We start from the raw sequence: 140,436 nt of genomic DNA on the forward strand, positions 1-140,436 counted from the left end.
TTGGACTCTTCAGCCAATGGTTTTGTTGCGCGGGACTTTTAAAAATCAGCAAGGCCAATTAGAATGTTTCTGAGTATATATAAGGGCAGTCGCCACTCTGCCAAATGGCTGAGTTTTTCTTCCAGTTAATCTGAGATGGCCCGCACCAAGCAGACTGCACGCAAGTCCACCGGTGGCAAAGCACCGCGCAAGCAGCTGGCGACTAAGGCGGCTCGGAAAAGCGCGCCGGCCACCGGCGGCGTGAAGAAGCCTCACCGCTACCGTCCCGGCACCGTGGCTCTGCGCGAGATTCGCCGCTACCAGAAGTCGACTGAGCTGCTGATTCGAAAGTTGCCTTTCCAGCGCCTGGTGCGAGAAATCGCTCAGGACTTCAAGACGGATCTTCGCTTTCAGAGTTCCGCGGTGATGGCCCTTCAGGAGGCCTGCGAAGCCTATTTGGTGGGGCTCTTTGAGGACACCAACCTGTGTGCCATCCATGCTAAGCGAGTGACTATCATGCCCAAGGACATTCAGCTCGCTCGCCGCATTCGTGGGGAGAGAGCGTAGAGGTTTCTGGGTAATAATTCTCTCCAACCCAAAGGCTCTTTTAAGAGCCGCCTACTTTCACCCGAAAATAGCTGTGATTGACTAATCGAATCTTTGAAACTGAACGTTGGTGGTAGTATTTAAGTCCTCATTTGATTGGCTAAAGTTAATGGTAAGCTTGCTATATTCCCGTGCTTTCTCCCGAACATGCCAGATTGTCAACGTCCTTTTTTTTTAAACTTAAATTTAAATTTTTAATTTTTTGCTGGCTATTAGGGGTTTGGTGCTTCGATTTGGTAGTGGAAGGGGCCATCTGGGTTCATGTTATACATGGTTTGTCTCAAGCGTTAGTTGCGTTGTCTACTTATACTCATTATAGAAGGGGTTTTTTTTTCCGTAGTGTATTTGTAGTTAATCCCTTTTAAAACCTTACAGTTAATGAGCATTGGCAGTTGAGAATAGGTACAGATGTCCTTGGTTGCTGCTTTTTCTTGTCTGAAGTAAGCTATTTCTACAATCCCCCGCCCCACTTTTTTTTTTTTTTTTAAACAGTTCTTGGTCTTTTCTGTGAAATGATCCATTTTTGACCGATAGTTGATTCAATATCAGAAATTGGTGGCAGAAACCAAAGCCAGATTGGCTTCTACATTACTGGCAGCGTGGGCATTACCTGGGAACTTGTTAGAAGCTTGTTTCAATCCCCATCTAGGGCTGGAGTCAATCTGTATATACCTCAGATGATTGTCATGAACACTGATTTAGAAAGCCTAGGTTGTTGGTTTTGGTCTAATCAATAAAGGCATCCTGCCTGTGAACTGTTACAAGGAGTGAGCTTTTGCAAAATGTGTTTATTTTACAGAATGAAATATTCTATGAAATGTTCTCTAAAGCAAGTGCACAGAACAATCCCCTAAAATAGTTTGATTTCTTTACAGATCAGTTTTCTCAATGTAACATTACAGTCACATGGGGAGGCTTTAGAAAAATCTTTACCTGGTGTTCAATGAGACTAATAGCAGTCTGTAGAGTGGGCCCAGGGAATAGTAATTATTAATATTCAGGTGCTTCTAACAAACAGCTGGGGCTGAGACTCCTTGCTACATAAATTTTAACACTCATTAGCTCTGGTTTGACTCCAGACTTAGCACAGTTTTCTAATTGAATCTGTTTCCTTGTAGTTTGCCCTCAGAATATACTGGTCTCTAAAGACTTTCTGGCTTGCTTGACTATCTTTCAACACCTGACTTTTATAAGAATTTCTTAGGGCAACACTAACGTAAGGTGTTTTTTTTTTTTTTTTTTTTTTTTTTTTTTTTGAGAGACCAAGGTCCTTTCAGTGAAAGTATCAAGTTTTTAGGGATGTTACAAGGAGGAACACATACCATCCTGGGCTGCTTGGCATACAACCAAGGTATCTGTTTGCATATAGAACCCTTTCTTTACAGATTAGCACAAGGCCCTGTTTGGGTATTCAGCAGATCCTCCTTTATGACCTTTATTAATTTAGCAACTTGTCATTTTTTTTCACATATTGTTTTTATTTTAAAAACTTATTTGACATTCCAGAATATATGGGAAAGGAGATAATAGTTTAATAAAACCTATGTTCCTCTCATCCAGCTTCAATAAAAACATTGGCTTAAGTGTGTTTTATCTATTGATTTTTGTAAAGCAAATAATGAAACCGCCTCATGGGTTCACCTTGCCCGCTGCCTAGACAAAGCTGAGTTATCTAGGCAGGGAATTGCAATAGAGAAAGTAATTCAGAGCCAGCTGTCCGGGAGACCCTAGTTTTATTGTTACTCAAATTGGTCTCCCCAGCATTCTGGGTGGGGGAAGCCGGTGAACCAGGAGTCCTGATTGGTTAGGTCAGAGATGTCATTACCGGGAGTCGAAGCTGTTTCCTTGGGCTGAGTCAGTTTCTGGGTGGAGGCCAGGAGATCGGATGAGTCAGTTTACGAATCTGGGTGGTACCAGCATCAGGTCTGCAAAATATCTCAAGCACTGATCTTAGGAGCAGTTTAGGTAGGGTTAGAATCTTATAGGTTCCAGCTGCAGGACTCCTAAACTATAATGTGTGTTTGTTTTTTTTTTTTTTCCTTTGAGACAGAGTCTCACTGCGTCGCCCACGATGGAGACTGCAACCTCCACCTCCCAGGTTCGAGCGATTCTCTTGTTCAGCCTCCCAAGCAGCTGGGATTACAGGTGTGTGCCACCATGCCTAGCTAATTTTTGTATTTTTAGTAGAGACGGGGTTTCATCATATTGGCCAGGTTGGTCTCGAACTCCTGACCTCAAGTGATCTGCCTGCCTTTGCCTCCCAAAATGCTGGGATTACAGGCGTGAGCCATTACGACAAGCCCCTAAACCGTAATTTCTAATCTTGTGAGTAATTAGTTCTATCTACAAAGGCAGTCTAGTCCCCAGGCAAGGAGGTTTGTTTTGGGAAAGTGCTGTTATCATATTAGTTTTAAACTATAAACTAAGTTCCTCCCAAAGGTAGTTCAGCCTACACCCAGGAATGAACAAGGACAGCTTGAAGGTTAGAAGCAAGATGGAGTTGCTTAGGTCAGATCACTTTGACTGTCTCAGTTACAATTTTGCAATGGCAATTTCAACATCATTTCATCTATTTTATATATGTCATCTGCTATTTAACACCTTATAATGGGCCAGGTGCCTTGGCTCACGCCTGTAATCCCAGCACTCTGGCAGGCCGATGTGGGTGGATCACGTGAGGTTAGGAGTTCTTGACAAACTTGGCCAACTTGGTGAAACCCCATCTCTACTAAAAATATAAAAATTAGCTGGACCAGGCCTGGTGGTGCATGCCTGTAATCCCAGCTACTCGGGAGGTTGAGGTAGGAGAATCTCTTGAACTTGTGAGGTAGAGGTTGTAGTGAGCCGAGATCATGCTACTGCACTCCAGCCTGGTGACAGACCGAGACTCCATCTGAAAAATAACGAAATAAATTACGATGCCATCATTACTTATATAACAAATAGTATTTCTTTTTTAAAAATTTAATATGATCCATTTTGGATGACATATTTCTTTAACATTGATTTTTATTTACTGCAAATAACACTGGTTGAGAATTTACAATGTACCAGATGCTGGTCTGTGCGTTGGAAATACACCCAGAGAACAAAACAATTTTTGCTCTCATGGAATTTACATTTGAGTCTGGAATAGACAGAAAATAAGCTAGATAGGTAAATATATGTAATATGTTAGATGGTGAGAAGGAAAAAAAAATAAAGCAAGACTAAAGAGTGTCATGGGAAGCTGAAATTTAGATAAGGCAACTAATGAAGACCCTACTAAGAAGATAGTATTTCAGCGAAGAGCTGAAAGAGGTGAGGAAGCAACTTGTGCGGATGTGTTCAGGGAGAAGAGGAGGGAGACTGCTGAGGTACCATGGTGACCATGGGGAATGAGCAGGGGACAATAGGAGATGAAGGTGGAGAAAAGGCAGAATAATTTTCCCTTCAACTCCCACCCCCCACATAGGTTCTTAGTTGAAACAAACCGTGTAACAAAAGACAGATTAACAAATGAAAAACAAGCAGAAGTGTATTAACATATATATTACATATACATGAATGACACCCAGGGAATGAGTACACATTGAGGTGGCTTTGAATTCCAGCTTTTGTGTAGTGTCTTCCACAAAGAACAGTAAAATTTTGGAGAATTTAGAAGATGAAGGAAAAGTACTTTGAGTCTCCAGGGGTGGCAATGTTGGGGACAGCAAACAAATAGATAAAGCATACTTAGTAAAGCTTGCTTTAAGATTCTTCTGGTACATCACCAGGCCCTTAAGAGTGAAAGCTCTTCTCCATACTTCTTTTGCGCTCCCTGATAGTGTAAACTAAAAATTCACAGGTTTATTTTTGCCAAGGTTGAAGATGCATCTGGGAAAAACAAACAAGTTACACAATCTATGGCCTGTGAAGCCCAGGTGGGCAGATCACTTGAGGTCAGGAGTTCGAGACCAGTTTGACCAACATGGCGAAACTCCATTTCTACTAAAAAACCCCCCCCAAAATTAGCCATACGTGGTTGCATGTGCCTGTAGTCCCAGCTTCTCTGGAGGCCGAGGCATGAGAATCGTTTGTACCTGGGAGGTGGAGGTTGCAGTGAGCCAAGATCATACCACTGTACTCCAGCCTGGGTGACAGAGTGAGACTCTATGTCTCAAAAAAAAAAGAAAAGAAAAAGAAAAGTTTAGTATATTCTCAGGTAAAGAAGATGTAAAAAAGTTAAAATGATAAAGGGAATGACTGCCAGAGGATGGGAGGGAATGTGGTAGACAGCTGTAATTTTAAAAAGGGTGGATGGGGAAGAACTCACAAGTGAGATAAGACTGAGAAAAGAAGATAACTTTTTTTTTTTTGTAGAGACGAGGCCTCACTACGTTGCCAAGGCTAGTCTCAAACTCTTGTGCTCAAAGGATCCTCTCACCTTGGCCTCCAAAAGTGCTGGGGCTACCAGACGTGAGGTACCACACCAGGCCAAGAAAATAACTTTCATCTGAGCAATGGGAGTCGTTTTAAATGATCAGGCCCACAGCAACACTAAAATGAGACAACAATCACAACCTACTCCCCTCGTTGAGATATATATTCATCTCTAGATACTGCTTGTTTTTATAAGTAGCTATAAGTTTGCCAAATAATGCCACATCCTACACTGTAACCCACACCCCGTAGTTTTACAATGTATAGCCAGTAACTAATTAATGCTATTTCTGTAAACCAATGACAATTCCTGACAAAAAATTTTGTATCAGCCCACCTTCTGTCCCCCCTTTTTTGTCCTTAAAAACTTATTTTTAACAAAGGCCAGTGGAGCTCATATCCAAGATTACTTGGGCCTGAGATTTCTGAGCTGCTGTCCTGACTTTGGTTCGAGTAAATTCTTTTTTTTTTTTTTTTTTGAGACGGAGTCTTGCTCTGTCACCCAGGCTTGCTCTGTCAACCAGGCTGGCGTGATCTTGGCTCACTGGGTTCACGCCATTCTCCTGACTCAGCCTCCCGAGTAACTGGGACTATAGTCACCCGCCACCATCCCCAGCTAATTTTTTTGTATTTTTAGTAGAAACAGGGTTTCACCATGTTAGCTAGGATGAGTTTCCATCTCCTGACCTCGTGATCTGCCCGCCTCCGCCTCCCAAAGTGCTGGGATTACAGGCATGAGCCACTGTGCCTGGCCCCAATTCTTTTTTCTTTTTTGAGACGGAATCTCACTGTCACCCAGGCTGGTGTGCAATGGCACAATCTCGGCTCACTGCCACCTCTGCCTCCTGGGTTCAAGTGATTCTCCTGCCTCAGCCTCCTGAGCAGCTGGGACTTTAGGCGCATGTCCCTATGCCTGGCTAATTTTTGTATTTTTAGTAGAGAGGGGGTTTCACCATGTTGGCCAGGATTGTCTCCATCTCCTGACCTCGTGATCCACCTGCCTCAGCCTCCCAAAGTGTTGGGATTACAGGCGTTAGCCGCCGCACCCGACCATAAATTCTTTAAATTATGAATTGTGCTTCCACATCTTTCTTTTAGGCCAACAAGGCTGAAGGAAATCAACTATTTCATCCGCAAGTATACTTCTTTGACATATTTTGAGATGGTTCTTTGGAGGGTCTGCAAACAGAAGTTGCCCTACAGAACTGCCTTTTGTGGAGATGTGCATCTGTTGAGAAAAACTGCTTTGGTTCTGCCAGGTTTTTTTTCTGAGGCTTTACCTTGTCCAATCTAGGAAAGATTAAGAGTCTGACACTGGGCCAGGCTCAGTGGCTCACGCCTGTAATCCCAGCATTTTGGGAGGCCGAGGCAGGCGGATTTGAGGTCAGGAGTTCAAGGCCAGCCTGGGCCAACATAGTGAAACCCCATCTCTACTAAAAACACAAAAATTAGCTAGGCATGGTGGCGGGCATCTGTCATCCCCACTAGTCAGGAGGCTGAGGCAGAAGAATCGCTTGAACCCAGGAGGTGGAGGTTGCAGAGAGACGAGATAGTGCCATTGTACTCCAGCCTGGGCAGCAGAATGAGACTCCCTCTGAAAAAAAAAAAAAAAAAAAAAAAGTCTGAGTCTGATACCTTTAAAGGTCTGAAAGAAACATTTACTATATATGTATTCTTCTTGAGGGCTGCTACCTATGAATTTTCATCTACATAACAAGACCACCTTTGTTAGCAAAGCCCTCCCATAACCTGTCTTGCATGATTGACTACCCTAACCTGTTTTTGGCCATGTTCTGAGCCCCCATTCTTTAACCTTAAGATGGCATTTAAGCTTCTGTACCCCACTGCTGGGGTTGGGGTAATTACTCTGTGGTCTCCCTCATGCATGTTAATAAACTTGTTTCCCTTTCTCTCCTATTAATCTGTTTTTTGTTAGTTGATATTTGAGAAAAACTTCAGATGGTGAAAGGGAAGATTTTTCTTGGTCCTGACAAGACTGAGCAGAGAAGAGAGTGAGTTCTATATACATCTGTAGGAAGATCATACCAGAGAGACGAAACATTGATTCATGGATCCTGAGTTGGGTGCATATTTGGGCTATGGGCATTATTCTGATAGCCAACTACATAAAACCAGGGTCTTTGTTTTTCTTAAGCTGGAATTTCCAGGTAACTCAGTACTGATTTATACTTTTTTTTTTATTTTGAGACAGAGTTTTGTTCTTGTTGCCCAGGCTGCAGTGCAATGGCACAATCTCAGCTCACTGTAACCTCCGCCTCTCGGGTTCAAGTGATTCTCCTGCCTGAGCCTCCCGAGTAGCTGGGATTACAGGCATGTGCCACAACGTCCAGCTAATTTTTGTATCTTTAGTTGAGATGGGGTTTTGCCATGTTAGTCAGGCTTGTTCCCAACTCCTGACCTCAGGTGATCCACCCACCTCAGCCTCCCAAAGTGCTGGGATTACAGGAGTGAGCCACCGTGCCCAACCTTTTTTTTTTTTTTTTTTTGGGATACAGTCTCATTCTGTTGCCCAGGCTGGAGTGCAATGGCGCCATCTCAGCCCACTGTAACCTCCGCTTCCCAGGTTCAAGCACTGCTGCATGCCTCAGCCTCCCAAGTAGCTGGGAATACAGGCGCCTGCACACCTGGCTAAGTTTTGTATTTTTTAGTAGAGATGGAGTTTCGCCAGGTTGGCCAGGCTGGTCTTGAACTCCTGACCTCAGGTGATCTGCTGGCCTCGGCCTCCCAACGTGCTGGGATTACAGGCATGAGCCACTGCACCCGGCCTGATTCATACATTTTCATTTTTCAAAAGTGTTGTTCCAGATACCCAAGGACATTCAGTTAAGACTGAACCAAGAGGCAGGGGCAGGAAAAGATGAGCAATGAGTGCTAACCCCATGGAGGACTGCTCACCCTATTCAACGACACCAGTAGTTAAGGAAAGAGTATTATTATATGATAATTTATTTAAAATACAAAATAAGAGATCTGCAAAATTGCTATCATTTTACTTTTCACATGAAAGAATCCAATGTAGTCTTTATAAAAAGGCTTTATATGCTGTAACATTTTCTGAGATTTCATTATACTAGATATCTATGGATGAGCTCCCAAGTACAAAGAAAACTGCTTCTACTGGCAACAGAACTCCACATTAAAATTTCTATAATGGTTATAATATGATGGCTGAATCCATAATTAATAAAACAAAATTAAATTATGAAGATGATACATGTTCCCAACTACCGATTTTGAGCCCTAGATAAACCTTGATAAAAAATTGAGAGATCACATTTCTTCTTAATCCTTCATATTGAGTGAGACTAATTGTCCAATATGAGATCCAGGGATTTTATTTATGATTATAACTGATAATAATGGACTATCAATTACTTTCACTTTTTTGGTAAGTGCAGTTACAGGAAAAAAGACATGTCTGGGGTCCTACAAAATTTACCCAGATTATCCTGTGATGCTTTTGGGGAACAATGTCAATATCATAGAGTCTGTATTTTCTCCTTGAACTTTTCTTTTCTCTTTTCTTTCTCTTTCTTTCTTTTTTTTTTTTTGAGACAGTCTGACTCTGTTATCCAGGCTGGACTGCAGTGGTGTGATCCTAGCTCACTGCAGTCTCGAACTCCTTGCCTCAAGCAGTCTTCCCCACCTCTGTCTCCCAAAGTGTTGGATTACAGGCATGAGTCATGACCCCTGGCCTCCTTACTGATTTTGTTTAATTTTTTTTTCTATTATAGAGATGAGGTCTCGCTATATTACGCAGGCTGGTCTTGAACTCCTGGGCTCAAGTGATCCTCATGCCTCAGCATCCCAAAGTGCTGCAATTACTGGTGTGAGTCACAGCATCCAGCCCTCCTTATGCTTTTCTAATTGAGGATCCAAGAGGCAACATATCCAATGAAACTACCTCATCCTCATGGTCACATCCACATTGAAAGATCACTAGGCTGTGGACGGAAGTTCTGCTGCTGATAGAGGTGAATATAGCTTCCTCTCCTCTGGTTAACTCTTAAGAAGTCTACATTTTGCTTTGTTTCACTCAATGAAATCTTATGTTTCTTTTACAGATGAAGTGTTTTGACCTGAAGATTCATCCAGCAACAAGTGAATGAATTTCCTTTTAGAAATTAAGAATCTGGACCCTTCTTTGGTGCAGAGCATACTAGTTAAGATAAATACAAGTTTATCTTCTGTGGATATGAGGTTCAAAAAGGGTATTCTAGATCAACAGTTCCCTCTTTCTTCCAGCAGTAATTCTGGAACCCAAATGCCCTCTGTCTTTGTGGCTTAGCAGTCTTAAATGTGGCTTCCACATTTGCCCTGCAAAGGGAAAGAAGATGGAAAAATCCTTCGTGGAAAGTTGTTATGTCCCAGGCCTGGAAATGTCAATCTTTACTTGTATTTATGTTCCATTGGCAGGAACTTAGCTAAAAGGCCACACCTAATTGGAAGAGAAGTTGAAAAAAGAGGTTTCAACATGGGCCCAAAAGAAGAAAAAGGTTAAATTAATGCCCAGAATTAATAAGAGAAAAAGCATATGAATTTATTAACGTGTACACTGCAGAGGGGGTTGGATAGAGTGATCACCCAATATTGCAATAGGGCATAGATGTTTATCCTACTTCCTAGGGAAATGGGAGCTTGAGAAGTGTTTTTAGGGGTATAATAAATGACTTGGCCGGGCGCGGTGGCTCAAGCCTGTAATCCCAGCACTTTGGGAGGCCGAGGCGGGTGGATCACGAGGTCAGGAGATCGAGACTATCCTGGCTAACATGGTGAAACCCCGTCTCTACTAAAAATACAAAAAACTAGCCGGGCGTGGTGGCGGCGCCTGTAGTCTCAGCTACTTGGGAGGCTGAGGCGGGAGAATGGCGTGAACCCGGGAGGCGGAGCTTGCAGTGAGCCGAGATCACGCCACTGCACTCCAGCCTGGGAGACACAGCGAGACTCCGTCTCAAAAAAAAAAAAAAAAATAAAATAAACGACTTTTAGGGGAATTCAATGGCCTTGAAGAACATGCAAGAGCCTGGGACAATGTCTGTTAGGGCTGCAGAGTAGGCAGTGGTTTGTGACAGAATCTGTCTAGGCTTGTTGACAGGCTTGTGTTTCTTCCGGTGGTATTAGTTCATTTAATGAAAACTCAGGATAGAGACTAAAGATAATTGTATTCTTTGGCAGGTTTGGACTTTAGGCAGATAAGGAACTTCTGAAAACAACTTCATCCTGTGCTTTGGGAGACACAGAGAACTGAGAGACAGGAGGGGTGGGGAGAAGGTCAGAGACCTTGTAGCTTCTTCAGTTCAGGATGTCATAGTGCCTTATTTTGGGATATCAGTTTCTGAGCCCCAACAGTGTCATATATCTTTGATTTTAGATATCATATCTTGCTCTCTTCCATTTCCAGAAAACCTGCTTATCTTCTGAAGTTGCTGTGCAGAAGCCCCCATTTTGTTCTTCATAGTGGTAGAAACAAAAGTGAAATAAAAGTCAGAATTCTTTGTTAGACCCAACTCTAAGCTTGAGCAATTGCCTCATCATTACAAAAATTTATTGTTTCTGGTTTATAAATGAGGAAACAAGCTGAATGGTTCTGCATAATGCCTAAAGTCATCCAGTTAATAAATGATGTAACAAATTTCAACCCAGGTAGTAGGTCTCAAAACTCTCCTAATGTTAAGCATATTCCATTGCTGTGCTATAGTTTGTGAAAATAAATAAAATTTGATGTGATGGTGCATTCCTGTAGCCTGTCCTACTCTGGAGGCTGAGGTGGGAGAGTCATTAGAGACATGAGTTGGAGGCTGCAGTGAGCTATGATTGAGCCACTGCACTCCAGGCTGGGTGACAAAATGAGACCTCATCTCCTTAAGAAGAAAAAACACACAAAAAAACCAGCTGTTGGAATTCCCAAAACACATTAAGATTGAGAGAGATGAGATAACTTGAGTTCTTTTCTTTCTTGCTCTATACAGTGTCTAGAATTAAGCAACATTAGGCATTAGGGAGAAAAGTCTCCTGCCTTTTTTTTTTTTTTTGAGACGGAGTCTCACTCTATTGGCCAAGCTAGAGTGCAGTGGCATGATCTCAGCTCACTGCAACCTCTGCTGCTTGGGTTCAAGCAATTCTCCTGCCTCAACCTCGTGAGTAGCAGGGATTACAGGTGCCTGCCACTATGCCTGGCTAATTTTTGTATTTTTTAGTAGAGGTGGGGTTTCACCATCTTGGCCAGGCTGGTCTTGAACTCCTGATCTCGTGATACACACACCTCGGCCTCCCAAAATGCTGGGATTACAGGTGTGAGCCACCTTGGCCGGTCCTGGCTTCTCAATTAATGATCCTTGTTAAACATTTAACCTCCCCTTTGTTGTCGTGCTTTTCGGGGTCTGTCTCGCACAGCCTGGCTGACTGATGTATGAAAGGAATACTCACACACAGGTATGCAGTGTGTAAGAGCAGCCTTCTGACCTTTCAGAAGGTCCGCTCCTTTCCTTATAGTTTCTCCTACCATTCTGACTGATCTCCTATATCTCCCCCTTTTGTTTTTTGCATCAGGTTTTGTTGATTGAAGAATACAGATGTGTACAGTGACAGGCTTGACAGGTGCAGCGGTTCCAGCTTGTGTTGCAGCTTTGTATCCTAGAAGCAGTAGATAACATAAGACAAGCATGAGTATAATCAGTAATATTCTTTTCCAATCAAAGAGTTACCCCCAGGAGTGGGGGTCTATCCAGGAGAGGTGTTTTTGCACATTGTTCTATAGGGCTGTTACTGAGGAACCCCACCAGGGGTATGTTAATCCCTCCTACCAAAGCAGTTACGTTGTTAGAAACTGGGAAGGGGGTGTCTGCCCAAGTAACAGGGCAGAAGAAAGGTGGATCTAGAAGATGGGCCTAATAGAGTGTAGCAGGTATGAGTTGCAGGCAGAGTGAGAGAAAAACCAATACCCTATGAGTATTGCAATGTACAACAAAGAGCATAGCAAGGAACAGATTATCTGGAGGGAGTGGTGTTTGTGTCTGGAGAGGGATTCGCTCAGCTTCCTGAGTTGTCTTCTTCAGCATAATGTCCAGGGCCTCTGTTGTCCATGGAAGCCGCATCGTTCTGGGGCTGCGGGTCCTGCAGGGTCATTTCCTTTATTTTTGGTACCGGGCTGGGTTCCAGCCACGCCATGGTATGGTTTGATGTGTCGCACAGAAATCCAAAGAGGACCTGAGGGAGTGTGAACACAAGCCTATCCTTTTCCCCACGTTAACAAATCATTTGGACCGCACCATAGATTACTATTTACATCTTTCTATAAAAACTAAAGGTTTCATATTCTGAAAGGTTTTTGCAAAGTGCTTTTCTATGGATGATTGAAATTTATTGTTTAAATTTAGGAAGCTAAGGGTAAATAAAGCTAAATTTAAGAATTTAAGGGTAAATAAGGCTTGTGCTAGTAGTGTTGTAGGGTCCTTACTCGTATTCCCCCCTTTTTTGTTTTTTAAGCATATTTTTAAGGGTGGAGTGGGCACGTTCCACTATGGCTTGTTCTTATATAGAAGAGGGTTCTTTTCCTGAGTTACTTTGGTCTTTACTATTGGGGCATTCCTGCTTCATATGACCTGGCTTTTCTCATTGAAAACAATTTGGATTTTTATCCCTTTTTACTTTTTGAGGCTTTAATGCCATAGCCAATATTCTGGCTTTGTGTGTTTCAGTCCCCACCAGCTGACATGCTCATATGAGTTCCCTACTGTAGCTGCTTTCCCTCTGACTGCTTGCATTGCTTGCTGGCAATCCACATTAGCATTTTCATAGACCAATTACAACAATAAGATATCAGCGGCCTTGGCATGACTGATTTGTCTCTTAAGTGCCTGGGTTAACCGATTGATAAATTCAACAAATGGCTCCTGAGGCCCTTGTGGAACATTTATAAAAGATCTCTGTTGAACTCCACCTTCAGGAATTTGGTCCTAGGCCCCGTGAGTGCACAAAGACAGTTGCGCATAGGCTTGAGGGACAAAATTTAATTGTTGTTATATATTAATATAGGGACCCCTCCCCTGGAGCACAGCAGCTATGTTCTGTCCTGCCAATTGATTCTGGTCAGCATGTTGTTCGCACAATTCATTATATTCTGCCCTCTGGAGGAGGTATTGACTGGCCTCTAAAGTTGTTTTAGCTAGCACTGACCAGTCCCATGGAGTCAATATGGTAGTTATCTGCTATAGCCTCAATTATCCTCTTGTGAATGGGCTAGCAGGTCCATTTTCTCTAATGCTTTTCCTTATTTCCTTAAAAGTGTTGAAAGTAATAGGCTTCTGTACCCAATTGGCCTGTTGATCTTACACCACGGGACAAGCCAGGAGCTCCCCTTCTAATGCTGCTTGCCTAAGACGGGGTCCCATAACTGTAGTATATCTCATGTCTTCTTCCCAATTTATTGGGGGAGGAGACTTAGGAAACACCTCCGTCTCCTCTTTGGTATCTTTACCCGGGTAATGGCGGGGCTGAAGGAGGAGGAGGAGGCAGTAAGGTAGATAATGGTTCTTCCTCCCCTTCTTTTTTAGGCTCTTCTGTGTAGAGCAGGACCAAAGCAGCCCTAACCAAGGCCCATAACATTAAAGATGTTACTGGGACCTGTTGCCCTTGTACCTGATGTTGTTTAAGATTTCTTCCCAATTGCTTCCAGAGCCCTAGGTCTAGTGTGCCTTCTTCTGGGAATCATGGGCTATGGAATACAACAGTTTGCATTACATCCCTTAATTGAGCCTCCGAAACCAAGGTTCTGCTAGCTTTAAGCAGCTGTTTCAATACTTTTACATACTGTTGCTGTTGAGCTGATAACTGTTGTCCCATGATGAAACCCTAGCTTGAGAATCCCCTTGAACTTGGAAATCCCCAGCGGGGACCAATTACTTACTGAGCAGTCACTTCACATTAATTTTCGAGGGTTTGGTCCAGATCCGTTGCAGTGTTCCTCACACTGGGCACCACCTGCCAGATCTGTCCCGCAGACCCTGACTGACTGACTGACTGACGGATGGAAAGAGTACTCACACACAGGTATGCAGTGTGTAAGAGCAGCTAGGAGTCACCTGGCTCAAGTGGCCAAAGTGCAGCCCCGAGAAGCTGGAGCTGCTTGCTTTTATTCAGTGCAGTCAGAATGCTGAAAGCCTGGGGCAAACACAGTCTGTGGGTAATTAACATTTATTGTTCCCCTTTCAGGGAATGTCACACACATGGATGTTCAAAGGTGAATTTCAGGATAACTTCAAACAAACAAGCCTGATCAAGATAATTTCCCCTTGCTCCCTTGCACATACTCCTCACTCTCTGCCTCAAGGTTAACAGCTGCCTTCAGCTATTCTCCTGAAGTTGTGCAGAGCCTTGCTATAAGCTCCTTTAACTCTGCCTATATAAATGAAATCTGAACTTCCCTATTTCAGAATTATATCTCTATTACTTTGGATTTGGTGTTTCCAGGTGGTCCATCCTTATGTTTTGTGCTTGAATAAATTCTTTATATTCTTCACGGTGCAAGAAGAAGGGCTTAAACAAAAACAATAAAAATATATTCTGACTCTTTTGGTTATTTTTGTTTGATAAGTTGTATACATTATTTTCTCCATGGGACAATGTTTCCTGTCCTAGATAATAAGGACCATGTGTGGTTCACCTTTGTGGTTTGATTCAAGTAATGTGGGCATTTCAGATGTGAAAGGCTTTGAGGAACAAGGCAGACTACCTTGAAATGAGAAAGCTGAGGTTTTAAAGCAAAAGGTGGCCAGGCATGGTAGCTCACGCCTTTAATCCCAGGACTTTGGGAGGCTGAGACGGGCGGATCACCTGAGATCGGGAGTTTGAGACCATCCTGATCAACATGGAGAAACCTTGTCTCTACTAAAAATGCAAAATTAGCCGGGTGTGGTGGTTCACGCCTATAATCCCAGCTACTCGGGAGGCTGAGGCAGGATAATCACTTGAACCCTGGAGGCAGAGGTTTCAGTGAGCCAACATCATGCCATTGCACTCCAGCCTGGGCAACAAGAGTGAAAGTCCGTCTAAGAATAAATAAATAAATAAATAAATAAATAAATAAATAAATAAAGCAAGCAAGCAAAAGGCAAGGTTGAATCATATTGGTGGGGGTCGGGGGAGTCAATGCATAAAGAACATTGACACCAATAGGTATGTCTCCAATGCTGAGATGAGAAAATCCGGGAAGATAGAGCACAGGACTAAGGCAGGTAGCATTGGAGCTTCTTCTGTACCTGATTGCTGACTAGAATGGATATTTGTAATAGCAAAGCCAGACACAGTAGCTCATGCCTGTAATCCTAGCAGTTTGGAAGGCCAAGGCAGGTGGATCACTTGAGCCTGAGAATTTGAGACCAGTCTGTGCAACATGGCAAAACACCGTCTCTACAAAAAATATTTTAAAATGTGCTGGGCATGTAGGTGTGTGCCTGCGGTCCTAGCTACTTGGGAGGCTGAGGTGGGATCACCTGAGTCCAGAGATGTTGAAGCCGCAGGGAGCTGTGATCACACCACTGTACTCCAGCCTGGGTGACAGAGTGAGACCGCGTCTCAAAAAACAAAACAAAAAAGCAGAGTGCCATTGGACTTCAAACTCAGCCCAATCTCATTCACTTTAGGCATTGAGTCTGACCATGTAGCCCTGACTTCATTTTTCAAGGTGTTTTTCTGATTTACCAAGTCCTATGCTGATTGCAAACAGCTACATTTGAAGTCAGTGCCGTCTGTTCATGTTAAAATGAACATTTGATTCTAGTTAGAGATGCATTGTTTTCTTATCTTCCTAACTGAAGCAATTCTTGCCAACATTTACTTTTTTTTTTTTTTTTTTTTTTTTTTTAGACAGGGTCTCTCACTCTGTCACCCAGGCTGGAGTGCAGTGGTGCAATCTTGGCTCACTGCAACCTGCACCTCCCAGGTTCAAGTGATTCTGCTGCCTCAGCTTCCCGAGTAGCTGGGATAATTGGTGCAGGCCATCATGCCCACCTAATTTTTGTATTTTTAGTAGAGATGGGGTTTCACCATGTTGGCCAAGGCGGGTCTCCAAGTCCTGACAGGTGATCCGCCCGCCTCAGCCTCCCATAGTGCTGGGATTACAGGCGTGAGCCACTGCACAGGCCTTCCCTTCCTTCAGGATTAAATGTAAACATGATAGCTGGAGCTGGAACAGTGATATATTCAGAAAGACAAAATTACAATGTCATGCAGAGAACTACTTTAATGCAATGATAGCCTCCAAATACACTACCAGGCAGGCTGTTCCAGAGGCTGTGAATAGAAAGTCTCATAGCCCAATATAAGTTTCCTGAGCTCCATAGCTTAATTTTATTGAATCAATTTGAAACATGTAGCAAGAAGCAAGCAGAAAGAGCTTTGGCAAGTGAACACATTTCAGATAGGTTGTAAATGGCAGTCTCACTACCTGAATCCTTGGTTATGCATGTCATATGTGTGAGGTTTCTCTCTCCCTCTTGCATATTTTGCCCACTGAGAGGGTGATTTCGAGAAACAGAGTTCATGATAAGCAAAGGAGTCAGCAGATGCAAATTATGTGGAGCCAACACACGCTTGCTCTATTGGTATACAGCCACCTATATTGCTCAATAGTGGTATGCTGACAAGCCATGCCTTTTATATGCATGCTGTCTGTAGAAGGCCAATGAGGCCAGCCAAAACTGGTGTTAATAGTGGGCGGTCAATTTATGACCCCATAAATATTGAGTACTTTATAAATATGTGGTGTCTCACAAATATCCAAAGGTTTTTGGGTCTTTCATCTATTCCTGTTTCTTGAGTAGCACACACACAAGCCCTGCTGACTTTCTCTATGTCTAACATGTCTCACAGGCTACTCATTTATGATTGATTAAGAATATAGGCTTTGATTTTTGTCTACATTTCACAGACTTCTTGTATAGGTAATACTTAACACTTCCTATGAATTTCATCTGTCCCATTTGTTGGGTTGGTACTCCACAGGAGAATTCAATAGCAGAATATATTCGAGAGTATTTCAAATAATAAGAAACACGTTACATTTATATATAGAGGACAAACACATTTTATGTATATATGTATGTATGAGATATATATATATATAGAGAGAGAGAGAGAGAGAGAGAGATTTTTTTTTTTTTTGAGATGGAGTCTCTCTCTGTAGCCCAGGCTGGAGTGCAGTAGTGAGATCTTGGCTCACTGCAAGCTCCATCTCCGGGGTTCATGTCATTCTCCTGCCTTGGCCTCCCGAGTAGCTGGGACTACAGGCGCCAGCCACCACGCCCAGCTAATTGTTTGTATTTTTAGTAGAGACAGGGTTTTACTGTGGTAGCCAGCATGGTCTCCTGACCTCGTGCTCCGCCTGCCTCTGCCTCCCAAAGTGCTGGGATTACAGGCGTGAGCCACTGTGCCCGGCCGCGACAGAGGGAATTTCTAAGGATATCGGAACTCCCATGTCTGAGCTGTATTAGGTTTGTGTGAGGGAAAAGTAGACTTTCATTTTCATTAACTAGTAACTATTTTAAGTTGTTACTTCCAGAGGTATCATATACTAACTCATACAGGTGGACATTAAAAAAACCTTTTATTAAAAAATTATTTGCATAAATATACAATATTTGCTGTCTTATAGTATTCTATATTTCAGTGAGGTCATACATTTTAGTAAAGCAATTCTATGAAATCCTTGTAAACCACTGATGAGACATGGCCAGATGACAATATAAATGGGTAGCCCCTATTTGTAACCATAGTTCCATCAATATAGACTTGAACTCTGTGCTCTCTCCCTTCCTCTGTCATGGCTCTCTTGCTCTCTCCCCACCCCTCCTCCCTGGCCACTAGGGAGGAGGCAAGAATATCTACTTTTGAATTCCATGCTGCTGGCTCTTCTTCTGCCATCTCTTTTGCTCCACCCTCCATCCAGAACTGCCTCCAGGAACTTGTAAGTTTTCAAGATTATGTTAATTCAGCTTTTGCCAATTTAAATTCAGTCCCATCAAAAGCCCGTTAAAAGAAAAACATGAGCTTCAGACTTATGTTTCTTTCTTTAGTTTGTGAGTTTATTGTATAAATATCCACTTTAGATTTCAATCCAGGTAAAGGACAGGGATAGTTTCTATCTTTCTCACTGCTCTTTCCTAAGTATTTTCTGTAATTTAATAGGTTCTCAGTAAATGAATAAACTCAAAGTACTAGTCCATCCACCAGCTATTTTGAAGAAAAATTGAAGGTACATCTCAGACCTAGGTTCTTAAAATACTCTTCCCTTACCTCCTGCTACCCCTACATTTTATGATTCAAGAGAAATGCCCATGAGGGTGGAGGAATGTAGAGGTTTCAGTCTGTATTACCCTACCATTACAGTTGGTAATCTTGGTATTTAAAAAATCCACAGCAGAAGTTGTGTACATGGTTTTGCTGATTCCTGTTAGCGTTTTCAAGTTAAGACTCCCTGAGCCTGGCCTTTTTGCTGACTGCCAACCAACATTACCTAAAAACAAAGACACATTGTTGCCAGGCCTTTTAGTATTTATATTCTCTGCTCTACTTTGTCTTACAAATCTAAATTTTTTCAAAGACACCTAAAACCCCTCATATTACTTGCTGAATAACTAAAGGTTTATTCCATGGCATTTTTTTTCATTTTCATAGTTTGTCATCTAATCCTTATCTATTAAGAAATTTCAATTTTTCTCAGGTACTTGGTAAACTATAATATCCCAGTTGACATTAAATTCTAGGAGGCTCCCACAAAGATCACATTATGCTATCTAGAGTGGGTTCACTATCATAGGCGCTCAATGTATTTTCAAGTCATCTTGAATACTCAAATTTACCAGCTCCAGACTGGACGTGTTGCTCCAAGCTGATTGCATGTAGGTTGCAAACTTAATTTTTGGTTCCTAAACTAGAACGTCCACTTTTCCTGCTGTGTCAAATTATCTGCTCAGCAATACAAGGCAAGGCTGAGGTGGGAAAACTTGCTTGAGTTTAACACCAGTAGCCTGGGCAATGTAGTTACACACCACCTTTATAAAGACAAATAAGCTCTAAAATCTTAGTGTTTAACAGAGGCACAGGATAAACTGGCAATGTAGAATTTTACCTGTATTGGCCACACTTCTCCCGTAGAATACAGCAGCACCCAGCATTAAAACTCTTAATTGAAATTGTTAAGTGGCTCTGAAAAGAGCCTTTGGGTTTGAACAGGCGTCCATTTACTTGGAGCTGGTGTACTTGGTGACGGCCTTAGTGCCCTCGGACACGGCGTGCTTGGCCAGCTCCCCAGGCAGCAGCAGGCGCACCGCCGTCTGAATCTCCCTGGAGGTGATGGTGGAACGCTTGTTGTAATGCGCCAGGCGGGAAGCCTCACTCGCGATGCGCTCGAAGATGTCGTTGACGAAGGAATTCATGATCCCCATGGCTTTGGAGGAGATGCCGGTGTCAGGGTGGACCTGCTTCAGCACCTTGTACACGTACACAGAGTAGCTCTCCTTACGGCTGCGCTTGCGCTTCTTTCCATCCTTCTTCTGCGCCTTGGTTACCGCCTTCTTGGAGCCCTTCTTTGGAGCGGGAGCGGACTTAGCTGGATCAGGCATTGCAACAAAATGAAGGAGTAAGAATACACCCAAGAGTGGACGCTTAACTGCACAGCTGGCCGTTTTTGTAGGTCTTTTATGCAAATAGGTGCTTAATCATTCTCAATCCCTGATTGGACCAAATCAGCCAATAAAAAAGTTAAATTCAAGTCACTTTTCGATTGGATATTTATGCGAAACCTACCTTAAATCCTTTTCTACACCACCCGGGGGAAAAAACGTAGTTTTTCATTCAAAACATTAGAAAAACTGATGCCTTGTCAGTAACATCTAGCTATAAGTTATGTCTCCTTAGGTGCGAATTTAAACAGAAACAAAGACGGATATTATGTTTCTAGTTTCCTACCAAATTGCAGCTTCCGGTTTTAAAATTATCTATGAATAATCTTAAAATGGAAATTACCTAAAGATTTACGTGTTTCCAGAATTATACTATCGTCTTTCTTTTATAATCTGATCAAAGTCGTCAGCATTCTTACAAAAAATTTAAGCTTTTTCGGTAATCAAAGGATGAACACATTTCAAGAGCGATGGGATTTTAATATATCCCCTAGGAACGGAGTGTCTGGAAGTGAAACCAGTGTTTGTTGAAAGGTTCAGAATATAAGGAATAGGGTACTTATATTAAAAATATTTCTTCAAAATAAGAATTTTTTAAAAAATATAAAGGACAAATTGAGCTGCACCAATCACTTTCAAACGCGGAATTTTCGAAATCGCTCCGGAACTGCAGAAAGTTCATTTCCGTCTGTCAAACAATCCCAAAGTGTTTAAAATAAAATCAATGAAGGTACATAATACAGGTAGGCACATAAAACCTAATAAAATGTAAGGAACTAGGGGAAAAAAGTATTTAGATAGGTTAAGGTTTTCTAAAATGAGACCTAGTAGCCGATCACAAGTCAGGGCGCGAAATTGGAAGATTCGGACCAATCAGAAGGACTTTGCCTTTATAAATAGGAGTAAGAACAACTGTTGGTTCCGTTGTGACCGTTGCTTGAAACCCATTCCTATGGCCCGCACGAAGCAAACGGCTCGTAAGTCCACTGGCGGCAAAGCGCCACGCAAGCAGCTGGCCACTAAGGCGGCTCGCAAGAGCGCGCCGGCCACCGGTGGCGTGAAGAAGCCCCACCGCTACCGGCCTGGCACCGTCGCCCTCCGTGAAATACGCCGCTATCAGAAATCGACTGAGCTACTGATTCGCAAGCTGCCATTCCAGCGTCTGGTACGTGAGATCGCGCAGGACTTCAAGACCGACCTGCGCTTCCAGAGCTCGGCGGTGATGGCGCTGCAGGAGGCCTGCGAGGCTTACTTGGTGGGGCTCTTTGAGGACACCAACCTGTGTGCCATCCACGCCAAGCGAGTGACTATCATGCCCAAGGACATCCAGCTAGCTCGCCGCATTCGCGGAGAGAGGGCATAAGTTGTACTAAGGGTGTGTGCCAACTTAAACCAAAGGCTCTTTTCAGAGCCACCAACAGTTTCAGTTGAAAGGGCGGTAGCACTAGGGAGTAACGTCTCCTGAAACAAGGAGCGTGGTGGGTTAGGGGATAGGGGGAGGACCCGTGGCTCTTCTAGCCTTTTTTCTCTTGGCCATTGTCTTCAAAATGGCCCGCAGCGGCGGCTCAGGCCTGTAATCCCAGCACTGGTAGCCCGAGGCGGGCGAATAACTTATACAAAGGTCAGGAATTCGAGATTAGCCTGGCTAACACGGTGAAACCCCCGTCTTCACTAAAAGTGCAAAACCAAAAAACAAAATTACGGGCGTGGTGACGCCCTCCTGCAGTCCCAGCTATACCGGGGGCTGAGGCAGGAGAATCGCTTGAATCCGGGAAGCAGAGGTTGCAGTAAGTCGAGATCGCGCCACTGCACTCCAGCATGGGTTACAGCGAAACTCAAAACAGAAAACGGCTGTGTGCTGAGGCAAAACCAAAACTACAGGGAAAAAGGAAACAACTTGTGGACAAAAGTGTACGAAAGCTTTATTTGTGACAGCATAGGGAGTTAAATCATTATTTTTTTTGGCTTGCCCTGAGAGTTCATTTGAGACATCAACAGGAGAAACGGATACAAGTTAATATAATACAAACTACGTGGCACGGGAGTCTTCCAATTAAAACCCCAGGGTGCAGGTGTACACTATGCCCAGGGAAAACTGGGTTCAGGGAAATATTACTGCAACCTTTTTTTTTTTTTTTTTTTTTTTTGAGACAGATTCGCTCTTGTCACCCAGGATGGAGTGCGGTGGCGCGATGCGGGATCCCGGCTCACTGCAACCTCCACCTCCCAGGTTCAAGCGATTCTCCTGCCTCAGCCTCCCGAGTAGCTGGGATCACATGTGTGTGCCACCACACCCGGCTAATTTTGTAGTTTTAGTGGAAACAAGGGTTTCGCCATGTTGGCTATGGTTGGTCTGGAACTCCTGACCTCAGGTGATCTGACCGCCTTGGCCTCCCAAAGTGCTGGGATTACAGCACCGTAATCCACTGTGCCCAGCTCAATTTCTTGTTATTCTAGTTATTTAATCAGCCTAGCCAACATGGCGAAACCCTGTCTCCACTATAAATACAAAATTAGCCGGACGTAGTAGCAGGCCACTGTAATCCCAGCGACTAGGGAGGCTGAGGCAGGAGAATCACTTGAGCCTGGGAGGTGGAGGTTGCAATGAGCCGAGATCCTGCCACTGCACTCCAGCCTGGGTGACAGAGTGAGACTCCGCCTCAAAAAAAAAAAAAAAAAAAAAAAAAAAAAAAAAAATCTAGTTATTCAAAATAATGCAGAAATAGGCTGTGATAGGATTGCTATTTTTATTGCTTGGAATTCCATGGTTTATCAAGTTTGTTTGTTTGTTTTCCCCACAAATAGTTGTTTGCACTCTTGACTTTTTGTTGTGGTGACGTGCTCATTAGGCCGTAATTCATTTATGCAGGTAAATGATTTCTTAGATATTGCTGACTCTGCTTCAAACACCCATGATCTTTAGGACTGTGTGTTTGGTGCATCCTAACTGCACAATAAAAAATCCACTATTATTTTGAACATTCTATTTTAGACACATCATTTATTTCCACTTAAATGCTCGTATTTAACTAGCTCAGCAAATATTTTGTATGATGAAAAAAGTGGTGCTTAGTCTGTATTTTGGCTTGTGTGCAAATTCCCTTTTTCTCCTATTAACATTTATGGCAGTTTTCCCTGAGTTTCCTGTTGTACCAACCCCAGAAGACAGTCAACCCTTGTACCTTCTGTCCACATGAGAAGAACAGGGCATGGAACCTCTGGCAATTTACATTATTTTTTTCTGGGCAATTCTTCATTGTTTAATTGTATAGTGCTTAATATAAGTGAACATACACTGAATGTATTGGTGTTTCAAAGGCAATGTTTTAAAATCCTTCGGTGTGCTTTACCAGTGTATTATTATTTTGTCTGTAAAAAACAGTGTGTGGCAATAAGAATTCGTTTAGCAACTGGCTGGTGAGGTGGCTCATGGCTGTAATCCCAGCATTTTGGGAGGCTGAGGCGGGCGGATCACCTGAGGGCAGGAGTTGTCAACAACATTTCTGCAATTGCCATAATTATTTTCATAATTTTCTGTATCCCTATAAAGTATGACATAGTGTTTACACAGTAGATTGACCGTTGACAAAAAAACAAAAAAACAAAAAAAAAAACAAATGAGAAGCCACTTCTTCGGTGTGGTGAAAAAATGAAAATGTTAGGAGGCAGGATCACAGGAGATAACATGGTAGGTTGACAAAGCACAAGGAGAAACACTTTAGGTTATAAATTACCAGTACTTGAGATCAATGACCTGAAATCACAGTAAGTGCCCCAGCAAAGAATTCACTGGGTAAGACAAAAACTTAGGCTTTTTTTTTTTTTCTTTTTGAGACAGAGCCTTGCTCTGTGCTCTAAGCCTAGAGTGCAGTGGCGCGAGGTCGGCTCAATGCAACCTCAGTCTCCCAGGTTCAAGCGATCCTCCTGCCTCAGCCTCCAGAGTAGCTGGGACTACAGGCGCGCGCCACCACGTTCCCGTCTGGCTAATTTTTGTATTTGTAGTAGAGATGGAGTTTTGCAGTGCTGGCCCGGCTGGTCTCGAACCCCTTGAGCTCAAGTGATCCACCCGCCTCGGCCTCCCAAAGTGCTGGGATTACAGATGGGATTACAGACATGAGCCACCGAGCCCGGGCAAACTTGTTTTTATTTATTTATTTATTTATTTTTTATTTTTAAAGACATGATCTCTGTTGCCCAGGCTGGAGTGCAGCGACGCCGTCTCAGCTTACTTAAATCTCCGCCTTCCCTGTTCAAACGATTCTCCTGCCTCAGCCCTTGCAGATTAGCTGCGACCGCGGGCGTCCTCCACCACGCCGTGCTAACTTTCCTATTTAAAATTTTTTAGTGGAGTCGGAATTTCACCATTTTGTTTGCCCAGCCTAGTCTCGAACCCCTGAGCTCTAGTAATCCGCCCGCCTTTGTCTCCCAAGGTGCTGTGATTGCAGGCCTGAGGCACCGCGACTGGACACAAGTAATGGATTTTTAAGTTTACCAGTAATTGATCTGTCCACAGCCTCCCTAAAATCATTCAGGTTCTATGGCTAACAAATAATAACACTTAGGCCGGGCACGGTGACTCACGCCTCTAATCCCCTGCACTTTAGGGAGGCCAAGGCGGACGGATCACCTGAGGTCGGGAGTTCCAGACCAGCCTGACCAACACGTAAAAAACCAGTCTGTACTAAAAATACAAAATTAGCCGACCGTGGTGGTGCATGCCTGTAATCCCTGCTACTCTGGAGGTTGGCAGGAAAATCACTTAAACCCGGGGGTGGTTGCGGTGAGCAGATTGCCCCATTGCACTGGAGCCTGGATAAGAGCAACTCCGTTTCAAAAAATGTAATGCTTAGTGTAGTTAAGTCGTAGCCATCTAATATAGGAATAGTTAAATTTTAGAAAACTAGTAATAAAACACCATACGTCACGAAAGATTGGTGGTATTCCTGAATCATTTCCACTATTTTTTTCCGTGGAGGTTTGAGACCGAAATATCTTAAGTTTCTAATGTCCTTTCGCTTTTTGTTCTTAACACATCCGCCATTTTGGGAGTATCGCTGAAAACGGCTTTTAACTCAACTACAACCCAATAAAGTTTACAAAACGAAACACAAATCGCCTCTATCTTCTCTGTAATCAGTTACAGCCCTTCGTGTGACGATGGAGGTGGCCCTGAAAAGGGCCTTTTATGGGTAAGCTGTTAAATAAAGCCGGGGTGAGGCTCAGCCACCAAAGCCGTACAGAGTGCGACCCTGGCGCTTGAGCGCGTAGACCACATCCATGGCGGTGACTGTCTTACGCTTGGCGTGCTCCGTGTAGGTTACAGCATCTCTGATCACATTCTCCAGAAACACCTTAAGCACACCTCGGGTCTCCTCATAAATGAGGCCCGAGATGCGTTTCACGCCGCCGCGTCGGGCCAAACGACGGATGGCAGGTTTCGTGATGCCCTGGATGTTGTCACGCAACACTTTGCGGTGGCGCTTGGCGCCTCCCTTTCCCAAACCTTTACCACCTTTGCCTCTACCAGACATTATAGGAGATGAACACCAACTCTTATCTCGGCAACTTTGCTACTCACTGAAGCCCCTTATATGTCAATTATGCGGACCTTTTTGGAGACTGAATTTGAGGGGCGGGAACGAAACCTCTGTCTCCGCCTTTTCCGTACCTTACTGGGCGTCCCCTACGCTATTGCCTTGGGAAGGAAAGGGGGCGGTGAGGGTAGGGGAAATGCAACTTGATTTGACTCCTTCCCTCTTCCTTGTTTGGGTCTTGAGTGTAGGTTTTTGTGTCCTCTAGCCCAGTTTTTGTGGGCTCTCGAAGAACTGATAATATCTGTCTCTTAAAAGCCTTATCATTTGCAAAAAGGCAGTAACGCTACACTTGTCTACCAAACGGATAGACAAGAGAATAAAATTATTATTTATTTTGAAACAGTATCGCTCTGTTGCCCAGACTGGAGTGCAGTGGCGGGATCTCGGTTCACTGCAACCTCCGCCTCTTGAGTTCAAGCGATTCTCCTGCCTCAGCCTCTGGATTAGCTGCTACTACAGGCGCGCATCACCACGCCTGGCTAATTTCTGTATTTTTAGTAGAGATGGGGTTTTGCCATGGTGACCAGGCTGGTCTCGAACTCCTGATCTCAGGTGATCGGGGGACCTCTCTTGGTCTCCCAAAGTGCTTGGATTACAGGCTTGAGCCACTGCGCCTGGCCTTAATTTATAAATGTGAAGATTCTTTAAAAATGTATTTTTACTAATTTTTTTTTTGAGAGGGGTCTTGCTCTGTTGCCCAGGCTGGAGTGCAGTGGTGCTATCTCAGCTCACTGCAATCTCCGCCTTCTGGGTTCAAGCGATTGTCATGCCTCAGCCTCACAAGTAGCTGGGATTACAGGCATGCATCGCCACACCCAGGTAATTTTTGTATTTTCTCATTAAAGACAGGGTTTCGCCATGTTGTCCAGGGTCGTCTTGAACTCCTGACCTCAGGTGATCCACCCGCCTTGGCCTCACAAAGTGCTGGGATTACCGGCGTGAGCCACCACGGCCGGCCATTTTTATTGATTCTTAAAATGTAGCAATACTTCTTAAATTTGGCCAATCATGGGACTTAGCGTTTGGCAGAGACGTATACACTCGTTTTTGGCATTCCTAATAAAGAAAGACCTCTAGTAAGGGAAACTAATATTAAGTGAAGTTTAATTTTTACTTTTTCAACGTTTAATGCAATGTCTGAGGCCTAACGATAAGGAACCCCAGGCTTGAAGACATTATCCTCTAATAAATGGTATTGTATTGTAGACTTGATTCTGGAGTCTCATTACCTTGCTACCTACCAGTGCTTTTATGCCACTAAAGCATACATGGTAAATCATGGTGAATAAAGATTTGTAAATTAACAAAAATAATACTAATAAATTCTGTGAAATACTGTCCTAATAAAAGATTCCTGAAGAAATGTTCTACAGACATAGGGTATGTGTAGTAGAAAGATTCAACATTAACTCTTACATTCTACTCCTTCACATTCATTGCCTCCTATATACTGCAGAGGCAACTTAAAAATTCCTTCTCTGCTGGTGCCTAAAGGCAGTGAGAAGATTATTCATTTTGTGCAGTTAAGAGTCTACTTAAATTTTGGCTTAGGTTCAGTTACTGTAGGAATAGACACAAGGATCTCAAATGCTCTCCTTTTTGAGGTAGGCACCAAACAAGCATCATTCATTCACTCAACAATTTAATGTTCACTACATGCCAAGAGTGGTGTACAAATACCAGGTTTACAAAGGTAATCACATTTATTCCCTTAAAGAATTCAAAATTTTAGTAAAGGGAAAAGTAAACTCAGGGTTAGGGGGCAGATATCAGACCAGCATACTTCTACTTACTCTTGAGTATTTAAGGGTGGAGCAGCCATATCCCAGCTTTACTGGCATCACTCTGAAGCTTGTTAGACATACAGAATTTCGGGCTCAACCCCAATTCAATGGAATTGATATTGCATTTTTAATGAGATTTCTAAGTGGGTGGTGGGTATGCTCTTCCAAGTTTGAGAATAATTGTTTTAAAGCTCTGCTGTCCTATATTAGCCACTTGCAACATGTGCTCATTTTTATTTAAATTAATTTAAATTAAAAACTAATTTGTACACTTACTCTAGCCACATTAAGGTGCTCAATAGCCACATATGGGTAGTGGCTACCTATTGGACAGTGTCAATACAGAACATTTTTATCATTGCAGAAAGTTCTATTGGGCTGTATCTATGATAAGGGGGTTTCTTCTGAAGAGCTTCTAATCCAGTCTAGAAGGGAACACGGAGTTTGGTGGATGCCTGAGACATGTAAAAAGAAAATTGTAAGTTTGAGTGTAGTAGTGGCCTTTTTAGGAAATAAAATTAATACAATACTGTTGTACCCGAAGAGGAATTTCAAGGACGGTTATAATCGATGTGATTTCTCATGGACCTTCTGAACACATTCAATTCTAACACAAAGTCTTACTTTCTGTAATAGTCTATATATGCTTTCACCCATTTTAATATTTATTCTACATATTTTCTTTTTTTGTTGATAATCTTTAAAATCTGAATTGCGTGATGCTTAAGCACTGTCTCACTGAATTGATCTAGTGAATACTACCTACAACTCTCACAGTCATTTACTGTGGTGGTGGTGGGGATAGGGGAGTTAACACAAAATGAAGAGAACACTGAGCCATAAGTTAGACAGCTATCATTTATCTAACTAGTTTTTCCTAGCTACTTTTTGCATCTATAAAATAAATATTCCAACCATAGTGTAATGGGAAATCTACTGTTTTAGAATATATTCAGATTTAGGATTCCAAAGCAACACAGAACTCTTTTTGAGGACTACCAACGTAATAGGTGAAACTTTGCAGGACTTCAAGTTTACAGTCCATGGGGTGATCCAGCTTTCAGGAACCTTGTCCATGCTGCAATTACAGAGAAGATAAGTACCTAGGTCCCAAATTATGTAGCCCAGTTCCTTTCCTCTTTGAACATCTGGCGAAATTTTTGGTGAAACTGAGTCTCAGTTATTGCCCTCCAGAAAGGGCAGAGATTAGTTAACCCAATGCCTTTTTACTTATTGAGACCCTAAGTAGCCATGGGAACCAGTCAGTGTTGCACAAGAGTGAAATGGTGGCATCTGTTAATTGACTATATCTAACAGGGTGAACAATTCCAACAATTATCCAACAAGTATTAAGACTACAATAATGATCAAAATAATAAACAGTAAACAATCAGAATTTTAGTTGTATCTTTACGTCTAGGCAATATAAAGCTATGGTCCCAAAAAAGAAATACTTATATTATGCTTGTGACTATCACTGTTAATAATGATATCCATGAAGATGCACTGTCCCTGCCTCCAGAAACCTATAAAATACTTCCCTACTGGAACTATGGGGTGCTACTAATCCAATTCTGTAAGTTTAGCTCTTTTATAAACTATATTTGTATTTTTGTGGTATATAACATGGTCTTAAGTCCCAGAGACTTGTTTTCAATACATGCAAGAGAGTAAATAATTACTTAATACAAGCGTAGTAATTTTTGTTTTTTTTTTGAGAAGGAGTTTCACTCTTGTTGCCTAGGCTGGAGTGCAATGGTGCTATCTTGGCTCACTGCAACCTCCGCCTCCTGAGTTCAAGCGATTCTCCTACCTCAGCCTCCCAAGTAGCTGGGATTACAGGTGTGTGCTACCATGCCCAGCTAATTTTTGTATTTTTAGTAGAGACAAGGTTTTACCATGTTGGTTAGGCTGGTCTCGAACTCCTGAACCTCAGGTAGTCTGCCCACCTTGGCCTCACAAAGTGCTGGGATTACAGGTGTGAGACAGCCACTGCATCTGGCCAAGACAAGCTAAGTAATTTTTTATGAAATTTGTTGAATGAGGAAAGATGACTTCTTTAAAGTTGATTATTTTATCTAGGGTTTATATGAAAAAATCTTCTAATCACTATTGAGTGTAGGCCAGAATAACTTGATTTTTTGAAATGAGTATTTTTGTCAGAGGAAACATAAGATCAAACTACTTCTCTCGTTTCTTTAACAAACATAGGAGTTCATTTCAGCATCTGATTATTTGATGGAGAATATTAATGTGCTTAATTATCCAATAATAACCTAATTCCATCAGCTGTATTGCAAACTAACAGATAAGGAATGATAAAGAATAGTGAAGTTACTCATGTTTTCTCTGAAATATTTGTTCAGCTCCTTAGGTGGACATATTCAACCTGTTAATTTAGGGTGTGACAGCTTAGTTAGTATTTTGCGTGTAAAAAGCCAAGGAGAATGATGAAAATTTAGAAAGTGATTTAGATAAGATTGTTTTCTTTCTAAACCTTGATGCCCACACTTGCAATGTTGAAAGTTTGTATTTTATTTTTTTAAAGTGATTCTTACCAGTTATTCAAACAGTTTGTATACAGAGGAAGTGAAATTTGTATTATATGATTTCAAAATATAAAAAATGTACAAAATTCTATGAGGAATATTAGCAAAAAATAGTGTCTTTCATTAAATTATTTATAAAGTGATGGGGCACGAACATGTACACAAGCTCTCAATGCTCATAGTTGGCAAAATGATGTTGGCCTGCCATTCTGTTATTTGTTGGTTCAGTTTTCTTTTTTGGAGATGTGGTAGTTGATCTTTAATGCCCATTCTAGGTCGGAAAAATCCATGATGCTAACTTTTAAGAGAAGGTTGGTGACTCTACTTAGGATTTTTTTTCTATAAGAGGAATGATGTCGCCTCACGCTTATCTTTCTGGAAATGTTTAAACCACTGAAATACAGAGATCAAATCCAACTTACACACTGGTAACTCAAATATTATTTTTTAAAACTATCTTTTCTAAAATAATCACCCCTCTTATACATAGAACTTTCTACCTCAGCGCCAATTCCTAGAGGTTGATGCAAACAACTCGCCAGAGAGCCTGTGCTATTGCTCCTGCGAAAAACACCAATTTCCCTACACATTTGAATAAAAATGAGTTTATCTATATAAATTTGAGACGATAAGAATTCACAGAACAATGCCCTGGAAGAGACATTTGCAAATGAAAGAGGGAGAAATAGTATTTTTAAGGAAAACCTGAAAGTTGTCTCGATTTGACCGAAGTTTGAAAGAGAGTTGGGGGAATAAGAAAAGTTTCAAGATGCCGCTTTTAAAACTATGCATAGGAAAAAAGGCAGGAATGAAGCCCGAAGTCTCTCGGATCAGTTTCCCCCAAATTCCTCATTATTTCATGCCCAGATTTCTTATATTTTTACTCTTTTTTAAGGGGCAAGAAACACAGCAGCGCGGTAGATCGGAGGAGTCCTTTTCCAGCAGCTCCGCGCATGGAGCAAGGAACCAATCATCACTCAGCGTCTCTCTATATAAACCCTCAGCCTCCGGCGTAGAGAACACGCCGTTCTGACAGTTTGAGATTACTTTTGTCTTTTCTGGCAAGACAAAAACATGTCGGAGACTGCTCCAGTTGCTCCTATCACTCCTGCACCCGCAGAAAAAATACCTGTGAAGAAAAAGGCGAAGAAGGCAGGCGCTACTGCTGGGAAACGCAAGGCATCCGGACCCCCAGTGTCTGAGCTCATCACGAAGGCAGTGGCAGCTTCCAAAGAACGCAGCGGCGTTTCTCTGGCCGCGCTTAAGAAAGCGCTTGCGGCTGCTGGCTACGATGTAGAGAAAAACAACAGCCGTATCAAGCTTGGCCTCAAGAGCTTGGTGAGCAAGGGTACTTTGGTGCAGACCAAAGGCACCGGTGCTTCTGGCTCCTTTAAACTGAACAAGAAAGCCGCTTCCGGGGAAGGCAAACCCAAGGCCAAGAAGGCTGGCTCAGCCAAGCCTAGAAGGCCCGCTGCAGCAGCCAAGAAGCCCAAGAAAGCGAGTGGCGCCGCTACCCCGAAGAAAAGCGTCAAAAAGACTTCTAAGAAGGCAAAGAAGCCAGCAACAGCTGCTGGGACCAAGAAAGTGGCCAAGAGTGCGAAAAAGGTGAAAACACCCCAGCCAAAAAAAGCCGCCAAGAGTCCAGCTAAGGCCAAAGCCCCTAAGCCCAAGGCAGCCAACCCTAAGTCGGCGAAGCCGAGGGTTACAAAGGCAAAGAAGGCAGCTCCGAAAAAAAAGTGAAACTGGCGGGACGTTCCGCTTTGAAAATTTAAACGGCTCTTTTCAGAGCCACCCATAGGTCTCAGTCAAAAGAGCTGGCGCCTTTTTTGCGGGGCCAGGGGGGCTGCGGGTGTGGTGTGCGGGCGCGGTCTATCCCAGTCATGCCGGTTGGGGTTCAGTAACTCACAGCTCCCAGCAGCCTGGGCGCAAGAATCCTTCTGCCTCAGCCACAGCCACCGGAGTAGCTAAGGCTACTTGAACCACCAGGTTTTGATTTTTCTTCAAATTCCCGCGGTGGTGTGTGATTGGCCGGCTGATTTCTCTCAAAGTGTGCACTTAAAAAGTGGCTCTGAAAAAATTTTATTCCTGGCACAGGGATATGGTGTAAATGCTTTAGTTTGCTTTAGCATTGAGGTGACTTCTTGAGCACAGCCTGTCCTGGTTGTGAGCAGTACCTGGCATGCCCAAGGTTCCTGCGGCCCACCATCTTGTGCAGCGTCGAAAATGGCCAACTGCAGGTGGCGTCCGGTGTCTGTCTTTTAGCAGGCTTGTGAAACCCCTTAGCTCTGGGATATGGGCTGTCAGGTACTGTACTTGGAAATAGGCAGTGTGGGCCTGCACTGCCTGGCGCGGCGGCTCCCCTATAATCCCAGCATTTTGAGAGGCCGAGGCGGCCGCATCACGAGGTCAGGAGTTCGAGGCCAGCCTGAAAAACATGGTGAAACCCTCTCTCTACTAAACAAAATATAAAAATTAGGCGTAGTGCCGCGCGCCTGTAATTCCAGCTACTTGGGGGGGCTGAGGCCGAAGAATCACTTGAACCTGGGAGGCGGAAGTTGTAGTGAGCCGAGATCGCTCCACTGCACTCCAGCCTGGGCGATAGAGGGAGCCTGTCTCAAAAAGTGTGGCCATTCTTTTTCTGTCAGTGACCAGCGTCTCCAGGACTTATTTTCCCAGAGGCTCTCTTGCTTGTTCATTTATTTTTGCCTACTCTTAACCTTCTAGCACTGCCTCCAGGTAACACTGGCGTGCTGGCCCAACCTGCTCGGAGTAACTGTCTTTGCGGAGGACTTGGTGTATTAGGCCTACTGGCAACTAGGCCCGCGTGGCAAAGCAGGTCTTGCGTTTGGAGCGAGTTTGGTCTTGCTTCCCGCGTCCAGGTAACTTTAGAAAAAAAATGCAATTCTAGTGTTAAGCCAATCGGAGGGAGAAGTCATCATCGTCTCTGACTCAGTTTTGTAAAACTTGCTTTTCTATTGGTTTGCAGAGCCTGCTGAATTAACCAATCAGAACGTATTGTTAGATTTTTATTTGCGGGGTTTTTCCGAGCCAAAAATTTTCACCTATCAGATTGCGATATTAAAAGTTGGGTATGCTGGGACCTAGTCGAAAAGTCTGGTTTTTCCCCCCTCCCACTCAGATGGAATTCTCCAAATGGAATTCTCTTTTTGGAGACTACTCACCTTGTCATTCTGCGTAAATCTCCATAAGTATTGCTCCCACCCTGATGCTAAAAGATAGTATGAAAGGAACCTCTGTCAGTTTATAATCTACTTCCTTTCCCAAATTGCTTTCTCACAGATTGAGATGAACCAGGGAGCTAGAGTTAGCTATCCAATACATATTTGGTGATTAGATAAGAAATAGAGAAGGAAAAATAAATGAAAAACCTTGGAGAATGGAGCAAGAAGCTTGACATTGGGGTTACCAGGACAAAGAAATGGGCTGTAGGAAGTTGGGTTGACTTGGATGTACTACTGTTTCCATTGTATTTGGGAGGTTGAGGTTATTTTTTTTTGGGTTTGCTTTTGACTTTAGAAAAGCCCACTTAATCGTACTGAGAAATCTCGACAAAATCTAATTTCTACAGATGTTTATGGGACTCTAGATGGGAAAAAAATTATATTTTTACAAATCCTAAATGCAATTTGGTTATTTCCTTTGTGAGTACAGACAGCTAATCACTGGATTTCACATCAATGATAATCATAGATTTTTCATATCACTTTGTACTTATTACAGGTGTCTTGAAATAATTTACACTAATTGTGAACCTTTCAAGCCAACATTATACTTGCTGCTAGATCTTATTTTTTGATGTGTAACTAAAGCATATATACAGACTTTAAGAAAAAAAAAATTTAGTGTCACTACCTTTCTTACCCCGTTTAAGTATTTTTTTAAAGCGTGGTTTTGAGAAGGTGTCTATAGATTTCCAGAATCTCCAGAATACATAGCACAAAACAAGTCATGAACTCTTGAACAAGTTTGCAGTGGGACCAAATACCATAAATACCTCATGATTATAATACTTCTTAATCTTACTTTTTTGTTTATATTCTGCTTATTAGTTAATATTTTATTATATTTTACATTATTATTTGCCTCCCTCCCCCCAAAAAAGGATGTAGCCTGTGATGTTTCTAGTTATAAGCAGGAGTTTAATTTTTTGAGAACCACGCCTACATCACACAATTTCTTATTTGTAGAGAAAGCCAAAATACCTCCCTGTATGAGAGTGGCTTGACTGAGAAGGGGATCTGAATAAATAGGAGGATTTGAAATATTTATTCAAAATAATCTTTTTGAAAATGAGTGAAAAATACAGGTATGTAGGCGTGAGCAAAACTTCTTCACCCTCCGAAAGGTCACTGAAAATCAATGGAAAAAAGGCAGATTAATAGAAAAGTCAAAATTCATCATAGGTTTATGTGACATGGGAACCTTCACAAGGAAGGCTCAGAGGTACAGGGGAAACTGTCCATTTTAATGCTTAGGGTTCAACAAAGTACCAACTGCCATGTAGAACTGTGATTGGATAAAAAGGGTGTCATCTAATGCTAATGGACTGGGGAAACATAGCAAGGCCTCTGTGCCTAGATTCTTCTTGGCCTCTGGCAAGATTCTTTCCTTCTGAGTATTCCTTCCTCATTCTAGAGGACCCTCTCTGTAATGAGGGAGGGTCTTATGATCTACAGCCAAACAACATAAGACATATACGTTTTTATGGCTAGGTTTTACACAGAAAGGAGGACGAAAAGTTACTGTAAGGTTTTTAGGTTTTATGGCTGGCTTTGAAGAAAAAGGGATTCTAGTTTCAGTAACCACCTTGGGGAAGAGGGAGTCTAATTTTATCTGTAGCCTCAACAGAGGATGAGAGGCCAAAGAATAGCAGTAGGTCACTCACTTCTGCTTCTAAGGCCTTCCTTTTGGGGTATTATTTTACTATCCCTAATGGGGAGAAGGGATCTGGAATGTCTTTAGTACCCAGAATGACAAGATTTAGGCTTTTGATGAAAAGTGATAAGGAATAAGATAATTAGGTGGGGAATATGGTATTCCACAAGAGCAGTCCAAATGACTATGACATACCTCTGGTTCCTTACTGTTGCAAAGCACTTATTTAACTGCCTCACTTGGGCAGTTACAATGCATTTATATCAGGTATAGCTAAAATGCTTGATTTACTGTTAAGAAACTTGGCGCTTAGAAAGGTTAAATGGCAAGAAATGACCATTTGCTGTCACTAAATGGTGGACCTAGGTCTCAAAACAAGTTTCTTGATTCCTAGAATCGTTCTTACGCTGCTTCAATTCTGTTACATCAACTGGAAAAGGAGTGGTATTTTCCAGTTCCTTTTTAGGCTCATTGAGAAAGAAGCAGAATTTATGTATTTCTATTTCTGGCCCTTTGTGAAGTATCCATTTCACAATATGTTTGGTATGCAACAGAAGCAATGAAATGTAATGATTCAATCAATGATCTTCCAGAGTTTCTCTGATTTATATAAATTCATATTCATATTCATTTGCCACAGAGGACATGCACTTGTTTTCAAGGAAATCTGAACTTGTTTAAATCTTTCTCCATATATTAAAATTTTGTAGCAGTTATAATGAATATCTTGAGATTGGTAAAGAATACTAACAGTGTCTTAGCATGGAAGTTGTGAAGGGCATTTTCATACTATCTTAGCTGTTGGAGAGTTCTTATGCGTATAGCATAGGTCTGACACAAAAGTAATTTTTAGAATCAACCTGAAGTCATTACTTTAACTTGAGGAAGCAGATTTTCATGGTATTGTGGGGAGGCCTCAATCTTCCCTGTTACACAGTCACAAAATCAGGTTGATTTTTACAGAATCCTAAATAATTCTTACATATTCTCCCTTCTACATTCTCTCTTCATTCTCTCATAGCTAGGATGATTCCAATGCTTACTAACTAGTTCCCTAATTTCTCTAGCCTCCAATTTCTCTTAACTATTTATTTACTTATTTATTTTTTGAGACAGAGTCTTGCTCTGTTGCCCAGGCTGGAGTGCAGTGGCTCAATCTCAGCTCACTGCAGCCTCTGCCTCCCTGGTTCCAGTGATTCTCTTGCCTCAGTCTCCCAGGTAGCTGGGATTACAGGCACACGCTACCATACCTGGCTAATTTGTTTTTGTATTTTTCATAGAGATGGGGTTTCACCATGTTGTTCAGGCTGCTCTCAAACTCCTGACCTCAGCTGATTCATCCACCTCAGCCGCTCAAAGTGCTAGGATTACAGGCGTGAGCACCACGCCCGGCCCATTTTAAAAAACAAACACCAAATATGCCTTATGAAAAAGGTCAGTGGCTTCTCATAGGTTCATGGGAAAGCCCTGTAGCCTCTTAGCCCCTTTTCATAATACTGTCTGCTCGCACTCACAGACACTAATAACAATGTAACCTTTCTGTTTCTTCTTATTTTATTATTATTGTTATTATTTTACAACTTTGTTCTGGAACAATTCCCTGTGAGAATCTTTATAATACTTCCAATTCCTTCTCAAATTACATCTCCCTCTAATTCAAAACGTAAACTTATCTCTGAAAATGTGCTTTCATGACATTTAATAATTAAGAACAATTATTATCAATAGAAAAATTTTAATGCGTCTATTGTTTACTCCCATTAACTAAACTGAACTATAGAGCATTTGTCTCATTTTCCACTACTCTAGGGGCATGTGTGTGTGTGTGTATGTGTATGTGTGTGTGTGTCTGAATTTAAAAATTCCATCAAATGGGTTACATTATTGTCAGATAGTCATCAAATTCAGTGATTTCATTTTCTGTTTTCCTGTGTGAGAAAACAGGGGTAACAAATTTCTCTGCCCCTTTCATGACTCTTGTGTCCATGGCCTGATTTACAAGACTATCTTCCTTATCTTCGGAAGTATACCATTTTATATATATATGCAATTTTTAGTGGTGGCAACTACAAAACAAAAATGAAAAAAGTATTTCAAGTTTGCCTTTCAAATTCCCAAATGTTACATATCAATATTTACTGTTGGCAGGTCGAGTAGGGAGGGTATGGAGAAATAATAAAATGGGATTTCTGAATTGTCTTGAGTTTTACCTATTATCTTTATAATATGAAGAAACTACTGGTTATTCAGAGATTACATACTTATTTTATTTTAATTATAAGTACTTGCAGGCAACTATGTAACTGTGAAATGGATACACACTATAGTGTGCCAACAAGTACATAGACAATATGATCTGACACATGAGTAAGATTTGAGATCTTCCCCAAATAAAATCACAATTTATTTTAAAAACATCTAGTATTATTTACTACTTTCTCAGTGTATGCCTTTGAAGAAAGTTTCTTGTGTATATGTGGTTAAATCAAGGCTATTATTTGAATAGTACACAGTAAGGCTAAAATTTGTGAATGTTAACATCATATTTTACTGTATGTATATGAGTTTCATTTCTGTAAAATTTGCAGTACTAATTATAGTGTAACTTCACAATCATATAAGATCCTGTACATTTCATTTTATTATTATTATTATTATTTTTTGAGATGGAGTCTCGCCCTGTTGCCCAGGCTGGAGTGTGGTGGTGTGTAATCTCAGCTCACTGCAACCTCCGCCTCCTAGGTTCAAAGATTCTTCTGCCTCAGCCTCCCGAGTAGCTGGGATTACAGATGTCTGCCACCACACCCAGCTAATTTTTGTATTTTTAGTAGAGATGGTGTTTCACCATGTTGGCCAGGCTGGTGTTATTAATTTTTTTAAGATGGAATGTTGCTTTGTCACCCAGCCTAGAGTGGAGTGGCGTAGTCTCGGTTCACTGCAGCCCCTGCCTCCTAGGTTTAAGTGATTCTCCTTGCCTCAGCCTCCCAAGTAACTGGGATTACAGGCACGTGCCACTACGCCCGGCTAATTTTTGTATTTTTTTAGTAGAGACTGGGTTTAGCCATGCTGGCCAAGCTGGTCTTGAACTCCTGACCTTAGGTCATCTGCCTGCCTTGGCCTCCCAAAGTGCTAGGATTACAGGCGTGAGCCACCCTGCCTGGCCTAAGACCCTGTACATTTTAAAACATCCATTTATGCCGGGCGTGGTGGCTCGCGCCTGTAATTCCAGCACTTTGGGAGGCCAAGGCGGGCAGATCACTAGGTCAGGAGATTGAGACCATCCTGGCTAACATGGTGAAACCCCGTCTCTACTAAAAATACAAAAAAAATTTTAGCCGGGCGTGGCAGCGAGCGCCTGTGGTCCTAGCTACTCGGGATGCTGAGGCAGGAGAATGGTGTGAACCTAGGAGGCGAAGCTTGCAGTGAGCGGAGATCATGACATTGCACTCCAGCCTGGGCGACAGAGCGAGACTCCGTCTCAAGAAAAAAAAGAAAAAAAAAATCCATTTATTTTATTGTATATGAAAAATTTAAACATGTTAGTAGCTATTCCAGGTGATAAAGCCCTCAGGAGTAAGTGATGAGGATTCTGCTGAGGCTTTTTATTTAAAACAGTAATGCCTGGTGGGGAAAGTTTTGGTTCCAGCATTATCTGAAATTTTCTTAGTTTCAGTTTAAATTAGTTTTAGATAATAGATAACTATTGAACTTACATTTTTGGAGACTTCGTAAAATACTGCATGACTTCTGGCCCATTGCGGACACTCAGTAAGTGTGGATTTTTCCTATTTAGAAAAACTATATATTAAAATTATAAAAACTTTATCTAATCTTTTATTTTTGTAAATAAGAATTCACTCAATGGTAAATTCTGTTCAGTAATCTTTTATTTTAAATCTCAACTTGACTAAATTTCCAGAGGCTTTGTTTTAGGCAAATGACCATGCTAGGTGTTCTGGTGGATTTAATGATATAAGAAGATGCATTCTGTGCCCACCAAGTCCAAGTCCTCATGTATTGAAGTCCAACAGCTGTAACAGAAATACAGGTTAAAACTTGCTGAGGTAGAATCTTAAAGAAAGTACAGGATACAGGAAACAACATTTAAATAGAGAATGCTTTTATCCAGCATAATATGATGTTCACTATGGTACAAATATCTGACAGCAGTTACCTTAATTATGGATAGTTATACTGTTTTCCTCATACACTGAATCTGTAATTCACAGGACCTACGTCTTTATGTCTGACGGGCTTCCATGAACAAAAATTTCTTCCATAAATCTCCAGGACTTCTTACTATGGCTACCTTGGCCTGCATAGCTATTTACAGCTTTGTCACTAACACATGACTAACCTCTTTCCTTAGTGCAACTTGAGGGAAAACAGCACATTAAAAAAAGTTAATAGAAATTTCTCAATGACAGTTGAAACTACTCCGCCCCATTTCAAAACTGAGGAATTTCCTGAAATGTTTAAATATAAAAAATTCTTCCAAATAGCACGTAGTATCCCATATAGTACATACACCCTTCTGCATTTCCAAATAACAGCCTGTATGATTTCGGAACAGAATTCCTTATTTTCCTTCCCTCCTTCATCTACCAGTTTCGAAGCTATACCTTTGTATGGAAAGGCAGAATATTTTTCTGTAAGAACTTGGAAGTCGTCAAAGGATTTTCATTTGATGATAAACATGGGGTACTTTCAATGAGATTTCATTAAAACAGGGTATTTACTAAAGTTGAAAAGTTCTTTTAAGATATCAGCTGGAAGGCCGGGCGCGGTGGCTTATGCCTGTAATCCCAGCTACTCCGAAGGCTGAGGTAGGAGCATCGCTTGAATCCGGGAGGAGGAGGTTGCGGTGAGCCGAGATCGCGCCAATGCACTCCAACCTGGGCAACAAGAAACTCCGTCTCAAAAAAAAAAAAAAAAAGAAAAAAGAAAAAGGAAAACAAAAGATACCAGCTAGAAAGTTGAAAAGGCTCATGATTTTTGCATTTTCCTTTCTCAGGTATGTCAGACACACCCATCTGCACCTTCGTTGCTTTGACTCCTGCAGTTTAGAACCTAAGCAAGGCTTTCAAGTCTGCAAGAGCTGTGTTAATGCCACGGATCTAGGTGTTCCAGCTAATAACCTTAGCCTTAGACCAGTATCAGGCGCACAGAGAGGGTAACCTTGACCGCACCCAAGGCGCCGACCGTCGCCGGCAAGTAGCTGGGTCTCAAAACACTAGTGGAGTAAGACAGCCTGATGCAGACCAAAAGCGCTGGCCCCTCGGGCAAGTTCAAACAGACATCCGGGAAAGGCAAATCCAAGGAGTTGAAAGCCTATGCAGTTAAGACCTCAAATACAGGCCACCACTTGGAGGAGCCTTAAGAGCCAGAAAACAAGAGAATGGGTTAAGCGGGGGCCAGTTAAGTGGCTAGGAGTTAGAAAAGGAGAGCAAAGTACAAGAAATAAGCAGAGGGCCTGAACAGCAAAACAAAGCCTGCTAAACCAATGGAAAACCCGGGAGGGAGGCGGAGCCCCAGGCAAAACCTGAGGAAGCGCTTGAATTTGGAATTTTAAATTAAGCATTACATTGAGGGGGCTAAAATGCCATTATTTCGAAGGTCTGTTTCGATCAGTGCAGTTTCGTGGTCTAATGTGTCTTGAAAGATTACAGCTTTTTTCATGGAGAAAATGATTGGCTCTGAAAAGAGCCTTTGGGTTGAAGGTTGGCACTCAAAACGATTTACGCTCTCTCGCCACGAATGCGGCGGGCAAGCTGGATGTCCTTAGGCATGATGGTGACGCGTTTGGCATGGATAGCGCACAGGTTGGTGTCCTCAAAAAGCCCCACCAAGTAAGCCTCGCAGGCCTCCTGCAGTGCCATCACAGCGGAACTCTGAAAGCGCAGGTCGGTCTTGAAGTCCTGAGCGATTTCTCGCACCAGGCGCTGAAACGGCAGCTTCCGGATAAGAAGCTCGGTGGACTTCTGGTAGCGACGAATCTCGCGCAAAGCCACGGTACCAGGGCGGTAGCGATGAGGCTTCTTCACGCCACCCGTGGCTGGGGCGCTCTTGCGAGCTGCTTTAGTCGCCAGCTGCTTGCGCGGTGCTTTACCGCCTGTGGATTTACGAGCGGTCTGCTTAGTACGCGCCATACCTCACCTGCAAAGTAAGTGGGTTAGGAAAATTGGTTTACCCCTCTATTTATATAGGAACAGAATCACTCTGATTGGATTGTGGACAATCCCTGTTAGTGATCGGTTGCTAAATTCCGGATGTGCTCGGAGCGATTCACGATTGGTTTATTTTTTCAGTGCAAGATTCTGATTGGTAAATTTGGATAGAGAACTGGCTCCTTTAAACAAGTTGTTTTTTTTGTTACAGGTATCTTTGATGTTTTGCATACAGCATGACCTGCAAAGACATTTATCATTTAACTTAAATGACTGACCTTTTATCCTGTTTAGCTATAAAAAATCGAATGTGTTTGAATTAGAAAATGCTTTAGAATTTTTTTTCAACAATCTCCGCTGCTTTGTTCTGCTTAATTTTCCTGAAGTTTTCCCCTTCCCTATCCACTCATTTAAAATCCGTCGTCTAAGTATCTCTCAATGAGTCCTCGTTTCATTAGGGAGTATAGCTAATTCATTCAAACAAGGTTTTCTAAGATACACTGTTTACACATAAGGAACTTTGTGTTTCATTTGTGTTAGAGTAAAATTCTAACATCTTGGAATCCCTACCTCTGTAATATCAGGTTTGACTCAAATCATTTAACGGTATTATTTTGTTTTGTTGAAATTAAAATGTCCAGACATAATGGCAAGAGCCGTCAAAAAAAGGTATTTTCAGTATAGAATCTTGAAAAAGATGGCGGCGAAGAGAGTCTTAGAAGGTTGTTTCTTTATAAGACAACAATGGCGCAGTTTCTCTAGATCCCTGCGGGAGAGAACTGAGGTGCCCTGAACAATTTAAGACACGTCCAACAGAACTTTTATAGGACCGGACTCACCCAAATAACAGGACTTCTTAACTTGGTTTTCGCTTCCAAACTCAACAGCTCCCAATTACTTTGAAAATGTTAACAAATGTTTACTGGAAAAGATTCTTAAGGAATGACATTATAGCCTAACACAGTGTTTTAAATCAACCTATCGGGTTCCCTGTAAGGTGTTCTTTTCCTAGCCAATAAAAAGAGCAGTTTGGGAATTCTTAATTTACATACTTTTAATCTATTGGCTACTTTGGTTCAGGCAGAGTTTAGATTTACAAGTTCGCGTTTGTGTAACAGTACATTTCAGAAAGGGATAGTGCGCATGCGCGCCTGTTGCGAGGTCTAGTTTCTTTTTGTTTTTCTTTCCTATTAGGTTTTCTTTCTTATTGGAAAGCTATTTTGTAAAGTGTTGTAGCAGGTCCGCAATGACGCTGGCATGTAGTCCAAGGAGACTGACATCATGAATATGCTGGAGCCCCCGTCCTCCAGGGAGGGGAGACGGCCAAACCAAATTTCTCGCTGCCCGCAAATGCCTGCGGATGCCTGCAAGCTGGAGGGGGGGAGGAGACAAAGAATGTTTTGTGCATTCCTGTTCATTCCTTGAATTCTGTTAAACCTGCCCTATTTTAGGGCATTCATCAAAATTCTGCTAACCACAGGATTGATACAATTGCACCTTTCAAGTTAGTGTCTATTTTGCAAATTTGAATTATCTTAGGACTCATGGGCAAGTCTTGACTGAAGTTACACGTTGTCACGCGTTTCAGTCTCACATCTGAAATATATATGAGTCCCTTGCTTCTCTCCTTTTCAGAAAAAGAAACTTCTGTACACTTTAAATCATGGTAAAACGGTTAGATATGTTGGCAAAATGGTTTTATAAGAAGCAAGTAAAGAACTGAAATCCTTTTGTACAATATGATCACATATCTGTGGGCTGGGCTGTTTGTTAATGAGAGCTATGCCCTCTCTATGCTTTTCCTCTCCACACTCCCTACATGTCATCTTCTGAGGTCCAAGGCCTGTTTATTGATATTATCTTCTGTTTTCTCATTTTCATTTTACTTTTTTCATTTCTATTATGAGAATGTTAATATCTACAACTAAAAAATGTTTCCAAAATCAAAAGATACACTTTAGGTTAAAGGTTCAAAACACAGTCAGTGAGAACCATTAAGGAAATTCCATCTTTATGCCCCACAGTTTGATTTCCTCCCCAGTGTTCTTAAATCTGTCAATCCGGTGTTTTGCCATCTGAAGCTACCTTCAGTTCCTTTCATAATCCTCATCTCTAAATATGTGTAAAGCTTTATTTTAGAACTCAGTGCAAAGTTTACCTGATTACATAAGAACTTACCAGCTCACTTGTATTAATCAGTAATTTCTATCATTATCTCCATACTTGAACACAATTTCCCGTAGGATCTGTGTTTTGTGATAAAACAGTCAGAAACCAGTTGTGGCTACTGAGCATTTGAAATGTGGCTGTTGCTGCTGAGGACTGACTTTCTTTTTTTTGAGGAGTCTTGCTCTGTCACTCAGGATGGAGTGCAATGGCATTATTTCAGCACACTATTACCTCCACCTCCTGAGTTTAAGCGATTCTCCTGCCTCAGCCTCCAGAGTAGCTGGAATTAGAGGTGCTGGTCACCACGCCCGGCTTATGTATTTGGGGGGCGGGCGGGGGGGAGGTATTTTTAGTAGAAATGGGGTTTCACCATTTTGGCTCAGCTGGTCTGGATCTCCTGACCTTAAGTAACCCGTCCGCCTTGGCCTCCCAAAGTGCTGGGATTACAGCCATGAGTCACCGTGCCAGGCCTGAATTTTTATTGTACTTATTTTTCGTTATTTTATTTCAAAAGCTGATACTCCAGTTATTGGAAAATGTTAGATATGTTTTGAACAATCACATATATGAATTTAATTCTACAGCATTGAAGTTTATGAAATCACAATGAAATTCCATTTACTTCCAACAAACATTTAATACCAAATTTAATAGGATGTCCCTCATATTTAGAAGACTTAAGATTTAAAAAAGAATGTGAAATATTGCATTAATAATGTTTTTATATTGACTATATTTTGAAATAATGATTTTGTATTTTGGGTTAAATATAATAATTGTTAAAATTCTTTTACCAGTTTATTAATTTTTAAAGTGTGCTTACTGGAAAAATCAACATTACATATGCAGCTTGTATTATTCTTTTTTATTTTATTCTTATTTTTTGAGGCAGTGCCTCGCTCTGTCACCCAGGCTGTGGGATTACAGGCACCAGCCACCACGCCCAGCTAATTTTGGTATTTTTAGAAGAGACGGGGTTTCACCATTTTGGCCAGGTTGATCTCGAACTTGTGACCTCAGGTGATCTGCCTGCCTCGGCCTCCCAAAGTGCTGGCATTACAAGCGTGAGCCACCGCATCTGGCCGTGGCTTGTGTTATTCTTTATAAACAGCATTGTTCCAGGATTCTCCATTTCTCTTCTCTGTTTCTTGATTCTTTACCAAATCTTGACAGCATACGCCTTGAAACAATGAGGATATTCAATATACTTCTATGAACCCAGTTATAGCATCTGGACTTAATCTACAATAAGTATCTATATCTACATCTACATGTCTATACAGTTGTGTTAGGGAACTAAGGGGGCTTGTTAAACCATTACTCATTGAGGCAAGAAGAGGTGGGTAACTAGCAAAATTATTGATGTTTGAATTTTTCCATGGCAAAATATCAGTAAGTGAACAGTATTAGAAATTCTTTTAGCCAGGCACAGTGGCTCAGGCCTATAACGCCAGTGACCCAGGAGGCTGGGGTAGGAGGATTGCTTGAAGCTAGGAATTTGAGGCTCCAGTGTCATAATTGTGACACTGCACCCCAGTCTGGGCAACAGAGCAAGACCAAAAAATGAAAAAAAAAAATAATAAGAGAAGTATTATATGAATATTTTTCTCTCTATCGTATGTTTTTGAGGGACAGCATCTACAACTGCTAATTCTGGTGTTTAAAAAAAGGGGAAGAGAAATCACTGTGGAAGCACAATGCCATTTCATGAAAAGAAGAAAGTCCAGAAAATAATTTGCCATTCCTGGAAGCTACATAAACTCCAAGAAAGACTCAGATAAGAACATCAGGTCAATTACTTTGAAGTCTAAAAAGAATAAAAAATTAAAGTGTTTATTATTTTATAGGAGCCAAGTCAAGCTCTGAAGCTTTGCTGAAAGATTAGCTTGCAAAAGGCAGATTAACTGTAGAAAAGTTACACAAATTTATTAACGTGTTCAAGGAAGCCTTTAGAATGAAAACACAAAAGATACAAGAAAAAATTGTCCACTTTTATGCTTAGGTTCAACAGCATATGGACAACCTTGTAGAAATTTGATTGGATAAAAAGGGTATGATGTAATGTTAATAAACTGAGTGGAGAAACCCAGCAAGGCTTGTTTATCTAGACTCTTCTTGGCCTCTGTCAACTGAAGAATGAGAAGGTTTATACATTTGCAAAGGAGAGCTTTATTTCTCAAAGTATTGCAGCCTGCAAGGTGGCCATTCTGACAGGCTGGGAAGGGTAGCCTTGGTTTGCTGAGAGACAGGGAGTTGGAGGGAAGGAGGGAGGGATAAAACAGGAATTTTTGAGGAATGGGTGGGCCAAATATACTTATTTAACAGGTTATAGGAGGAGCTATGAATATTCATGAAGGAGACCCAAGCACATGTGTATTAAGTTTACATGTATGTAACATATGTCACATGATCACTTTGGGGTGAAGATTTAACATGTAAATGAGTTATAATTAGGTCCTATATATAAAACTGAAATGTAGAGCAGAAGTCTATGATCCGCATTCTGAGGAGACTGGTCACATTCAGTTGCAGGCCTGCAGTCATTTATCAAGAAACTCTATGGTCCTTAATACCTGTCTTGTCTGGACCACCATGGAGAAGGGTGGAAAGGGCCAGATAAAGTAAGTAAAGGGGCTTTCTGGTGTATTATTCCCTCAAATCGGACTTTGAGAAAATCTAGCAGTGATCAGAAAGGGGAAGAAGGGTATAAACAAACAGGATGTGCAGCCTCCATCCTGTCATGCCTGGGAACTTAAACTTTTGGGATCGTTTAGCTAAAGGAGGGTCCATTATTCTGTCAAAGGGGTTTAGAATGTTCATTTCATCCCTCACCTCTTTGAACATGCATTCTTTCCTTCTGGGTATTGAGTATGGGACAGCTCCATCTCTGGAATGGGGTGTTATGACCTGCAATTAAACAAGGTGGGTCAAATAATTTCTCTGTGGTCAGTTGTTACACAAAAAGGTGGAAGGGAAGTTAGAGTAATATTTTTAGTTTTTATGGCTGGCTTTGGGGAAAAAGGATTCTGGTTGTCATAAGCCACGCTGGGAAAGAGGAATTTTAGTTTCTATGTCTAGCCTCAGAAGAGAATGGGACTGAGAGACAGGAGGGCAGGAGAAAGTCAGAGAAAAATTTTGCTTTTGAGGTTGCTTCTTTGGCCTTCATTTTGGGGTATTGTTTCTGAGCCCGAATTTGATTAATGAGTAAAGGATGTCAAGGAGTTTTACTATGGGGCTTCATAGACAGTTTTTCTTGCAATTGCTATATTTTTATCTTGTTTTAGTTAAAATGTAGTTTAAGAAAAATCATAAGATTTCTAAGGAAAAACGGGAGGGGACATAATGTGTCCCATTACAAAACATTTATAGTTTTTACAGAGTTTGCAGGGAAATGTGCTTTCATCATCTCACAATTTACTATTGATTAAAGGTATCACACTTCTTGAAGTTACTTCTTGGAGGCTTTTGTCTGGTGATGCAAATAATTTCTGTTATTTGTATCACCAGAAATTATTTTTGATGCTAATTATTTTTGATGCAAATTTTTGTGATGCAAATAATTTCTGTTCAGTGGAACAGATATAACTCCAATTATTTAGGACCCTTGGGGCATTAATTTTTTTTGTAATCTCATTCAGCAACCTTGTCCTAATATTTAAGAAAGGGCAGCTTTTCCCTTAAGTAGCTCAGTGACTTCTGGTAGCGACGGAGTTTGCCATGATTCAGGGCCTGTATCTGAGGGACATCTTCAAGCTGTTGGTGGCCAGAGTGCTCTTTCTGGCTGCCTTGGTGGCCAGCTGCTTAGGAGGCTCTTTGCTACCAGTGGACTTTCGTGTGGTTGGCTTGGTGTAGGCCATGACCTTTCATATCAGATTTACAGATCAGTTCTCTTTTTTTTTTTTTTGTTTTGAGACAGAGTCTCGCGCTGTCGCCCGGGCTGGAGTGCAGTGGCCGGATCTCAGCTCACTGCAAGCTCCCCCTCCCGGGTTTGCGCCATTCTCCTGCCTCAGCCTCCTGAGTAGCTGGGACTACAGGCGCCCGCCACCTCGCCTGGCTAGTTTTTTGTATTTTTTAGTAGAGACGGGGTTTCACTGTGTTAGCCAAGATGGTCTCGATCTCCTGACCTCATGATCCGCCCGTCTCGGCCTCCCAAAGTGCAGGGATTACAGGCTTGAGCCACCGCGCCCGGCCCAGATCAGTTCTCTTTACAGAGCCTGGTGTGATGCAATTAGTTTTGAGATTTTTTTTTGTGGAGCAATGTGACTGGATTTCTACTAAAGTTGAATAATTATGCTTTACAGTGTAGTCCATTTATAAATTTCGTTCATAAAGCTAAGTTTTTGCTGCTGGTTTTTTTTTTTTTTTTTTTTCTTTCCTAAACAGGATCTTGCTTTGTCCCCCATAGCTCACTGCAGCTTCGAACTCTTGGGCTCAATCAATCCTTCCCCGCCTACTTCTCCCAAGTACCTAAGATCTCAGACCAAGCCACCATGCCAGGCTAAGTTTTTCCTTTTTTTTTTTGAGACGACGGAGTCTCCCTCTGTTGCCCAGGCTGGAGTACAATGGCACCATCTCGGCTCACTGCAACCCCCGCCTCCCGGGTTCAAGTGATTCTCCTGCCTTAGCCTCCCGAGTAGCTGGGATTTCAGGAGCCCACTGCCAGGCCCAGCTAATTTTTTTGTATTTTTAGTAGAAACCTAATTTTTAGGTTTTGCCATGTTTGCCAGGCAGGTCTCAAACTCCTGACGTCAAGTGATCTGCCCCCCTCGGCCTCCCACAGTGCTGGGATTACAGGCGTGAGCCACCGGGCAGGGCAGGCTTTTTACTTTTTGTGGAGATGAAGGGGGTGTCTGGCTTTATTGCCCAGCCCGGTCTTGATAACCTAGGCTCAAGCGATTCTTCTGCCTTGGTCTTTCAAATTGCTGGAATTACAGGTCTGAGCGAGGGCGTTAGGCCATTACAGCTTAGTTTCGTTTAGTGTTGACTTTAGAATACTATGTTAATTGCGCTTTTTGAAAAGAGAAACCCAACAAACACAAATCTCACTGGAGGAATGTGGCCTTTTTTTTTTTTTTTTTTTTTTTTTGAGACGTAGTCATGCTCTGTTGCCCAGGCTGGAGTGCAATGGCGCGATCGTGGCTCACTGCAGCCTCTGCCTCCCAGAATCAAGCGCTTCTCCTGCCTCAGCCTCCCAAGTTGCTGGGACTACAGATGACCGCCACCACGCCCGGCTACTTTTTGTATTTTTAGTGGAGACGGGCTTTCAATTATGTTGGCCAGGCTGATCTCGAACTCCTGACCTTGTGATCCGCCCGCCTTGGCCTCACAAAGTGCTGGGATTACAGGCATGAGCCACTGAGCCCAGTCGGAATGTAGTCATTTTTAAAACTTAAAAAGCCCGCCCTGAAATGCTAATGGGCAGCTATCCTTCTTTGTTCTCTTATTACTGTATCAATCTTTCAGCCTTTTCTGACAAGTGCACATGAATAAACAGCCTATGTGAAATAATAAAACGTATACACACCATGGACTTATACACAAAATAACGTAGTGACACACCTTGAGGTGTTACAACATCGGTTCCTATTCTTGTGTACCTTTATAAACGCATTTTTACTGCAGACACACCAGTAAGACAAATTAGTGCACGAAATGTGAGCAAGGATTTCAATCATGAACTGACCAGTAACGTTAGAAGCATTCGTAAAACTAGAACAGGGTTTCAGGCATTGTATGTGTATTCCAGCACTTTACAGAAAAAGTAGGTGGCTCTGAAAAGAGCCTTTGGTTTCTGGGACTCGGGGTCACTGATGGACTCGACTAGTAATCATTTCACTTGCCCTTGGCCTTATGGTGGCTCTCCGTCTTCTTAGGCAGCAGCACGGCCTGGATGTTGGGCAGGACACCGCCCTGCGCAATGGTCACGCGACCTAGAAGCTTATTTAGCTCCTCGTCGTTGCGGATGGCTAGCTGCAGGTGGCGCGGGATGATGCGGGTCTTCTTGTTGTCGCGAGCCGCGTTGCCAGCTAGCTCCAAGATCTCAGCGGTCAGATATTCCAGCACCGCCGCCAGGTACACGGGAGCGCCCGCCCCGACTCGTTCGGAATAGTTGCCCTTGCGGAGGAGGCGGTGGACACGGCCGACTGGAAACTGCAGCCCGGCCCTGGAAGAACGCGTTTTAGCCTTTGCCCGAGCTTTGCCGCCTTGCTTTCCACGTCCAGACATAGTGGCTTCCTAGCAGCACGAGAGATAACAACCAACAGGATAAAGAAAAAGAATGTGCTCGATGGAGGAATAAGAAGCTAGTTATAGTCGTCGGTAGAATTGTAAAAGGCGCAGTTTGATTGGTTAAAATTATTCTTTGACGAAACAACCAATTAGAAAGGAAATAAGGTGAAAGCTATTTTACATGTATGCGTCACTAACACATTGCCCAATCAGTGCTGAATAATTTGAGTTCTTTATTTGCATAAAAGACGTATAAAAGGAGAGACTCTAGACACGAGCTGTTATTTAAGTGCTTTCATCCTTACTGTTGTTCTTAATTTCTGACAATATGCCTGAGCCAGCTAAGTCAGCTCCTGCTCCCAAGAAGGGCTCCAAGAAGGCTGTGACCAAGGCGCAAAAGAAGGATGGCAAGAAGCGCAAGCGCAGCCGTAAGGAGAGCTACTCCGTATACGTGTACAAGGTGCTGAAACAGGTTCACCCGGATACCGGCATCTCATCGAAAGCCATGGGCATCATGAATTCCTTTGTAAACGACATCTTCGAGCGCATCGCAGGCGAGGCTTCCCGCCTGGCGCACTACAACAAGCGCTCCACCATCACCTCCAGGGAGATCCAGACGGCCGTGCGACTGCTGCTTCCTGGAGAGCTGGCCAAGCACGCAGTGTCCGAAGGTACTAAGGCTGTCACCAAGTATACAAGCTCCAAGTAAATGTGTGCTTAGGCACTTTAGAACTCAAAGGCTCTTTTCAGAGCCACTCAAGTCTCACATAAAGAGCTTTAATGCTGAATATCACCGCTTTCTAGGGAATAATTTTTCCAATTTTGTAGTTCCAGCACTTTGGGAGGCCGAGGCGTGTGCGGATCTAGACTAGCCTACCTAACATCGTTAAATCCCGTCTCTACTAAAAATGTAAACAATTTGCTGGGCGTGGGGCAGTTGTCTGTAATCCCAGCTACTTGAGAGGCTGAGGCAGGAAAATCTTGAACCCGGAAGGCGGAGGTTGCAGTGAAACGAGATGGCGCCTTTGCATTCCAGCCTGGGCGATAAGGGCGAGGCTTCGTCTCAAAAAAAAAAAAAAAAAAAAAAAAAAGCACGAGATACACGTATTCTGTGTTGGCAAGATCCTGTAATCCTAGCAGTTTGGGAGGCCGATGCATGAGGCTCGATTCAGCTCAGGAGTTAACAGGTTTACCTGGGTAATATACTGAGAACTCATCTCTGCAAAAAATGAAACTAACCCGTTGTGACTCGTTGCGTCTGTACTATCACTTACTCGGTAGGCTGAGGACGTAGGATAGCTTAAACTGGAGCTACAGGCTGCAGGAAGATGTGATCACGCCACTGCAATTCCAGCCTGGGCGACACTGGTAGGGGTAGGAACAGTAGTCTTTGGGTCCCTGAAGATCACCTGACAAGTTTGACTCTTCTGAGCATTCTGTTGTGGAGTTTGTTGTGGAGGGACTACCATGGGCATTGGCAATGTATAGTTGAGCTAAAAATCTCGTTTTGGGCCGGGTGCGGTGGCTCACGCCAGTAATCCCAGCACTTTGGGAGGCCGAGGTGGGCGAATCACGAGGTCAGGAGATCGAGACCATCCTGGCTAATATTGAAACCCCGTCTCTACCAAAAAAATACAAACAAAATTAGTCGGGCGTGGTGGCACTTGCCTGTACTTACAGCTACTCCGGAGGCTGAGGCTGGAGAATCCCTTGAACCCGCGAGGCGGAGGTTGCAGTGAGCCGAGATCGCGCCACTGCACTCCATCCTGGGCGACAGAGTTAGACTCTGTGTATATAAATATATAAATATATACATATATAAAAATATATACATATAAATATATACATATATAAATATATATACTATATATAAAAAAATATATAAATATACATACATATACCTTTGAACCCGGGAGGCGAGCCTGGTGGATCACTTGAGGTCAGGGGTTCAAAAACAGCCTGACCCACATGGTGAAACCCCGTGTCTACTAAAAATACAAAATTAGCCGGGTGTGGTGGCGCATGCTTGTAACCCCAGCTACTACGGAGACTGAGGCAGGAGAATCGCTTGAACCCGGGAAGCGGAGGTTGCAGTGAGAAGATCGCGCCATTTCACTGCAGCCTGGGCAACAGAGGGAGACTCCGTCTCAAACACAGAAACCATTAGTTTATACTCATTAATCAAATTTCTAAAATGGGACCAAAAAAAAAAAAAAAAAGTCGCTACTCCATAGTACTCCATGAGCAACCTCAGGTTTCTGAAAACGACAACATAGCACTCCAAAGTATGGTGCCTTGACACAGTGAACATTCTAAGAAATTAGTAGAACAACATAGACAGGAATGTTCTTATGACCTTCCTCTGAAGCAGGTCTTAAGACCTTCCTGTGAGTCTTGCACAGTATGAGAGGAATCGGAACAAATAGACATTGCTCGATTTCTCCTTGTTTATTATCCTTGGCTCATATTATTTTTGTCTCGTTATATTTCTGCATGACTCTCTACTCTTCTTCAAACCTAGTGCAAAAACACTCAGGTTTAACCCCTTCTTCAGGTCTTTATTTCCTTATGTCATGTAAAACTTTATATTAAATGTATATGTTTTTCTCTTGGCCAGGCGCCGTGGCTCACGCCGGTAATCCCAGCACTTTGGGAGGCCGAGGCGGACGGATCACGAGGTCAGGGGATTGAGATCATCCTGGCTAACACGGTGAAAACCCGTCTCTACTGAAAATACAAAAAAAATTAGCGGGGAATGGTGGCAGGCGCCTGTGGTCCCAGCTACTCCGGAGGCTGATGCTGGAGAATGGCGTGAACCTGGGAGGTGGAGCTTGCTGTGAGCCAAGATCGCGCCACTGCACTCCAGCCTGGGCGACAGAGCAAGACTCCGTCTCAAAAAATAAACAAATAAATAAATTTAAAAAATAAATGTGTATGTTTTTCTCTTGTTAATCTGTATTTTGTTTCAGGGCCCCAGCCAATGAACATAAGATGGGTAAAAGGAAACACTCTTTCCTCCCCTACAACACACACTAGGGGTGGATGTGCATCTGTGTTCTGTGTGTTTGTCTTTGTGGAGTACAAAAGCTGGCATAACATAGAAAAGGTGTGGAGAAAAGTAATCCTAGAATGAAAATATTTGAGAAGTGTGTTTGCTAGGGCTTCCAAAACAAACTACCAAGACTGTGTGGCTTAAAAAAATTAATTTTGTCACAATTCTGAAGGCTGCAAGTTCAAGATCAACCCAGTGAGCACGATTGATTTTTTCTTGGGCCACTCTCCTTGGGGTTTCCCCTCTCTGGTCTTTCCTCTGTGTGTGTGGTTTGTTTTTTAATATAATCTTATAAGGACAGTAGTCAGATTAGATTAGTACCCACCCCTAAAACCTCATTTTACACCTTTAAAGACCTTATCTCCAAATAAAGTCACATTTTCAAGTACTTGGTATTGGACTTCAACGTTTGAATTGTGGGCTGGGGACAGGCAATTCAGTCGATATCAAAAATTATGGTGATTAAGCTTCTAAATAGTACACGAAATAAGTATTTCACAGGCATATCAAACTCAGCGCAACTAAAACAGACCTTATGATACACTACCTAGCTTCACTTACTCATCCAACTTTGAAATCTAGTCCCCATTCCAGAGTATTCCCTTTTCTTTTATGCAAATACTTAAAAATATACGTCTTACTGATTCTAACTTCTAATTTTATGTTAATATTGTCCATATTTTTGTTTACTGTGGCTAAAAACTGGAAATATTAATGTTGAAGAGTTAGACTTTGCCTAAAACTAGGTTTTATCCCTAATGGAATATTATGCAGCTGTTAAAAATAATGCTTTTAAAAAAGATAAACGACATAAAATATGCTCATTGCATTGTATAGGATAAATCCAAGTTGCCAAATAGCGTATTCTTATTTATGTGACATCACACACACACACATTCACATGCACACACACACTATATAGTTTTAGGAAAAAAGAGTGACTATAAGGGTCAATGCCAAAATGTTAAGAGTGCTGTTACATTTTTTTTGGTGCAATAGCTCCTCTGAAGGTAACTTTCTCTATTTGTCTCTATCCAAAACTCTCCATGGTGTGGTTAAGAAATAGGAAACTCTCCCTAGGCCCTTTCCTCTCCAAGTCTCCCTGCCCTATGTTAAGAAAAATTAATTTATTCCACAGGTAATCACTGAGCACCAACTATGTACCAGCTATTATCCTATGCAATACAAAAATGAATAGAGTAAATTTAAGATATACTTACTAAGGAAATTGAAAATCAAGACAATAGAATATCCTCGCATAAAAGGAAAAAAATTTTAAAAGTGTGAAATGACTGTAAGGAACAGGGGAACAAGAAGGATTAAGGCCAGAAAGTGACATAATTTACGGTCAGGTCATGGTTACCTCTGGGGGCAGTAGCAGGAAGATGAGAGATGAGGTCAAAGCAGTTCTTGGTAATATAACAAATATAATAGACATAACCAATATATTTGATTGATAATTGGGTTCAAGCATGGCCATCATATTATTCTTTATAACTTGTATATCGATTTGTTACATTTTTAAATGTATCTAGAAGTACAAACTTAAAAGCAAGTAAAGAAAAAATAATCTACAAACATGTTTGTGGAAAATCACTTCAACTTCTATAAAAAGAACTTCTGTAAACTATGAAATATTGCTTATAGCAAAAATTTAGTTATAAAAAAGGAAAACTCTCCTTACACTCCAAAAGACTGTAGATGCTGAAAAAATAGTGGGTGCTTAACAAAAATCTCTGCTACTATATAAAACTTGATTTTTTTCCCCCTTTTTTCCTTTTTTTTTTCAGATGGAGTCTCTTTCTGTCGCCCAGGCTGGAGTGCAGTGGTGTGATCTTGGCTCACTGCAACCTCCACTTCCCGGGTTTGAGTAATTCTCCTGCCTCAGCCTCCTGACTAGCTGGGACTACAGGCCACATGTGTGCCACCATGCTAATTTTTGTATTTTAGTAGAGATGGGGTTTCACCATGTTGGCCAGGCTGGTCTCGAACTCCTGACCTCAGGTGATCTACCTGCCTTGGCCACCCAAAGTGATGGGATTACAGGTGTGCGCCGCTGTGCCTAGCCTATGATACTTGTTTTTTAAGGGATTCTTCTTGAAATATACTCCTTTTCTGCCAGGGAAAGGAAATACTTCACATGTACGCTGAAGTATTTCATTTCATCATTTGTAAATTTGTTTAGATTTACATTTATTTCATTCATATCCATTCATTCAGGCACTTGTTCAGATAAATTAAACACATAATTTGAATTCAATATACTAAATGCAAGAAGTAGTTTTGTAAAAGATATGAGAATTGTTTTACATAATCAGAACAGTTGCTGGGTTAGGAAAGGGATTTTGTGTGGTTCCCTGTTGTTCAGAAGAAAGTCCACATTCCTGTCATTGGCCTAACATGCCTCCAAACCTGGCACAAACCCACTTGTCCAAGCATCAACCATCACTTCCAATACTGACATGATTTATACTATTGTCTGAACTTCTATTTTCTTTTATTTTTTCTTTAGAGATGGAGTCCTGTTCTCATTGCCCAGACTGGAGTGCAATGGCACGATCTCTGCTCACTTCAGCCTCTGCCTCCTGAGTTCAAGTGATTCTCCTGCCTCAGTCTCCCAAGTAGCTGGGATTACAGGCGTTTGCCACCATGCCTAATGTTGTATTTTTAGTAGAGACAGGGTTTCACCAGGTTGGTCAGGCTGGTCTCGAACTCCTGACCTCATGTGATCTACCTGCCTCAGCCTCACAAATTACTGGGCTTACAGGTGTGAGCCATTGTGCCTGGCCTCTTTTCTGACATTCTACATAGTATTTAATTCTTGCTCTGCTTTCCATAAAGGCATGTTTTGACTGACCAAATAGACTGGATGCTCCTCAAGGGCAGGAAAAAAATATAGAGGGAGGTGGTGGGGAGGGGTTGTAATGCTAAACAATGTTGTTATGGATAGCCTCAAGAAGACTATGATATTTGAATACAAACCCGAAGGAAGTGAGGGAACACCACCTACAGAAATCTAGAAGCTGACTGGACCACTCAAGGGGAACCATCGGTATGTCGTTCCTGTGAGGAGTACCTCTAGCAAGTTCCAGGAACTGGTGGAGTTGGCTAGGAAGGAGTGGAAGAGTAGTGGGATTTGAGGCCAAAGAGTTAATAAGGATCAGACAGTGTGGCCTGTAACCCACTGAAAGGACCTTGAGTTTTTCATTAAGTGACATGAGAACCATTGTGGGGGTTTCAGCAGAGGAGTCATCTGATCTGAATTGCCCTTTATTGGAATTCCTCTGGGAGAACCAGGTGATGACAGTGTTGTAGTAATAAAGGTAGAAGATGGCAGTGGCTTGACCAGAGTAGTAGCATTGGGAATGAGAAATGGTTGGATTCTGTTTGTGTTTTCAAGGAAGAGCTCATAGAACTTACTGATGGATTGTTATGTAGGATGTGAAAGAAAAAGACAAAAATGATTCCAACTAAGAGTATAAATGCCATTCACCAGTTTCAAGATGATGAGATTAGCTGTTTTGTCAGAGAGAATGAAATTCTGTTGAAATTGGAAGTTCATATTAATTGGACTTTCAAGTAGAGATATCAAGTAAGTAACAGGGTCTCTGAGTATGGAGTACAACGCTGTGGGCTGGTCATTTAGTGTTCATGACATAAATATATGTATAGTATCTCCACAGCAACAAGGAAACGTCAGTTCAAAAGAATTAGATGGAGATTTTCATTCTCCAGGTCCATCTTCTCAGAGCGATCAGAAGTGGCAGAGCTAAGGGAAGAGAAAAGGCAGCATCAGATACAGAGCTCTGAAGCCAGTTTCCACAAATAGGCTTCAGGATGCCTGAGAACACATAGAATTCAATCAGGGGATTGAAATGTGCCCAAATATGTGACGATAGTGGGTGTATTTTGTAAAAACTGTGAATATCTATCACTGGATCTCCAAAGTTATTCCCCATGGCTCTAACTTTAATAGATTATTTGAGTGAGGATTCCAATGTTATTTTATACTCTTATGAGTAAGGGCATTTTTCCACATTTGTAAAATAGGAATAATATTTGTTTGTTCTGAAAATTATAGGAGAAAAGGAAAATTACTGGAGAAATTGTAAAACTGTAACTTAGAAATTCACGTCATTAATACTAAACAAACATTCTTTACTTCTTTGACCCAAAGCTTTTTCTGTTTATTATCTACCTTCTTTCTTAAGAGATTTAGTCCCATCTTGTGGCTTTTTTACTCTTATGGCAATTATGCTTTGACTGTGAATTATGTTTCCATGTTTCTTTTCTTTCTTGTTTTTTTTTTTTTTGAGACGGAGTTTCGCTCTTTTTGCCCAGGCTGGAATGCAACGGCACAATCTCGGCTCACCACAACCTCCGCCTCGCAGGTTCAGGCGATTCTCCTGCCTCAGCCTCCCAAGTAGCTGGGATTATAGGCATGTGCCACCACCCTGGCTAATTTCATAGTTCTAGTAGAGATGGGGTTTCTCCATGTTGGTCAGGCTGGTCTTGAACTCCTGACTTCAGGTGATCCACCTGCCTCGGCCTCTCAAAGTGCTGGGATTACAGGTGTGAGCCACTGCACTGGGCCCCATGTTTCTTTTCTAACCTGCAGGTTTTTATAGCCAACTGCCTATTTCATATCTTTCATATCTTTCTCTTAGATATGTAACAGGCATCTTAAATTCTCTCTGGATATACAAAAATAAGAATTTGAATCCTCTCCAAAACTTGTTCCTTTCTTATTTTTCCACATTTTAGCAATCGATACCTCCAATTCCAGTTGCTTTGGCTAAAATCATTGGAATCATCATACATTTTTGTCTGTTTTTCATACTCTACACATTCAGTAGCTCAGAAAAAACTATCAACCTTAATTCAATATATATATAGAATCCAAGCACTTTTCATAGCCTGTACTAACAACACACTGGTCCAAGCCACTGTCATCTCAACTGCATTACTGTAGTACCCTCTGAACTGGTCTCCTTGCTCCTACCCTGGTCCCATCACACTTTATTCTTCATCAGGCATCCAGATAGCTCATTTAAAAATATAAATCAGGTCCAGTGTGGTGGCTCATGCCTGTAGTCCCAGCCCTTTGGGAGGCTGAGGCGGGCGAATCACGAGGTCAGGAGATGAAGACCATCCTGGCTAACATGGTGAAACCTCATCTCTACTAAAAATACAAAATATTAGCCAGGTGTGGTGGCTACACGCTTGTAGTCCCAGCTACTCGGGAGGCTGAGGCAGGAGAATCACTTGAACCTGGGAGGCTGAGGTTGCAGTGAGCTGAGATTGCGCCACTACACTCCAGCCTGGGTGACAGAATGAGACTCTGTCTCCAAAAAAAAAAAAAAAATTTATATATATATATATATATATACACACACACACACACACACATATATGTGTGTGTGTGTCTATAAATCAGAGTATGTCAGTTCTCTGCTCAAAACCTTGCAGTGGCTCCCATCTCACTCAGAATAAAACAGTAGTCATACTGGTCTACAAGGCCATATAGACTCGTCTCCATTTGCCTTGCAGATCTTATTGGTTTTTAATTTGCATCCTCTCCAATAGCAGCAGTGGGTTCTTGACCCTCACAAAATAGAAATCGACAAAGAATATAAGATGGACTTGAGCAAGGCAGTTTATTAGGGCTTTCGGCTTGAGCAGAAAGGGAGACAGCAGCCAGAGGTATACTTGCAGCTGGCTCCTTGAAAGCAAGCTAGTGTGTACTTTGTTATTCTTTTCTGGGCTTTGTCCAGGTGACATCATGGCATGTTTGGGGTGGTCTGTTTTGGAAACACCTTTGCAGTCCCTTGTCATGTTTTTTCCTGTGTCTCAGGCCTCACTGGCATCTTAAATCTTCATGCAGGGGTATAATTTTTATCATTAACATGATGCAAAATTTACGTTAGGATAATCTAAGACCCTACAGTGCATGTTCATTTGGGGAAGGTCTTTTGGAAGTCCCTATGCTGATGGCCAGGATGTTTGTGGTTAGAGTGTTCTATTTCTTTGATGTCTGATTGCTTGATTTTATGAGCGGAAGCTTCAGTGGCTGCAAGGTTATGGAGCTGGGTGCTGCTGTAGTCAGCGTAGCATGTAAAGAAGTGTGGTGGGGTCCCTTGTCCTGCCTTCCAATGTCTGCCTCACTTCTGCCCCTTTTTCCAGCCATAATACTTGCTTTTTACCTCCAGGCTTTCTTGCTTGGTATTCCATTTGGAATATTCTCCTGTAGCAGGACGAGCCGCAGACAAAACTCAGACACCGGATTAAAGAAGGAAGAGGTTTTTTATTCAGCCAGGAGCGTCCTCACTTTCTCAATGTTTTTTTCTTTATCATTTTATGAGTAAAATTTCCCAAGACAGTATCATTTAAAATATCACCTCTTCCCACCACATGCTATGCCTTTTCCTGCTTCAGTGATCTTCATAGCAGTCAGCACCATCTGACACAGTATGTTTTGTTTTGTGTGTGTACCACCACCCAATAAATATAAATTCTATGTACACAGACATATTGTTTTGTTCTTTCTCATTCACTGCTTTAACTCCCAGAGCATAGAACAATGCTTGGCACATGCTATGTGCTCCTTTTTGTCGCTGTTGTTACACTAACATCCTCATAAAACTTTTTCTCCTCAAACCAGTGCCTTAGTACCAATAACATGATGCTTTTCATATATATGCACAAGGTCACACTTTTAAAAAATGACATTCAAAATAACTATTTTCCTGATTTTAAAGTATCAGCCTACGGATTACTTGTTGGCTAGAAGAAAAATCTCATTTTCAGTGGAACTATCACCCTAAACCACCAATTTTTTTTTTTTTTGGCAGTCTTTCTCTGTTGCCTAGACCGGAGTGCAGTGGTACCACCTTGGCTCACTACAACCTCCGCCTCCCAGGCTCCAGCCATTCTCCTAACTCAGCCTTCTGATTAACTGGGATTACAGGCGCCTGCCACCATGCCCGGTTAATTTTTTTTATTTTAGTAGAGTTGGGTTTTCACCATGATGGCCAGGCTAGTTTTGAACTCCTGACCTCAGGTGATCCGCCCACCTTGCCCTTACAACGTGCTGGGATTAGAGGCATGAGCCACTGTGCCCAGCCCAAACCTGCGATTTTTCTATCACTTTGAATTTGCATAAAACCAGACATCAAGTGCTTCTGATGTAGTATACTACTATGTACATTAAATGTGTAAACTGTTCCTGACAGGTATATTCACCTTTCAATTAAGTGTATGGAAGTCACTTGTACTTTACAGGACATGGAGAATACAGAAGCTAAAATGATTAAGAATCAAGCCAATCCAAAAAAAAAAAAAACCATTCTGTAAGTCTGGTCTTCAAAAAATCAACGTCCAAAAATGGGGAAGTAGGGGAGAGGAGCCTGTTTTAGATAAGAAAACTGGAGACACAACCGAAGTTATGGCGGCATCCTTCTTTAAACAAACCAGATCTCCAAGACATCTGGGGCATAACCGGGATGTTTTCAATGTGGAATGAGTACATGTCTTTTTTGAACAATAGACAATGAGATCCAAGTAGGAAGTAACGAAGGCTTTATTTTCAGAGGGAGAAGAATCCCAGGATGTAGTGAGCACTCTGTGTCAGTGAAGGGGAGCTGGAATATATACATGCTTTACAGTCAATCCTACATCACAGATTAAGTAGGTTTGGAAAAATTCTTTGAATATTATTCATGAGGGAAGTCAGGCACTTACACTTTGGCAAAACATGTAACATACATTTCATGTGAACCATGGGGAGGATTTTAGCATTACAATGAGGTGGGATTTAGCTTTATGCTAAAAGATGAACTGTAGGGCACAAAGACAATTTGTTCAATCTCTACAAGCTGGCTGAAACTGGCTTAAGGTCTATGTCCACTTATCAATAACGAATATATGTGACTGGTCCTCTAATTGGAGTTGTGGCAGGACTGCAAAACAGGGGAAAGGGATTTCTGGCTGGTCAGAATCCGTTGGAACATTTTCTAACTAGTTTCTACAATGCTTTCCAGCAGTTAGTTTCTGCTTACAGGAAAGAAATCATACGGCAATTAACACTAAGATGATTAATCCTTCATTTTTTCTGCTAGCCATGCAACTCGATTATGTGGGGTTTACTATATACTCAACAATTTGGGGTATAATGTCCTATTATAGCATGGTATGTATACTATAAAAACTGTCATAAACATTCTACCTACTTTTTAAATGTTTTTGTTACCGAGATTCCAGGGGTTCAGTCCAGGTCCTGCTGCTCGCCAGAGAATTTCAATGACCTAGGAGGGAAGGCTTTAATCCCGTGCTGCTGCTTAGGAGAAAGGGAGATGAAATCACAAATCCGTCTCCCGGACCAAAATTGGGGGGGTTTATGTAGCGAGAAGAGCGAGAAAACAGGAAATCAGGGAGTGCTAAGGAAGCAATCATGATGGTTGAGAAACATGGAGTCTCACGGTGTGGATGCAGTGATCCGGTGAGTTTCAGTTCCTCGCTTGAGGCAGGCATATGAGTTCCTAAACTTTAAGATTTGTCTCATGTGAGTTAAATGTTAAATTTCAAGCTTTAGGGTAGGATTAAAAGGTCAAATTTTTTTATTTAAAAAACAGCAGATATTAGAACTTCCTAAGGGACAACTGGGCTGGCTTCATTAATATTCCGAAATGCATACTTGCAACCTCTCCTCGCGTGAGCTGATCTACCCCAGGGGCCTCTACACACCAGAAACTCGGTGGTTAACACAAAACAAGCCGCCAGGATTTAAAGCCCACATTACCGCCCAGAAGATTCGTTATGCTAATTCGCGTATCCGCCCGTTGCCAGGCACCGGCTTTGTTCCTCGCTGTCCGCCATTTTGAGCGGTTACGCACTCTGGCAGTTTTCCTACTTACTTACGTGAAAAACCATGCAGTTTTAAGTATTTAAAAAAAAGAAAGGCAAGAGAAACAGATGAGACACCACCACTCTAACCTTTTCGGTGCAACCTAAGCCCCTACTATACCTCCCGAAAAGGCTATGCCTAATATAGCAATTCTAAATGCAAAAGGATCCTAGCCTTAAAAATCGTATGCTGAAACCAAATATAATTTGGAACAACAACAAAAAAAAACCGCGAAAGACATACGTACCTGTGGATAGGAACAATGACTTATGAAGTGACTAAGTGGTTAGCAAAAGTCATTAGCTCTTTTAAGGAAAAGTGTGGGCGGCCCTGAAAAGGGCCTTTAATTTGGGATAGTTGAGATGTTGAGTCGTTCAAGCAAGAGCCTTAGCCGCCGAAGCCGTAAAGAGTGCGTCCCTGTCGTTTGAGAGCGTAGACCACATCCATAGCTGTTACGGTCTTGCGCTTGGCGTGCTCCGTGTAAGTAACAGCGTCACGGATTACGTTCTCTAGAAACACCTTCAGCACCCCGCGGGTCTCCTCATAGATGAGTCCAGAAATGCGCTTGACACCGCCGCGCCGAGCAAGACGCCGGATGGCAGGTTTGGTAATACCCTGGATGTTATCTCGCAAGACTTTGCGGTGACGCTTGGCGCCCCCTTTACCCAAGCCTTTTCCGCCTTTGCCGCGACCAGACATGGCGAACCAGCCTGAAAGACAAACTGGAGAAATCTGGAAGACCAGCAACGGTAGTACCCTTATATGCTGGGAATTCGGACCTAATTGAAGACTGAAAACGCACATACGGGAACTTTGATACTGCCTGCTGGCCCCACCCCTCACAGCTCAGACCCGGATGACGTCACCAAGGACACCAGTTCCCGCCGGAAGAGTGCGCTCTCCATGGAGGCATCTCTGCAAGTCTTACGTCCCCAAAGAGGAAATTTAGGCCTATTTTAACAACTAAATGAGATTAAATATATTAACATTTTTAGGTTAATATCATTTATTGCTTGGATTCTCTAGAACGATTGAACAGGAGCTTCGGCTCACAAGACGAACTGTAGCAATCTCCTTCCATGAGGAGTTCAGCTTTGTTCCCACAGGCATGGTGCCTCTGACATTTCTGCTGCTTGCTCTCTTGGGGACCGAATCCCCTTAGGAAGTGTTTGAAAACTGCAAGATCTCACCCTCTCCAGCACCAAGCTAAGGGAAATCTGACCAAAAGGGTTTTCTTCCCGAAGAGAAAAATATGGATAATTAGTGATCCGTCGGGCGCTGTGGCTCACGACTGTAATCCGAGCACTTTGGGAGGCTGAGGAGGGCGGATCACCTGAGGTTGGGAGTTCAATACCAGTCTTTAACATGGAGAAACCCCGTCTCCACTAAGAACACAAAATTAGCCGGGCGTGGTGGCGCATGCCTGTAATCCCAACTACTTAGGAGGCTGAGGTAGGAGAATTGTTTGAATCCAGGAGGCAGAGGTTGTGGTGAGCCGAGATCACAGCATTGCACTCCAGCCTGGGCAACAAGAGTGAAACTCCGTCTCAAAGAAAAGAAAGAAAATTAGTGATCCCATTAATTCTAGTCCTCATTGTGGAGGCCCGTGTTACAATTTTGGCTTTTCTTTCTTCCCTGTTTATTAAAATTTATAATTCTCATTTAAACAACTAGCTAACTCGCACATCTAAACCTAAAAACCCACTGGTGTGTTAATGTTTAGTTCTCTATTGTTAGTTTTCTTTTCTTTTTGATTCTGGTAGCAGCCTTTATCACAAGAGAATTGGCAACGTGTAGTGGGCCAAGGTATTAAATAGGCGACTTCCTACAGACTTTTAAAATAAAAGGTGGTGTTGGGAGTCAGAAAACTACAAAATGACGGCCTCAGCAGTTAAGTTTTTCTCCTTCTACATTCCTCTCTCTCCCTCCCATTCTCCCGGGAAGCTAGCTATAGGAACTAGACTCCTTCCTCCCCAAGATGGAACATATAAACCAAAGCTAGCCCCAAAGCTGGCCATAAAACCTAAAAATAATCAAATTTTCCTCCTTTCCATACAAATGTTAGGATTTCTACTGTGAAAAGAAATCAATTATGTAGAGACTAAACAAAAAGGAACTGTAAATTGCTGCTGTTAAAATCCCACCAATATCAAAATTCTGTGAGCCTGTGATATTTAGGAAGAATTTACATACTTCTATAATAATGGTAATAGTATTTACATATTTGTATTTACATGTATAAAATTGTAATTTAATAGAACATTAGTTAATATGTTAATGAATTGGGTTTGTTTTTTTTTTTTTGAGTTTTTTGGCTGTAAGTTTATTCAATGCAAAATAATCCTCTCCAGTTTTGCTGAGGTGGCTGACCACGTCCATGACCAAATCTGCCTCTAAACTGGAATTCGGTTGCTGATCCAGCCCCAGCCTTGGCTTTCTTGTCAGCACCAGGGGACACAGCACTCCGTCTGTAGGTATCGCTGTTGGGTTCTCCTATTGTGAGTCTTGCAGGTTGCTCACCCTCCATCCAAACCTTTAGGCGGAGGGCTGCCAGGCTCTGGACTCTGGATGACTGCGGCCTTCAGTGGCAGGCACAATCTCTGGGGGCAGATGAAGGTAATTATGGAGATACTGGATGCTCTCATTGGTAAGGTACCAGTAGAAATGTCTCCAGGCAAACTGTTCCTTCAAGTAGCCTTGGGACTCGAGAGACTGCATGGCCTTCATGACACAAAGGTTGGGCACATTCTTGTCTGCCATTTCTAGGTGCTTAAGCATATGGACATCCTTCTTGGTCACCATGACTCCCTGCTTAAAAAGGAGTTCATAAATGGCAATCTGGTTCTTCTAAGGCATCAACATCTTGGCGACTGTGGGGTCTCAGGCCAGGGCTGGTACATTACTCAATTCTTAAACTTGTATAGTTGCACTGGTTTCCTATTGCTGGTTTGAAAAATTATCACATTTTATGATTAAAAAATACAAATTTGTAATTATATAGTTTTTAAAATTGGGGTTCAGTCAGATCTTACTGAGCAAAAGAGTCAAGGTGTTGACTTGATATTAACTAAAGAAATAAAGAGCCTGTGTCTTTTCTCTTGCCTTTTTACCCTGTAGATGCCACTCTCTCCTTGGATCATGGTCCTTTTCTTTCACTTTCAAAGCTGGAAATTTATGGCCAAATCGTTCTCATGCTGCCATATCTCTAGTTCTCTATTCCAATTCCCTCTTCCACTTTTAAGAATCTTTGTAATTGTATTGGGTTAACTCGTAACATGCAGGATAATCTCCTTAAGGTCAGCCAATTTAGTAGCCTTAATTCCATATAAACCTTAGTTGCCCTTTGTCACGTAATGTAACAAAGACTGCAGGAATTTGCAGACTCCAGGGATTAGGATGTGGTCATCATTGGGGTAGCCTTATTCTGCTTAGCACAGTGGATCACAATATTTTTAGAATCTGATAGAAAGCTATATAATTTGTTCTGGGAAGGAGAAACACATATGGCCACATTTTTGCATATAATTTCAGAAAGTTGTTGTATTCTCCTCAAGCTGATGTACACCTTAGTTTAGATATTTACTTATGGAACTACAGAAAGCAAAAATCGACTGCTATACCAATGTAAATTTGCACATGAAGCTATTTAGTATTTTTAGCTTTCATTTTTCTAGGTTTTTCTTGTTGTTTTCATATTTTCAGTTGGGGTTTATTTGAATGTTTATATATGCTTTGTAAGTGCTGTGTTCTGTGTCCATTTATGTGCCAGACAGGGAGTGGGAAGTTGAAAAAAAATTGTGGGACGGGTGCAGTGGCTCACACCTATAATCCCAGCATTTTGGGTGTCTGAGGAGGGTGGATCACCTGAGGTCAGGAGTTGGAAACCAGCTTGGCTAATACGGAGAAAGGCCGTGTGTACTAAAAATATAAAAATTAGCCGGGTGTGGTGGCAGCTGCCTCTTGTCCTAGCTACTTGGGAGGCTGAAACAGGAGAATCACTTGAACCCAGGAGGCGGAGGGTGCAGTGAGCCAAGATCGTGCCATTGAACTCTAGTCTGAGCGATAATAGTGAAACTTCGTAACAAAAAAAAAAAAAAAAAAAAGAAAAGAAAGTAATATAGAATACTATTCCTTTTTTCTTAACTGGGTTGAAATTCTAAGAATATTTTGTATAAAATATTTTAAATATTTTTAAAATACAAGAATATTTTGTAAAAATTCTAAGTATTCTACAATGGATGCCATTCATAACAATTTATGATCTTAAGTAAGGTTTGTAATTACAAGCAATACACTACAACTTCAGTATCTTTATATGTGAGTATATAGAATAGAAAAATTGTGGTATTTGTAAGTAGAATGACATAAATTATTTTTTCATTTAAAAATCACAATTTTTGCCTATTAGAATAAAATGAACATATATGAAGTCAACCTTGAAGGAAAAAAAGTAAAAAACAACTTTGAGGAAGTGACAACAAAATATTTTAGGGTTAAGGGTGTTTCTCTCCTGGACTTCCAGTTATTACTCACAAATGTTATTTTGCCAGTAGCCAAACTTTTCTTTAAACAAAGAACAATTTTGATTATTAGTGCTGCATCCAGGCACCGGTGTTCACATTTTTCAGTTTTCATGCACATGGCTTGTCTTGCTTTCCTTATATTTTGAAGATTTTGATTATATTATTTTAACCAGGCAAACTTGCCAATGCTGTTATGACTAAACCGGAATTAAGGAAGACATTCTTTTTCCCCACACTGTCAGTAGCAAAGGAAATATTACTTAATTTCAAAAGTTCTTTGCTTATGTAACCAGTTTGACAAGGGACACATCACAGCACAACATAAGAAAAATGTGCACATCAGCACAATGGGCTAGCCTTGTAACCAGCACTTTGGGTAAAATAAATACGCTACCACTAACTTAAGATTAAGTACAGCATTTTGCCTTAAAGCAGTCAAAAGAACTGTGCTCTAGACCTACACAGCAGCAAACCCTTCAAATCAAGATAAAACCAAATCTGTTGGTAAACACAGAAAATATGCAGGTAATTACAACTCTATAGCTGAAAAAGTGGGTGGCTCTTAAAAGAGCCTTTGGGATTGGGTATGAAGACGTTAGAATTACTTAGAGCTGGTGTACTTGGTGACAGCCTTGGTGCCCTCGGACACGGCATGCTTGGCCAGTTCCCCGGGCAGCAGCAGGCGCACGGCAGTCTGGATCTCCCTGGAGGTGATGGTGGAGCGCTTGTTGTAATGCGCCAGGCGGGAAGCCTCCCCAGCAATGCGCTCGAAGATATCGTTGACGAAGGAGTTCATGATACCCATGGCTTTCGATGAGATGCCAGTGTCAGGGTGGACCTGCTTTAGCACCTTGTACACGTAAACGGAATAACTCTCCTTGCGACTACGCTTGCGCTTCTTGCCATCCTTCTTCTGCGCCTTGGTCACCGCCTTTTTGGAGCCCTTCTTTGGGGCAGGAGCAGACTTAGCAGGTTCAGGCATCTTAAAGAAACACCTCGCCCACAACCTAAAGAAAAATGACAAGTATCCTCACTCTGCAGCTCGTAATATCTCTAGAGCTGGTGTCCTAAACTGGCGTTTGAAACCTTACATATTGATTGGATAAATTGTCTCTGTGTGCCCTGTCGTATGCAAATTAGGTGATTCTCGCGATTCTTTGTAATTGGTAGGTTGTTCTAGCCAATCAAATAGCGTTATTTACCATTCGGCCTCCAAGTATAATAGTTTCTCACTTGCTAACAAAATTCAGTTTTACATTTTTCACTGCGTTGCTCAACATCTATTTTAAGATATCAAAATGTCCGGACGCGGCAAGCAAGGCGGAAAGGCTCGAGCCAAGGCTAAGACCCGATCTTCTCGGGCCGGGCTCCAGTTCCCTGTGGGCCGAGTGCACCGCTTGCTCCGCAAGGGCAACTACTCCGAGCGAGTTGGGGCCGGCGCGCCGGTGTATCTGGCGGCGGTGCTGGAGTACCTGACTGCCGAGATCTTGGAGCTGGCGGGCAATGCGGCCCGCGACAACAAGAAGACTCGCATTATCCCCCGACACCTGCAGCTGGCTATCCGCAACGACGAGGAGCTAAACAAGCTGCTGGGTAAAGTCACAATTGCTCAGGGCGGTGTCCTGCCCAACATCCAGGCTGTATTGCTCCCCAAGAAGACTGAGAGCCACCACAAGGCCAAGGGCAAGTAAAACGAAAATTTGTATATTGACTTTTTACGGAGGCAATCTTAACCAAAGGCTCTTTTCAGAGCCACCCATGTACTCATTAAAAGGGCTCATATTTTTTTCCATGTCATTTTGCAGTTTTCTTTAGTAATTCTTCTACTTATAAGTTGGTGTCCTTACACTGTGTAACGTGAAACTAACCTTCCATTTTAAAGTCGCCATAAAAATAGTTAAGCAAATCGGCGGGGCGCGGTGGCTCACGCCTGTAATCCCAGGACTTTGTAAGGCCGAGGCTGGCGGATCACAAAATCAGGAGTTCCAGACCAGCCTGACCAACATGGTGAAACCCCATCTCTACTAAAAATACAAAAATTAGCCGGGCGTGGTGGCGCGCGCCTGTAATGTTAGCTACTAAGGAGGTTGAAGCAGGAGAAAAGCTTGAACTGAGGCTGAGGTTGCAGTGAGCCGAGATCGGGTCACTGCACTCCAGTTTGGGCGACAGAGAGATACTCTGTCTTGGCCGGGCGCGGTGGCTCAAGCCTGTAATCCCAGCACTTTGGGAGGCCGAGACGGGCGGATCACGACGTCAGGAGTTCGAGACCATCCTGGCTAACACGGTGAAACCCCGTCTCTACTAAAAAATACAAAAAACTAGCCGGGTGAGGTGGTGGGCGCCTGTAGTCCCAGCTACTCGGGAGGCTGAGGCAGGAGAATGGCGTAAAAACCCGGGAGGCGGAGCTTGCAATGAGCTGAGATCCGGCCACTGCACTCCAGCCTGGGCGACACAGCAAGACTCCGTCTCAAAAAAAAAAAAAAAAAAAAGGCAAAGTAATTAAAATGCAGAGAGAGTATATGTGACAGGTAATTTAAATCGATCAATGCAGCAGCCCCTTACGATTGCAAAGCTGTTAAAAGGCGTGAGAAATACAGAGAAGAGGTTAATGTTCGTCAGTGTTTACATTTACATATGAATGTAGTGACTTAAAGCAACAGAACCAGAAACAACCTTTTATTATCTTTTGTATGCATCTTAATGATACGAAATTACCTGCAATTTGTAAGGATTTTTGAGGTCTGTTTTTGCTTTTTGCAAGCCACTTTCCACTCTACTGAGCTAACTCTCATTAATTATAAATAGGAATATAAACCTACATCCCCTGGAGCCAGATGGCCCTTAGGTGGAGCTTCTTTTCTTTGCACAGTGTTCAGCATGACTACAAGGGCACACTGGTCTTTTTGTGCCATTTATAAATTTGGCTATTTCTTTTCTTTACAGCAGATTACACAAATACCAGTTGAACTTGTAAAAGATGAGAGTGCTTTCATGTGAGGATGTCACATTGTAGTTAAATATGTGTTCATGTTGCTTGGCATCAGGTTTCAAATTAATAGTCATGGTGTACTTGGAACAAATTATTGAAAATATCTCCAAATTTAAATAGACAAATCAAGATATAAAATTAGCCTTTCTAAACTTGAGGGTAAAAAGAAATCACTTGACCAATCACAACTAGCGCGCGTTTTTTCAAAACGTTGATCAAAGCCAGTTTCAGGCGCCAACGTTTTTTTAAAAATTAAGTAAGACACGTTATCCTAGTAGCTAGATAAAATTTTGCAGAGGAAAATCAAAGTACGTTTTTTAAAAAAGCCAGAAAAATGGCACAGAGGGGAAAGGGTTGAAAACACCAGCAGTTAAAGGAGACGGACGGAGGAAAGTTTTAATATTTGGTCTACATGCAGGAGATGTTCTGTCAGGGAGTGGAGGTCTCCACCAATGGAGCTGCAGGGGAAAGGCTGCCTGGTCCAATCAGAACAGGGCTGCCTTTATATATACGGGTAGAAAAGCCTAGGCTTTCGGTTTTTCGTCATTTAGCAGGGTTTAGAAGTTCGCAATGGCTCGTACCAAGCAGACAGCTCGCAAGTCCACGGGTGGGAAGGCGCCACGCAAGCAGTTGGCCACCAAGGCTGCTAGAAAGAGCGCTCCGGCTACCGGCGGCGTGAAGAAGCCCCACCGCTACCGGCCCGGCACCGTGGCTCTGCGTGAGATCCGCCGCTACCAGAAGTCGACCGAGTTACTGATTCGCAAACTGCCATTCCAGCGTCTGGTCCGTGAGATCGCGCAGGATTTCAAGACCGATCTGCGCTTCCAGAGCTCGGCGGTGATGGCGCTGCAGGAGGCCTGCGAGGCCTACCTGGTGGGGCTCTTTGAGGACACCAACCTATGCGCCATTCACGCCAAGCGAGTGACTATCATGCCCAAGGACATCCAGCTTGCTCGCCGCATTCGTGGGGAGAGGGCGTAAATTTTGTTGTGAATGTGTGCTAACCAAAACCCAAAGGCTCTTTTCAGAGCCAACCACCTTTTCTATAAAAGTTGCTGTGTACTGTTGCTGTCCGTAAACTGGAATCTCTGTTCAGTCAAGGTAAGTAAGCATTCTTACCTCTATCCCTCTCCCCTCCCTTCACGGAATTGGTGTAAAAAATTTAATAATTGGGCAGTTATTAAAACAGCCTTTAAGGTACTCTAGTTTTTAATTTCTGTTTTTGGGGGGCCGCTTTCTGGGGCTTGGGTACCTCCGGCTTGGGAACTTTCTTGGCCACCTTTGACCAGCCAACCTTTTTCTCCAGCAGCCTCCATCCGCAAAAGCCGCCTTTGGGGTCTGCTTAGTACTTTTCTTCGGAATAAGGGCGCCCCAAGCTTTCTTGGGCCTTTCGGCTGCCGGGACAGCTGTCTTGGGCATGACGGCAGCGGCTTTCCTGGCCTCGGTCTTGATTTTCCTAAGACCGCCTCGTTTAGCGGGAACGAATCCGAGGCGCTGCTCTTAGCACGAAGATGCCCTCGTTTGTTTTCAAGGCCTAACCTTATTCAAATGATTTTTTAAAATTTGTATTTATTTTTACAACGAGGTCTCACTATGTTACCCAGGCTGATCTCAAAACTCCTCAGCTTGGCCAGGCGAGGTGGCTCAGTCTTGTAATCACAGCACTTTGGGATGCCAAGGCGGGCGGATAACGTGATGTCAAGAGTTCGAGACCAGCGTGCCCAACACATTGAAACTTCATCTCTACTGAGAATACAAAAATTAGCCAGGTGTGGTGGCACACGCCTGCAGTCTCAGCTACATGGAAGGCTGAGGCGGGAGAAGGACCTGAACGCGGGAGGCGGAAGTTGCAGTGAACCGAGATGGCCCCACTGTACTCCAGCTTGGGCAGCAGAGCTAGGCTCCGTCAAAAAAAAAAAAAAAAAAAAAAAAATTCCCCAAACACAAACAAAACCACCAAAAACAACTCCTTAGCTTAAGAGATTCTCCCGCCTTGGCCTCCCAAAATGCTGAGATTACAGTACCGCGACCGGCAAGCTCCGGCTTAATGCGGCCGCTCATACTTAACATAGCCGCCAACACCTTGAGCGCGGCCGCAGACAGGCTGCTAGGTCATTAGTGAACTCAGGTACCGAAGGAGCCTGGATGTCTTGCGCTTCACTGCACCTTCGGACTCGCAAACCTTTTTCTTTACTTAAGTCTTTGACTTGGGAGATACACCAGGAGTCACGGCATGTAAAGTTTCGGACTTGATTGTAGGTTTGGATATCTAATAGTTAAAAAAAAAAAAAAAAATCAGGCTGCGAGTGTATCTATGATTACGTGTTATGTCACACATAGACACGCTGCGCGCTGATTGGTTCCCAGCTCAGTCTTTCAGCTTGGCAGCAACCTAGTCTCAACCCTGTTTCTGAGTTGTTTGTTGAAATTCAGAAAAGCAAAATAGTTTAAATTTCCTGAGGAGGAATCACACCAATTCTATTCTACAATGAACCAGAACGGCTAAGCCTTTATGATCTTTACATTTTCTTTCTCTAGTTTTTATTAAGGCAGCCTCGGCCTTTATCAAACGCTCCAGCTTTCAGAGATTCACAGTTCAGAGGGACAACTTCATTTTCATTTAAAATATAAACTATTCCATTTGTGTCTTCAATTGCTTGCTGTCTCATAATAGCCTACACATTTTTGGCCTATCATACAGTGAACAACTACTTGATTTTCATTGAGATTTAACCAGGAAATCTGTTTTATATGAGAAGAGAAATAACAGGTTCTTTTTGAATTTCTCCAGAAGAACAGCAGTACGGATACTTAGAACAACAGCTCTTTCTGATAAAATTAGTTGGGGCTCAAAATGTTTTATGATAGCTTCTTGTTACTATTTGGATATTTAGTTAATTTGGGAGGGTTCAAATAAATGTTCAACATTTCCTTGGGAAAATGGGAAATACAATGATCAGTGATTCTCCTGATGTTGGGACTGTTTGCATAGCTGAACTCAGGAGAGATCCAGGAAAGGGCATAAAAGACAGAGAGTTTGACTCGTTTATGAGTCAAAAAAAAATTTTTTTTAAAAATTTTTACTGGGGGAAATTAATTACTAAAATGTTCATGAGTCTTTGGATTCAGGGGTCTGTCATGCTTGGGGACATGGGGAAGATAAACTTTTGCAAAATATTCAAGTAACAGGATCAAGTATTATACACACAAGCAGCACACACACACAAAATTCCCTAGAGAGAGAAATTTAAAGAACAACCGTGTTTCATATTCAGTACTACATTTCTTGTTTAAACAACGATATAGGCTTATAGTGAATGAAGTACAGCTGATGTTCAATATGAGAGGAAAATGGAGTGATGGCAGAAAGTGATTTAACTGATTTTCTTCACTCCTCAATGTCTTGAACATATGTTGATCTGGGGAGCATATACATTTATATGTTTTACTAAGACTATGAAGGAAGTAAATGCTGGGGACAGAGCAAAACCCAAAAGGTGAGGGTTTCACACTTTTTGATCGCATCAAAATACAAATGACTTCATGTAGCAAATGCAACTAGGACATGAACAAATTAATGTTAATAAAAATTAAAATCAAATGGTTGAGATGAGAAACGAGCCAAATATGAATCACATTTACTTTGAGTGTGTATTCACTTTTTATGGAGCCCATGTATTTCTAATCTTAAAATGGCTTTAACCCATTATATTTGATTTCCTGGAGCACCAACAAAGGAAGAACTGACTTGTAGCCTTCCAACTGCGGGACTTTTCTAAGGTACTGTCCTATTTGCCTTCATGGGTTTGGGAGTTAGTTTCTTGCAGGTAACTAAAGTCTCTCCCTTCAGGCCTGTCCTCTTGCCTAAGTATCAAATTTGCATTTCTGGATGATTGCTGGATATCCACTTGTTCATCTTCTGTACCAGACTCTCAGTATGACCATCCTCATCTAAGTAGCTTCTGTCTAACTAAGATTGCTGGAAATTGGCTTTATTGTTTACCTATAACACACCCTCAACATATCCAACCACATCTAGGAAGCAACCTTTCAAGTGACATTCCTATATATTCTATTCACAACAACACTATTGCTTTGTTAACCGACACTTCAATTATTCCCTTTCCTTTGTTGCCAAATCCAATCTGTTACTAAGTTTGGTGAATTCTCCCTAAATTCATCTTCCCTTGTTTATTTGCCTTTTCATGGTTGTAATTCTTGCTCTTCTATCTCTTCTTTGGACTGGCTATTGTTACAGCCTTCTGATGGGTGGTTCCTTTCTCTCATCCCTTTCTGCTGTCATTCATCCTCTTCATTGCTCTGGGTGAAATCTTCCTCATATGAGCTTCAAATTTATATGCCCCATCTCCTTGTAGCTTTATGTTTTCTTCACTTAAAAACTGTTTTTCTCTATTCTTACAAACCATGAAGAAAAAGCTGGATTTGGCTGGGCGTGGTGGCTCACGTCTGTAATCCCAGCACTTTGGGAGGCTGAGGTGGGTGGATCACCTGAGGTTGGGAGTTCGAGGCCAGCCTGACCAACACAGAGAAACTTCGTCTCTACTAAAAATACAAAAATTAGCTAGGCATGGTGGTGCGTGCCTGTAATCCCAGCTACTCAGGAGGCTGAGGCCAGAGAATCACTTGTACCCAGGAAATGGAGGTTGCAGTGAGCGGAGAACACGCCATTGCACTCCAGTCTGGGCAACAAGAGTGAAACTCCGTCTCAAAGAAAAAAAAAAAGAGAGAGAAAAAGCTGGATTCATATAGCTTTAGATTTAAGAATAACTTTAGTATGGCAATCAAACTCTTTTATATGGCCTTAAATCAACACTCTGGAACTGTGGTTTAGTAAAAGTATGGAATTTGCAAACATGATGACATGTATTTGAGTCTTGTTTTGCCCCTTAGGAGCTATGTGATCTTGGTCTAATTATATTACCTTTCAGAGTATCTTTTTTTCAGTTTTTTTCTTCTTTTTTCTCTCTTCTGCACTGTTTTAAACTTCAAACTAATGTAATGATATATTTTGAAATGTTTATATTTTTAATTCCCCGTCTCTCAAAATCGATGAGATCTCTCTCTGTTTTGAATTCTTACATTGATTTCTTTCTTTCTTTTCTTTTTTTTTGAGACAGAATCTCACTCTGTTGCCAAGGCTGGAGTGCAGTGGCGTGATCTCGGCTCACTGCAACCTCCATCTCCCAGGTTCAAGCAATTCTTCTGCCTCAGCTTCCAGAGTAGCTGGGACCTGGGACTACAGGTGCATGCCAGCTAAGTTTTGTATTTTTAGTAGAGACTAGAGATGGGGTTTCACTATATTGGCCAGGCTGATCTTGAACTCCTGACCCTGTGATCCGCCAGCCTCCGCCTCCCAAAGTGCTGCGACTGCATGCGTGAGCCACGGCACCAGGCCACCCCCCCATTGATTTCTTAGAAGGCCATTATAATCTGTTTCATATTAACTGCATACTTGTCCCCTTTTAAATCTTCCTAGTAGTTTACAAATAACTAAAAGTACAGATTGGTATTATAGTATGGCATACAAATATTTACATAAAAAAACTTGCAGAAATACATCTAGGGAGTTGTGTCAAACCAGAACATAATTCAACTGTCCTTAACTTTCCATTTCTTTATTATGCCTTTGTGGCTACTCCCCAAATGCTTGTTTTCTGCAGCAGTATGCCCTGTGCAGTATTGTTGACATAGCAGTGCTTGACTCTTGTTTTTCATTTTAAATTGAATAACTGGGTAAGGCATTATACACCATTGAAGATGCAGATCAATTATGAAATAGGTAACTTGTTCAAGTTTTCACCATTTAGCTCTGAGTGGCCCACACTATGCCTCTCCTTCTAAGAAGCATTTTATTTATTTATTTATTTATTTATTTATTTATTGAGATGGAATCTAACTCTTGCCCAGGCTGGAGTGCAGTGCTATAATATTGGCTTACTGCAAACTCTGCTTCCTGGGTTCAAGTGATTCTTGTGCCTCAGCCTCCCATGTAGCTGGGATTACAAGAGCATGCCACCATGCCCAGCTAATGTTTGTATTTTTAGCAGAGTCAGGGTTTCTCCATGTTGTCCAGCCTGCTCTTGAACTGGGCTCAAGTGATCCACCAGCCTTGGCCCCCCAAAGTGCTGGGATTACAGGCATGAGCCACCACGTCCGGCCAGATTAATATTTATTTATTTACTTATTTTTGAGACAGAGTTTCGCTCTTGTCGCCCAGACTGGAGTGCAATGGCGTGATCTTGTCTCACTATAACTTCTGTCTCCCAGGTTCAAACAATTCTCTTGCCTCAGCCTCCCAAGGAGCTGGGATTATAGGTATGTGCCACCATGCCCAGCTAATTTTTGTATTTTTAGTAGAGGTGGGGTTTCACCATGTTGGCCAGGCTGGTCTCGAATGCTTGTCCTTAGGTGATCCACCCACCTTGGCTTCCCAAAGTGCTGGGATTACAGGCATGAGCCACTGTGCCCCGCCTAGAATAATGGTTTTAAATGCATTAGATAATATATAGGAATACAAAATAAAACAATTATATTAATACACCATTATCAAATTATAAAAAATCCAAATTGGTGAAATATTAACATATGTGCTTTTAAATTTTTTATTTTATTTACTTACTGATTTTGAGACAGAGTCTCACTCTGTTGCCCGGGCTGGAGTGCAATGGTACCATCTTGGCTCAGTGCAGTCTCTGCTTCTCAGGTTCAAGGGATTAGCCACCCAAGTAACTGTGTGCCAATATGCCTGATAAATGTTTGCATTTTTAGTAGACACAGGGTATTGCCATGTTGGCTAGACTGGTCTTGAACTGCTGGGCTCAAGTGATCCTCCCATCTGGGCCTTTCAAAGAGCTGGGATTTACAGGCATAAGCCATGCCCTGGCATAGGTGCTTTTTAAATTAATACATTAAATAATAATCTGTCCATGTGACTAAGACTTATTATAGATTGGAAGGATTTAGTTTTTTTTTTTTTTTTGAGACGGAATCTTGCTCTGTCGCCTAGGCTGGAGTACAGTGGCACCATCTTGGCTCACTGCAAGCTCCGTGCCTCCTGGGTTCATGCCATTCTCCTGCCTCAGCCTCCCAAGTAGCTGGGACTATAGGTGCCCACCACCATGACCAGCTAATTTTTTTGTATTTTTAGTAGAGACGAGGTTTCACTGTGTTAGCCAGGATGGTCTCGATCTCCTGACCTTGTGATCCTCCTGCCTCAGCCTCCCAAAGTGCTGGGATTACAGGCGTGAGCCACTGCGCCCGGCTTTAGGATTGAGATTTTTAAATGCAATTTTGAGATATTGGCAATGGCAATGTGATACAAATAAAAGCACTTGTACTGCCAATTATACTGTTTGTTGCCTGAGTTCATACATAGAGAAAATGCTAACTTTCTGTTGGAGAATAGTAATAAGAAAAAAAAAAATTTTGATTTTTTTTTTTTCCTGTACTTATTACCAGATCCCCTGAAGCCTTTCTATGTATCCCAGGCTAAGAACTTTACTCTGCAATCTTTTTCCATGTATCATAAATTCATCAAACAGCAAACAACTGTGATAAACCTGGTTCTCCTCACAAGTCATGGAGGAAAAACCAAATATTCCACCCAAAGGACCTGGAACGTTTTATGGGGATTAACAATGAGTTAAGTTTTTCATTATTTATTATTTTGAGGAGTTCTCAAAATCAGATTTTAGCAAATTAGAAAACTCTGTCTCATCCCTTTTGAAGGGTGAACCTTAAGGATAGGAATTGAGAACACCCACAATATTGTAATATACCATAATTAATGTTTAATGATTGCTTATTTGGAATCTAGACATTATTTTAAGCATTTTGATAGGATTATCTCATTCCAACTTAACAAATAATTACAAGTTAGAATTTTAAAGTACATTTAAAACAAGGAAACTTTGTATAGCTTGCCCAGGGTCACCCCCACAGCATGTATGTGGAGCAGACTGTCTCTATGATAGTTTGACTGGATACTATGATGCCAATTTGTTGGGGTAATAGAATGTGGTGAATGATACAGTGCTGGCTACAATCTGTCCTGTGATTAAAGGCACAACCAAAGCATACAATCAAATCATAAATTTTCATAAATTTCAGCCCAACAAGGTTCTAATTGTTTTGGGGATGTACATATTCATGTCTTCAATGGGCCCTAAGTGATCTTATCCTAATTTGACCTCCAAATGTGTAACTTGCATATGCTTTTAGTTCCCTCAGTAGCACTATCTAGCCTGCAGGCTGAAGAGCCCTGCTTGGTTAACTAGGAATGCATAAATCGATAAAAAATAATATCAGAGACAATAAACATATGATTTGCTTAAAATACTTTGAAAGCACCTTGTGGCCCGGCGCGTGGCTCACACCTGTAATCCCAGCACTTTGGGAGGCCGAGGCAGGCGTATCACAAGTTCAGAAGTTCCAGACCATCCTGACCAATATGGTGAAACCCCGTCTCTTCTAACAAAATACCAAAATTAGCTGGGCATGGTGGCGGGCGCCTGTAACCCCAGCTACTCAGGAGGCTGAGGCAGGAGAATGCTTAAACCTGGGAGGCAGAGGTTGCAGTGAGCCTAGATCGTGCCACTGCACTCCCTCCTGGGCAACAGAGCAAGACCCTGTCGCAAAAACAAACCAACAAACAAACAAAACCCAACAAAACACAGCACCTTGTGAGGGAAAGAGTGTGTACTAATTATTTCATATTCTGGGAAAAGTGGGGGACAGCTGTCAGGCTTCTTTGTCAAAAGTTTATGAACTGATGGCTCAGTTAATGACTGAAAGTATGATGTGTATCTACATACACATACATATCTAGGAGTATTTATGAAATCCCAACTGAGACTCTTTTGTTGCCTCAGGCCCCTCCTGGTCTCCTCCATTCTGAGCAAGGGAGAATTGCACAGAAGGGCGGGAACTGACTGTGGTTCCCGCCACTGCTCATGAGGTTTTCAAACAGGTCCGTCATACTGTTATAAAAGTGCTGCGTGGCTGTGCCAGAGGTATTGTGTTACAAGCTTAACAGCTGCACTTTCGACATGTCTGGTCGCGGCAAGGGTGGGAAGGGCCTAGGTAAGGGTGGCGCCAAGCGTCACCGCAAGGTGTTGCGCGACAATATCCAAGGAATCACCAAGCCAGCCATCCGCCGCCTGGCTCGCCGCGGCGGCGTCAAGCGTATTTCTGGCCTCATCTATGAGGAGACTCGCGGAGTGCTGAAGGTTTTTCTGGAAAATGTAATCCGCGATGCTGTCACCTACACGGAGCACGCCAAACGCAAGACGGTCACAGCCATGGACGTGGTGTACGCGCTCAAGCGCCAGGGACGCACTCTGTATGGCTTCGGCGGCTGAGTTTAGCTCCACAGTTTGCTATCGCAAAACCAACGGCCCTTTTCAGGGCCACCTATCCACTCAGGAGAAAGAGTAGTAGTCACTGCTTAAAATTAATGTAGTTTCACGTGTTTAGTAGCTTCGGTTGTCAAGTTCAATTGTTTTATTACGTCTTGGCTTCATATCTTACTGGCTATTGAGGATAGTGTATCTTTTATTTTTTGATTTATTTTCAGACAGTCTGGCTCTGTCTCCCACGCTGGAGTGCAATGGCGCGATCTCGGCAAACTGCAGTCTCCGCCTCCCGGGTTCAAAGGATTCTTGTGTCTCAACCTTCCGCGTAGCTGAGACAACAGGCTTGCGCGCCCAACACCCGCTAATTTTTGTATTTTTTGTAGCGATGGATTTTCGCCATGTTGCCCAGGCTCGTCTTGAATTCAAGCTCAAAGAGATTGCCCCTCCTCGGCATCCGAAAGTGCTGGGATTACAAGCGTGAGCCACCACGCATGGCCTGTGTTTTCTGTATTACTGTAAGGAGACTGATGGCAAACTGCCGCTAGCATTCTGCATGGCTATCAGAGAAAGAAAGTAGCAAAGACTGTAGCTGTTGGAAAAACAAGGTAACAAAACCTGTATCACAGAAGGCAAGTGGTAAAGGCTGATTCTGCTGTGAAGAATAGGGAAAAAAATGGAGGTAGGTACTAGTTCCTACCAAGGCATTGTTATATGAAAGGAAGACAAAATGGCGTTCACATGGTTATGGGTATAGGGGGATAGGAGGTGTGTGGGAGGCACTTAACTGGCAAATACAATCTTTAAAGAAGAAAGTAGTAATTACCGTGGGAGAAACAACCATGAAAGTATATAAGATTCTCTCAACATTTTTCAGTGGAATGGGAAGAGGCCAACTTGTTTGGCTGTGTTCCTCTGAGCTGCCTTCCATCCGGAGCTACTGATTTTCTATTGTTGAATTTAAAAGGACTTTTTATTAATGTACCCGCAGCCAATTTAAAGGTATGTTGATCGAGTTTTTGTTGTTGTTGTTGTTGGCCTTTTATCTTAAATAGTTTTAGACTTTATTATTAACACAAGTCATTTTACCTTAAATCATAGATCAGGCCACTGTGGTTGCATGAATGGGCATTTAAAACCGAGGTTATCATGATTAAATTCCCACCTTCTTTCCCTCTACACCTCAGGAAATGAGACAAAAATAAGTATGCCATTCTCTAGTGGGTTACTCCAGTCCTTGTTCTTAATCACTGTAAAATTACAATCTCAGGACTATCAGTATGACACTATTATTCACTGTCCTCAAAATGGATTTTAGTTTGTGGAGAATATTGCATAAACCCTCATTTTTCCAATAAAGTTTTTTTCACTTTATCATAATAAAAAGAAAGCTGGACAGGTGGCTGTCTAGCAAGAGGCAACATTTCCTGGTCTTTCTGGGAGCAGATGTAAGCATGTGGCTACATTATTTCTAACACAGGTGAGACACAGAAAAGTTACTACCAGGTCTGGGCTTTGAAACTTTCATGTTACCTTCTTCCCCAGCTATAATGGTATTGATTTTGTTTTGAGCAAGCAGAGACCATTAGGCCCTAGGAGATGATAGAACGTTGACTTGGAAGGAACGAAATTTCCTGATTGATCACAAGGAGCAGAGCTGCTTCACAAAGCTGGACTAATCACAATGGATTTGTTCCATGAAACAAAAATACCTGTCTTTAAGCTTATTTATTGTTAAGTCTCTTTGTAAGCAGCATAATTTTATCACACAAAATTCAGTTTTGTTTCATTGTGGAATGTCCTTCCATTGACCTAAAAGCTCTTTGCAGAAAAGCTGATGCCAAATGAGCCTATCGACTTGGTATCACCTCTGTTGTGTTCCATTATAGACAGAACACTGGGGCTAATTACAAGTTAGAGATCAGGCAGGGCACATGGCTCATGCCTGTAATCCCAGCAATTAGGGAGGCCGAAGTTTGTGGATCACTTGAGGTCAGGAGTTTGAGACCCTCCTGGCCAACACGGAGAAACCTCATCTCTAATAAAAATACAAAAATTAGCCGGGCATGCTGACACAGGCTTGTAGTTCCAGCAACTTCCAGGTCCGGGTCAGAGAGACTCTATCCAAAAAAAAAAAAAAAAAAAGTTAAGAGATCAATGGGTAGACTAGATAGTCTATATGTCTTCAGCAGTGGTAACCTATATATTTAGTGGGCTGACTTCCTTAAAGAGTGGTCCTGCCACGCACGATGGCTCTCACCTGTAATCCCAGCACTTTGGGAAGGTGAGGCAGGGGCATCGCCTGAGGTTGTCGGGAGTTCGATACCAGCCTGACCAACATGGAGAAACCCTGTCTCTACTAAAAATAAAAAAACTAGTTGGGTATGGTGGTGCATGCCTGTAATCCCAGCTACTCAGGAGGGTGAGGCAGGAAAATCGCTTGAACCCAGGAGGTGGAGGTTGTGGTGAGTCAAGATCTTGCCATTGCACTCCAGCCTGGGCAATGAGAGTGAAACTCTGTATCAAACAAAACAAAACAAAACAAAAAACAAAACAAAACAACAACAACAAAAAACCAAGAGTAGTTCTTAGTAATAGATGGATCAAAAACTCCTTTGAGAATCTGTTGAAAATAGACATATGAACATAGACATTTTCTAAGGCTCATGCTCGGAAACTCAAGGAACTCCTAGGGCTCCCTGGATTCCTGTCAACAACCAGAAGTCTGGGATTTCAGGGTCTGAGATCTAGAGATCCCAAATTTAAAGATGGAGAGGAATCACAGACATAATACTAAATAATACATTGAACAGGAGTAAGTTTATTTTGTTACTATTTACTGAGTGAAACCGACTTATGTATTCTTCTCCTTTTTTTTTTCTTTGAGATGTAATTTCCCTCTGTGTCCCAGGCTGGAGTGCAGTGGTGTGATGGCAGCTCACTGCAACCTCCGCCTCCCTGGGTTCAAGCAATTATCCGATTCTTCTGCCTCAGCCTCCCAAGTAGCTGGAACTACAGGCCTGTGCCACTATGCTCAGCTAATTTTTGTATTTTTAATAGAGACAGGGTTTTGCCATGTTGGACAGGCTGGTCTTGAAATCCCGACCTCAGATGATCCGCCCTCCTTGGCCTCCCAAAGTGCTGGGATTACAGGCTTGAGCCACCATGCCCAGTCTATTGTCTCTCTTCTTTTACTAGGAAGATAAATCTCTTGTCTGTCTTGCTCACTGCAGTATTTCAGTGCCTGGCACAGAGGGAATGCAGCCAGTATTTGATGAAATACTAAATGAAATCCCTTCAACTACTTTCTGATTTGTTTATTGTATCCCCTGCTCCATTACTCCTGCCATTTCTTTGGCTTGAAACTTTATCCTCTTTCAACATCATTATTTCCCTCCACTGCATCCAGTCTCCTGCCACAGGAAGCATATTCCTAGAACTAGTTATAATTTTGTTAGTCCCTGCTCACAAGCTTTCTATAACTGTCTGCAAAATAAATCTAAACTTCATTGTTTGACATTCAGACTTCACAATCTTCTCCCACATCTTTATCACAAGAAAACTCCATGTAAGCAGGAGGCTTGGTTAGCATATTTTTTATATCAGCAATCTCCTTTAACAAGCTCTCCATGTGATTCTGATGCACACTCGTCTGAGAACCACTGTTCTCAGTGCAAAAGTCCTCAGTACAAAATTCACTGCTTGGCACTTCAATGTGAATGAATGACTATCCATTTTCAACCTACAGGATGTAGCTTTCATCCTACCTTCGCCTGGAAGGTGCTTGTATCAGGCAGTGCAGATGCCTCCTCCCCAAAAGTCATTTCCCCTCCTTTCTTCCTAATACAACTTTATTTCTTTGTTCCCTGACTTGTTCTCCGGAGAAGGCAGAGTTCCTTTTAGCCTCAAGGATCTGATTAATTTGGCTACACTATCCTAAAGATCACATGCCCCTTATTAATGATTGGATTGGGGATAAGTATATAGTCAGCTTTTGTGATTAGGAGAATCCTTAACAATGGAGACCCAACTTCTCTAAGAATATGATTAAGATGAGATGGGGATTGTCGACCAATGAACAATGTGTGTTGTGTGCAAATGCGAGTGTGGTTGCACAGAGAATTGTCTAGTTGGTGAAACCAGACAGGTCGCAGAGGTGGGGCAGTGGAGGGAAGAGGGTTTTATTTTTTCCTTTAGAACCTAAAAATCCAAATTAAGACCTTTTTGAAGGAATTGAGAAAAGAAAGGAAAAAAGCAAATTCAACATTAAGAACTATTTTGAGAGCAGCAGTCTCCTCCTTCCCCACCCCCGCTCCAGCCCCCTATGTGGGCTTCTTTTGTAAAACCCGTAGACTTTTAAGGACTCAAGAAGAGAAACGTAATTCGTCTTCATAGAGCAAAACCATGAAATTACTGTTGTCTCTTAGGTGCTATCGACTGATACCTCATAAAACACGGAAAACAGTTTCATAAAGCCACCAGCCCAACAAGTACCATTTTAAGTTTTAAAAACATGCCTACTTCAGCTGCAAGAGTTTCCAGTAACTTCACGTGTCAGTATATAGCTCCAATTGTGAAAAGGTGAGTGGCTCTGAAAAGAGCCTTTGGGTTTACTAAGGCAGTTGCAGGGCTAAGTTTACTTGGAGCTCGTGTACTTGGTGACGGCCTTGGTGCCCTCCGACACGGCGTGCTTGGCCAGCTCCCCGGGCAGCAGCAGGCGCACTGCCGTCTGGATCTCCCTGGAGGTGATGGTCGAACGCTTGTTGTAATGCGCCAGGCGGGAAGCCTCGCCGGCGATGCGCTCGAAGATGTCGTTGACAAAGGAATTCATGATCCCCATGGCTTTGGAGGAGATGCCGGTGTCGGGATGGACCTGTTTCAGCACCTTGTACACGTATACGGAGTAGCTCTCTTTTCGGCTGCGCTTGCGCTTCTTGCCGTCCTTCTTCTGCGCCTTGGTCACGGCCTTTTTGGAGCCCTTCTTTGGGGCCGGAGCGGATTTCGCTGGCTCAGGCATGCTACCTTCGCTGTTCTGCAAGTAGGAATCAAAATGAAATCTACATCTCATGATCCTCGGAATTTGTAGACAATGTTATGTAAATGAAGATTTAGTTTCTCTATCTCTGATTCGTTCTTTTGTCGTGAAGTCTGCATGCAAATGAAGGAGCCTAGGTCTACTCTCCTATTGGTCGTATCCTGAGAGCAGTTTTCGTGCACGGGTCACCTAATTAACATTTTATATAACACGTTCCTGGCATTCCAAACAATTCAGATTAGTTTACTTATTCATTTTAAAAACTAAAAGTTGCTCTCCTCTATGCTTTTAAATGCCAGGGAGACAAAGCTTCTGGCGCAGTTACGTCTTCGAAATGTAAGGTCGGTTTAAAAGCTCCTGGAAAAGCTATTCCTTGGCATTCTGATGTAGATTCTAGAGCAGCAGGAGAGACCTGAAGAACGGCGAGCTAGGCGACCGGCGGTCACCCGCACAATCCCGAGAACAGTGTTTCCCACTTTTTACAGAGTGCACAAACACATCATGAAAATAAAGGGCAGGCAATAATGGTCCGGAGAACAACAATAACAACAACAACAAAAGTAAATAGCATCTCTTGAAGAGAGCTAAGACAGGAAAGCATGTCTTAGCCAAAATGGCTTCAGTCCTTAATGGAAAAGCAAGTCACACCTAGTTTAGCCCTACAGCGAGGATCCGAAATAAATATTCAGTCTTACTAGTGAAAATATTATTTAAAAAATTAAAATGAAAGAGTCCGCTATTTAACAAAGAGCTTTACTTTCAAGTTATTATCATCATCTTTGGCTAAAGCCCGCTTCTTAGCTAACTGTTCAGTTTAAGAAACTGTTCTTCCTAAATTTGACTGTCCTTTTTAAGCCCTCCTCCTTCACCCCAGGCTCCCCAGGCCCCTAGACCCTCTTCTCTCCTGCCACCATTCCCATTTCCTGGGTCCTAAGTCTCCAGGCATGAAGGTGCTGTGCAAAATGTATTCCACTCTGTGAGTTAGCATCTAACAAAAGTGTACTCTGAATTTATTGTGTCTTATGTTTGTTTCACAAAGTAATTTGTTTTTCTCACTTCAGTGATGACGAGAAAACTTTAAAATATGTTTAACATCTTTTTTTTTTTTTAATTTCCAATTTAGCTAATGTAGCAGTGTTCAGAATAGCTAATGAGCTTTATTTGTATTTATTTAATCAAAAAATCTTGGGGCGGGCGCGGTGCCACTTTTCCCTTAATACGGTTTAAATGTTCTGTCTCATTTGTCTTTCTCCTTTTGGGATTACACGTCTGTAATCCCAGCACTTTGGGAGGCCGAGGCGGGCGGATCACAAGGTCAGGAGATCCAGACCATCCTGGCTAACAGGGTGAAACCCTGTCTCTACTAAAAATACAAAAAAATTAGCTGGGCGTGGTGGCGGGCGCCTGTAGTCCCAGCTACTTGGGAGACTGAGGCAGGAGAATGGCATACACCTCGGAGGCGGAGCTTGCTGTGAGCGGAGATCCTGGCATTGCACTGCAGCCGGGACAAGAGAAAGAGAGACTCCATCTCAAAGAAAAACAAACAAACAAACAAAACGGCCTGGAGTGATGACTCACGCCTGTAATCCCAAAACTTTTGGAGGCCGAGGGGTGTGGATCAGGAGGTCAGGAGTTTGAGACCAGCCTGGCCAATATAGTGAAACCCCGTCGATACTAAAAATACAAAAATTAGCCGGGCATGGTGGCGTACGCCTGTAGTCTCAGCTACTTGAGAGGCTGAGGGAGAACCCCGGAGGCGGAGGTTGCAGTGAGCCAAGGCTGCACCATTCCACTCCATCCTAGGTGAAACAGTAAGACTCTGTCTCAAAAAAAAAAAAAAAAAAAAAAAAAGCTTATGTGATATTACTTTTTTCTCATTTAACAGAAAGGGAAATTAGAGAACTCAAGGGGCGGCATCCTGCCTAAAACCCCATTGCTTATACTAGGTGTAACCAGAATGATGATTTAGGCAATCTGACTTGTATCTAGTCCGTTAGAAGACATCTTCACCTACCTTGGTGGGCTGTGTTGCAAAAAGAGAAACGGCGTTTTTCTCATGTTAAAAGAATGGAAAATGAAGCATTTCTTTAATGACTAAAAGAGGTTAGAAATGAAAAAAATTTTTGATTCTATGGTATAACTTAGTAGAGAAAAAGGAGAAAGACAAATGAGACAGAAAATTTAAACCCTATTAAGGGAAAAGTGGTAAAGGGAGAGAAAAAATAAACAGACGCAGTGGAAGGAGAGACAGACGTGAAGAGTAGGATAAAAAGAAAAAGAAATTCACCTAAAGAGGATGAACTAATATGTTGGAGAGACACAAAATGTATATACACAAAGAAAACCACAGAGAGTGGAGTTCATGATACAATCTGCAACTGCAAGAAGAAACAGAAAGAAAAGTGCAGATGAAGGCCCTTAACTACATCCAAACTACACATATCAGATATTCAACTGACAAGATTGGATTGAGACCCTTAAGTGATTTAAATGAGGTAGGTAACACTGCCATTCGTGATTTTTGAAATTCCTGCTAAAGACTAAAATTTCTGTACTTATATATCTATATGAATAAAAATGGTGATATGGCACACAATTAAGAAAAAGACAATGGGAAATTTAAAAGTGACAGTAACTGTAGAGTGGCATTGAGATTTCCTGTTTCTGATTGAGATCTCAAGAGAGTTTTAAACTTTTTATAGTGAATAGATTTGTACAAAAGGGTATACGCAACATAAACAAGAATTGTAAAACAAATGGTTGGTACTTAAAAACCCAGTTTAAGAAGTAAAATATCATTAGTAATTAATAGGCCCTGTATAACTCTCCTCAATTCAGTGGGAGAGACAGGAAGAACTTTGAGCTAGGCAAACAGCAATCACTCACATAATCTTATGAACAGTATATTTCACTTTTCACAGAGTACACATGTACATCATCAAAATAAAGGGCAGTTTAAGAACTAGAATGTCAGGCCGGGCACAGCGGCTCATGCCTATAATTCCAGCACTCTGGGAGGTCAACACGGGTGGATCATCTGAGGTCAGGAGTTCAAGACCAGCCTGATCAAAATGGTGAAACCCTGTCTCTACTAAAAATACAAAAATTAGCTGGGCGTGGTGACACACGCCTGCAATCCCAGCCACTTGGGAGGTTGAGGAAGGAGAATTGCTTGAACCCAGGAGCTGGACGTTGCAGTGAGCCAAGATTGTGCCTCTGCACTCCTACCTGGGAGACAGAGCGAGACCCTGTCTCAAAAAAAAAAAGAATTTTTTTTTTTAGAGAAGGGGATCTCACTATATTGCCCAGGCATTCTCCCGTCTTAGCCTCCCCAGTCACTGAAATTACAGGTGTCAGACACCAAGCCTGGCCCTACATTTTGTTTTAATCAATCTTATTTTTGTTTTTGTTTTTTGGTTTTTCTTGGTTTAAATATCTAAGAATGGATTCATAAATTGTAAGTCATTTCATTTTGCCTATTTTTATCTTCACATAAATGGAATCACAAGCTGTATATAATTTTATGATGTTTTTATCCAAACCAATGTTTCTGAGATTCATTCATGTTCATATATGTTACTCCAGTACCATAGTTTCATTATTTTAAATAGCTAAATATACAGTAACACTAGTTTACTCAATTTATTATAACAGACCTTCATATTGTGTCTATCTGGGATTATCGAGGTCATTACTTCGGTGAACTTTCTTGCACATGTTTCCTGGTGTAGATGTGCACACATTTCTCTAGTATATATGTAATAAGGTGAGAGGCTGGTTGAGACATTCACATAGAGCTGCTCAGGGTGAAGATACATCTATAGATCTAGAGCTCAAGGCTGAAGCCTGGCATAGAAAAATGGCAGGCCACCCTGCCATCCCTCAACCCTTAATGTCCTTGCAAGGTTTGAAATGTCTGGATGGAGGGAACCATTTTCCATTTCCTATTTCTCACTAGGTAATATATATTTTTTTCAGCTTCTGAGTTCCCTTCCCTGCCCCCCTTCCCTCCCATCCTTTCCCCTTCCCTTTCCTTTGCGGGCATGGTAGCACACACCTGCAGTAGCTTGATCTCAGCTCACCACAGCCTCTGCCTCCTGGATTCAAGCAATTCTTGTGCCTCCGCCTCCTCAGTAACTGGAATTACCTGCATGTGCTACCATGCCTGGCTAATTTTTATATTTTAGTAGAGATGAGGTTTCACCATGTTGGCCAGGGTGCTCTCGAACTGCTCACCTCAGGTGATCTGCCGGCCTTGGCCTCCCGAAGTGCTGGGATTACAGGTGTGAGCCACCACTCTTGGTTGGGCCTGATTACTCTTTTAAAGATATTTTGATTGTTATTGATGATAGGATCTTTAAAAGCAAAATTCTATGAATTAAATCTGTTCATTTTTTCTTGGAAATTATGTAGAGATGGATTAGTGAATTTAAATTTTATTAGATAAAATTCCTTGATAAGATAAATTGCATGAATTTCTTTTTTAAATAATTCAATCAAAGCACAGATAGAGCATCAGTAATTAAAATGTTCAGTGTTAATTCAAGTAGGGTTTGGTTGTTTAAGTTAAAGAAATGAAACAAAATGAATGACAACCCTATAGAAATGTAAGATCCAAGAGGGCAGGAATTTTTGCTTGTTTTATCCATTGATGTATATCTAGCACTTAGAATAGTGCCTGGCACATAGTACCTTCACATAAACATGTGAAAGCTGGCAGAATGTTCCAGATTACAATATGCCATTTTGGCATAAGGATTATTTTGAGCTAAAGGGACTTAAAAACAGCAGATGCAAGAGGGGTGCTCTGATCTCCCGTTTTTCTTCCTAGAAGTAGAAGATAAAACCTCCCTATAGAAGATGTGCTCCCTGGCTGGGGTTAGTGGCTCACACCTGTAGTCCTAGCACTTTGGGAGACCGAGGCGGGCAAATCACGAGGTCAAGAGATGGAGACAAAAATTAGCTGGGCATGGTGGCACCTGCCTGTAGTCCCAGCTACTTGGGAGGCTGAGGCAGGAGAATCGGTTGAACCACGCCCGGCTAATTTTAGTAATTTTAGTAGAGATGGGGTTTAACCATATTGGCCAGGATGGTCTGGATCTCATGACCTCGTCATCTGCCCGCCTCAGCCTCCCAAAGTGCTAGGATTACCGGCATGAGCCACCAGGCTCGACCAATGAGTCTTCTTTAAATCACATATGATGAAGGGTGGTTTTTGCAGTAAGCCATTTTTGGAACAAAAGAAGGTGGGGAGGATTTCTTTAACCATTGCTGTTTTTTGATCACAGAGCTCAGATAAAGGTAAACAGGCCATTGAAAACTGCCTATAAAATAGGCAAAATTAAAATGAAAAATAATATCAATATTATTAGTTTCAATCAATGATATATCATTTAAATCTCACTGGGTCTGATGTTTAAAAAAATAAAAATGTAAAAGATTAAATACATTTGGTTTTATTTTAATGTAATCAGAAATTAGTGACATATATTATTTAAAGCAATATATGTTGGATATCATGAAAATTGCCTGTCTAGTCATACTTCCTGAATCCCAATTGCTCTCAACTCTTCTGAGGTAGTAATCACTTGATGATGAGCTGAAGGGTGCTGTTACCTGGACCACAGGATCATTACTTTAAAAACAAAATTGGCTGGTATGCTTACAAATAAGTAGATTTCTCTGATAGTCATCTTTCCCATAAAAGTTCTCTCTAGCTCCAAGAACGGTGATTTTTTTTTTCAGGTTTACATACAATGAAACTCAAAAATAATGTGAGATATTAAATTAAATGGAATATATCCAAGGTATTTTGCTATATGCTTGTAATTTCATGGAAGTTTTATTTTGCCTTTCTAAAAAAAAAAAAAAGCATGTGTCAGTTTCTGAACATGAACAGTATTTTATCTTTTTACGATTTTTTTAAATTGAAGCAAAGAATATATGTAATAATGTGCCTTAGAGAGTACTCCTCTTATTTGGGCCTAAAAACAAATCATGCGTGGATTTAAAAAGACAATAATAACAATAATAAAGAAGATGAGGGACAAATATCCCCGGAAAATGTTTACCAAGACATTGCTAGTTTAGCAATATTAGTATCAGACAAAATATTAAAGCAAAGGTTTACAGGGATAGAGAGGGACACTGTAAGGACTCTTATCTGCAATGTGGAAAACAAGATATTCCAGAAAACTCTATTGAAGCAATACACCTATGAACTAGAGAAACTACAACCAACAAACTAGTACTTAGTTACTCAATTAACAGAAAACACAAGGGGCCGGGCAAGGTGGCTCATGCCTGTAATCCCAGAACTTTGGGAAGTCAAGGCGGGTGAATCACTTGAGGTCAGGAGTTGGACACCAGCTTGGCCAACATGGTGAAACCCATCTCTACTAAAAATACAAAAATTAGCCGGGCGTGGTGGTGCGTGCCTATAATCCAAGCTACTCAGGAGGCTGAGGCAGGAGAATCGCTTGAATCTGGGAAGTGGAGGTTGCAGTGAGCCGAGATCATGCCACTACAGTCCAGCCTGGGTGAAAGAGCAAGACTCTCTCAAACACACACACACACCCCCAAAGAAAAAAAAAAGCAAAGAAAAAACCACAAGGGAAATTCCCATAAACCATCCAGAACAATAAAATTTAGAAGCTGAAACGAGGGTGACAAATAGGACATCTTTGGTTCTCTGGGTGCAAATACCATTAATCAGGATTCCGAGCTCTGGGAATTAAAGTCTGCCCCTTAGGGAATAGAATTCTAGGCTCTTAAACAAAAGTGAAGACACATAGCATAAAGCCAGAATGCTTTGAAACAGGGGTAGCCTGGAGAAAAAAAGGAAAAAAGAAGAAAAAAACCTAGTAAACATCCCTGGGATAAAACCTTGTTTGTCTCTACAGGACTCTGGCTCTGAGGAGGTGGATGGAGAAAATTGGCCCCAAAGATTTAACCCTAAGTTTTAATGAAGTCTTGAGTTCCAATGAAGACGTCCTGATTGACTCAGGCTTATAGTGCCCCCTCGTGCCTGATGAAGACAAACACAAACCCCTTCAGGAGGAAATCATCTTGAACCCAAGTTCTCTACATTTATACACATTATCTATTTATTGAGCAATCATTTATTGAACACCTATTATATGCCAGACACTCTGTCAGGAACTTAGGATGTTTAAATATAAGGTCGTAACAAATGTCACAAAATTGAAGAAAAACAGACACTTTGGAGAGTTTGGCTTATAAGCAAAGAAGAGCCTTCTATTTCCTCCTAGATCCCTAAGCAAACAAAGGATTTCAGATATTGAAATGATTAGATACAGACTATAAAAATAACTATTTACTAAAAGTTTAATGAAATAAAAAATAGAATAATAAAACAATCAAGGAGCACGGGATAATCAAAACCAAGTACATTTGAAAAAGAACAAAAGAGAACTTTGCTATACTCCATAATGATAAAATAAAAATCCAAAAGTAAGATGTAACATTCAAAACCTTATATGCACTGGACTACCGAACCACTACTATGTCAATAAATAACTGACAGAATTAGAAGGGGAATTTCAAATTTACAATTGTAGGGTAACTTTTCAATATTCTGTATGAGTGTTAGACACTTATATTACAAACAAAGAAAAATGCTAATGGTTGTCCAGGATTTGAATAAGACAATAAGCAAATTTGATCTATCTATGATTACCTTCATTTGACATAGAAAACATCCCTTCTATTTTTCAAAGCATACATTAGACAATTTCAAAAAAAAAATTAATCCTGGTTTCAGAAAGTTATAGAAATTAATGAAGATAACTACAAAAAGGGAGATATAAAGAACGATAAGAGAATGCTGTGTAATGTTTACAAAAAATTAAACTCAGTGGAAAATAATTTTCAAGAAAAAGAAGAAAATTAATAGACAAGCTGAGTAAACAAATTATGATTATGAAAATAAGGTAGGCAGTTAAAAAAAAAAATCTTTTCTGTGTCCTTCCACCCAAATACTGCCAAGTCCAATCTGATTTTCCAAGTTTTAGTGAATTTTTAAGGAATAGATCATCTCTTATTTTTTTTTTTTTTCTGAGATAGGTCTCGCTATGTTGCCTCCGCTGTAGTGCGGTGGCTATACACAGGCGTGATGGCAGCACCCTACAGTCTCTAACTCCTGGGCTCAAGTGGTCCTTCTGCTTCACCTCCTAAGTAGCTGGGACTACAGGGACATGCCACCTCACTTGGCATGATACCTATTTTACAGAATCTGTTACTATAGAAAAATAGCTCTCCTACTCACTTTTTTCTTTTAAAATTGTATAACGTTATTAGCAAAACTGGAGGAGAATACAAATTTTAAAAAGGGAGAAGAAAAAAACAAAAGTATAGCTTTGTCTCAGTAATGAACATTCATTTTTGTTTTTTAGAAATAAATGCCTATTATGAGAAAACATGGAAACCAGAAGAAATTGCAGAGACCATATTATTTAAATAAATAGCATATTATATAGGGTTTATTCTAAGAATAGAAGGAAGTTTAGCATTCTAAATCTGCCAGTTTAAGAAATTAATAAAGGAAGGCCCAGAGCAGTGGCTCACGCCTGCATTCCTAGTACTTTAGGAGGCCGAGGCAGGTGGGTCACTTGATGTCAGGAGTTCAAGGCCAGCCTGGCCAATGGCAGGAACCCTTGTCTTCTACTGAAAATACAAAAATTAGCCAGACATGGTGGCATGCACCTGTAGTCCCAACTACTTGGGAAACTGAGGCAGAAGAATCACTTGAACCTGGGAGGTGGAGGTTGTAATGAGCTTAGATCAAGGCACTGCACTCCAGCCTGGGTGACAGAGTGAGACTCCATCTCAAAAATAAAATATAAAATAAAAAGATTAATAAAAAACGTGATCATCTCCAAAAATAATGAGAAAGCATTTAACAAAATGTAACACTCTTTCATCATAAACACTTAACAATGAGAAGAGAACTTCATAAGGAGTAGCTACAGTGAGTATAACACTTAATGGTGCCATTTTGGAAGGATTCCCATAGAGGTGGAAGGAAGACAAGTGTGGTGTGAAACTACTCCTATTCAACATGGCATCACAGAGTTTGGCCAATACCATGAGATAGGAACAGACAGTGAGAAGAGCAAGGATTCAACAGGAAAAGATGATTATTTTTGAAAATAACGTAATTGTCAAGGTAAAAGTTCATGAGAATCTATAAACAATTACATCAAATAAGAATTGGAATTAGTGGGCATAGGCCAGGCACGGTGGTTCACACCTGTAATCCCATCACTTTGGGAGGCCGAGGCGGGTGGATCATGAGGTCAGGAGATGGAGACTATCCTGGCTAACACAGTAAAATCCCGTCTCTACTGAAAATACAAAAAATTAGCTGGGTGTGGTGGCACGTGCCTATAGTTTCAGTTACTCGGGAGGCTGAGGCAGAAGAATCGCTTGAACCTGGGTGGCAGAGATTGCGGTGAGCCGAGATTGAATCATTGCATTCCAGCCTTGGCGACAGAGCAAGGCTCCGTCAAAAAAAAAAAAAAAAAAGAATTGGAATTAGTGGGCATAAGAGTACCATACAAAAATTCATGGCATTTTTGTACACTAGCAATTACCTATCTGAAATCAAGATATTATAGAAAAGCTAGACATCACAACAGTACAACAGATTCTAAATCCAAGAGTAAATATTCCAGATGTATATGATAAAAATTTTGTAATGTCATTAAGTACATAAAACAATATCCATTTTAAAAAGAGGCAGCTTTATAGTGTACTATGTTTATGTTTTGTGATGATTCAATATACTAAAATGTTCATATAAACTCTCCTAAAAGGATAGTTTTCTAAATTACTGAAAAATGTAATGTCAAGCAAACCCTAATGAATATTTTGTAGAGCACTGTAAAATTCATATCAATGAATGAAAATAGTCAAGATGATTCTCAAAAAAGAAAAAAAGAAAAAGGAAAAGAAGAGAGTGATGGGCCATGACTTACCACTATATATGAAGACATATGAACCTACAGTAATTAAAACAGTGTGGCATTTGGTCTAGGCATAATCAGCAGGTGAGTAGAACAGAGTTAGGCATTTTTGGAGTTTTCTGGGAGCCTCTTTGCTGACATATTCTAATTGCCTATAGATAGCTCTTCACTGGATGCTTTAACTCTGTATCCCTGGGAATAAGGTGGGTAGAGAGGGTGAATAATGCTAAAATATTTCTCTGATTCTAAACTCAACTCACACTGTTTGCTATGGGAATCTGGTTGACTCAAGTTGGTGTGTGTTTTCAATGCAGAGAATGGAGACTTCATCTCCATACATGGTGTTGGGGTGCTGAAGCAAGATGAAGAGAGAAGCATCCCTGAAGGACCAGAGAAGTGGTAATTGCATGGGCGTGTAGTGTGATATGGGGAGAGTACCATAAAAAAAAGAGACAGGTATATACTGTACTATATTTATGTGCAGTACTATTATTGGCAGAGAGAAAAGTGGAAATCTCACTGATCATGTGAAATGCAAGGTTTTGTTTTTACATGTTGTTAAATTAATTCCTTAGAGTTACCAAGAGATAATATTTGTAATGTAAAGAAGGGACCCTGGAGCTAACCTGCCTAGGTCAGAAAGCTCTCTGTCATGTATTAGGCGTAGGACATTGGACAAGTTATTTTAAGCTTCACTTGGTATATACTCATGGGTAAAAGTGGGATAACAGGCTGGGCGTGGTGGCTCACACCTGTAATCCCAGCACTTTGGGAGGCCGAGGCGGGCGGATCACAAGTCAGGAGTTCCAGACCAGCCTGACCAACATGGTGAAACCCTGTCTCTACTAAAAATGCAGAAATTAGCAGGGCATGGTGGAGCGTGCCTGTAATCCCAGCCATTCAGGAGGCTGACGCAGGAGAATCGCTTGAACCCGGGAGGTGGAGGTTGCAATGAGGTGAGATCGCACCACTGCACTCCAGACTGGGCAACAGAGGGAGACTCCATCTCAAAAAAAAAAAAAAAAAAAAAAAAAAGTGGGATAACAGTGCACAGATATGTTTTGGGGCTGACATTAGTATCTGGAAATCACTTAGAAATGTATGTGTAAAAAATAAAAAATAAAAAGAAATAAAAATAACTCGTAAGTGTTGTCAGCTATGTGCACCAACGGCTGCATTGTCTTTCTTGCTCCTGAAGTGCTTCTGCCTTCGTGGGCACCTTCCTTTATTAAAGTCATATGAAGATTAATATATAACGTCTTCTTCGACTTAAATGTTCATTTTTTCCCTTCTGACTTTAGAAGAAATTAAAATATTTTCATAAGCCCCCAAAAGAACTTTGGGCCCTAGACACCGTGCCTGCTGTTTAATGGAGGACGGCGCTAACTGTACCTGAAGATGATTTTTTTTTAAAAAAACATTCAATTAGGAAATAATTATTCGCACACATTCATATACATACATACACCGAATCCTCACACGAAGAGCCCTACAGGCGTGAGAACAGTAAGGGAGGTGCAAGAAACGTCACCTTGGAGATGGGAGGCATATTTTCAGCTACTAGAGAAGGGGGGAAGTGCCACCTCTCTGAGAAGAAAGCAGGAGGATGCTGAGAGACTGAAGCTGAAATTTTCTTCCTGCTTCCTCACTCTTCTCGTTGGTTTCAGCAGTCTGAAAAGCTCTTGTGAGAGGAGCAAAAAGATCAAGGGAAGATTATTGCCTGGCTTCTCAGTCTTCAAAATTTCCGGTCCTCTGTTTTTTTGTTTTGAGACGGAGTCTCGCTCTGTCGCCAGGCTGGAGTGCAGTGGCGCGATCTCGGTCATTGCAACTTCCGCCTCCCGGGTTCTAGCGAATTCTTCTGCCTCAGCCTCCTGAGTAGCTGGGACTACAGGCGCGTGCCACCATACCCAGCTAACTTTTTGTACACCTGGTAGGGACGGGGTCTCACCGCGTAAGCCAGGATGGTCTCTATCTCCTGACCACGTCATCCGCCCGCCTCAGCCTCCCAAAGTGCTGGGATTACAGGCGTGAGCCACTGCGACGGCCGGTCCTCTGTTTTTAAACTGTCCACCGGATTGTTCGAAGTCTCCGATGTCCGGCGATCTGGTGGCCGCAGAAGAAAGAGGTCCACTCGCCGGGGACTGGGAACCACCAGCTAGCTGCCTACGGGGAAACGTCCCGGACGCGCGCCGGCGGACGTTAAACGTTAGTGACGCCATATGCGGGAGCCGGATGGACGTAACGTGGCAGCGGCTTAAAGTGTGGCTCTGTCGTCAGGGCACGGAGGGGCGTGGCCGGACGGCCCTATGAGGGGGCGGGCGTTTGTGGCAAAGGTTGATGGGATGACCTTATGAGGGAGCCTGCATGGAGGGGCACGATGGGCCCCAAGACTCTTTTTCATGCACGCATAGCCGTACCGGGAGTAGGATGACCGCTGCCATTTTTCAGGACCTTTCATCTTCGGCTTGAAGTTCTGTGCGATTTTCCGGCTTTGTGTGGCTATTTAGTATTAACATTTTAGGGCAGTTTCATTTCCTTTAAAGTAAAGCTCTCCAGATATGGTCTCCGGACCAGCAGCATCAGCATCACCTGGATAATTTAGAAGTACAAATTATCAGGTCTTACCTCAGATCGAATGCATTAGAAAAGTTTTGTGACTGCTTCAAAACATTGTTTCCCTTAATTCAGATGCTGGAGGAGACCTTTCAAATGGCAGCTTAGCATAAGCTAATATGTTTTTAACTTCACGTTCATTACCAAAGCCAAATCAGTGCTTAGGCCTTACCCACTCAGAACTTGATGCCGGAAAGTAAAGTGAAAACAGGTAGATAGATAGGTAGGTAGGTAGGTATATAGATAGATGTCTATAAAGGGGAGGTCTTAGAAGAAGGGTTTGGATCAACAATGAAGGCAGAATTTACAATTCTCCGCAGATTTTATTAGTAATAACTTTTCTTTTCAGACTTCTTGCCATCTTCTCATTCAGATTTTTCTTAGCAAAGGTAGTCCATGGCAAGTAATGAATTACCTATGTCTGTAACGGAAGTAAATTCTATTTTTATGTTTATAAACTCAAAAAGTAACATGAAGTGCAAACATCTTGTTTAGTTTCTTCCCCTCGGTAACCTTCATTTGATGAACCAGTGTGTAGCAAACCAGTATGAGTTGGATTTGGGTGGGATCCACACAGTCATTTTCAGGCAGACGAGACTTCCTAAGTTCTATGGATAGATTCATATTGCCAGTTATTTTATGCGTTCATTTCTCCTCTGCCTTCATGTCTCTCCCCTGATTGAAGAAATAAGAAGGGTTTAGTTATTAGGTGCCATTTTGCCATCACCATTAATATTTTCTATATAAAGAGGATTCTTTTTACATGTGCTTCTATGATAAACTATAGGAATTTCTACTTCAGTTCTAGCTACACTTTAGTAGCATTAACACATAATAAGTCATGCTTAGTCAAGAAATATCACTGAATAATGTGATCTTTGTTTCAACTTCCCCAACTACTCTTCTTGGGTGGGATTCAAATAGTTCAAAAGCTCATATTCTCTCCCTTTCATTTTTGACCTGAAAATATTTGAACACTCTAATTTGCATTTTAACTCAGTGAAAAGGAAAATATAATAACTGTTAAATTTTGCTAAGTGCTTACTAAAAGTCCATCACTGTTTTAAGAGCTTTACATGAACTATCTTAAAATAACTTTAAGAAGTGATCTACTATTATTATCCTCTTTGTATAGATGAGGAAAGTGAAACCCAGAAAATCTGAGTCACTCATTCAGTTGAACCGTTGTGACAACTCAGTAGTGGCCTCTATTCCTGTAGTTATAGATATTTGTGCACTTCAATTATGTTAGAAATTATGTCATGCTGCAAATACTTTTTGAGAGTCTGCCATGTGCCTGGAACAGCCTTAGGCATTAGGAAACCAGCAGCAAAACAGGTGAACTCCCTGTTTTTATGGACCTTACGGTCTTCAGGATTGGAAGGGGAGGCAAACAATAAACAAATTTAAGATAGTACTAAGTATAATGAGGAATGCATACAGCAAGTTAAGAATGAGGATAGAAGGGTGCCATTTTACATTTGATGGTCAGAGAAAACCTCTCAGATGTGGTGACATTTTCATCAATCTGCTTAATCCAAAACCCAAGAAATGTGAGAAATATTTCAGTTATTTGACAGGTATTACACACAACTGAGACACCAAGTATATGACAAGGCCTATGTACTTATGTCCCCTTTTGGTTTTCTCTCTGTCTTTCTACCATATTTTGCTTTTGGTTTCTCTTAGGTCTCCAAGCTCTTTCCCGCCCCACCTTTTCTTTTTCTTTTTTTTTTTTTGGAGACAGCCTCTGCCGCCCAGGCTGGAGTGCAGTGGCTCCCTCTTGGCTTACTGCAACCTGCGCCTCCTGGGTTCAAGGGATTCTTTGGCCTCAGCCTCCCATGTACAGCTGGGACTACAGGCGCATGCCAGCAGGCCTGGCAAATTTTTGTATTTTTAGTAGAGACAGGGTTTCACCATATTGGCCAGACTGGTCTGGAACTTCTGACCTCGTGATCTGCCTGCTTCGGTCTTCGAAATTGCTGTGAGCCACTGCAGCTGGCCCCTCCCTTTTTTAGTAGGAGTTTGCTTCTTCCATTCCTTTTCTGAGTCCTTCTCAACTTCTCTCACCTTTTTTCTCATGCTGTCCCCAATTTCCTAGAAAGTAATTGTAACTTGGCTATAATATTTATAAAATATTGTTTTGTATTTATAAATAATATTTTGACATTTTAAAACAGAATATTTTATTACTCAAAAATTAGAATAAATATGTTTGCCTTGATGCAATTAATTTGGTAGTTCCTGTATGAGCCCAAGTTCATTTGACTTTGCTGAAGATTTCCAGAGTATCAGACACACTTCTTTAGGCTTTAGTGAAAGACAAAGGTAAATGAAAACAATTAGCTGTAAGTCTCCTTAACTGAGCATTCCAGGAGGTCAAGGACCACCATATCTCTCTGTGTATCTGCAGTGCCCAAGCCAGTACCTAGGAGTTTTGCATACTTCATGAATTTCCTTACAAATCCTTCATGACTAATTTCTTCTATTTGGTTTCTTTTTTTTATACCCCTCTCTGCTGAGTTAATCTTACTAATCTTACACTTGGAACTTTTTTTTACTATTAATCATTAATCTTAAGTTTTATATATTAAATTATTAACTTAGTTTTAACTTCTTGTGCAATGTAAATTTCATTAATTTGTTTTTTCCATTTTAAAAAATTTTTTCATACTCTACAGTATTTTCTAGGATTTAAAATTTTTATTGTATTAATTTCTCTGCTTCAGTTTGTTGTTTTCTTTAAAAAGGCCCAATCTGTTTGTTGGACATTCTAACAATCAGACACTAGAGAATTGCTTTACAGACTGCAGTTTAAGATTTATCAGATGAATTAATACATTCAATGCATATTTTTAAAAAAGTACCTGCTATGTGCTGGGATAATGTTTTATATAACCTGTAGAGGCACTACTTTGTCCTTTACAATATCAGGGAAAAGTCCATCAGGATAATATGAAGGGATTTTATTGGGCTTTGTCTCTGTGGATAGTGGTCAATTTTAGTCTGAATTGTCGAAATTCTTAAAGGTTCTGCCATTTATAAAGGTATCAGAGCCAGGTGATTGTACATTTGATTTCTATGTAGTCTTTAAAGCACAAATGCTTTTTACATCCAAGCATTTCAAATATAAAAAAGGTATAGTGGTTTTAAATTATGTCAGTAAACTTTTTTACATTTTTTTGCCTTATCAAATTTTTATTTTTACTTATTTATTTATTTATTATTTTTTTTAAAAAATGGAGTTTTGCTCTTGTTGCCCAGGCTGGAGTGCAATGGTGTGATCTCGGCTCACCACAACCTTCGCCTCCCGGGTTCAAGCGACTCTCCTACCTCAGCCTCCTGAGTAGCTGGGATTACAGGCATGCGCCACCACACCCGGCTAATTTTGTATTTTTAATAGAGACAGGGTTTCTCCATGTTGGCCAGGGTGGTCTTGAACTCCCGACCTCAGGTGATCTGCCCGCCTCAACCTCCCAAAGTGCTGGGATTACAGGCGTGAGCCACTGGGCCCGGCCCAAGTTTTTATTTTTATACACTTTTTTTTTTTTAATATTAAAAAGGAAAGCACAATTACCACAAATTACAAAGGACTAAAGCAGGACTAGAATAATAAATGAATCAATTCAGCCTGGAAAGCAGATACCTTCAGTAATATTAATGTTACAATACAAGCTCATTCAAGTATTTTACGTCGCCTTTTTTTTTTTTTTTGTCCTTTTAAATACGATACCCTAGCCCATAGTAAAGATGATATACTATGAGCGTAAGGTGGAACCTTCTCTACGAAGCCAGATGACAAGTTTTTGTCTCCAGTGAGAAATGGCTCTGAGTTCTTATCTTTTCTACCATCAACATGCCTGAAGGGGGGTAGGGTCCAGGCTGGGGAAAATCCAAGGACCCTTCAACATGGGAGGATTCCATTCAGGAGGGTACCAGATAATTCAGATTACTCTACCTAGCCTTTTTTGACAAAATCAACCCTCACCCTCCATAGTCATCTTCCTTTGCTCTTCTCCTCACTTCCAGGGCCTTCTAAGCAGCTTACTTACTTTTGTAAAATCAATCACCAGGAAAAGGATTGATAGAACAACACAAAAATATTTAGCAACTTTGACATAGGGGCTTAGCACCTCTATCTGAGCCTCAGGGGTCTAAGCTGGGGGAGGGCCATCCAGCCCTGGGAGTGCATTTGTTCCCAGGTACAAGAGCGGGTGAAAGAGAAACCTGCCCCTTAACAGGGCTGAGACACACAGACCTTCTGATGTTTGATGCTCAAAGGTTGTGTTGGCATGGACAAACCTTGAAAGAGATATGATGAAAAGAGGGATCTGGGCAGGCTGTTGCTTTGTGTCTCAGGTCTTGGATCCCCATGGGAGGATGGTAGGTATGAAGTAGCTAGCCCTGATGGTCCCCGCCACTTCTGGCATGCTTGTCACAGATACATTGGTCCTAAATTCAAGTGTCTTCAGAAATTGAAGATGTAAACTACTCTTTGCAACATTAACTCCTATCATGTTACAAAAAAAAAAAAAAAAAAAAAAAAAAAAGAAAGAGAAAACAAAAAGAAAAAAAGAGAGAAAATAATGTAAAGAAAAGCAAAAAAGAGGCTGGATGCGGTGGCTCACACCTGTAATCCCAGCACTTTGGAAGGGTGAGGCAGGGAGATCACCTGAGGTCAGGAGTTCGAAACCAGCCTGGTCAACATAGTGAAACCTGTCTCTACTAAAAATACAAAAATTAGCCAGACATGGTGGTGCATGACTGTAGTCCCAGTTACTCAGGGAGGCTAAGGCAGGAGAATGGCTTGAACCCAGGAGGCAGAGGTTGCAGTGAGCTGAGATTGAACAATTGCACTTTAGCCTGGGTGACAGAGCAAGACTCTGTGTAAAAAAAAAAAAAAAAAAAAAAAAAAAGCCCCCTCTGCTCATGCCAACCACCAATCTATGTTGAGATGAAGTCCTTACCTCCCTGCCCCAAAGGGGCTGCTTCTTTGAGGAATGTGTGTGAAGAAGATGGCAGCTCCCTGACCTGGGAGTAAACCCCAGATAAGAAGAGCCTTTCCCCACATCCCAAGGTTTCTTTGTGCCCCCAGATGCAGCAGAGGAAAAAGAATGAAGTTTCTGTGGTGCTGGATACAGTACATGACTGCATGACCTGAAGGAAAGGAGGAATAAAGGGAAGGAGGAGGGGATCCAGGAGCCCAGTATCTGGTACGATGTGAAGCAGGCAACAGACTGAGCAGGGAAAGGCCTCAGATTCCACTGTCATAGCAGAGACCATGGTTTGAGACATGGGTCATAGGAACTGAAATGGGCTTCCCACATACCAACCACTGAGAGGTCAAAGGCAGGGAAGGGCCCAGGCTAAAAGCAATGAGATGTCCAAGGTAACAGACAAGCCTGTGATACTGTCACAGGCTGTGATTTGTCAGCCTGTGATACTGTCTCCTACTCCCAGCCTTTGGGCTCAACAGAGTAATCAGTTGAAAAGGAGGGTCAAAGACATTGAGTCAGTGAGCAACAGGACCACCAACTCCTCTGTGTTGCCCAGATCCCACCGAGAGTGAACATGTAGTTATCCCTGTACCCGACACACATCTCAGTCTTTGTGGGTCAGTCCTTCATCACACTCCCTAGCTTCTGATGACAGCAGACTTCAGCCATTCCACTGTCATTCACAGCCCAACCCAGTCAGTGACTGAAGAAGAGAAGTCAGGTATACTCTATGTCCACATATATTCTCCTGCCACCGGGCTTCACCAGCTGGCAGGTTTCCCTCCCAGCCCCCACCTCTTTTTCATCCCTCATTCCCAGGTGAGGTCAATTGGAGGATGGGCAGAGATAGGTGGCTTACAGAGAGGGGATGCAAGATGGGGATACTCCACCAGACTCTAGTAGGAGAATGGCAACTTTCTCCACTTTTTAAGAGAGACAGAGCCTCCTTGAGGTCTCAGAGATCTTTCAGGTCAACGCAGGAAATATTTCCAAGCCTCAGCTGTGGGTGTTCGCATTTTCTCTCTGGGGTAGGGGAGATGTTCAAGCTGAGAACAAGTATGTTCCAGAGTTTGTTTGAAGCAAACTTGGCCTTGGGGTTTCATGGGTAGGATGAAAGATGTCATGGCAGGATGGGGCCTGGCATGAGGCAAAAGCATGCAGAGTAAGGACACAACGGTAGCAGCTGTGTACAGACACAGGATGTCAGCTTCAAACGATGCAATAGCAGGGATATCTTGGCATGGTTCTCATCCAAGCCACCACCAACCCTTGCCTCCAGGACAGAGGCTGTGTACATGCAGCAGCCCAGAGAAAGATTCTAGGGAGTCCAAGACCAGGCACATCCAGAGAAGGTGGGAGCTCTTTAGGTTGGCTCTCCACCGTGGAAAACAGACATTTGGGTATTTCAGATTCCCACTGCACAATAAGGCAACTTAAAAATATTTCCAAAAACAAAAATCCAAGGGGAGAGGATAGACATCATTTTCTGTGGAATAGTTGGGGGATTTTTGATTTCTTATTTATTTATTTATTTATTTATTTTTTGAGATGGAGTCTCGCACTGTCGCCCAGACTGGAGTGCAGTGGCGTGATCTCAGCTCACTGCAAGCTCCACCTTCCGGGTTCACGCCATTCTCCTGCCTCAGCCTCCTACAGGCGCCAGTCACCACGCCTGGCTAATTTTTTTGTAGTTATAGTAGAGACAGGGTTTCACCCTGTTAGCCAGGATGGTCTCCATCTCCTGAGCTAGTGATCCGCCAGCCTCAGCCTCCCAAAGTGCTGGGATTATAGGCGCAACCCACCGCGCCCAGCTGATTTCTTGTTTTTTAATTGTTGATTTTTTTTATTCCATTTTCCCAGGGACAGAAAGGTCAGAGAAAAATAAATCATCTTTCAATACTCTTTCCTGATATGAGCAGCATCTGTCTGGGCTGGGGAGTAAAGAGTGTGGGAAGAGGGGAGTGAGGAGAGGCTAGAATCTCCCCCCAAGCCCAAGTTTAGATCCTTTGGTTTCCTTCTCCCAGAAAATGGCAGATGGGCATGGTAGGGACAGCAGAGAGAGAACATGGTGATGACAAACCCTACAAGATCAAGGTGCTGGTTCTCCTGGGCTCAGGGGTGCCACTAGAGCCTTCCATGGGATGGTGCTGGGCAATGGGGCCTGCAGAGCCTTCTTGTGGGCTACATAGTTGGCTGGAAGGGACTGGAAGGGGAGCAGGAAGACATTAGGTTTGGGGACCAGGGTTGTAGCCTCCTAGCTATGGTAGGGCTGCAGATTTTGGTAATCCAGATGAACTATCAATACTTTAAAATTATATATGTATATAATTTTACATATATATAAATAAAATATATATATCTATATATATCTCCCCCTTGCTCTCCCTACTTAGAAGAAGTTAGGATGTAAAGAATCATAGAGAGAGGAGAGGGAAGGGGATGTGGAGGCTCCTGTCCAGGGGTACTCTGATAGCCTAAATGGTGTGCACATTGCTACTCAGTACAAAGGCCCATGCTAATAACTCCAGGCCTGTCCTTTTTTTGTTCCCTGTCCTGGGACTGGGCATGGCCATGGACTCTTGCCCATCCCATCCCTTTCCCTGCGTCAAGCACCAGGGCTAAATGGTTTTTCACTTCCCCAAATCGGAGTGTTGGCTTGTCCACTTGTCATTTTCCAGGATGGGCTGGCCGGTGGGTGGTATAGAGGGCTGGCTGATCATGGTGACAGATCTGCTGGGAGACTGGGACGGGCACTGCTTCCTGCCCTCACCCCTGCCACCTCCTGCTACCACTGAGTGTTGCTTGTGGTTGGCCTTCTCACCTATGGGGGGATCTACTCAGAAGTCTTCAAGATTTTGGAACTTGCTGAGGTATTTTTGCAGTTTGGGTCAATGTCCAAATTTTTGGCTTTGGAATATTTCAAGAAATTCTTTTACTATTCTTATCTGAAAGGGTGTAGCTTAATTCTACTTCAGGGTATGTGCCAGATTTCAGTGACTTGCTTATATTGAAAAACATATGCCAGATGAAATGGCTCATACCTGTAGTCTCAGCTACTTGGGAGTCTGAGGCAGGATTGCTTGAGCCCAGGAGTTCCAAGGTGCAGTAAGCTACATCAGGTCCCTGCATCCCAGCCTGGGTGACAGAGCAAGACTCTGTCTCTAATAAATAAATAAATAAATAAATAAATAAATAAATAAATAACGTTTAAAAAGTGTGAAGTGTGTGAGTTTCGAATCTTGTTCACAAAAGGCATTGTGGCTTATTCCTTCCCCCTTCTCTTTCTGTTTTCTCCTGCTAAGAGATAACAGTTGTTTGGTTTTTGAAGATAATCAGTTACCCCTCTAGAGAGGTCTAACGGACAAGGAACTGAGGCCTCCACCCCAACAGTCAGCTTGAACTTGCCAGATATGTGAGTGTGCCACCTTGGAAGGGAATCCTCCAGCTACAGTCAAGGATTCGGATGACTGTAGCCTATGTTTACAACTTGACTTCAACCTCAACAAGACCCTGAGCCATAACCACCTAGCTAAATCACTTCTGGATTCTTGACTCACAGAAATTAGTTTTGGGATAATTTGTTACACTGCAATAGATAACTTAACAGAGATGGAGAGCCCCACAATGAAGCTTACAAAGCCACCATAATTTTTATAATGAAACTTGATAAAGGTAAGCCCAAAACAGAACATCATAGAATGGGCCACGTGCAGTAGCTCATGCCTGTAATCCCAGCTACACAGGAGGCTGAGGTAGGAGAATCACTTGAACCCAGGAGGTGGAGGTTTCAGTGAGCCGAGATCATGTCACTGCACTTCAGCCTGGGTGACAGAGACTAAATCTTAAAAAAAAAAAAAAAAGAAAAAAAAAGAAATCATAGAATGATTTTATGTGAATAGAAATGGAAAAAAATCCATGAAAAATATTAACAAAATTTACCCAGCTATTATTTAAGATAATAATATAACATGACCAAGTAAGATTTGGACTAGGAATAAAAGTATGAATCAACACAAGGAAATCTATCTACACTTCATGGCAACAGGGTTAAAAAGAAAAAGCATATGATTTCTTCAGATGTCAAAGTGATCGAATAAAATTCATAAATCATTCCTAATATGAAATCTTAAAAGAAGAATAGAAGGAAACTATAGGGCTCGGCACGGTAGCGGACACCTGTAATCCCAGCACTTTGGGACCCCACGGCGGGCAGATCACTTGAGGTCAGGAGTTTGAGACTAACCTGGCCAGCATAACGAAACCTTGTCTCTACTAAAAAAACAAAAACATTAGCCGAGTGTGGTGGTGTGTGCCTGTAATCCCAGTTATTTAGGTGGCTGAAGTGAAGGCGGGAGGCTGGGAAGTGGAGGTTGCAGTGAGCAGAGATCCGGTCACTGCACTCCAGCCTGGGCAACAGAGCAAAACTCTGTCTCAAAACAACAACAAAGAAACAAAAACCAAAAACTACATTAACACAGTGAAAAATGCACATACACATGCATGCACATACACACAAAAGCAATTATAGATTACCAACCACCGAAGTCATTTCTATGAACACGAGGAAAAAGACAATACCTGCTAGCATGTCTAATATGACATATTGTTTGTGATGTAGCTAGCACAGTAAGATGATGAAAGCAAACAATAAATACTTACTGGAGAGAATATCAAACATTTTTATTTGCTAATAATAGTACTATATGCAATTAAAATCAAGTCAGTCATCTAAATATTGATTAGGATTAATAGAATTTGATAGCTAGCTAGACACAAAATTCACGTAAATAACCAATTGTCCAATTATCCTCCTACATACAGAATTTCAAACAGTGCTTTAGTGTGAGGTCATATGTCAATATGTAACAGAAGTCACAATATTTTGAAAATCAGTATTACATCTGTAAAAATTTGGGGAGTTTATTAATTCACAGCACACAGTGACTCCGTTTTTTTTGTATAATTTTTCTGTTTAAATATTTACTTTTTTAACCAAGGCTTGCTTTGATGAGCAATACGTTAGTTTCAATTTTTATTTTCTTATATTATTTTTAATTATTAGTAATCCATCCATTCTAGAAAATTATTGGCCACGATCTTTTAAATCTCACACTTGCATCATTCTACCTGATTGTTTCTTCTGGTACTGTGATTAGATACACGCCAGATCATATTTTACTACTAATTCCAAGTCTCTTTTCATTTATTTATTATTTGAGACAAAGTCTCATTCTCATTGCCCAGGCTGGAGTGCAGTGGTGTGATCATGGCTCTCTTCAGTCTCAATTTCCCTGGCTCAAGTGATTCTCTCACCTTAGCCTCCTGAGTAGCTGGAACCACAGGCACGCACCACCATGACTGGCTAATTTTTTGTATTTTCAGTACAGTCGGGCTTTTGCCATATTATTCAAGCTGGTCTCCAAATCCTGGGCTCAAGCTATCCTCCTGCCTCGGCCTCTGAAAGTGCTGGGATTACAGGCATGAGTCACCTTCCCTGGCCCTAATTCCAGGTTTCTTAAACTCACTTTTGCATTTTTCTCTCTGCATTTCACATAATTCCTTAAGATCTGATTACATAGTTTATTAAATTTCTACTAGTAGGTCCAATTGGCTGCTGTTAAACTCATGCAGTAAGCTTTTTATTTTAATTTGTCTTATAATTATATGTTTATTTTCTATAATTTCTATTAGGTTCTTTTTTCAAGGCTCTGTGGTCACGTTTTGTAATTCTTTAGTCCTTCAATATATTTATAAGACTCTTTTTCTTTCTTTTCTTCTTTTCTTCAGATGGAGTTTCACTCTTGCTGCCCAGGCTGGAGTATAGGGGCACGATCTTGGCTCACTGCAACCTCCACCTCCCTGGTTCATGCGATTCTACTGCCTCAGCCTCCTGAGTAGCTGGGATTAAAGGCGCACACCACCACACCCAGCTACTTTTTTGTGTATTTTTAGTAGAGACAGGGTTTCACTATGTTGGTCAGACTGGTCTCGAACTCCTGACCTCGTGATCTGCCTGCCTTGGCTTCCCAAAGTGCTGGGATTACAGGCGTGAGCCACCGTGCCTGGTCTCAAGTCTGTATCTTGTTAATTCTCCCTTTTCATTCCTTTCATTTCCATTGTTTGTTGCTTTTTTTTTTTTTTTTCCAGAGACAGGATCTCAAACTTCTGGTCTCAAGCAATCCTCCAGCCTCAGCCTCCCGAAGTGCTGGGATTATAAGCATTAGCCACCACACCCAGCTCCCCTTGTCTGTTGCTTTTGTTTTCATTAGTCATACTTCTGGTTTCATGATGTTTGGTCAATTTTGATTGTGAAGCTGCTTGTGCATTTTGGGGGGTATATTTTAGCTGTGGCAATTTGTTGAGGTGTAAAGTGAAGCTTGTTTTCCAGAGATGACTTGTATTTGTTTCTACCGGGTGCTCAGGGGCACAAAACCAGCCTGGGATATGCCTAAATTAAATTCTCAGCTTGGGTGTTTGAATCCCTATGGTATGAATGCCAGGAATAAGTAAGCATCAAGGATGGCTTGTAGTCCAAACCTTAGCAGTGGAATCTATACTGCTCAATGTCAGGCCTCTGAGCCCAAGCTAAGCCATCATATCCCCAGTGACCTGCATGTATACATCCAGATGGCCTGAAGCAACTGAAGATCCACAGAAGTGAAAATAGCTTAACTGATGACATTCCACCATTGTGATTGGTTTCTACCCCACCCTAACTGATCAATGTTCTTTATAATCTCCCCACCCTTAATAAGTTTCTTTGTAATTCTCCCCACGCTTGAGAATGTACTTGGTGAGCTTCACCCCCTGCCCCCAAAACATTGCTCTTAACTTCACCACCTATCCCAAAACCTGTAAGAACCAAGGATAGTCCCACCAACCTTTGCTGACTCCTTTTTCGGACTCAGTCTGCCTGCACCCAGGTGAAATAAACAGCCATGTTGCTCACACAAAGCCTGTTTGGTGATCTCTTCACACCGACACATGAAACACTCAGAACCCAACTTCAGAGCTGACTCTTTTATTTGCATTCATCTGTGATGGGTTTGTATGTGTGTTTATTTCTAGTTCATCCTTCTACCCTGAGGTGACAGATTTTCGTCTGGTGTCTCACTTTCACCTAAAAAGATCTCTTATCAGGCCCTATATACCCTGGTCGGTTTCCATATAACACCCTAAAAATGAAAGTTAAGGGTTGGGTAAAAGCCAGCTGTAGTGCTTGGGGTTTAACATGGGCCAAATCCCTGGCTCTGATTTCTCTTTACTTTTTTAGACCCTCTTTGTTACTTTTAAGAATTTAGAAACTGTTATTCAGGTTTTTAGTTATCCGTTCAAGTACCAAGCTTGCCACGTTATGGAAAATGTATCCCATAATCCAAGATTTCATGTTTGTTTATGAGGGCATGAGGACATTGAGGGCATGACAATGAACTTCTAAACTCATTCGTCTTTTAGACAATGATCATCCACCACTTAAGTTCTCCATCTCAGCTAACATTTGACTTCAAACCTAGCCTCATCCATCTCACAATTTTCACGTGGTAAATATTGGTTCCTTTCCTTATGGCCACTCCCTCCTTGTTCCCTCTCCACTCTTCTGAGATTCTTTTTCTCCCACAATCATCCATTCTCCAGCAGTGAAAACCTTTTGTCATCATTCTATCTTGTGCAGCAGAAGCTACATCCTGCCAGAAGGAAGTTTTCTTTCCCTTTCTACCTTATCCAGTCCTAGGTACTAAGGGGCATCTAGGAAAGGGTAAATTGTACTGCAAAGGGGGCTTCAGTCCTGCGGTAACTATTGCCTACCTGCAGTCAGACACCTTAATGACTATTTGGGTTTCTGCCATTACCTAGTGAACTTTTAACCTGAAAGCTGCCAAAAGAAAACTATAAATTAAATAGCTTTCTGAAAAAGACGGTTTAGCAAAATAATTTTAAGGTGTCTCAGAAGTTGCTTCTTTTTTCCTGCACCTCAGCGCCTAGGATCCGCCTTTTCCTCCCCTACTCGCCTAAGAGCTTCAGAGAGAAACTGGCCCAATTACAAAGCAAACCAGAAACCTTTGTAATACTTCCGTGTTCAGCTCACATTGTCTTCAGCCTTTACTTGCAGTTATCACGTATCTGCATGGTAAAAATTTTACAAGAAAACGGGGGGCGGGGGTGATGGTGGAGAAAGCTCCAAACAGAAGGAAGTTGCAAAAGGGTGCTCTTTTGTGTTCAGGGTGGGCCGTCACCACACGAAGTCCCAGATCAACATCACGATCAACTTGGAAATCTGCACACGGAAACGAAAGAGCTGTACACTTACAGTACTTTCAGTTTATGTTAGTGTTATCTGACACTAAATGAGCTAATGATCTAGTATGTGCCCATAGCACTCAACTTCTGGTACCTATTGTTACTACCTATAATTTCCAAGTATTTCCTCTGCAGTACTAACATAACATTAAAGATTGGTAGTATGGTGCTGAGAAATCCAATAATCCCCCTTTTGAATGAAATTACAACTCATTTACTGAAAACATGCGTGGCTCTTAAAAGAGCCTTTGGGATTAGGTGTAAAGATGCTTACTTGGCAAAGTTACTTGGAACTGGTGTACTTGGTGACGGCCTTGGTGCCCTCCGACACGGCGTGCTTGGCCAGCTCCCCCGGAAGCAGCAGGCGCACGGCCGTCTGGATCTCCCTGGAAGTGATGGTCGAGCGCTTGTTGTAGTGCGCCAGGCGGGAAGCCTCGCCGGCGATGCGCTCGAAGATGTCGTTGACGAAGGAATTCATGATCCCCATAGCCTTGGAAGAGATGCCGGTGTCGGGGTGGACCTGCTTCAGCACCTTGTACACATACACGGAATAGCTCTCTTTGCGGCTGCGCTTGCGCTTCTTCCCGTCCTTCTTCTGCGCCTTAGTCACCGCCTTCTTGGAGCCCTTCTTTGGGGCAGGAGCAGACTTGGTAGGCTCAGGCATAGCAACGTTAATAATTACAACACTGTCGCAAACACCTGAGAAAATAATCACTCCCACCGATGCCCCGTTCATTTATAGATGCGGTATTCAAATGAGGTTAATCAGATTTCGTTTATGATTGGATTAATTTTTGTGTGTCGTCACAAATGCCAATGTAAACGACACTTAAAAGTCTACCTTTTCATTGGCTATTTCATTACTTTACTTTTACCCAATCAGAAAGCCCAGACCAGACTACCCGAGGCTACTATAAATAGTCGTCTTTAGACAAGTCAGCTGTGCACTTCTCTTGGAGCAGTTGTTTTTGAGATCACACTTTTTATTAGCGTTGTGGTGTCAGAACGTATACTGAAAGATACTTTAGGAGAGCTCACGTTCTCTTTTCTTCCTCTAACAAATTATAGGACTCGTTGCATACAGAAGTCATGGTAATTGGGATATCCCTGGAAGTCTGGCAGTTTTGCGTTTGGGAAGTCATCTATGCAAATGCTACATTTAAGGACCAAGTATTTTCTGCAGTGTCAATTTCTAATTTTTAGTTGTGGCAGTGGTTGAAATAGTGTACTATGCCACCTGTGTCGAGACGTACTCCTCTGCACTCCTTCATTGCTTGCCATAGTCTGTAGGGAGCCAGCACGGAAATTGAGTGTTCTCTATTCGGAACTCATACGTCCCAGCCTAGAAGCCCGCGAAAATCCCGACTTTTTTTCCCATGCTATTTGCAGGCCAGATCTCGCTAAGTGTTAAGTACTACGGAGGTCGAAATGGGTTTTAACTCCAGTATTCGAAAACGCAATAAAAGCTCAATGACGCGGCTGCACTCCTGCTTGGCCGACGGAACGCGAAATGACCCCCTGGCCAAAAACGGCTCCTCTCTCCCGACTTTGTTCCCGGGAGACCCGCCCCTCAATAGCGGCGTTTTCCCGGCCACACCCCCTGATAGTGTAACAGCTCTTTTACTGAAAGCGGTGGGTGGCTCTGAAAAGAGCCTTTGGGTTGTGTTGAGCTTCTAAGCAGTTGGCCAAAGGAACTTCCTACTTTTTCTTGGCTGCCGCCTTCTTTGGCTTGGCTGCCTTGGGCTTGGCGGTCTTTGGTTTAGCCGCCTTGGGTTTCACTGCTTTGGCCTTCGCTGGGCTCTTGGGCGCTTTTTTTGGCTTGGCTGCTTTAGCCTTTTTCGGGCTTTTCGCTTTTTTGGCTCCAGCAGCCGCAGCCGGCTTCTTCGCCTTCTTTGGGGTCTTCTTGGCGCTCTTCTTAGGGGTGGCTGCCCCCGTCGCCTTCTTGGGCTTCTTCGCCGCTCCTGTAGGCTTCTTGGCTTTGGCCGCGCCTGCCTTTTTAGCTTTAGGCTTGGCTTCCCCGGAGGCCGCCTTCTTGTTGAGTTTGAAAGAACCCGATGCGCCGGTGCCCTTGGTCTGCACCAGAGTGCCCTTGCTCACCAGGCTCTTGAGACCCAGCTTGATGCGGCTGTTGTTCTTCTCCACGTCATAGCCAGCGGCTGCCAGCGCTTTCTTGAGAGCGGCCAAAGATACACCGCTGCGCTCCTTGGAGGCGGCAACAGCCTTAGTAATGAGCTCGGACACGGGGGGCCCAGACGCTTTGCGCTTAGCCGCACCTGCGGACTTGCGAGCCTTCTTCTTCACGGGTGTTTTCTCGGCTGGGGCCGGAGCAGCGGGCGCGGCAGGCGCAGTCTCGGACATGTTGAAGGCAGGCGTGAGAGAGAGAGCAATTCGAGCCGGAAGCAGAGGCACTGGCCGGGACTCGGGCCGCGGCGCTGCGCCCGCCCGTTTATATAGGGCGGAGCTGCGCCGTGATTGGTGCGCTGTCCAGCCCGCCTCGCTGGCAGCCGCAGAGTGTCCTCTCGGATCCCGAGTTGTGTTTGTTACACCTCAAAAAAAGCCAAAAATATAAAAATTGTCTGCACCGAACTACCCGGTTTTTCTCAGATAATGATCCCCGAACCCTCAGGCTTCACGCAGATCTCAAATTATGAGGAAAGCACAAAGCCTTGTGCCAAAAACTTGCAATATTTCCCGCCGTGCTTGGCAAATTTCAACTCAGAGAAACAAAACTTTCTATTTTCTTCGTAAATTATAAACCGATCTTTAACTGTGGAGTTTTCTGACCTCTCAAATATGATTCTCCAAGTGGTTAGCTTCTGATATATCCAAAAAGCATGCCACTGGCATTAAGATTTTTATTACAAATCTGCACTTAAGTGAGGGAAGTAACACAGGCTCCTCGGAGAGTCCTGCCTATTGAGCCGAGGGCATTTGAGTTCATCAAACTGGTTTAGTTTAATGCTAAACAAATTATTCCTCATTTGACATTAAGTTTTGGACCCCTGGGACATCAATCTATGCAGCCGTGGTTTTACATCTGTCCGCTATATCTGAGTTTTAAAACAATTCCTTTGGATAATTCTTTCCCTTTCTGCTCCCAAGGGTTGGGGGCGGGGCTGTTGCTTCTCTCTTCTCTGGACAACTGCTCCATGGATTGAGATACCTTGAATTCAGGGTATTTGGGAACGAAGGGAAGTCCAAAATATACTCAGGGTACAGAGTTGAAAAAAGATTAATTTTCGAATGTGATGTTCATAAAGTCACTGGAAGTGGAGGTGCACTTTTCTTTAAAGCATTTGTCTGCAGCCTTGCTGAGTGCTTTTGGCATATGCTTCAGAACCAAATTGCAATAAAGTAGCTTAGAGCTGGAATTCAAACATTGATAATAAGGGAAAATAAATAAGAACTGTATATTGAAACATATGTACTCCCATTATTAGAGAAGCCCAGCCGCTATTATTACTGAATAGTTGAGGAATGACTAGTCCACTCACCATGTATGGTTTCAATCCCCCTGAAGACTGTATCCCAACGCTTCGCAGAGCGCAATAGAAAGAAAAATAAGTGACATGTAGTGATTAAATGACAAGTTCAAATTTCGATCTCAGAAGCAGAGCTTTGAGAGTCTATCTAAGCTATTATAAATCATTGCCCTCTGAAAACATCCTTTGAACAATGTCTGAGTAAATCTCTTTAGGTAGTTGCCCAACCAAGAAGAGTGTATGTAGGTTGGCAATGAAAGCCCAACTAAAAGAATTATTTCTGAATAACGGTATGGCTGGAACAGTATGGGTGGAACTACAAGCCACTTATCATGGAAACAAAATAAAATTTTGCCCAATGCTATAAGTTGATATGATACTGTTCTGTGGACGTGGCTGATTGTAATATGGCGTTGGATATCACTTTAAATGTTAATTTCATTGCCCAAAATCTCCAGACAAAAATTCTGCTACTGAAATAAAGAGAATATAGAATTTTGATATAACACGAGTGAAATGTGTCAACACAATACTGTTTAATGTTGAATTTGGTATAAAAGTGATGTAAATTATCAATGTTTTTAATATCTTCATGTGTAAATAAATAAAATTTAATTATTGCACAGCAGTGCAAAAGTAAATATGTCCTTTGGTGTTTATTGAAATAAAAAGGGAGATGGATAAATCTCCAAAACATACTAGGGAAACTGATTATATGGGCATTTGATTCCAGAATGGTAACATTATACCTATTTAATGACAACAAAAACCACTCCTGTAAATGGCTGAAAGTTACACAACACATGGAAGTTTGCTTTCACATGCCTCACTTTATCCAGTGTATTCCTCATGGCTAGGAAGGAGTTAAACTCCAAATTCTGTGGTCTTTCAGTTTCCACTGCTTGCCCCCTTACACTGTGGTGTGTTTTCTTTTCTTTCTCTCTTTTTTTTTTTTTTTTTTTGAGACAGAGTCTCACTATGTCACCTAGGCTGGAGTGCAATGGCGGGATCTCTGTTCACTGCAACCACTGTCTCTGCCTCGAAATGCATGGGCTGGGAGCAGTGGCTCACGCCTGTAATCCCAGCACTTTGGGATGCTAAGGCGAATGGATGACCTCAGATCAGGAGTTCGAGGCCAGCCTGACCAACATGCTGAAACCCCATCTCTGCTAAAGTAATGATAATAATAATAATAATAATAATAAAGTTAGCCAGGTATGGTGGTGTCCATGCGCCTGTAATCCCAGTTACTTGGGAAGCTGAGGGAGGAAAATTCCTTGAACCAGGAAGCTGGAGGTTGCAGTGAATGTGCTCTTGAGCCTGGGTGACAGAGATTGAGGACTGGCCACTATTAAAACAAGCATCTATTTGATATTTGTTGGTGATGAAATATGAACAATAACAAAAGGCCTCAGTTTCTTATTGATCAGTGGGCTGGCTATCTCAGAACTAGGTGTGTGCGCACACACACATGTTCATGCATATGTCTTATTTTTTATTTTATTATTGTTTTTTCAGATGGAGTTTCGCTCTTGTCACCCAGGCTGGAGTGCAATGGCGCTATCTCAGCTCACTGCAAACTCCGGTTCCGGGGTTCAAGCAATTCTCCTGTCTCAAAAGCCCAAGTAGCTAGAATTATAGGCGACTGCCACCACGCCCAGCTAACTTTTGTATTTTTAGTAGAGACAGGGTTTCACCATGTTGGTCAGGCTGGTCTCCAATTCCTGATATCAGGTGATCCACCCACCTCGGCCTCTCAAAGTGCTGCGATTTACCGGCTTGAGACACCTCGCCTGGCCCATGTGTTTCGTTTGTTTTTGAGACTGAGACGGAGTCTCGCTCTGTTTTCTAGGCTGGAGTGCAGTGGCAAGATCTTGGCTCAATGCAACCTCCACCTCCAGGGTTCAAGCAACTCTACTGCCTCAGCCACCTGAGTAGCTGGGATGACAGGCACACACTACCACACCCAGCTAATTTTTTGTAGTTTTAGTAGAGACAGGGTTTTACCATGTTGGTCAGGCTGGTCTTGAACTCCTGACCTCAAACTGCCTTGGCCTCCCAAACTGCTAGGATTACAGGCATGAGCCACCCAGTCATGCATGTGTTTTAAACAGATTATGAGACCTTGTTCAAGATTATTCTGATGTCATAACTCTTCAGTAGGTCCTCAGAATCTGAATATTTATCAGATTTCTCATGTCACTCTTATGCCGGGCCAAGTTTGGGAGCTCTGCTGAACTCACTAGAGATGACCAACAGGGCAAATGTGCTTCCTGTCATGTGAGTTCTCCCATGGATTTATGGAGATCTTAGAAATGATATCCATGCTGAATATGACCATATATTGGAAAGACGGGTCAGCATTAGTCCAATCTTGACTTCCTTTAATTCACACCTGCCTGGCCACTATAGTGGGCTGAAGAAGGAGAAAGGAGAGTAAGTAATCATCCAATAAGTCATTATTTTCCAACCACAGAAGGTAGACTGAACCTTGCCTTTCTGTGAACTACTTGAATCCTCTAGTACAGCATCTACATTCCTTATCCTTTTTATCATTTTTAATGATAGTTATCCTTTCCATTTGTTGGCTACTGTACTATGTGCTATCTGCAAAAAAAATTTTTTTTTTTCCACTACAACTGGGCTGCAGCCTGAGCTACCTGCATTCTTACTTAATCAGTGTAAGAATCCTCTGTTATGGATAGTATCTCCACTTTATATAGGAGGAAATGGACATGCAGAGGTTAAGAAGTTATCTTGAGAAAACTAATGGTAAGAGGTACATTCCAGATTCCAGCGCACATTGGTTTTACTTCAAAGCATGTATGCTTATTAAACAGTGTTTTCTCAAACTTCAGGTCTGAACACACATGAAAAGTTGTGAAATCAATTTAGTTGTCAAGGCCAAATTATTTCTCTTTTTAGGGAATTAGAATAGAATATAAAATACCAGTTTTCACTGCATGTAGTTTTAGTTATATACACAATTCTTTGTTTTAGGCCCCTAAGTAAAAGACATTTCTGCTGTGCCTATTCACATGTCTACAGTGATAGTATGTCTTCCTTGTGCAATTTCTTGAGCTTTTATAGTCATAAAATATTATCAAGTATGTTATTCTTTAATGAGCTAAGAAAGTAATTTCTTATCATTGGCATTTTTAAAGTCTCTAAGGTACCCTGAGTATTGGAAAATGGGGGACACGCTAATTGTTTTTATTTTGGACATGATAGCAGTAATATGCAACTACAAATATGACTATGAACTAAGGAGAACAATGTGCTTTGCAGAAAAGTTGAAAGAAAAGAGAAGATTGTGCTTGGTTGCTTTTACCTCACAGTTCTTCACTTGAAGAGCTTAATTCTGAATTTCTGTATTTTAATATAATGTTACCATGATTGTTTCATTAAAGAAAGACTTTGGAAAAGAAGTACTTTATACTAGATAGATGTACTATATATTATCTTCAACATTGTTTTCTTTTTACTTAAGTCAATAATTAAAGCTGTGATTTGCACAACCATGGTTATTTATCACAGCAATATTTGGAATTATAAAATATTTCAAACAACTTTAATGCCCCTACCTAAGAGAGTGGTTGGATAAAGTAGGATGCATTTACACAGTGTAGTAATATGCAGCTACAAAAATGACTAACTAAGATCTCTATGAACTAGTATAAATTCCAGGATATACATTTAAGTGATAAGGCAAAGTCCAAAGGAATATACAAAATACAATGACCTTTCCTGAGAAAGAAGGGAATATAAGAAAACACACGATTTTTTATTCATTTGTGCACAAGAAATATAGAAATGATAAACCAAAAACTAAAAATCATTGGCTACCTGTGGGAGGTGAATGAGAAAGAAACAGGGGGAAAGAAGGAGGAATGGGAAAAAACAGTAAGGACTTTAAGAAGGGATTGAAACTTTTTTGAGTATACCTTTTCATATAAGTGACTCTTACAACTATAGTAATGTTTCATATACCAGCAAAATAAACTATTATACAAACTATTAAAACTGATAGAAATGGGGGATACAAAATGGAATACAAGGAATTAAACAAATAAACCAAGCTGTATTAACCTAATAACATAGTAACACTTAAGGGAGGGAAGGAGATAAAAGTTAACCTAAGTAACATTGGAATACAATATTAATTGCATACTCCCTGGGCAGGGGCGTTGGTTTTCGCCTGTAATCTCAGCACTTTGGAAGGCCGAGACAGGCAGATCACCTGAGGTCAGGAGTTCGAGACCAGCCTGACCAACATGGGGAAACTCAGTCTCTACTAAAAATAAAAAAAATCAGCCAGGTGTGGTGGCACGCACCTGTAATCCCAGTTACTTGGGAGGCTGAGGCAAGATAATCACTTGAACCAGTGAGGCAGAGGTTGCAGTGAGCCAAGATCATGTCACTGTATTCCAGCCTGAGTGATAGAGCAAGACCTCATGTCAAAAAAAAAAAAAAAAAAAAAAAAAAAAAGAAAACAAACAAAAAAAATTTACTTGCATACTTTAAGGTTAAGACAAAAAAAAAAAACCCATATATACATATACATACACACTGTAATCTAGTATATATGGATTAGTATAGTATATACTAAATTTAGTTAAAGTATTTGTTATTAATATGGGTTATCAATTCTGAAACTACTTTATGTGCACATTACTATTAAGCAAATAAGTAAAATGATCTCTTTGTAGATAATAACAGTGTTCTCACCGGTGGAAAAATAATATTAACTAAAATGAACCCTGTAAAAAAAAATTAGCCAGGTGTGGTAGTTTGCACTTGTAGTACTAGCTACATAGGAGGCTGAGGTAGAAGGATCCCTTGAAACCAGGATTTCAAGGCTTCAGTAAGCTGTGATTGCATCACTCACTCCAGCCTGGGCAACAGAGCAAGAACTTGTCTTAAAAAAAACAAAAAAAAAGGGCCGGGCGCGGTGGCTCAAGCCTGTAATCCCAGCACTTTGGTAGGCTGAGACGGGCGGATCACGAGGTCAGAAGATCGAGACCATCCTGGCTAACCCAGTGAAACACCGTCTCTACTAAAAAAAATACAAGGGCGTGGTGGCGGGCGCCTGTAGTCCCAGCTACTCGGGAGGCTGAGCCAGGAGAATGGTGTGAACCCGGGAGGCAGAGCTTGCAGTGAGCCGAGATCACGCCACTGCACTCCAGCCTGGGTGACAAAGTGAGACTCCGTCTCAAAAAAAAAAAAAAAAAAGTATTGGATTTTAACATATATGTTTATATGTTTATAAATAAAAAGAAGGGAAAATTCTTCCTTCCAGTATAATTGCAATTAGTAAATGTAGAAGGAAGGAGGGAAACAGAAAATGGTCATTAGGCAAACAATATAGTGATCTTGCCTCACATAAAATCCATCAATGGATGCTAAAATTAGTGGGCAAATTTTAGGAAGCATGATTTGCTTCTCCAAGTTACCTAATCAACTACAAAGGAAAAGATAATAAGTTTACATTGAAGAATACTAGCAATCACCACCTTAGCTAAGTAAACATCACAAAGTAAGAAGGCATCTATGTATCATAAACTCATTGCATTGAGAAGGACATTTTATCATTTTTGTAGTATTTCCTGTCAAAAACACAGAAACTCACTCCAGTAGGGGGGAAAAAAAAAGACATTCATTAAGGGATATTCTTCAAAATAACCGATCAGCACTCTTCAAAAGTGTGAACATGATAAATATAAGAACAGACTGCAGAACTAATACAGACTTAAAGAGACTAAGAAACAAATAGTGACTAAATTCAGTGTGGGATCCAGAACAGGATTCTGACACAGAAAAAGAACATCAGTGGGAAGATGTGTAATATTTGAATAGGTCTGAAGTTTAGTTAACATTTTAGCAACGTCTATTTCCTATTTCTGATCATTGTATATGGTTATACAAAACATTAACATTAGAGGAAAACAGTTGCTGAAAATAAGAAACGTTGTATATTATATTTGCACCTTTGTTTTCGCAATTTTTTGCAAAAATAATTCTCTTAGTATTTCACCATGTTACAACACTTTTCGCAGGGCGCGGTGGCTCACGCCTGTAATCGCAGCACTTTGGGAGGCGGAGGCGAGCAGATCACGAGGTCAGGAGATGGAGACCATCCTGGCTAACACAGTGAAACCCCGTCTCTACTAAAAATACAAAAAAAGTAGCCAGGCGTGGCAGCCTGCGCCTGTTGTCCCAGCTACTTGGGAGGCTGAGGCAGGAGAATGGCGTGAACCCTGGAGGCGGAGCTTGCAGTGAGCCGAGATTGCGCCACTGCACTCCAGCCTGGGTGACAGAGCAAGACTCCGTCTCAAAAAAAAAAAAAAAAAAAAAAGAATGCTTTTCATAGGTGGTAAAAAGAAAAAGAAAAAAATGCAAAACACCAAACTGTGATACAGAGAGTCTCCATAGTGGTGGAAATACAAATTATTTTTATTATTGTATCTAAACCTTTATGTGTTTTCAAAATTTCTACTGTCAGCATGGATTTCTTTATTAGCAAACAACATGTTTCTAGAGCTGGGCTCACGCCTATAATCCCAGCACTTTGGGAGGCTGAGGTGGATGGATCACTTGAGGTCAGGAGTTTGAGATCAGCCTGGCCAATATGGTGAAACCCTGTCTCTACTAATAATACAAAAAAATTAGCTGGGTGTGGTGGTGGGGATTACAGCTACTCAGGAGGCTGAGGTGGGAGAATCTCTTGAACCCGGGAGGTGGAGGCTGTAGTGAGCCAAGATCCTGTCACTGCACTCCAGCCTGATTGACAATGTGAGACTCTGTCTCAAAGAAACAAACAAAAAACAAAAACAAACAATATGTTTTTCTTAAAAATATGATAAAGTTTATTTTTTAAAATATATCTACTTAGTGGCCCTGGACATCCAGATACTATTCCCTTTGTACTCTCCTTCTCTCAATTATCTGAACTTTTATTAAAATCATTTTCTAGGTTTTTTTTTGTACATATGTATCCATGAACAGTATGATTCAGTTTGTCCTCTTTCTGAAATTCATATATGTGAAATCATAGTGTATTATTGTGTGCCTTGCTCTTTTTTCCTTCACTAGGATTCATTCCTCTTTCTTATATTGATGCAGAAAGCTCAGGTTTGTTGATCTGCATTGCTATTTCATATTATGAATTTGGCCCCATGTATTTACTTATCTAGTCTACTCCTCATGGACATTCTCTCGGTTGTAAAAGCTGGCATATTTAATTTTGTTGACTCTTCAGGCTTGTGTCTCTAAACTATCTCATAAGAAATTTTATTATTCTGAGGCCATTGTGGTCTGTGAAAGCCAAGAAGCATGTGGAGACCATGTTTGGGCAGTCCTCTCCTCCCTTCCTCACCTTTTCCCTCTTCTCCCCTCCCCTCTCTAATTTCAGTAAAGCTGATGACAACCAACTATGGACTTCATGAATAGCAATCAGAATACTGAAGAAATACTATGTTATAGGCGGCAGGGTGAAAAACATTGGTTTTGGAGATATTAGCAACCTTTCCATTTACTTTAACATTGAACCTATAATCATTTTTTCAAAGAATCTCTTCAGCATCTATTTATTCAAAGTTCTGGCCACTGTCTTTGGAAGAGGTAGTTTAATGAACACATTGTATTTGGCCTTCTTGGGTATCTTCAGTTTTTCTGTTTCTCTCTTTATCTATGATACTTCCTATAATTGTTTCCTTAATATCTCTTTACTTTTTACTCTCCATTTCCCTTACATTACATGAATTTGCTGGTTTGTAAATATAAGGATTATCTGTTTACACATGATCACTAATTTATATGCGGTGGCAGCTTGGCAAAGTGTTTAAACAGATAGACTCTGATATGGACTCTATTGCTACAAAACAAATTGTCCCAAAATTTAGTGGCTTAAAATAATAGAAAAAATTCATTATGTCACATGGTTTCCATGATTCAGGAATTTGAGGGTGAGTGAACAGTAGTTTCAATATGGGATCTCTCATGAGATTGGAGGCAAGCTATTTGCATGGACTTTAGTCATCTGCATACTTAAGCTGAAGAATGGGACTGGAAAATTCCCAGATGGCTTACCTGGCTGGCAAGTTGATGTTGGCTATCAGCAGAAGACTTCTGTTCCTTGGCACATGAGACCTTTTGTAGAGCTACACAAGGGTTCAGTATATTGCAGCTGGTTTCCTCCAGAGTGATTCAAGAGACAGCAAAACAGAAGTCACAATATCATTTATGACTTAACCTTGGGAGTCACAATATTTGTTAGTTTCATAGGTCAGAGCTATCCAATTTGGGAGGGAGATACTCAAGATACACAAGTCTGTGAATGCCAGAAGGTGAGAATTCACTGAGCCATCTTGGAGTCTGGGTGTCAGAGTTATGGAGACAGACCACTCCATTTCAATCTCAATCCTGTATCGTTTACTAGGTGACTTTAAGAAACTTACTAAACTCTATTTCTCAATTTTCTCATGCCTAAAATTTAGATAAGAATATTGCGGTAAATTGTACTATTTCTCCCATGATTTTACTGCCCTTTTGGGGAGTATTATATATCCTTGCCCATTGATATGGGTTTACTATATTCCTCTCCATGTAAGGAGCACTCTTTCCTACTATCTATATATCAGTCTTTACAAGTGAGTTGCTTTGGTCAATAAAATATGAGTAGAAGTACCATGTGTCTACTTCCCTGCAGAATCTTTGAGAGCATTGAGATCCCTTTATGTCAGTTTAGCTCAGCTTGGGTCTGTCTATGAAGAAAATGTGGAGCAGAGCCATTGCTGATCCATACAGAAATAGAATTTGGGCCAGAAATAACCCTTCTTGTTATTATCCACCAAGATGTGGGGAGTTGTTATATAACTGGGCAAAAACTTAAGTTACAACTATTACCTACTTTAGTAGGATTGTTGGTAGGAGTAGACAATATTTTTGAAGTGCTTATAACAATGTCTGACATATTGTAAGAATATCTATTACTATGATTATTCAAACTTAAATTCACATGAGATAGGTTTATAAGCCATACCATTACTTTATCAACTTATAATGAAAGATATACTACATATTAAAAATACTTATCAGAGGTATGTTTATTGCATTACATTCTGGTCTACAGACAAAGATACAAATTAGAAGATAATTTCTGAGCGTAGAGTTGTAATAAAAGACATTTTCATCAAGCAGTGGTCTCCTGATCAATTGGCTCCTCTATCCCAGGGACACTTGAGTACTGCGTTCTGCACTGTGGAAAAGATACAAAGAACAATTCACCATTCTATGAACTCTTCATTTTCTAGGTGATCACCAGACTTTTTTTTTTTTTTTTTTTTTTTTTTTTTTTTTTTTGAGACGGAGTCTCGCTCTGTCGCCCAGGCTGGAGTGCAGTGGTGGGATCTCAGCTCACTGCAAGCTCCGCCTCCCGGGTTTACGCCATTCTCCTGCCTCAGCCTCCCGAGGAGCTGGGACTACAGGCGCCCGCCACCACGCCCGGCTAATTTTTTGTATTTTTAGTAGAGACGGGGTTTCAGCGTGTTAGCCAGGATGGTCTCAATTTTCTGACGTGATCCGCCCGCCTCGGCCTCCCGAAGTGCTAGGATTCCAGGCGTGAGCCATCGCGCCCGGCTGCTGTATTGACTTCTAAATAATCCCAGTTCTGGGAATGCCTCTAAGATTTTTACGGGCACCTTGCCCGTAAAAACACCTTGTATTTTTTAGTAGAGACGGGGTTTCACCGGGTTAGCCAGGATGGTCTCGATCTCCTGACCTCGTGATCCGCCCGTCTCGGCCTCCCAAAGTGCTGGGATTACAGGCTTGAGCCACCGCGCCCGGCCTTTTTTTTTTTTTTTTTTTTTTTTTAAATCATAGTTGCTTTTACATGAACTCTCTGTATTTGTAGTGTGGAAACTAAAGTAACTCAATCTAAGATGCTAATCTGCTGTATTGACTTCTTTTTTTTTTTCCTTTGAGACAGAGTCTCTATCACCCAAGCAGGAATGCAGTGGTGCAATCTCGGCTCACTGCAAGCTCCGCCTTCCGGGTTCACGCCATTCTCCTGGCTCAGCCTCCGGAGTAGCTGGGACTACAGGCGCCCGCCACCACGCCCGGCTAATTTTTTGTATTTTTAGTAGAGACGGGGTTTCAGCGTGTTAGCCAGGATGGTCTCGATTTTCTGACGTCGTGATCCGCCCGCCTCGGCCTCCCGAAGTGCTGGGATTCCAGGCGTGAGCCATCGCGCCTGGCTGCTGTATTGACTTCTAAATAATCCCAGTTCTGGGAATGCCTCTAAGATTTCTACTTCCCAGTACTTATCATAAATCCTGACCTTAAGTCAAAACAATCCCGATGTTATTGTAAACACATACTTACTATAAATCCTGCCGTTAGGCAAATTCCCTACATCTATAAGCCCTGGGGTTTGGGGTGGGGTAATGGCAGGTGGACAGATTCACCAAGTTGTCTAGATGCCATGGAAGACATGGCTTCTGTTTATAAGTCCCTATTAAAAGTTTCTTTCTTGATTTGTCATCATCCTTCTTCTGCATCTCAGTTTCCTTGGCCTTTGGAGGCAGATTTGCTTAGAACTGCTAACGGAGGAACATGTTTTAAGTATAATATACCTGTTTAATTTATGTCAGTTATGGCCAATCCCAGAACTTTGGGGGGCCGAGGTGGGCAGATCATCTGAGGTCACGAGTTGGAGACCAGCCTGGCCAACATGGTGAAACCCCATCTGTATTAAAAATACAAAAATAATTAGCTGGGCTTGGTGGTGCATGCCTATTATTCCAGCTACTAGGGAGGCTGAGGCAGGATAATTGCTTGAATCTGGGAGGCAGAGGTTGCAGTGAGCCAAGATTGTGCCACTGTACTCCAGCCTGGGTGACAGGGCAAGACTCCATCTTAAAAAAAAAGAAAAATTATGTCAGTTACAATATAAGTATAGTGGATGACAATTCAGACTATTGGAATATATTCATGAAGTTTACTATAGAATAGATACTATGTGCTAGATACTGTTCTAAGCACTTGACAAGTAGTCCTTATAATAACCCTTATACTCTTAAAACCATTTTTCAGAAGACAAAATGATGCCCAAAGATGTCAATTGCCCATGGTCTTACAGCTAAGATAGCTGCCTCTCTTCCTGAGATTTTTCTAGTAACGAATTCTACCATTCTTTGTAAATTATTGTTATCCCAAGTTCAACAAAGTGTTATTTTCCTGTTTGTTAACTTTATTCTTTTTTCTCCCTTGTGACACAGAGTCTCACTCCCATTGCCCAGGCTGGATGTAGTGGCATGATCTCGGCTCACTGCAGCCTCCACCCCTTGGGCTCAAGTAATCCTCCCACCTTAGCCTCCAGAGAAAATGGGATCACAGGTGAACACCACCAAAATAATTTTTATATTTTTTGTAGAGGCGGAGTGTTGCCATGTTGCCCAAGCTGGAACTTTATTCCTTAGCATGCTTCCTTGATTTGGGGGTGAGGTAGAAAGCAAGGAGTGGAATATAAAACAGGAAGCGATTTGTGAGATAATGTACTTATTTTATGAAGTCATGGCATGATTCATGTTAGCTTTCTTCATAGTGTCCATCAGTGGCACTCACCTTCTGGAATATGGACAATTCAAGGTTTTGGGTTTTCTATTCCTTTCCTTTCTTCTTATTTTTTACTATTCCACCTCACTGTCCCATGCTAGTCTCATATAAAATGCTTCCACCATTTCCCAATCAGCATGCAGTTCCTATGCTTTCCTTATGGAAAAATTCTAGAGTCCCCAATATTCAGAGATTTAAGGGACCACAGATATCACAAATCCTCCCATTTTACAAAACAAGAAACTTTAGCCCAGAGTAGTGAAGGTACATCCTGAAGAAGTGACTATCCTCTAAATTTCCAGCAGCATGAGCACCAGGTCAGACATTTAGGACTAGCAAACACTCCAAACCATGCTCTCTGTACATGAGTTGCTCAGGAAAGGGCAATGTTCATTCAATCCTACTGTTTGTCAGTGTACAAGTATAGTCCACGCTAGGGATTTCATATAGAAGGAATTAAATAGAGGTAATTAGATAAACAGGTGATGAAAGAGTTGAGAAACCCAAGAGAGGGGGTGAGGGCAACCCACAGATAAGCTGCAGCAGAAAGTTGCCACCTCTGTCCTCTAGGAACAAAGGGGAGAGGTGATGCTGGAGTCAAGCAGGAAGAGCGCAGGCTGGTAAGGCAGGAACTGAGACCACCAGGAGAAAGGCTCTGTGGTAGGACTAAAGTCAAAGTACCCAGGAGGCTGGAGAAGCCCCAGGAAACAAAGAAGAAGAGAAATACTCTGCCCCACCATCATCATCCATCAGTGCCACCCATTGGCCAGATCTACTGGAAACTTGAGAGCATGGAAACCTGGGAAATGTAGTTTCCAGTGAGATACAGCAGCATCAGAGAGTAAATGGGCAAGTGATAGAAACAAACAAATGCAAACACCACAAATATTTCTGCAATTTTAGATTGTGACCCTGTACCTGCATGTGACCATGTACCTGCACTTAACAAAGTGCCCTAGGAAACACAGAGGTGCACTTCCATTTTTAAGGATGTCAGATCAAGAAGACAGTTCTGCCTTATTTTAAACAGATTGTGATTTACCCAGTGTGGTAGGTATTCTCTAGGATGATCCCTGCCTCTGAGGGTTCATCCTCTGGTATTATCTCCTTTACTGTGGGCTGCACCTAGGGACTTGCTTCTAACAAATAGAATATGTCAAAAATGATGTTGTGTCACCTTTGACATTAGGTTACATAAGGTTATGGCTTCTTTCTTGGTCCCTCTCTCTGGCTCATTCTTTTGGAAGAAAGTCAGCTGCCATGTGGTGCATTGTCCTGTGGAGAGGCCCACATAGAGATTTGAGGTCTTTGGTCTAACAGCCCTGGAAATAATTGTATTCACTGAATCATGTGAATGAGCTTAGAAATGGATCAATTACATGTAGTTTGGATAGCATAGCAACCTACAGTACGTTTGGGCAACAAGGAATATCAATCTCAACCTGAGGCTCAGCTTCTGAGCTGAAGGTTAGAACCGAACTAAAAGTTAGATTCCTAATCACAGAGCCAGACGACCAGTCCACATATGCTGCACCATGACACAAATGTGGGCCCACCAGAAACTAGGAGCTTAACTCAGGTCCTACATGACTGAGTGCCACTGGGGCATCTGTGGCATGTGGCAGTAGGGCCTACGCATATTTAAACACTACCCAGTGCAAAAGTTTAGAAAAGTTTCTTTTGCTCCTTTAAAAATAGCTAATGTTAAATAGAGAGGAAAGAGAGATAGTGGGCAAAGAATGGACAACAGAAAGGGGGGCATAAATGGAAAATTACAGAGAGCTATTGGTTTGTGACTTTCATTAAGAGCATTTGAGAAGATGAGATACAAGGTGATTTGAATAATGATTAAGAAGTTAAATCCTAGTCCCTTAATGAAAGCCTATATCCACTCATTTCCACTGTCTACCACCTTCGGAGGTAATTTAATTCCTCTCGTGGCTTCTGCCTGTCTTGTCAGCAGGCACAGTGTTGCTTGTGCCAGCTGGAACTAGTGGGCAGAGGGTTGCAGATACACAGTTCTTGTTCTCCTGCAGCCTACAGAGCCCTGAGCCCAGGAAGGGGGTAGCCTGATGCACAGAGAGGCTGTGCTCCAGAAAGGGACCCACACACAGCCCGGGCTGTTCCTTTTCATAGAGAAAGCATGAGAGCAGACTTGATAAAGAGAATAAACATTTTCTGTGTGGGTGTCAGCTGAGAAAGCCAGCCTTCCAGCACCTGGGAACATTGGCTGATCCTCCCACAGGAAAAGAAGCAGCCATTGTTCCCAGTTCATTGCCAGGCAACCCAGAGAAAGTCCCTGGGGTCATTGGTTGAAGAGCTCTGCTTGTGTCTTCACAGTGCCTTTGCTCACTGCTTTCCTAGCTATGCTGTTGCTGACAGTTCACATTGCCAGCATCACCATCCACCAGTTGATGGTCACTTTCTCAGGCCTCCCTGCCCCTCTGGGAATGGGAAAATGGTCAATGGAGGGCCTCACTGAGGTGACATTTAAGCGAGTATCTGCAAAAAGAGTGTTCTAGGCTTCCTCGTAAAATTTGGAGAGCAGACACGAAAACAGGGGAGGTGGCAAACAATATGGAAATATATGCAGTGGGTACAGATCATAGGAAAGAGTATGGAACTTAAATGAGACCAGAAGTGTAGGGGTCATTTGAGATAGGGCCCTTCTGGGTAGAAAAACAGCACAATAGAGTGACCCAATGTGCATGTGCTGGATGGAGTTGGGGAGTGGAGAGAGAGAGAAGGATATCCTTACCAGGAAGGAGCAGCGAATATTTAAGGCAGTGGTGTGCTGATATGTTTACTGACTCTTGAGGAACAAAACAAAAAAACCCCTAGCATATGCTAGTTCCCATGGTGTAAATGCTGCCATTATGTCCAGTTTCAAACTACCAATGTTACACTGACTGCAGAGTAGAAAGGAAAGGAGGCTTTAAAATCACACATAGATCTTTAATTGGAGATCAGAGAAAATCACAATACCAAAGGCAGAAATATAACTCAGTGTGTGGATGTGGAAAAGCCATTGATTTGTTTTTGTGACCATACCTAAAGCCAACCAATTCAGAGCCCCAGCCTCTTCATCCTCAATCTGAAGGGACTGTGCTAAAGGAAATGGAAGATTCTTTCTGTGGTCTTTCATTGATTGTTTCCTTCCCCAGGGTCAATCTACCTAGGGCCTTCCTCATTTCTCTTTGCTCTGCCAAGTTTGCTCAGGTACCCAGTTGGGATGAATTCTCCATGTCCTCACTGAAGGTAGGAAGTCAAGTTGAACTAAAAGCAGAATGGGCAGAGTAGGGGGCATCCCTGTTTGGAAAGGTGGCTCAGCTGAGTCACAAACACGCATGCCGTCCACAGGGACTGCTGCTTCTGAACCTGGAGCTGACTTGGTGAGAGGTGAGTGGGTACATTCCACCACCATTCAACATTCCATGTCTACCAGGCTGACTCTTCTACAAGCTTCATTTAGCCATGGAGGCAAACTGCAACCAGAATCTGTTAGTACTTAGGTGTAAGATCCCCCAGTTACTTCATTTTCTGCAGGTGGAAGCCAGCAATCTCAGATAGAAATCCCAACATTCTCTCCTGCTTTCACTTTTCCACATTTGAAAATCAGACAGACAGAAGATGGTCTTTATATAATTTTGCACATATTTATGTCAGGTTTTACAAGGAATATAGTGTTTTCTCATCTGCCATCTCATTTGATAGTTTTTCACAACTCTGGGAGGTACTATTATCTTATTTTACAAAATAAAAATTTTGAGATGGCAGATAGCTAATCCCATCAGACACCTGGTGAGTGGCAAAGCTGGAACAAAATCACAGGTATTTTGGCTTCAGATTCCTGTGTTTTTCCAGAATACCTGAGTGCATGTCTATGCAAGTATGTATGTGTGCGTGTGTAGACACACAAAACCCACTTTTTATAGGCATTTTTTTTTTTTGAAACAGGGTCTCGCTCTATTGCCCAGAGCTGGAGTGTAGTGCTGCAATCGTAGCTCACTGCAGCCTTGACCTTCAGGGCTCAAGCAATCCTCCCACCCCAGCCCTGGAGTAGCTGGGACCAGAAGTGCAGGCCCACCACGCAGAGTTAAATTTTACATATTTTGTAGAGATGGGGTTTCGTCATGTTGTCCAGGCTGGTCTTGAAATCCTGGGTTCAAGCCATCTGCCCAACTTGGCTTCCCCAAATGCTAGGATTACTGCCCTAAGCCACAGTAACTGGCAAGGTATTTCTTAAGAATAAATTGGGTGTTCCCTTCTTCCAACTCAGCCTATGATATTAAGGTGGTTCTCTTGTCAGCTCCTGAAAATTCAGGGCCAGAATTGAAATTTCCATCCAGAGTAGGCCTCATGAATTCATCAGCCATTTCTCGAGTGACTACTATTTGCCACGCAGCGTCAGGCACCATGCTGGGAGCTGGAATACAGCAGTGGACCATACAGGCCCTTAGCCACCAATACACACAGATTTTGTAAGAGTAACAGACAGTCTTAAAACCAGACCTTGACAAGTTTTGAAAGACTTTGACAAGGCAAATGAAAAAGGAGGCAAAAGAGGGCAGGCAGGTCAGGAGGATGTTTCCTAATCTCTATGCAAGGAAGGCAGGAAATAGCAATTTAACCAGGGAGGTAACCTAGGCAGAAAATTAATGACACATGCCTTCCTCTCCCTTTGCATTACCTTTTATTACCTCATGCCAGGCTGGAATTTGGGAAATCTTCTATTACAATGTAGTATATACATTATACATTAAATAAGATTATGCGCATTACAAACAAAATTATTTCAAAATTAAGAAATTACACACAGTACAATTAAAATTAAATTTAATTTCAAAATAAAATAATTTTATTTGTGGTGTTCTTTAGAGCACCAAACAATTCACATACATAATCTTCATTCTCATAGTCTATTAAGGTAAATATTACCTCCATTTTAGAGGTGAAGAAATTAAGGTTCAAAACAACTAACTTGGTGATGGCCATGTAATTTTTAAGAAGAACCTTGAGTCTAGCCCAAGAGTGACTGGAATTTCCTGTTCACTTACCACTATTCCAGCAGGATAGCACAGCAATTTCAATTTTGCAGTAAATCAGGGTTAATCATCCCAGAACTGTTTGATAGCAAAAGACTAAAAAAACTCAAGTGCCTACCAACAGTAGACAGGTTACATAAAATATAATGCATTTGCATAACGCAATACATGCAACTATGTACAGGAAGCTCTGTATGTTCTCACAGGGAAAGTTTTCCAAGATAGATTGTTATGAAAAGGGCAAGTGCAGAACAGTGTATACAGTCTGATATCTGGGCAAGGATGAAAAAAGTGGGTAACACGTATCATTCATTATTGACTGATATTAGCAGGAATGAATACTGGGCAGATACACAAGAAAAAGAAAAGTGATCACCTGGGGTAAGTTGAGGGGTGGATTCTTTCTATTTATCTTTTTACTTCAAATCGTTTGAACCCTGTAAATGTAATACTTATTTAAAAAATTAAACACATTTTGTACTCAGAAGAACTTCCCCTCAATAATTTCTTTCTCTCCATTTTACCCTCCTTATCCCCCCCACACATGATGTAGAATGTTTTTAATAAAAAAATTTGTGGATGCAGAATCAATCAGTGATGTAGGAACATTGACACCATCCATCCACTTATTCCTTAGAATTGGTAGGTTTGGCAGGCACTCGGGATCCTGGCATCTCTCTGAAATGAGAAGTTTTTGCAACCTAAGAGAGAGAAGAAAAAGTAAATATATCTGGAAACCTTCTTCTTGGCCTTCCTTACACATACAGAAAAACTAACAGATCCTTTTCTTCATAATGAGTTAGCTTCTTTACAGGTACCAGCCCTTCTCAAGTTCTCAAATAACTCAACTCCCCGTGGTGTAAAAGGACCTATCCAGGCTAGACACTTCAATGTTGCTCTTCAGATAGGGTTGACAGATTTGGCACATTAAAAATACTGAATGTCCAGTTAAATCTGAATTTCAGATATACAGCATATATATATATATTTAATGTATAGGATGTCTTATGTAGTATTTGAGTGTGCAGCGAGGGGCATACTTAAGCCATTATTTGTTGCCTGTTTGAAATTCAAATATAATTGGGTGTCCTGTATTTTATATGGTAAATTTATCCTCTGATTTCACCTGGAGGAGGCTAGTTAAGTGCACTTGAACTTATTAGCCCAGGGACACAAAATGTACACAGCCCAGTGCAATCCAATAGAATTTTCTGTGATGATAGACATGTTTTATGTGTGTGTATCCAATACAGTAGACACCAGTAACTTGAAATGTGGTGAGACTGAGAAACTGAATTTTTGATTTAATTATTTAAATTTAAAATATCACATGTGGCTAATGGCTACTGTATCAGAGAGCAAAGCTCTAAAAAGAGTAATGTATCTCCCTTCAATTTAGCAACTGGGATTTAAGATCTAGTGATGGCTAAAATGACACATAACTCAGGAATACAATCCTAAGTCTCTGTAGCTTAGATAGTGACTACTTCATTTTTGCACAAAAATGTTTTGTTGTCAACATAATCATTCTGGGGTTTTTTCCCCCTGTATTTACAAGATCTATTGTATGGAAAGGATGTGAAGGACCAGGGTACAGGTAGATGTGAAGGTATAGGGTATAAGGTAAGGTAAAATTCTTCAACAAACTTATCCTAGTAGGTAAGAGTGTTAACTGAATAATCTCAGCATTAGAATATAGAAGCTGGGGTCGGGCACAGTGGCTGAGGCCTGTAATCCCAGCTATTTGGGAGGCTAAGGCAGGCGGATCACTTGAGGCCCGGTGTTGGAGACCAGCCTGGCCAACATCTGAAACTCCATCTACTAAAAATACAAAAACTAGCCAGGTGTGACAGCACGCACCTGTAATCCTAGCTAATTGGGAGGCTGAGGCAGGAGAATCGCTTGAACCCGGGAGGCAGAGGTTGCAGTGAGCTGAGATCGCGCCACTGCACTCCAGCCTGGGCAACAGAGCTAAACTCTGTCAAGAAAGAAAGGGGAGGGAGGGAGGGAGGGAGGGAGGGAGGGAGGGAGGAAGGAAGGAAGGGAGGAAGGAAGGAAGGAAGGAAGGAAGGAAGGAAGGAAGGAAGGAAGGAAGGAAGATAAAAGCTGGGAGGTTCCATTATCACAAAGCAAACATTAAGTGGATGAAACAGCACAAATTTGATCACACCCACCAGTTGTGTGACCATTTTCTTTCCATGATTTTAAGCAAACATCTATTAACCCTAGACCCAGAGAATATTAAAGATAATTATTTTATGCATGATGCCAGCTAGCAGAGAACTGGCCCTTAAAAGAATTAACGATCTAGACAACTTAGAATTATCAGTATACATGATGTCTGGAAAGGTTAGTGTAGAAACTGGGAAAATGGTAAGAGTGTGGAAAACAAATGGGGTGTAATTCTAAACTTCACTGTGTTCCTAGTAGCTGGGTAAGGTGAGTAGGTAATGTATTAACAATGATTTATAGGAAGACATTTTTATACAGAAATTCAGATAATCACTGTGCATATCTGAAATATAATCATTTTTATATAGAAATTATTTCTGGGCTAAAAAGTATCTATTCTCTGGTTTATTTACCAGATACTTGGGTTCCCACTAAGTGTCAGGCCCTCTGCTAGATGCTGGGACATAACAGTGAATGACTAGATCAGGTCCCTACTTTGTGGAGCTAGGTTTAATGGAAAGAGGCAAACAACAAGGAATCTGATAAAACTTCAAACTGCAGTTGAAAGAATCTAAACAGAATGAGTGATAGAACATAATTTGAGGTGGGAAATGGAGAAAGCTTAGTTTTTTGTTTCTCTTTATACTTTAAAAAAATATACTTGCTCATTTTAACAGTTCACACAGAGACATTTATAAAGGTTAACCTTTCCTCACCCCATTCTATTAGGTTGGTACAAACGTAATTGCAGTTTTTGCCCGTGAAAGTAATGGTAAGAACCACAATTACTTTTGCACCAACTTAGTTTCAGCTCTCTGAGATAATTAATGTGATAGGTTTTCTTCCATACAGTTCTCTATTTACTCTCATCAGTGGTGTGTGTGATTTTGTTTCACCAGATTATTGTTGTGGGTAGCTGTGTAACATTCCATAGTATAAATGGATGTCTCACTATGTCAACAGTACTCTTATTTATAGTTACTTAAACGTTTTACATGTATAATTAGTTTTTTTTTTTTAACAGTTTTTATTTGTTTTTTTTGTTTTGTTTTCAGACGGAGTCTCACTCTGTTGCCTAGGCCGGAGTGCAGTGGCGCAATCTCGGCTCACTGTAACCTCTGCCTCCTGGGTTCAAGCTATTCTCCTGCCTCAGCCTACCGAGTAGCTGGGATTACAGGCATGTGCCACCATGCCTGGCTAATTTCTGTATTTTTAGTAGAGATAGGGTTTCACACCATGTTGGCCAGGAGGGTCTCAAACCCCTGACCTCAAGTGATCCACTCGCCTCAGCCTCCCAAAATGCTAGAATTACAGGCATGAGTTACTGCACCCAACCTCTCGTGACAGTTTTGAAAGAGACCTTACATATGTAACCTTACCTAGTGGGGCCTTTATTCTATTGTTGACACTCTCCCTTTCCAAATGTCTATTAATAAAATTTAATAGACATTGCCAGGAAAACTTCTGAAAAATTACATGATAATGACAATTCTTCCTCATCCTTCACAGTCCTGAGTATTACTGGCTTTAGTGGTTGTCTATTCATAGGTAAGAAATGGTATCCCAGGCTAGGTGCGGTGGCTCACGCCTGTAATTCCAGCACTTTGGGAGCCTGAAGTGGGTGGATCATCTGAGGTCAGGAGGAGTTTGACACCAGCCTGGCCAACATGGTGAAACCCTGTCTCTACTAGTAATACAAAAATTAGGCTGGGTGCGGTGGTTCACGCCTGTAATCGCAGCACACTTTGGGAGGCCAAGGCGGGCGGATCACAAGGTCAAGAGATCGAGACCATCCTGGCCAACCAACATGGTAAAACCCCATCTCTACTAAAAATACAAAAATTATCTGAGCATGGTAGTAGGCGCCTGTAGTCCCAGCTACTCGGGAGGCTGAGGCAGGAGAATCGCTTGAACCCGGGGGGGTCGAGGTTGCAGTGAGTCGAGATCGCACCACTGCACTCCAGCCTGGGTAGCTGAGCAAGACTGTCTCACAACAACAACAACAACAACAACAACAACAAAAATAGTATCCCTTTGTTGTATTAATATGTATAATTTTGAATTACTAGGTTTTTTTTCTTGTTTTTCATATGTATTGGCCATTTGAATTTAATACATGATATAAAATACCATTTAATCAGTTTTTATATTATGTTGTTTGTCTTTTTACTAACGTTTCCAGTTCGTCCTTGTAAATTGAGGTTACTAACCCTGTATATGTTTTGGAAATCCTTTATCCCAATTTATTGCTCTTTCTACAACTCTCTTTACATATATTCTGTCTTAGGCCACTTTTGGACCTATCTAGTTTGTGTCCTTTCCTATAATGGCTTTTGTGTTTCCTCCTCACTTAGTAAAGACACTCTCCCACCACCATTTCCAAACACATACACACACAAATTAATTTTTAATCCATTTAGGTAGGTTTATTTTAGATAGGCTTGTCTGAAACAGAGATAAGACCTGATGAGTGAAAATGAGCTCACCAGAAGAAAAATCAAAGAACAGGCATTTCCGAGACTGAGGCCAATAAGGTAAATGTCTTAAATCAGCAGAGTTTAGCTGCTTGATGGGAAAAGAGACCAGAGTGGTTGGAACAGCAAAGGAGAACAGCAGAAGAGGTGAAGAGGTCAGAGGTGGTCACTGAGTGGGTCCTCAAGTCATGGTAAGGAGTATGGAGAATGAATTATTGAATATGTAGGTGACGTGACTCACAGGTAACTTTGGATTTGTAGAGGTGAAGGAAATGTAGCAAGTGCCACTCTTAGAATGTTGATTTGAGTAAATGGTAGTGTCAGTTATTGAACTGGGAAGAACTGGAAGGGATAACAGGCTTAAGGAGCACAATGTTTATTCCTGTGTCTTGGAAGTGTTTATGGTGAAAGACCTATTAGAGCTCTAAATGGAGATGTCAAATGAAAATGTGGCTACACACATTTGAATTTTAGAAAAAAGGTCAGGCTGGAGATGTAAAATTGGAAGTTTACTGCATATAGACAGTCTTTGGAACCATTGTATTGATGAATCTATTAACTAGACAGAACAAAGACTAGGGACCAGAACCAAGCTACAAGTTTCTAAAATTTAGAGCCTAGTACAGTCTGGTCATTTTGAGGTGAATACTTAATGACAGAACAATTTGCTGAAGTGTAAATTTAGAGCCCTATACTTTCAGCTCTGATTATTAACGAATACAAGAAAGAATGGATATGGTTATCTGCCTGGTGTCTGTGAAATAATTTAAGCCAGGAAGAGATCCTCACCAGAAACTGACTATGCTGGCAACTTGGATTTTAGACTTCCAGCCAGTAGAATTGTTAGAAAATAAATGTCTACCGTTTAAGCCACCAGTCTGTAGTATTTTGTTATGGCTGCCCAAGCTGACTAAAACAGGTTTTGGTACCCAGACATGGGATGCTGCAACAACAAATACCTAAACACGGGGAAGTGGCTTGGGAAACTGGTGATGGGTAAAGGGTAGAAGAGTTTCAGGTTCATACTAGAAAAAGCCAATTGTGAAGAGACTATTGATAGAAATATGGACATTAAAGGCAATTCTGGCAAAGGATCAGAAAGGAAGAGAGCTGGAAAGAAAGCTTCCATTTTCATAGAATCTTAGATTTATAACGATCATGAATAGAATATGGTTAAATATGTTGGTTAAAATATGGAAATTAGGCCAGGTGTGGTGGCTAACGCCTGTAATCCCAGCACTTTGAGAGGCTGAAGGGGGCAGATCACGAGGCTGGGAGTTTGAGACCAGCCTGGCCAATATGGCAAAATCCCATCTCCACTAAAAATACAACAATTAGCTGGGCATGGTGATGCGCTCCTGTAGTCCCAGCTACTCCGGAGGCAGAGGCAGAAGGATTGCTGAAACCTGGGGCGGGGTGGGGGGGTGGAGGTTGCAGTGAGCCAAGCAAGATCGCACCACTGCACTCCAGTCTGGGAGACAGAGCTCCATCTAAAAAAAAAAATATATATATATATATATATATATATTATATATATATATATATATATGGACATTAAAGGCAACTCTAGTGAGGACTCAGATGAAAATGAGGGACAGGTTATTGGAAACTGTAGAAATCGCTGTTCTTGTTATAATGTGTCAAGAACTTGGCTGAATTACGCTCTAGTGTTTACTGGAAAGAACTTACAAGCAGTAAAACTGGATATTTAGCAGAAGAGATGTCTAAGAAAAGTATTGAAGGTGTGGTTTAGGTCCTCCTTATTGCTTATAGTAAAATGTGAAAGGAAACAGCTGAAATAAAGAAGGATTTTTTTTTTTTTTTTTTTTTGAGACAGAGTCTCGCTTTGTCGCCCAGGGTGGAGTGCAGTGGCTCACTCAGGATCTCAGCTCACTGCAAGCTCCGCCTCCCGGGTTTTTACGCCATTCTCCTGCCTCAGCCTCCTGAGTAGCCGGGACTACAGGCGCCCACCACCTCGCTCGGCTAGTTTTTTGTATTTTTTAGTAGAGACGGGGTTTCACCGTGTTAGCCAGGATGGTCTCGAACTCCTGACCTCGTGATCCGCCCGTCTCGGCCTCCCAAAGTGCTGGGATTACAGGCTTGAGCCACCGCGCCCGGCCAAAGAAGGAATTTTTAAGCAAAACACACTCATAACTTGGAGATTTGGGATAGATTTCTCAATCTATAGTGCAAACATTGAGAAAGCTTTTCTTGAAGAGGTATGGTTGAACAATCTTTTTTCTTTTTTTTCTTTTTGAGACAGGGTCTGGCTATGTCATCCAGGCTGGAATACAGTGGCACAATCTCAGTTCAGTGCAACCTTTGCCTTTAGGCTCAAGAAATCCTCCCACCTCAGCCTCCCAAGTAGCTGGGACTACAGGAGCTCATCACCATGCCCAGCTAATTGCACTACCACACCCTGGCTAATTTTTTGTTGCTGTTGTTTATAGATATGGGGTTTTGACATGTTGCCCAGGCTGGTCTCTAACTTCTGAGCTCAAGTGATCTGCCCTCCTCAGTCTCCCTAAAGTGTTGGGATTACAGGCTTTCGTGAAACATTGAGCCTGACCTGAACAACCACTTGATAAAGAGATAATGGGTGTGACACAAGGATTTAATCAGCCATCTCAGCAGAAGCTAGGAAGAGAGATTAGATTATTCCAGCGGAGACACTGCCAATTTGAACTAAAGTAGGCAGCAAAAACAGAAAGGAACAAAGGAAGGTTGTCGACTTTTTGAATTCTATAGAACAGGATCATAGAGCTATCTGGCTGTCAATGTGTACTATTCTTTAAGAAAAGGAAAAGACTGACCCACCAAAGGCAATTTATGAGATCATTAGGGGTGCCACTTTCTTTTTTTTTTTTTTTTTTTGAGTAGTAGACTCTCACTCTGTCACCCAGGCTGTAGGGCAGTGGTGCGATCTCAGCTCACTGCAATCTCCACCTCCCAGGTTCAAGGGATTCTCCTGCCTCAGCCTCCCAAGTAGCTGGGATGACAGACTAAATCTGTAGCCTGCCGAGTAGCGTGCCTGCCACCACACCCAGCTAATTTTTGTATTTTTAGTAGAGATGGGGTTTCACCATGTTGGTCAGGCTAGTCTGGAACTCCTGACCTCAAGTGATCCACTCTCATTGGCCTCCCAAAGTGCTGGGATTACAGGCAGGAGCCTCCAGGGCTGCCACTTTGATCTAAGACTCAGAGAGTATAGATGGGATAAGGTGGGGGTGGGAACAGGTAGTCAAGGCTGACTCTACCTCAAAGGTAGGGTAGAGAAGATGACTACCATCTTCTTCAAAGATGCCTTGAAGAACTGGGCAGGAGAGTCCCTCACAGATGGCTGCCTGGGCGGGACCCCACCAAACTGCAAGAGCGAGACTTCAGGTAGGGCAGATGGAGTAGGCCACCCACAGAGCCAGACGTGACACTGTGAGAGCACTGGGCCTGGAAGTCAGGGCATCAAGCCAAAGAGGGTTTTTTTTAAGACCGAACATAATTTGCCTTGCCAGGTTTTGGACTTGATTAGGACACATTACACCTTCCTTCTTTCCTATTTCTCCATTTTCTAATGGGAATGTCTATTATGCCTGTTTCACCATTGTACCTCAGAAGCATGTAACATTTCTGGTTTCACAGGTTCAAAGCTGGAAAGGAATTTTGTCTCTGGATGAATCGCACATTGAGTCTCACCCATAACCTGATTTAGATGATTTTTTAGATGACACTTTGAACTTTAGAATTGATGCTAGAATGAGTTAAGACTTTCAGGGGGCTGTTGGGATGGAATAATTTTTTTTTTTTTTAAGGAGTCTAGCTCTGTTGCTCAGGCTGGAGTGCAGTGGCGTGATCTCAGCTCATTGCAAGCTCCGCCTCCCGGGTTTATGCCATTCTCCTGCCTTATTTAGCCTTGAGTAGCTGGGACTACAGGGGCCCGCCACCAGGCCTGATTCATTTTTTTGTGTTTTAGTAGAGACGGGGTTTCACCGTGTTAGCCAGAATGGTCTCAATGTCTTGACCTTGTGATCCACCCGCCTTGGCCTCCCACAGTGCTGGGATTACAGGCGTGAGTCACCGTGCCAGGCGATGGAATAAATTTTTTGTATGGGAGAAGGACACACATTTTGGCAGGCCAGGGACAGAATGTTATGGACTAAATTGTGTCCCCCAAAATTCATTTATTAAAACTCTAAACCCCAATGTGACTATATTTGGAGATAGGGCCTTTAGGAGGTACATAAAACTAAAGGTCATAGGATAGGGCCCTAATCCCACTGGGGCTGGTGTCCTTATAGAAGGTAAGGAGACACTTAGAGCTCATTCTCCACTCAGGAAGCAAGGAAACACCATAAAAACACACAGTGATGGCAGCTGTCTGTAAGCCAGGAACAGATTCTCCACACACTATGTTGGCACCTTGATCTTAAACTTCCAGGCTCCAAAAGTGTGAGAAAACGAATTTCCATTCCAAGCCTCTTAGATATGGGAAAAAATATTCTGTTGTTTAAGTGATCCAGTCTCTGGTATTTTGTTATGGCAGCCTGAATAGGCTAAGACAATGAAGGATGTGGTAAAACTTTAGGTCCCAACCACATACCAAAGAGGCTGGAATTTAGCACACTTTCTTCTTTCAACTGTAGGCAATGTGCACAAGTTCTAAATCCTAAGACATGTTGGCTCCTTTACTCTGCCCAAACTACAAATCAAAATCAAACACCTGTAATATAATAACATCCAATGAAGTTCTGACACTTCTTTAACATGACTACACTAATTCAATGCCAGAAAATTAATTTTATTTTGAAATCTACATGCCATATTCCAATTTCTGTTTAAGGTGCAATGGTTATATTTATCCTTTTTAATATAGATTTATCAGGCTGGGCGCGGTGGCTCACACCTGTAATCCTAGCACTTTGAGAGGCTGAGGTGGGTAAATCACCTGAGGTCAGGAGTTTGAGAGCAGGCTGGTGAACATGGTGAAACCTGTCTGCAGTATAAATACAAAAATTAGCTGGGCATGGTGGTGCATGCCTGTAGTCCCAGTTACTAGGGAGGCTGAGGTAGGAGAATTGCTTGAACCTGGGAGCACGAGGTTGCAATGAGTGGAAATCACACCAATATACTCCAGCCTGGGCGACAGAGCAAAATAATAAATACATAAATAAAATAGATTTATCAGTTTATCAATAATATAGTTTTTTTTCTAGGTGTAAATATAGGTAATGACTGCCTTTTAGTACATTTTCTCATGATGCTCCTCTTACTTGGTTTGGTACAATATTAAGTATTGAAATAGAGAATCTTGTCGCTACATATGAACCCTTATTCCATTTGCTCATCTCCAATACACATGGGAAATTCTCAAATTGCTAATAATCTTATGATACACATGATCTTATGATACATATTTAACAGGAATATATAAATTTATAATTATAATTTAGGATCAACAGATGGCAAACCTTTAGAAGGTTTGTATTTAACCTTAAAATACAATTTTTAAAAATTGGTTATAAAATTTCTAATACTTTCTTTTTTGTGACCTCAAGGGGAAAATATAATTCTTATAAAAAAGAGTTCAAATGCTTTACAGAATACAAAAAGTAAATAGAGATGATGGATGAATTAAAGGAAAGGATATTGCTCCATAGATTATTTGGAAATTTAAAAAGGGAAATTACAACTGCTGATTTTGTGTTAAACTGATCTGCTTTGTTCAGGATATCTTATGTACCAAAAAATGATTTTATCTCAGCCTCACATCTCAGTAAATTCCTGAGATAAACTTTTGTCCCTGGTGCCTTTGGTAATTGGGAGACCTCTAGGTTTAGCATTCTCATCCACTCGCCCCAATTTAAATAGTCCTCCCCAGGGCCATTCAGGCAAGGTAGATGAAAACTTGCTCAAGAGTTGGAATCCAATTTAAGCTACCGAAATTCACTGCTCAATAGAGAATTTTCCCCAGAAGTAACTAGGGCTTTTGGATATAATAGTGGCTTTTCAAAGTAGAACGTAAAGTATTTCCAAGATAAGGAGACAGGACAGAGCTATGAGGAATGTCCTTTGTTTAGGGAGTAGGCCCTTAGCAGTACCTCTTAGGTATGAACTGGTTAACTGGCACCTTCTGTTTCTCTGAAGTTTCCAGAACAAACTGCCAATGCAATTTGGATTTTCAGAGTAGATTTTTTTGTTGTTGTTGTTACTTTTTTTTTTTTCTTGGAGACAGTCTCACTCTGTCGTCCAGGTTGGAGTGCTAGAGTGCAGTGGTGCCATCTCGGCTCACTGCAACCTCCCCCTCCTATGTTCAAGTGATTCTCTTGCCTCAGTCTCCCGAGTAGCTGGGACTATAGGCGTGCACCAGCATGCCCAGCTAATTTTTGTATTTTTTTAGAGATGGGGTTGGTTTTTTTTATTGAGATGGAGTTTCACTTTGTCGCCCAGGCTGCAGTGCAGTGGCATGATCTTGGCTCACTAAAACCTCCACCTACCGGGTTCAAGTGATTCTTCTGCCTCAGCCTCCTGAGTAGCTGGGACTACAGGCACCTACAGGTGAACCCCACCATGCCTGACTAATTTGTGTAGTTTTATTAGAGACAGGGTTTCGCCATGTTGGTCTTGAACTCCTGACCTCAGGTGATCTACCCACCTCAGCCTCCCCAAGTGCTGGGATTACAGATGTGAGACACCATACCTGCCTTAGAAGACATTTTCTATTGGAAAGAGAAAACACGATTAGCAACCTATTAGTGTTTAATACTTAATGTCTTCCTTAGTAATAAACTAAGTCTAGAACAAAGTGCTTCCTGGCT

The 140,436-nt window shown here is 41.8% G+C and overlaps 16 protein-coding genes, 1 long non-coding RNA gene and 1 pseudogene across 24 annotated transcripts in view; 7 read left to right on the top strand and 11 right to left on the bottom strand.

Annotated features, from left to right (window-relative positions):
• Positions 1–2,168, top strand: part of LOC144340549 (histone H3.1) — a 3,331-nt gene extending 1,163 nt beyond the window's left edge. For both annotated transcript variants that reach the window (XM_078000862.1, XM_078000861.1), the window contains exon 2: positions 1–2,168. This exon is cut by the window's left edge. In XM_078000862.1, coding sequence (XP_077856988.1) covers positions 136–546 — 411 coding nt within the window. In that variant the 5' untranslated portion in view covers positions 1–135 and the 3' untranslated portion in view covers positions 547–2,168.
• A 6,570-nt stretch (positions 2,169–8,738) lies between these two features.
• Positions 8,739–9,989, top strand: LOC144340550 (uncharacterized). Its single transcript, XR_013416796.1, has 2 exons — positions 8,739–8,984; positions 9,075–9,989. It is a non-coding gene; the product is annotated as an uncharacterized LOC144340550 (long non-coding RNA).
• Positions 9,990–11,030: 1,041 nt separating this feature from the next.
• On the bottom strand, positions 11,031–19,659 carry H2BC9 (H2B clustered histone 9). Its single transcript, NM_001193825.1, is given in 2 exon segments — positions 11,031–11,643; positions 19,136–19,659. A coding segment is annotated over 1 exon segment (381 nt). The 5' UTR covers positions 19,629–19,659; the 3' UTR covers positions 11,031–11,643; positions 19,136–19,247.
• Positions 19,660–20,611: 952 nt separating this feature from the next.
• LOC144340551 (histone H3.1) lies at positions 20,612–21,148 on the top strand. Its single transcript, XM_078000866.1, has one exon. It carries the CDS (start codon positions 20,641–20,643, stop codon positions 21,049–21,051), a length of 411 nt encoding a protein of 136 aa, XP_077856992.1. The 5' UTR covers positions 20,612–20,640; the 3' UTR covers positions 21,052–21,148.
• Positions 21,149–24,842: 3,694 nt separating this feature from the next.
• H4C6 (H4 clustered histone 6) lies at positions 24,843–25,251 on the bottom strand. Its single transcript, XM_015135733.3, has one exon. The coding sequence runs from the start codon at positions 25,217–25,219 to the stop codon at positions 24,908–24,910; it is 312 nt and encodes a 103-aa protein (XP_014991219.1). The 5' UTR covers positions 25,220–25,251; the 3' UTR covers positions 24,843–24,907.
• Positions 25,252–30,689: 5,438 nt separating this feature from the next.
• Positions 30,690–31,355, top strand: H1-3 (H1.3 linker histone, cluster member). Its single transcript, NM_001193819.2, is given in 1 exon segment — positions 30,690–31,355. A coding segment is annotated over 1 exon segment (666 nt).
• Positions 31,356–38,380: 7,025 nt separating this feature from the next.
• LOC114677673 (histone H3.1) lies at positions 38,381–40,660 on the bottom strand. 3 transcript variants are annotated; one of them, XR_003729075.2, is made up of 3 exons: positions 40,358–40,660; positions 39,134–39,406; positions 38,381–38,542 (listed from the first exon to the last, which is right to left on the bottom strand). XR_003729075.2 is itself a non-coding variant. In XM_078000867.1 (2 exons), the coding sequence occupies exons 1-2, from the start codon at positions 40,658–40,660 to the stop codon at positions 39,269–39,271; spliced, it is 441 nt and encodes a 146-aa protein (XP_077856993.1). In that variant the 3' UTR covers positions 38,381–39,268. The 3 variants fall into 3 exon arrangements, 2 of the variants coding, with proteins under 2 accessions (XP_077856993.1, XP_077856994.1); XM_078000867.1 differs by having other exon boundaries at positions 38,381–39,406; XM_078000868.1 differs by having other exon boundaries at positions 38,381–40,660.
• Positions 40,661–48,500: 7,840 nt separating this feature from the next.
• H2AC8 (H2A clustered histone 8) lies at positions 48,501–49,182 on the bottom strand. The gene has a single exon (XM_001087578.5). The coding sequence runs from the start codon at positions 49,070–49,072 to the stop codon at positions 48,680–48,682; it is 393 nt and encodes a 130-aa protein (XP_001087578.1). The 5' UTR covers positions 49,073–49,182; the 3' UTR covers positions 48,501–48,679.
• A 181-nt stretch (positions 49,183–49,363) lies between these two features.
• Positions 49,364–52,004, top strand: H2BC8 (H2B clustered histone 8). 2 transcript variants are annotated; one of them, XM_078000869.1, is made up of 2 exons: positions 49,364–49,746; positions 51,693–52,004. In XM_078000869.1, exons 1-2 carry the CDS (start codon positions 49,404–49,406, stop codon positions 51,764–51,766), a joined length of 417 nt encoding a protein of 138 aa, XP_077856995.1. In that variant the 5' UTR covers positions 49,364–49,403; the 3' UTR covers positions 51,767–52,004. The 2 variants fall into 2 exon arrangements, with proteins under 2 accessions (XP_077856995.1, XP_001087459.1); XM_001087459.5 differs by lacking the exon at positions 51,693–52,004 and having other exon boundaries at positions 49,364–49,984.
• A 7,684-nt stretch (positions 52,005–59,688) lies between these two features.
• H4C5 (H4 clustered histone 5) lies at positions 59,689–61,763 on the bottom strand. Its single transcript, XM_078000872.1, has one exon. It carries the CDS (start codon positions 61,726–61,728, stop codon positions 61,417–61,419), a length of 312 nt encoding a protein of 103 aa, XP_077856998.1. The 5' UTR covers positions 61,729–61,763; the 3' UTR covers positions 59,689–61,416.
• Positions 61,764–63,315: 1,552 nt separating this feature from the next.
• H2BC7 (H2B clustered histone 7) lies at positions 63,316–66,574 on the bottom strand. Its single transcript, XM_078000871.1, has 2 exons — positions 66,158–66,574; positions 63,316–63,972 (listed from the first exon to the last, which is right to left on the bottom strand). The coding sequence occupies exons 1-2, from the start codon at positions 66,532–66,534 to the stop codon at positions 63,933–63,935; spliced, it is 417 nt and encodes a 138-aa protein (XP_077856997.1). The 5' UTR covers positions 66,535–66,574; the 3' UTR covers positions 63,316–63,932.
• On the bottom strand, positions 63,353–63,891 carry LOC697595 (small ribosomal subunit protein eS10 pseudogene; annotated as a pseudogene).
• Positions 66,575–66,850: 276 nt separating the features above from the next.
• Positions 66,851–67,243, top strand: H2AC7 (H2A clustered histone 7). The gene has a single exon (NM_001193793.1). The coding sequence runs from the start codon at positions 66,851–66,853 to the stop codon at positions 67,241–67,243; it is 393 nt and encodes a 130-aa protein (NP_001180722.1).
• Positions 67,244–77,575: 10,332 nt separating this feature from the next.
• LOC114677672 (histone H4) lies at positions 77,576–91,302 on the top strand. Of its 2 annotated transcripts, XM_078000874.1 has the most exons (4): positions 77,576–78,594; positions 78,790–78,914; positions 82,340–82,493; positions 89,850–91,302. In XM_078000874.1, the coding sequence occupies exon 1, from the start codon at positions 77,610–77,612 to the stop codon at positions 77,919–77,921; it is 312 nt and encodes a 103-aa protein (XP_077857000.1). In that variant the 5' UTR covers positions 77,576–77,609; the 3' UTR covers positions 77,922–78,594; positions 78,790–78,914; positions 82,340–82,493; positions 89,850–91,302. The 2 variants fall into 2 exon arrangements, with proteins under 2 accessions (XP_077857000.1, XP_077856999.1); XM_078000873.1 differs by lacking the exon at positions 89,850–91,302 and having other exon boundaries at positions 82,340–84,636.
• Positions 82,078–95,696, bottom strand: H2BC6 (H2B clustered histone 6). The gene is made up of 2 exons (XM_001086637.4): positions 94,465–95,696; positions 82,078–82,944 (listed from the first exon to the last, which is right to left on the bottom strand). The coding sequence occupies exons 1-2, from the start codon at positions 94,480–94,482 to the stop codon at positions 82,549–82,551; spliced, it is 414 nt and encodes a 137-aa protein (XP_001086637.3). The 5' UTR covers positions 94,483–95,696; the 3' UTR covers positions 82,078–82,548.
• Positions 95,697–95,849: 153 nt separating this feature from the next.
• H2BC5 (H2B clustered histone 5) lies at positions 95,850–109,553 on the bottom strand. Of its 3 annotated transcripts, XR_013416797.1 has the most exons (3): positions 109,116–109,553; positions 97,496–97,643; positions 95,850–96,221 (listed from the first exon to the last, which is right to left on the bottom strand). XR_013416797.1 is itself a non-coding variant. In XM_015135728.3 (2 exons), the coding sequence occupies exon 1, from the start codon at positions 109,503–109,505 to the stop codon at positions 109,125–109,127; it is 381 nt and encodes a 126-aa protein (XP_014991214.3). In that variant the 5' UTR covers positions 109,506–109,553; the 3' UTR covers positions 95,850–96,221; positions 109,116–109,124. The 3 variants fall into 3 exon arrangements, 2 of the variants coding, with proteins under 2 accessions (XP_014991214.3, XP_014991213.3); XM_015135728.3 differs by lacking the exon at positions 97,496–97,643; XM_015135727.3 differs by lacking the exons at positions 95,850–96,221; positions 97,496–97,643 and adding an exon at positions 107,549–108,818.
• Positions 107,549–111,262, bottom strand: H1-4 (H1.4 linker histone, cluster member). The gene is made up of 2 exons (XM_078000870.1): positions 109,116–111,262; positions 107,549–108,818 (listed from the first exon to the last, which is right to left on the bottom strand). The coding sequence occupies exon 1, from the start codon at positions 111,197–111,199 to the stop codon at positions 110,540–110,542; it is 660 nt and encodes a 219-aa protein (XP_077856996.1). The 5' UTR covers positions 111,200–111,262; the 3' UTR covers positions 107,549–108,818; positions 109,116–110,539.
• Positions 111,263–129,059: 17,797 nt separating this feature from the next.
• The window catches only part of H2AC6 (H2A clustered histone 6), a 14,783-nt gene continuing 3,406 nt past the window's right edge, over positions 129,060–140,436 (bottom strand). The window contains 1 exon segment of the mRNA NM_001193778.2: positions 129,060–129,682. The gene's annotated coding sequence lies outside the window, so the exon portion shown is untranslated.

Source organism: Macaca mulatta, chromosome 4 (assembly GCF_049350105.2).
Source record: "Macaca mulatta isolate MMU2019108-1 chromosome 4, T2T-MMU8v2.0, whole genome shotgun sequence".
NCBI classification, from domain to species: domain Eukaryota; kingdom Metazoa; phylum Chordata; class Mammalia; order Primates; family Cercopithecidae; genus Macaca; species Macaca mulatta.

Coding starts and splice junctions, on each gene's coding strand:
- H4C6 (XM_015135733.3), bottom strand. CDS start 25,219: ATGTCTGGTAGAGGCAAAGGTGGTAAAGGTTTGGGAAAGGGAGGCGCC.
- H2BC5 (XM_015135728.3), bottom strand. CDS start 109,505: ATGCCTGAGCCTACCAAGTCTGCTCCTGCCCCAAAGAAGGGCTCCAAG.
- H4C5 (XM_078000872.1), bottom strand. CDS start 61,728: ATGTCTGGTCGCGGCAAAGGCGGAAAAGGCTTGGGTAAAGGGGGCGCC.
- LOC114677672 (XM_078000874.1), top strand. CDS start 77,610: ATGTCTGGTCGCGGCAAGGGTGGGAAGGGCCTAGGTAAGGGTGGCGCC.
- H2BC8 (XM_078000869.1), top strand. CDS start 49,404: ATGCCTGAGCCAGCTAAGTCAGCTCCTGCTCCCAAGAAGGGCTCCAAG. Junction 49,747..51,692: donor CAAGCACGCAGTGTCCGAAG/GTACTAAGGCTG, acceptor TCTCTTGGCCAG/GCGCCGTGGCTCACGCCGGT.
- LOC144340551 (XM_078000866.1), top strand. CDS start 20,641: ATGGCCCGCACGAAGCAAACGGCTCGTAAGTCCACTGGCGGCAAAGCG.
- H2AC8 (XM_001087578.5), bottom strand. CDS start 49,072: ATGTCTGGACGTGGAAAGCAAGGCGGCAAAGCTCGGGCAAAGGCTAAA.
- H2BC7 (XM_078000871.1), bottom strand. CDS start 66,534: ATGCCTGAACCTGCTAAGTCTGCTCCTGCCCCAAAGAAGGGCTCCAAA. Junction 63,973..66,157: donor ACCAAGTACACCAGCTCTAA/GTAATTCTAACG, acceptor TTTTCAAACCAG/CAATAGGAAACCAGTGCAAC.
- H2AC7 (NM_001193793.1), top strand. CDS start 66,851: ATGTCCGGACGCGGCAAGCAAGGCGGAAAGGCTCGAGCCAAGGCTAAG.
- H1-4 (XM_078000870.1), bottom strand. CDS start 111,199: ATGTCCGAGACTGCGCCTGCCGCGCCCGCTGCTCCGGCCCCAGCCGAG.
- LOC114677673 (XM_078000867.1), bottom strand. CDS start 40,660: ATGGCGCGTACTAAGCAGACCGCTCGTAAATCCACAGGCGGTAAAGCA. Junction 39,407..40,357: donor AGGCCTGCGAGGCTTACTTG/GTGGGGCTTTTT, acceptor CTTGTTGCCCAG/GTTGGAGTGCATTGGCGCGA.